The following is a 123,335-nucleotide window of genomic DNA, read 5'->3' on the forward strand; positions in this document are numbered from 1 at the left end:
CCAACACCTTAAATAAGTAAAGGTGATACTGCTATTGATTAGAATGTGAAGACCTGAGGCAAGTTATCACTCATAGAAAATGTACTTCTGTTATAGACTCATTACTCAATATCCTTGAATAACCTAAATAGAAAGAAATTATATTCATTACAAGCTAACTGACTCTGAAACAGCAAATGGCTGCACTTAATAAAGCCAGAGCATAATCATTTTTGCAGTGTGTCCTACAGTAATGAAAAAGGTCAGCGATGCAGTCTTGTCTTTATGTGGTAACCTTGCAAGCTCAAAAGGTTAAAGCTGCAGTATCCTGAAATGAATAATATAGTATTTATGCATTACATATGAGCAGCAACCACGTTAGTATTTGTCTCAGTGCAGGTCAATGAGTCTTTGAATCCTGATCTAATGAACTCTGTTAAAAGAAAAGTCTCAATCAAGTATCAAATATTTTTTATCGGATTGGCTGTTTAGCACCCACCCAGAGGCCATTAAGATTAGAGTGCCATTAAGAGGCTTTGTAAAGTAAAGCTCTACAGCCTGATGTCAACAGGTGAACCAGAAGTGATTATGAATGATTTATTGATTGTGAGATTATAAGGGGCAGGAAAGAGCAGACCCATAAACTCTCAGGGCACTGGCGGCCTTTTAAGGAAACTCAGGAAATTAGGCCACCGCCACCTGTAAGGGCTCACAACAATTAAGCTACTTGTCCTTGCTCTGCAATCAGACCAGGTCCCCATTATGCAGATAGTATTACTTGCATTATTTTTTTCATATAATCCAAATACAAACACATCCTCTCTCATGCTCCAAGTCACTTTTACACTTTGCAATATTGGACCAAGACCTGGGTTCCTAAATATAACCACCAAAAACTCATGCTTCTCACTTCTTTCAGAGCAACCCTTACTTGTCTCGTTCGACCGTCATCAATTTCACCCGTTCTACCATTTCTCTCCATCACATCTTCCTTCTCCTCTTAACATTGTAGCTTAGTAACCAATTGAGACCAAAATGTAATGAGCAGCTGACTAAACAAATACAGCTTTTACAAAGAAGTGGCTTCAGCACTTATATGCTGTCCAGCTATTTATATCAGACTGTAAGGGTTAACAGTCTGGTGGTTAATGCAAAGACATGCAAAAAAAAACTGAACTACTCCTTGAAGAGATCATTTCCATAATACTGTCCATGGGACACTAACTACATTCCTACCTAAGCCATGTTTATGAGCTGTTGCTCTGGCTGGTTCTTGCTTCTTTTTGCTCAGTTGGCCTGAAAGTTTCCCATTGTCACAATTACTGAAACAAAAACCCTCAATGCAGTACCTTTCTGTCACAAAAATACTTGTTTTTTGTGTTCCAACGTATCTTCTATTCAGCCACGACTCTCTTCTCTTTGAGCTGTTGTCATTGTTATTTGTGAAATCAGAGCGCAGCCACTTACCAGTTGAATCATCACCTTTATTTGTTTGACTCCAGCAGAAAATTGCTCTGTGCCATTCAGCATTTGCTATGATTGTTTTGTTTTCAACTGCAATTTGTGCTCAGTGGGTCATTTTGACTATTGTTAGACTTTGCAACAAAAGAGTGTGGGGGGACCCTCACAGGGGGGGGTCTGGTTTTCTTATATAAAAGGTACTAAATCAGTCTGATTAATCAGATTGAAGGGAATAAATGGTTATCTTGACCTTATTCACTTCACTTGACTTATCATATTGTATGTAAACGTTTTAGTCACCTAGTTTAAGTATGTGAATTAAGGGTGGCATGGTTTGGTTTGGTTTTATTATGTCATAAACACATAACACACTTTTCCTAATTAAATTTGTTTTGATGGTATTTGGTTACTCACAAAGTATTGTTCAAATTTAGATTTTGACCTGATAATGACGCTAGATAAAAAGTTAAGGTCTCACCAATGTTTTTACAATTCATCCTTAAGGGGGACATGAATGGGTGTACCAAATGTAATGGCAATCTAACGTTTTATGAGACATTTCACTGAAAACCACAAATGTCAACCTGCTGCTGGCGCTAAAGAAAAAGTCAGGGAGTCACCAAATTCTTTTTCAGCGTCCAAAAACCATAGATGTCTGTACAAATTTGTTGCATCAAACCATCTTGCAGAAGTTGAGATATTTCACAGGATAAGAGAAAACTTCGACATGCTTGTGGGCACTAGATGAAAAATCAAGGGATCATCGAAGTTGGTAGGATCCATCCTCTGGAGCACATGTACAATCTCATGGACAAATCTCATGGCAATCCATCCAACAGTGGTTGAGATATTTCAGTCTGGACCAAAGTGGTCAACCGACATTAAAACAGGTAACTTCCACTAAATAGTGATCTAACAATATTTACAGGCCTTTGCTGGGCTTGACACCCTTATCTGGTGATTTGGTCTGATATGATGTCACTTCCTCACTGTTTGCAGTGTCTTGCTAGTCCTGTTGGCTGTTGTGGTTCACTGCAGGTTCATTGCTTCCATGAGGTATCTCCATGAGGTGCAGTGAAGTGTCCTCATCGGTCTTGATCAGGTAAGACTGTGTGTACTAGGTCTAAGCAGGTTTAAGGAGACTAATGAAGATGTAGAGGGGGACAGCATCTCCTGATGTTAGTGCTGACAGACGTTTGCTTTGTGTTTGTGGTTGTTAGGATGGATCTCGGCCTCATGAGAAGCAGGGTTGGGCTCTTTAGTCCACGTGTTTTACTACTGTAGTCGGCTAAGAGGTAAGGCTTCTTTCTTCAGCTATGGCATTTTCCAACACTGACTTAGCTGTTGTTTTAACTCTTCTCTCGGGCAGCACATTGCTCTTTGGACAGTGAGCGCTTGAGATGGCATGCTTAAACCACCAAGCTTAGCAAAAGCTTTAAAATCACTTGAGCTGTAGCAAGTGTTTAGCAAGCAAATTCCTACAATAAAACCCCACATAGCGAGAAGCACAAGCAGTCAGATGATCTGACGGGTTATAAACAACCCAACAACTTAGCCTGATTATCTAAACCACTTTATTAGAAGTTAAAACCAAAATTGAATGCACTCATACATTTCGGCAATGCTCCCTTATTACACATAAAAACTGGTTCGCACATCTACGGAAAGTACGATGTTGTTGAAGTTGGAAGGTCAATCTGTAAACTCTGATGGATGTTCACAACGGACAGTTTGGGTGGTCATTTTAGTTGGCCTTCGTTTTTTCTGCCAGATACGTTCGGCTAACCTGGGGGGTGGTTTAAAACCTAATTGTCTCAATCTTGCCACTGTTGGACATGTTTTTTAGCGATGTTGCCATATTGTGACATCTCAGCAGTTATCCTAGTAAATACATTATTGTCATAACTGATAGAATTGGTGGCCACTCTACCAAAATATGATCCAGTTAAACCAGGGTTTCCTGTAAAATCATTGTCACTAGATTTAGAAACAAGACCTCATTGATGACTTTCTTGAAAATGAGTGTGGGTGCAGCAGCAGAGACAAAACATTCATTTACACCTCACAATTGAATGCAGTTACTTTGTGTGTTGTGTTAGATTGTACATGTGCTCACCCTATGAAGGTCTAAATAAAGGTAAAAGGGTCTTAGTCACTGTAGTTCTTAACCTTCTGTGTGTTTGAGCTGCATTCATGGCATTCAAGGCTTCACCACGTTTAATCCATGGGTTTCTTTTGCCTGCAGGTTTAAAATATATCTTTGTGCCTATCTATGGGGCTAGAAATTGTGTGATCCCAGAGGCTGTAAAGAACCTGTGCTTCCTCAAAGGAAGTCTGTCTGTTTTTACTCCATAAAGACCTTTACCGAATTGGGGGATAGATGGTACGACCAAGCCAGCTAGTCATGTTAAGAGGGATTTTTTTGTTGCTGTAGGGTACGGAGAGAGGAAGCCCAAAGGCAAACACTTGTGATATTGGGCCAAGAGACCTGTATTATCTTAACCTCAGGTCAAACCTTGAATCTAAGAGCAAGGTAGTTGTCCAGTTGTCCCGGGAGGTTGATAGCTCGGTGAAGATAAAGTTGGCGGCTGTATCTCAGCTAATCTGTTGTCCACGTCAATTGTATTTTAGCAGATGCAATTCCACACATTAGCATGATTAGCCAAATGGGTTCTGGACAACAACACCATGACAACATGGTCAATTATTAATTATTATCCTTTTGTTGAACAGCACATGGATGCTGATTTGAATTAGTTCTATAATATGGTAGGATATTTCTTTCATTTTTTTTTTCATTACCTATTTCCTATTAATCGGGATCTCCCCTTTACCTCTTAACTGCTGTTGTTCCTGAGTTGTTATTTAATTTTGTTCATTTTTAACCAACTTTTCAGTTTTGTTTATTCAGTTTTGTTTTGTTTTGCTTTTTGCCCTCCAGAAATATTGGCATCATTCCAAACAGCGAAATAGATAAATAGTTTAAGTAATAATATGCTTTGAAGATACAATATATACTGTACACTGTTTTAATTGAAAGCAAATGTTGAGCTTTTTTTCTTCTAAATAATTCATGTCATTATTAATGGTGGCTCTCATTTTTCATTTTCAACATCATTGTTGTTTTTCGTATGCACACTCTAGATCAGTGATACTCAAGTGCTTTGCCCGGGGGCCACTTTTTCTAATTGACAGGAGGCCAGGGGCCAGTCGATGAACAAATTTAATATTTATTAGCTAATATTAATAAACATTACAGGCCCAAAACTAGTCTTTCTTTGAAATGTATTAACTTAACTAAATTAATTTGGCATAAAAGGCTTGAGATTAGGCCTATATGACAGATAAATCAGATATTTTACTGCATTAAATAGCTTCAACTGCATTTTAGTTGTAAATGCTTTGGTTACATTTGAAAGAGTTTATACAGCATTCAACATAGCCGCAACATCTTCCATCATGCAATCACTCAAATGTTGAAATGATTCATAAATATATACTTCTCCTACCAGGGACACTATGAAAAGCATTGTAATGCAATCTGGCACTTTATTTACATTCAAACTTCAAAGTAAAACTAAATCCAAGTCATTCCCAGTTATTAATCCCACTTTACTTTTTATTGTGAATTAGAAAGTGGTCGGCGGGCCACCCAGCACCCTATCTGCCCGCGGGACGTAAGTTGAGCGTCACTGCTCTAGATCATTCCTGTCTTGTCTTGATTTCTGCTAATTCAGAAATAATTTTATATAATAATAATAGCTGTTTCTATGGCAGTAAAATAAAACTTGTTTATATTCATCATGTTGACCTTTTTATCAATAGGGTTGGACATTTCAAGTAACATACCTCAGGAGAAATCAAACTATAAGACTACAAAAAGGGTTTGAGAAATTGTGTATCTATGGACATTTTGTTTTGTACTGCAGTATTATCTTTGAGAAAAGCAAATTCTGTTCAAACTCTGTCCTTAATTCTGCCTGTTAGACCACCATCCAAAGCGTGTCTCCTTCTGTGTGACACACTGCCGATGAGCTCTGAAACAGGTGCTAGAGTGCCGTCTTGTGGCCACATGAGGACGTGCACAATGACGGCCTACAGTATCAGAGGCACAAATACAGTATTCAAAGGAACATGGTGACAAAAATATTTAATTATATGATGTGTGCGATGAATTGAAGTAGTATAATACTGTATGAACTGTCCTCAGTTTTCCCATTAGAATGCATGCATACTCTGATTTCAACAAAACCTGCAACCAGAAAGTAATGCATTGATCGTCATGTGTTCTAATTAAGCACTGAATGTTTCTGTTGTTTATTCATTATGCGATGGATGGCTTTCACCAGCACCCCTTAAAAAGCAAAACCTCTACAGTATAAGATAATTACCCGTTTTGCAAATGATTGTAATTTGAGTTGAACATTACTAATTGGTGTTACTAAATATAAGACTTACAGTAGCCTGGTATAATTAACCATTTTGAATGATCTAGCCTCTTTTTTTTATTGACATTTAGCACAATACATGAGCATCCTGAATATCAAGCTAATGGATCTTATTAGCCATGTCCTCTAGACCAAGGTGAATTAATCAAAGCAGACTAGATTTATATACCCCGCCCTTTCCTTTCTTCTTCCACCTCTCTTCCTCTCTCTCTCTCTCTCTCTCTCTCTCTCCATGTCCTGCGCTCTCTCACACCGAGGCAGCTGGGGATTCATTTGTCTTGCTGATTAATGATGAGAACCATATCCTCCGCAACAGCAGTAAATTAAAAGAGATTGGGGACAGAGAGAAAGAACATCAAGGTCCATTCATCCCAATCAAATTTCACAGTAGGTCCAATTCATCCTAAGCTTTATTTGTATTGTCTGCTATACAAACACCAAAAGCGCTAGTCATTCGCTTTCTCCTCCCAGACCCTCAGTCTGGGGATTTCAACTGGCAACTTTCCAGGTGCACGCTCATTTTTCAAGGCTTCAGGATACAACCATGGCCATTACTTCACTGCTATGAAAGCAGCATGTCTGTTTTTCGGATTGCAGTTGTTCATCAGCCACAGCTATGGCTTAGCACTGTTGCCTCTATGTGAACAGTCTTCATGTTTTCCCTGCAAGTGTTTTGGTGTCCTCTCAGTCTAGAGAAATGTATTTAAGGTAATGTACTGTAACGACATTGGAGACTCTAGACTGACAATAGGTTAGTGATGTAAATAAGATATGATACCCCTTTCCTGATCCCTAGCGGGGAAATTCGGTATGATGATGCACTGCATGTATGGAGTCTGTTACGGAACTCTATCGTACACAATGATGTGGTGTGTAATGGTGCTGTGTAAAGATCTAAAGTGTGTGTACCAGAAGCGGTGGTGGAAGAAGTATTCAGATCCTTTACTTAAGTAAAAATACTAATACCACACTGTAAAAATACTATGTTACAAGTTAAAGTCCTGCTTTGAACATGTTACTTAAGTAAAAGTATGTGAGTAATGAAAGTAAAATTACCCAATGCAGAAAAATCCTCACATTTTAGAAACTGGAAACGATCCAAACAGTTCTGTCATCAACTGAGTGTTTAATCTGCTAATCATTTCTGCTAGACTTGTAGGCCGTTATATTGTTGGGTAGTTTAATTTTTAATAAAACATCATATTTTATATGATATTTATGTGTTTTGTGTGCAGAAATTTTAATTTGTAAAGTAACTAAAGCTGTCAGATTAGTGTAGAGGAGTAAAAAGTACAATATTTCTCTCTGAAATGTAGCGGAGTAGAGGTAGAAAGTAGCATGAAAAGAAAAACTAGCACAAGTAGCTCACATTTGTACTTAAGCACAGTACTTGAGTAAATGTACTTAGTTACATTTCACCACTGACCAGAAGAACATGAGTCCTTATACATGACGGAACAGACTAAATAGTTTACATTTGCTAACAAAGTGATCCATAATAACGTAATTTCTGTAGCATGTTCCGAGTGTCAGCTGTATAGATATGAATGTACAGTATCTATACTGTATGAATATGTTTATATTCTGTTTTTGTTGCCATTTCTTTCAGTAGTAATGTTTCCCGACTGCTTTATAACTCTTATCCCCTGCTGTATGATATTACTGTATCTGTTGCAACAAACTATTTCCCTACATTAGGAATCAATAACTTTTCTATTTTATTGCATTTGTTGGACGTACTGACTGCTCCACTCTCAGAGGGACCCTGCAGTGTGTGGACGCTATTTGTACATTGTTCAGGGACTCAATCAAGCCCTAAATGTTTCATTTCTCCTCAAAGCGTGTGGCAGCTTCCCAAAAAGCATAAGACAACTCAAGTGACTGGCGCCCGCAGGAAATAGATGGGAGCTCTGAGAAGCTCTCAGGTCATATCTCCCTAATTAATGCTGCCTTCCTCTGCTGCTTTAAAAATCAACTGTAGTTTCCGCCACTTTTTTTCTTCTGTGACGCTTTCATTTCTTTTTACCTGCCACTGCCTTCAAAGTGACTATAGCCTCGTCTTGGATCAAAAGATGAGGAGTTACACGGAGGAGTTGACAGTTTGAAAATGAGCACCTCTGCCAGGGCAGCAGTCGGAATGGGCATTAGATGGTCGGTGAGGTTTGTAATCCACAGACATTCCCCGATTCATTGATCTCTATAAGAAATATGCAGTAATTAAGAAATGCAGGGATGTGAAAAATATTAAATCAGTAGCAAACAGACTAAAAGAGCCTTGTAGAAAATGATGTGTGTGAGTGTGTGTGTGTGTGTGTGTGTGTGTGTGTGTGTGTGTGTGTGTGTGTGTGTGTGTGTGTGTGTGTGTGTGTGTGTGTGTGTGTGTGTGTGTGTGTGTGTGTGTGTGTGTGTGTGTGTCAGTTGAACAAATCAAGAATCAACCTGAACGTTGCATCTTTCAGCTCCATCTGCATGGCCGGAAGTTACTGAAGCAGTGTATGCTGAGTGTGACAGACGGGTGCACTGATGTGAAAAATGTGCTCCATGTTTAAGTGATATTAAAAAAAAATAAAAAAATAAAAAAATAGACAGGTAACCACCACCAGACTGCAGTTCCTCTAATGGCCACTAGATGCATGGTTTAATGATCAATGACACATTTTGTGGAACAATAAACTTTGGGCTGGAAATTGTGCTCTAACTTTTCTTCAAATTAGTCATTTGTGCTCTTTCAATTCTGACTTTGTTCCCTCAGTTCAGAAATGTGTCCCATTATTACTTAATTAAACCCCTTGAATTATTAAACCGCCCTCTTGTCTCCTTTGTTGTTAGGATAATTATTTATCAAAGAATGGACAAAATCACTGGAGTTCTCATAAAAGTTTGTTCACTTGCAGCAAGTAGAGTCAGTTTACAGCACTTGAGCATAAGTACAGAAAATGACTGCCGATAGTCTTTAACAATAGCTTTTTAGGGAAAAAGGGAGTAATATCACACAAAGAGAAACTTTCTTATCTTTGGTCAGGCTTGACGTCTCCTCCGCATGCCCTGCCCTCAGGGGTTTTCTGTGCTTTCCACAAGGTCAGTGATCATCATGATTATCACATGAGAAACAGAAATGGATGCACAGGGAGGACAACAACGTCTTCTGCTAAGAGGTATCAAAGATACCACAATGATTTTTTTAACCTGGGATTAAAAATATAACTATAAAATCAAAGCATAGCAGACTATTGAGAGGACAGGGTCAATGCTATTAATGCTAACCTAATGATACTAATTATAAATCCAATAGAACACATTAAGGGTAATTTTGATTCTCAATAGACCTACAAGCATTTTGGAATTATAATAGATGATTTATTCTCATTTAAGCCTCACATTCAGCCACTGGTATAAAATGTAAAAGAATACATGAAAAAAGTCTTGCTTTTCCTTCGAGGCCACTCGTTGCTGCCACTAGTCTTGCTTTGCCAGACCCTCATCCAAAGCGCGCCGAAGGAGGGTCTGGCTACTCCACATAGCATTTGGGGATGGGAGGAAAAACATGCACTGGTTCATTGGCATTTCTTCAAACCAATCACAATCGTCTTGGGCGGTGCTAAGCACCGGAGAAAAGCAGCGGTGCTGCTGCAAAATAGGCTCGGAAGGAACTTGTTTTTGTGGAACATGTGTACGTTTAAAAGTTGTTTTAGTCGTGCGACAGAAACCTCAGATTGGACAGATAGTCTAGCTAGCTGTCTGGATTTACCCTGCAGAGATCTGAGAAAAGGTTAACCATAGTCGTCATATATCGACCGGAGTCTCAAAATGCCAACAAAAAGGAAGCCCAAGGCCCAAATCCGGCAGATTTCCTGACGGCAACGGAGCAATCCCAGAAGTGGAATGTCAAGGACATAGACTACTGGCACCTTTATGTCCAGCCCAGCCTCACGGCAGTTCGTGAAATGTTCACGTAATTTAATATATTGATTTGTGTACACGGATACGTTTATCTCGTGATGTTTTTTTTTAAACTAATGTATTTCAATTGGAACCATCTTTCATGATCACAGCACGATTTATTAAGAGCGACTACAGTAGCGAGTAGTATGTAAGCCCGAAAATCCGCATAAGGAGGTTGGTTGGGGTGGTGGAAGGGTCAAACAACACAGGACTTTCAACCAGGAGACCGGGGATCGTGTCCCGCGTGTCACATTTCCTAAGCCCAACCGTCCCATTCTTCTTTTCCTAAACCCAACCGTCCCGATGTTGTCCTGCGTGTCATGGAAACGTAAGCCCACCCTCAACCTTTTCCTTAACTTAAGGGCCGTGTTTATTTCATGGAATTCAGGTTGTAAAAAACGTGCTGACCATTACGAAATTCAGGTTGTAAAAAACGTGCTGACCATCACGAAAAAAAGGAGATAAACGTGTCTGTGTACACGAATCAATAGATTAAATTACGTGAACATTCCACGAACTGCCGTGAGACTGGGTTGTTATGTGCTGGACGACGGCCATGTTGTACACATGCATGCAAAGAATTGATTTCAAAATATTCTAAGATCATCTGGGACACGCTTGCTCACCGTCCCCAGGCTCAGAACCGAATGCAGAAGCAGCTTTTAGTTTCTATTCACCGCAAAACTTGAATAAACTTCCAGATCACTTGAGATCTTCCCCAAACCTGTGTTCTTTTTAAATGAAGGCTTAACACTTTTATGTTTGCCATTGCTTTCCCTGAGATCATTTAGAGATGGTCATTCCATTTCCTACTCTTTTATGAGTCTTTTAAACCTACTTTTTTTGATTGTTGAATTTTCTTTTTTTTATTTGCTATGTATGTTCATGCTTATGTAAAGCACTTTGCATGGCGTTTGTGTCTGAAATTTGCTATATAAATAAATTGCTTTGCCTTGCCATACATCCTCACAATGCCTAATACTCACCATTGTTTTTTAACGTGCGGGTTGAATAGCCTTGTCCACCTGTAGACTTAACTATTGGCATATTCTTATTCATAAGTCTGTTTTTGAACAGCTTCCTTCTTACCTACGGATCTACATTGGTCCAAAAAAAAGTAGGGGAAGTTATTGTCTTCACTTATTCCTTCAGAGACTCAAGTTGTGATAAACCAAAGTTTCCTTCAAGATGATATTAATTTCCACTGCACTGTATCCTCTGAGTAAAAACTGATTCCTGTTTCTGTACTCTTATCCTTTAACGATGACACGGTGCGCATTTCATTACATTTCTTGGACATATTTTCAGCCGAGCAACTGGTGGCGAGCAACTGGTGGATGGCTTATGTTGCCACAGCAATATACCATCAACTCATACCAAGAGCAGAAACGTAGTGAGTGAATCACCCATCATCAGATGTATTCTCATTTGGTATTTGCTTGAAGCTCACTATCGCAGCCAGAAACCCGAATACCACAGATGATGGCGCAGCACTCAAAGTTCAGCCATACAACAACAGGGTGTCGGGGTTGCAAGCTCTACAAATATTGGCTTCTTTCTACCCGCAGAACACACGCATGGAAACATACACACACACACACACATACACACACACACACACACACACCCCTCCACCAGCGCCGCCACTGCCTCCAGCATGTGCTATTTTGCCAACTGCATCCCTGGGCAAGATAATAAGATGGCTAGCAGACATTTTGTCAATATTTCTGTCTTGGCTCAGAGTGTGCCTGGCCGGCTGCTTACTGATAGATGTGTTGACTCATTTTTTTATTTTATTTTCTGTTCCACAGGAGCTCTGCCCTGGTTTGCCAGACTGCAAGAGAGCAAGTAGAGGCAAGTGTACAGGGAGGAGAGAAGGGCTTACTAATGCAAAGCAGTTCATTAAAATCAGGCACAAAGCATCTATCAGGGGGGAGGGGTGCTGCTAATCAGTGCCTGTGGTGAGTCCAGCAATATGCAGAAAGGAGATGGTACACTCCTCAGCTGTGAACTTGTCTGGGGAGAGGCGGAATTGTTTGATGCTAACGAGGCCGTGCAGATGATTGATTTTCCAGAAGGATGCTTTGAGACTCTGCTCTTAGTCTGCCATCTGATTATCATACACAGCATTATTCATGTCATGAATATACAAAGAGGCAAGAAACAAATAAATACTGACATGCATCCAGATGCTGATAAATATTAAATGGAGCACACATGGCTTCAGATTTTACCATTTCATAATTTGAACATTCATGCTGTGAGGCCTCTAGCCAAGGTCTAATCTTCAGTTTAAACAGGTTGAGCAGCCACGAGGAGATGAAAAGTTCTTCACAAACATCATATTTCTGCTTCAGTTCGGTGTCATGAATACTGGAGTTCTTACTCTAGAAGTTTGCAGTGTTTCAGACACTTCATAAAGTACCAGTACGGTATGTGTTACTGTGACTTTTCTTGACGTTTCATACAGAAATTGTAATGAAGAAAAGGTGAAAAGTCAGGGGATCACCAAAGTCAAAGTAGCATTCATCTTCTGGGGAGAACTTCACCTTGTCTTTTAATAACATAAAATGACCAAAACATGACAAACTTTCTGCACAAATGTAGAACTCCCTGTATTGAAAAGATTCATTGATTATTGTAAAATAGTTTATTTTAAGGGACAACATGTATAGGCACATTTTTTATGTTTCACATTCTGTTTTGCCACGTAGGAGGATTTGAATAAGAACTAATGGCACAAACAGAGGTAACTGTGTGCTCTCACTGTTTGGACATCAAATGATCCGTGCAAACACACACTGGACACAAACACGCCACAGAGCAGTTGGGAGCCCGCTGCTAAGGGATCCAGCTGTGCCTCGGACACTGATTCAGCTAGTGATGTCTCATTCATTAAATGGGTTTCTTTAAATCCTCCTGCCGCATATTTTTTTTTTTCTTCCGTTTATTTTCAATGTCCTCCCACGTAAGACACAAGTAAGGGGGACGAATGAAAATGGCACTAATGTGTTACAAATGTCAAATTAGTTTTATCAAAGGACGCATGGAATTCTAAATTACTATGTGATTATAATCAGTCTTGTATCAGGTACTTGAAAACAATACTTGCCCTGAGTACCTGAACCTGAAGTATCTTACCAGAAAATGACTTAGGTAGAAGTAAAAGTTACCTTTTAGAATAGTACTTTAGTGATAGTCTTAAAGTATATGATATTAACTGTACTTACTAAGTATCAAAAGTAATTTTCTGATATTGAATGTACTCAAAGGTGCAGTAGGTAAGACTTATAAAACTAACTTTCTGTCATATTTGCTGAAACTGACCCTATGTTCCAGTAGAACTTCATGAAGCAGGTCATTAAAATAAATAAATCTGGCTCCTCTGGCACCACCTACAGCCTGTTGTGCAATTTGTAAAAATCCACCGCTCCCTGTTCAGATGCACCAATCAGGGCCACGGGGGTGTCTAACTGCTTCTAACTGCTTGTCAATCACTGCTCATGCACACACATTCATTCTCCCTTGTGGGAGGAGGGGCTTAGAGACCGTTTTGGGCTTTAGCAGAAAGGGTGGAGGGACTGAGAAGTTGTCGATGTTCAAATTTTTTGACAAAATCCTGGATATTCACAATCCTACCTACAGCACCTTTAATTGTTAGAAGTAAAAGTAAAAAAAAAACATTGATTATGAACTTAATTGTTGCTTACTTAAAGTAAAGCATAACATTCGGGGTTTCCACACCTTCTTGGACATCAAATTCAAAGTCTGACATCAACAAAGAGAAAAACAGAAATCAGAATCTTTCACTCCAACGTTCAAAAAAACCATTGCTTGCAACTAACGAGTAACGAAGATGCTTAGGGGAAATGTATCGGAGTAAAAGTGAAAGTTTTCCAGAAATATGAATAATGAAGTAAAGTACAGATACTTGAAAATTCTACTTAAGTACAGTAACGCAGTATTTGTACTTCGTTACATTGCAACACTCATTATAAGCCTATCTGAAGTCTGTTAGGCCCAGTCACAGTCAGTGTGTGTGCAAACAGCACCCTCGCAGACTTGACATGATGACGGCTGCGCGTGACAAAAGCTTGTGAAGGCTCAGTCTCCAAGTGCACATTTGGATTCAGCCCTTCTCTTTCTATTGGTCAACCGTAGAGTGCTATGGGCATCAAATGACGCATATCAAATGAGGTAAAGTGCTCTGTGTGTGTTTCACTTAATAACTGAATTGTCTGCAGTATGGAGCAATTACTCTCAAACATAGACCACAGGGGGGAAAAATGTATTGTTTAAATTTACTGGTAGTCTCACTTCACTTTGCCAGACCTTTCTCCACAACGCTGCGGAGCAGCGGAGGAGGGTCTGGCTAGTCCACATAGCATTCCGGGATGGGAGAAAAAGGTGCTCTGGGTTTTTGGCATTTCTTTAAACCAATCACAATCGTCATAAGCGCTGCACGGAGCTGCGGTGCCGCTGGAAAATAGCCTCGGGAAGGAACTTGTTTTAGTGCAACATGTGTACGTTCAAAAGTTGTTTTAGTCGTGCAACAGAAAACTCAGATTGGACAGATAGTCTAGCTAGCTGTCTGGATTTACCCTGCAGAGATCTGAGGAGCAGTTAACCATAGTCCTCAGAAATCCACCGGAGTTTAAAATTCCAACACAAAGGAAGCGAAAGGTGACGGAAACCCAGTAAAAAATAAAAAAAAAATGACATATGGCGGAATTTCCGGCGGCAACAGGGCAATCCCAGAAGTGGAAGGTCGTGGATAGAGACTAGTTTACTGGAAAGTAAAGCGAAGTCAAGTCAGCATGTAATTGAGGCCAAGACAAGTCTGAACCAAAGCTAATTTGAAAACAAGAAAGTTCTAAGACACCAGAAAAGTTGCATCTAAGATCAGAATCCTGCTCTGATTCAAACTCCAGAGAGAAACTAAAAGTTGAAGTGTTTCCTGCACTTGCCTAGGTTTCTTGTGTATGCATCACAGAGGTTATTAGCCCACAGTCTGGGGTTGTTGCCTTTGAATCATTAAGTAAAGGATGAGTGTTTGAAGCGCCTTGATATAATGATCCTTGGCAACTCTGAGGGTTCAAAGTAAATTGGCAAGGGTAAAAAAAGGCTTTCTTGCCACTGAACGAAATAGAGAAATCAGCCAGCTATGTTTAATAGAATTTTCATCAGTGCTCAACCAGTCTCTCAAATGGGTTATCTAAGATAATGGCTGCACAGGTTCATTACCTCCTTGTCAAATTAAATTTCTTTTTCTCCTCAAGGGGGGATTGGATAGTGATTACAGATCTAACCAAAAGAAGGCTCTAACTTTCACTCTGTAAGACTGGGGGAAGGCGACAATGACAGCAAAATTAGTCTATTTCATCTGAAGACCTTTCTGGTACGCTGACCCGTTCAAGCCACAAAGAGAGTAGTTGTTCAATGTGGTAGCACTGAGGATTGTCTTTGTTTGCATTATTTTTCTTTCTTTGTGTGACTCTTGTTCCTCTTAAGTGAAGGTCTTTTGTGAAAATGGGGTGATGCGTAAGAGAACTATACGAAAAGACAACATTTGCTTAAATAAAAGTAAATCAGCAGATGAGACGTTGCTGTCGGGCTTAATGGATTCATTTTTTTTTTTTTTTTTTTTTTTTGAAAAAGGAAATTAAAATGTTAAATGGTGCGTAGAGAACACAGAGACTCTTAACTCAACTGAAAATACATACTGAAAAAGTACACCAGTTGTCATGGTGTCCACGACGTTTCACTTCTGGGTTTGCTCCGTTGCCGTCGGAAATTCCGTTGGGTGTCCTTCTTTTCGGCCGGATGTCCGTTACCTTCCGCTTTCTTTGTGTTGGAATTCTAAACTCTGGTGGATTTCTGAGGACTATGGTTAACTGCTCCTCAGATCTCTGCAGGGTAAATCCAGACAGCTAGCTAGACTATCTGTCCAATCAGAGTTTTCTGTTGCAGCTTTTGAACGTACACACGTTCCGCCAAAACAAGTTCCTTCCCGAGGCGATTTTGCAGCGGCACTCTGGCTCTGCCCGGTGCTTAGCGCCGCCCATGACGATTGTGATTGGTTTAAAGAAATGCCAAAAAACCAGAGCACGTTTTTCTCCCATCCCGGAATGCTGTGTGGACTAGCTAGACCCTCCTCCGAAGGTCTGGCAAAGCGAGACTACCATGGTGGTAACATCAAGTGCATTATAAAAATACATCAGTAAATATTAATGGTGCCTAGTGTATACTAAATGCTAATCTCTATAGTATACTTTTGCAGGTAGTAGTATACAGACAAGGTAGTAAAGAAAACAAAGACAGTAAACAAAGAGACAGTAAAATGTTTGATAGTTGATTCAGTTTTCTGAGGTGTTCTGGAGTTGTTTTACTCTCACAACCACCCTATCTCGGCTTACAATTACTGCAACAACCGCTAAAACATCATGACCTCACCGTCCTCTCTACCCGACTGACAGACACACTTTCTCGGCCTAAAATTATATAAATAAATATATTACATATTGCACTTTTAAGTCCAAGTCATGGGACTCCAGTTTACTCTGCTTTAGAGCCCTCAGTTACTGCAAAATATAAAAATATATGCCCACTACTGAACATTGTAAAGTGTGAAGGAAATGTTTATTCTGACCAAGAAGCAGATAGCAAGCCAAATAGCCTGATATACTGTATGTTGCTTCTGAAGTGCATGATGCTGAGCACAGGCTTGTCAAAATACTCGGTTTAGGTTTGGTAGTGATCTGGTAGTCTTAGTGTCCTCTAGTTGTCAGAAATTGCTGTTAATTTAGCTTTCAACCAAAGTTCTAAAATGTACTATTATTAACTGTTACCTGCACAAGTCATGTGTCAACTGAAAATGGGCCTCATGGTGGAGGGAAATTATGTTTGCAGTATTCATAGAACATAATCTCATAGAGTTAACTCTCATTCCATGAAATTTTATAAGACTGCGTTATTTATGAGCAGATGCAGCCTCAGCCCCAAAACTCACTAAACAGCAGCAGCTGTGGCCTGCATCATCCAAATTCAAAGAGGAGGTGAAGTGCTTCTCATTGCTGGCTGGCTTTATATGAAGGATACTCTGATCCCAATGATCTTTTGACCAGGATGAGAAGGAAATGTTTTGGTGGCAGGTCTGAATTGTGAACGGTGTGATGCGTGTGTTCGCCTTGATCTCATTCTAAGTGGTGCTGCTGAGAAAGTACTCGGTGTCAAAATGAAATATGTGGACGTCAATGTGCACGTGAGACACTATCAACATGAGAAGCTGCTGAAGAAAGTGTACTGCATCAATCTTTCTTTGTAAAATGAAGGTCATTTCTGTGTATTGGTTGTATTTTTATTTATTTTTTTTAAATGGCTGTCATTTATGATAACTCTGTAATGGAATTGCTAATACCTGGGAACACGGCGACATCACTGCAACATGGGGCAGGATAAACAGTAAGATGATCAGAGAGGTTTGTAAACACAACAGTCGTTTAGTCAGATTGTCTAAATCACTTCATTTGGAGGTAAAATCATAAGCGAGACCCCAGGAATGTCATAATAATCCCTCAGTAAGTAACGAGGTTACTAACAAGAAATAATGAGGGGATTTATTTTCCAATCTGTCTGATTGCGATCCAACCGCTCATGTTTCTTGCCTTATCATTTTTCATTTTAGCATGGCCGTGTTACCATATCTCAACAATTAAGTTGGTGAGCACATTGTTACCATAACTGATTTTATATATATATATATATATATATATATATATATATATACATACATACTGTATATATAACTATATAATTGTCAGAAAGGTCATCATATTCATCTTAGTCCCATTAACCCAGTGACAATATAAATTATGGCGTCAAAAGTTGAACAGTCACTGTGTCTCCATGTGGTGACAAGTTTCTCCAGTTTTTGATTACATTTCCCAAAGTGACACTGTTGTTGCCTACTGAGGAGATGATGAGCAGCAGGTAATCTGGGGCTCAGCATGAGGGTTGCCTCTCTGCAGATATCCTGATTGGTTGATGTGTGTCTGCACACAGAGGGAGATGCCTTCACAGTGTGTTAGATAGCTCCAGCTCTGCTTTCCAACTTTCACCTTATAAAGTAGAGACGGTTCCAGTCAGGCTTCCACAAACAAATGCTCTGTTAAAGGAGATTTATTTTACTCATGCATACAACATATTTAGAAACTGTCGCATTCAGTGTGGGAATGAATATAATCCGCTAAAGCAAGTGATGCCTACTGTAAAATGAATTCATCTTATTCTGTGTGTTTTAAACACTGACTATTTTTGCTTTATACATTTCCTCTAATATACATCTTAGTAGTCATGAAGTTGGGTTGTGTTCAGTTTGGAAGCATAATGAAACCGTTACTTTTTACACTTGATGTTACTTTACTTGTTTTATCATTTTATTTGCATAGAAGAAAATTCTAAGTACAGGGTGGCCGTGGCTCAGGAGGTAACCCAAATCGTCCACTTATCACAGGGTTGGCAGTTGGATCCCCACTCCTCCTCTTCCTCCTGCCAACATGCCAAAGTGCCTTTGGGCACGAGACTGAACCCTAAATTGCTCCTGATGGTCAGGCCAGCACCTTGCATGGTTGCTTGCGGCCGTCTGTGTGAGTGCGTGTGATTGGGTTAATGAGAAGCATATCAGACGCAGTATAAATGCAGCCATTTCATCTTTACATTTATGATCATTAAATAAAAATAAAAATAAATCACTTCAAAGTTGTTACACAAGGATTGAAACGTTGGGGCATATGCATAACAGAGGTAGTCGTATATATGATACAAGACAGCCTACAGCTTTGTATCGATAAACACAAAGCGTGGCCATCTGCTGTCCTTACAGTGGAGCAGTGGAGAAGAGCTTGATGCTTAAAGGGCAGCAGCCGTGCTGAATGTCATGCTAATGGCAGGAAATCACTAGAACTGGTGTGGGTGGGAGGATGAGGGTTTGCAACAGATAACCACAGAACACTGTAAACACTACTGCACATTGTGTAGGCTATATTTTATTAATCTCTGTACAAAAAAAAACAAAAAAACAATTGAATGCCATCGTTGTCTGTCTTTGTTTTGGTTGCTTTTTGACATTTTTTTGAAGCTGTTTTCAACGTTGTGAAGCTTTTTTTGAATGCTTCTGGCACTTTTTTATGATTTGTATCACTTTTTCCAAAGTTTTTCACGCTTTTTTGTTGATTTTTCCCATGACGTTTTGGACGCTTTTTCCTGATCGTTAATTTTACTTGTGAAGAGCAATGTTTGGAACTATCCATGTTATTTTTGGGCAACTTGGTTAAAAAGAAACCCATATTTCTTATATAGAAACTTGGAAAACAGGTCAAATTTGACCCGAGGACAACATTCATTTTTATGTTACTGAGGTGAAAGCACAAAAGGTGAATATCTCCAAACTTCAGCACATAAACTTAAAGTATCGGCAATTAAAGATCAAAATATTTTTAATTGCAGGGCTTCAGGTTCAATGAGGGCCCCTTGTGGTAATTGAAGGGCTGTGGATGGAGAATATGTGTATTTAAAATGTTTGGCAGTCCCTGGTGGTAATATGAACATCATAATGAATATTAATCAGAAGGGAAATCAACAATGGCTTCTATTTAACAGTAAAGAAAGAAAAGAGAGGGAACAAAAACAACTGGCAAAAGAAAGAAAAGAACAAGAGCAGGAAAACAAGAGCCATTCTTTAAACATTAACAAAAATCACATCCTGCAGAAGGGCCAAATCATAGTGGGGGGTCTGGGTGTCCTCCCCAAGGGAAGTTTTGAGCATCAACGACTTCATTTCCTGTATTCAGATACACTTTTATGCACCAATTTACGGTGGCAATACCTTTATTTAGCTTATGTGAAGAAGAAAAACACAGACGACAATTCAAAATATATCAAAAATATAATGGAAAGTATGTTGTTGCGTGTCATTGGGCATTTTTAAGTGGGTATGTGGAAATCCTGGAGCTCACTTATTAATATCAAATCAATTTAAACCTTGTAGAAATGAAAGTGTGCAGTTTATGGAAGATTATACCTTCCCACTGCTATAGTAAAAGCAATAATATTCCTTTAGCCATAAGATGAGAGCTTATAGTCTGTCTAATAATATTGAATTCATTATTATGTATTTATAATTAGCTCATCTCCAATGGTACCAATATAATACCCATGTATGACGCACTGTCTTTAGTCAAATATAATACAGTACAGTGTGTCAAAGGCTGCTCCCTCTCATACCTGGAGACGGGTCCTGATAGGATGAAACGGACGTTATGTGATGATAGCTGATGTATAACTGTCTTAGAAATTGTTAAACGTGAATGTATGGAATGCCCTATGACTGCACTGGCGGAGCTGTCCTGTCTATGTGTCTGCCTTTGTCTTTTGTGTGTATTTTGTCATTATCATATGAGTTGTGTTCAAATCCAATTATATTGTCTATGTTTGGTGTCGTTTGGTTTGTCTGTTTCTGTAATTTCCTATTTCTGTATTGTAACGTGCGTGTTAATTGTTGCATTGTCCCATCAATGCAATCCAGGAGCTGATGAGGATCCTAAATAAATAAACAGACATTCAACCCTCAGAGCACTGGCGACACCTTGCGGCTGGTTGGCCCTCAGTTTCACCGCAGAATGAAAGCAGTTTGTCAGCTCTGCCACTGAAACCAAACAGCTCCATTATGAAGATGCAAATATAACAAATAACCGTGCTGCGTCAGAGTCTAGTGATCTACCTGCCCCAATACACAGATCAGAACACTTTATTTAACACTTCTTATTTTACTATTTTACTTTTACTACTATTATTTCAGTCTTTGAATATGACGTTAAAATAAGAAATGACTTTGCTCTAGTTATGCATATAGGGCCCTACGTTATATGACCTAGAACCATTAAGGTTTAAAAAAAAAAAATGTTTTTAAAAACAACGTTTGGTGTATTGGAAGATGCCGAATTAAAGCGTGGCTCCCAAAGCTTAATGTGCCCTTTGGTGTTTCTTTTCCTCGAGGTTGTGGCCTATATGTTTGGGTACAAATGAGACCTTTTAATTTGTATGTTTGTAAAGGATGTTTGGTTACAAGAGAAAATGGAGTGCACCTGTGCCTGGTTGTAGCTGGTACCGCCGTAAAATATGCAGATACAAACTGATTTGCTATATTATTATGGAAATATTTGGAAACTGTCGCATTTGGTGTGGAAATAAATATAATCCGCTAAAGCAAGTGATGCCTACTGTAAAATGAATTCATCTTATTCCGTGTGTTTTAAACACTGACTATTTTTGCTTTATACATTTCCTCTAACATACATCTTAGTAGTCATGAAGTTGGGTTGTGTTCAGTTTGGAAGCATAATGAAATCGTTACTTTTTACACTTGATGTTACTTTACTTGTTTTATCATTTTATTTGCATAGAGGAACATTCTAAGTACAGGGTGGCCGTGGCTCAGGAGGTAACCCAAATCGTCCACTTATCACAGGGTTGGCAGTTGGATCCCCACTCCTCCTCCTCCTCCTGCCAACATGCCAAAGTGCCTTTGGGCACGAGACTGAACCCTAAATTGCTCCTGATGGTCAGGCCAGCAACTTGCATGGTTGCTTGCTGCCGTCTGTGTGAGTGTGTGTGAATGGGTTAATGAGAAGCATATTAGACGCAGTGTAGCTAATAGCAGCCATTTCATCTTTACATTTATGATCATTAAATCACTTCAAAGTTGTTACACAAGGATGGAAATATTGGGCATATGCATAACAGATGTAGTCGTATATATGATACAAGAAAGCCTACATCTTTGTATCGGTACACAAAGCGTGGCCATCTGCTGTCCTTACAGCACCACAAGTGGAGCAGTGGAGAAGAGCTTGTGTATCAATCATAAGGGGCGTTTCGACCCCTGCTCCAGCTGTGACAGGACCTATGAGCGCGGAAGACCTGTTTCTGTAGCACCATGATCAGATCCTCCAATTGGCCAATCGGAAATCAAAACAAGCCTGCCGTGATGAGAAACTACGCGCTCATTGGATGCCCTTTGAATGACGTAAAATGTAACTAGGTACTGATTGGTCGCTCGCTCGCCTTTAGTTTAGTACTCATCCCTTCACAGTTGTACCGGAATACAAGCAACCTTCGCAAGGTACAGTGGTGTTTAAAATTGTACATTTAACTTTTATATTAACAATGTGACAGTGCCGCTCACTTATTCGCTTTTAACGTGCGATGCAGCCTGTTTGGTAATGCATATAGTAATATATAGCCTATATTTACCTTTTCGTTGTGTTGTGATACGTAACAGTCAGGAAGTTATAACGTTTAATGTGACGTCTCGACCACAAGATTAATGCATTTTGTAACTGCAGAAATGAAATCTGATACAATTGTAAAGTGGTAGTCAGGATCTGTCCACCTTCCAGAGATCATAGGGCCAAATCCATAAGTTAAACAATCCATAAGTTAAACATACATACAACCACTCACTGTCTGTACCTGTAATGGCTTATTTTGTGAGACAAACCTCCACAATTGTTGTTAAAGGAATTAGTTGTTTATGTTAGGTCTTGTTATGTAAGAAAATCTTCTGATTAAGACAGAATGCAGTGTTTGCAGGAATATGTTAAAACTTGTGTGTGTGTGTGTGTGTGTGTGTGTGTGTGTGTGTGTGCGTGCGTGCAGCTGTACATAATAACAGCTAGTGAACACTACCAGCGGTGGTGTAGTCTAATGTATTTTAGTGGCTACTACAGTATATAAATATTGGGCAGAATCTGCCTTTGGGGGGGGAGGGACATATAGTGGGGGGTCAGGGTGTCCACCCCCGGGGAAGTTTTGAGCATCAACGACTTCATTTCCTGTATTCGGATACACTTTTATGCACCAATTTACGGTGGAAATACCTTTATTTAGCCTATGTGAAGAAGAAAAACACAGATGACAATTCAAAATATATCTAAAATATAATGGAAAGTATGTTGTTGCGTGTCATTGGGCATTTTTAAGTGGGTATATGGAAATCCTGGAGCTTTCATACTGCATATACCTGCGTATACCACTGACTACCAGCAACAAAGCCATGACATTTCTAGCATTATTGAATAATTGAATGGAATTTGATAAAATGACAAGAATTAAATGGACGTGTGTGGTCAGTAGTTTATTCAGGTTCAAATATACTTTCACTTAAAAGGAAAATAAATCTTTTCACAGTGTTAATGATTTATTATCTTCATGACATATATAACTTATAAATAATGACTAATTTTATTATTAATAAATTTCCAGATAAATCCTTTACAGGCAGGGCTGAAACTATTTATGAATTTTTTTAATATATAATTAAGACGTATAGTTAAAAAAAAAAACGTCTTGACTCAAGGTCCACTTACTAGAGTTCCTGTAGAGCTTTCAGCCTTGGATCATTGCTTTCATCAGCAGATGGAGTTTGCTTAGTTGAAGATATATGAAGACATATTTTATAAGATTTCAACTGTTATGTTATACTGTCAATCATTCAGTAACAGTTGTACACCTGTTATCGATTCTTACAGGTTGTTGTTGACAAATAAAATGAATTAACACTTATTAAACACAGTATACATTATAGTGTGTTTTAAACCATTTATTAATTGTTAATTAATTTGTTACCAAAAACATGTCTCAAAGGATTCATACAAGAGATGACAGCAAACAACAGGGCTTCTGGGAAATGCAGTGTTCTTGGCATCTTTTTATTAGGTGTGCTCTCTGTCCATACTTTACAGATTCGACCATGGATCTTGTGCTGAATGTTGCCGACTATTATGTCCTCACCCCGTATGTGTTCCCTGCATCGTGGCCTGAAGACGGGGCCTTGCGGCAGATCATCAGCCTGTTGGTGCTGACCAACCTCGGGGCTGCAGTCCTGTACCTGGGCCTGGGAGCCCTCAGCTACTTCTTCATTTTCGACCACAAGCTGATGAAACATCCACAGTTCTTAGAGGTATGAAGCCTGTATCTCATTGTACGTGTTGTTATAAACTGTGTATTGTCAATGCTAAACACTAAGCAATCAATCCAACTTTACATCTACAAGGAGGGGACTAATTTATTGGAACACCTGCAGAATAAAATGCAATATAGTTAATAAATACTGCCTTTTTGAAGCTTATTATGCTCATTTTTGGTGAGACTGTCACAGAGAAGTCGACTCAACATTGTAGTGTTTTGTGTTTACATACTATATGGCATCAAAGACTCAAATTAATTGCATGATTTTTGTGTTGGTGTGAAGCCTTTAGTTAGTGTTATAAAGGCTTTAGTATGATTTCAAATTACACCTCTGTGTCTTTTGGATTACTTTGTTTGTCTTCATGATGTTGGACTTGGCTGAACACAGGAAAGTGACAGAAGCAGTTGTGCGAATAATGAAAATGGAAAGCTTGAGAAAGAACCCTGCCTACTGGCACACCTTTGCACACCTGGCCACAGTTGCAAATCATGTTGGAAAGTTTGGGCGCTGTCAGACAATCTAAAAAGCACTTTGTTTGGAGCATTCTGAGGCCTTAAGTCTTAAAGGAATACGCCACCGTTTGTTGAAATAGTGCTTATCATGGTCTACCCTGGCTGTTGATAGGTGGGCCAACGCATTTTTGGTCTCAGTGCAAGTAATTTAGTTTTTTTTTTTTGTCTTTTGTTGGCTCACTTTTACTCACAACATGCTAACTGGCAACATAGGATTCTATTCACTACGCTAAGCTAACTAGCGGCGGCGCTGCCAGTTTTGCACCGGACTAAAACAATGCATGCACAAAAACTGCGTTGGCCCACCTATCTACAGCTAGGGGAGACCATGATAAGCCCTATTTCAACAAACGGTGGCGTATCCCTTTAATGAATAGTGGTTGAAGATTATATTATTTATTTATTTACTTATTGTTTAAAAATGTGTGTTGCTGTGACTCAGTAAAGTGTCTTGCGTTTAACTAAAGTCAATACCGCAGAATATAATGATTTAGGAGCATGAGAAGAGTTGCCTTAAAGGTCCTATGACATGCTGCTCTTTGGATGATTTTATATAGACCTTAGTGGTCCCCTAATACTGTATCTGAAGTCTCTTTCCCGAAATTCAGCCTTGGTGCAGAATTACAGCCACTAGAGCCAGTCCCACAATAAGCTTTCCTTAGGATGTGCCATTTTTATGTCTCTAGCTATTGAGGAGGAGAGAGGGGGGCAAAGTGGAGGGTGGGGGTGTGGCCTTGACCAACTGCCACTTTTCTCGTTTGAAAGCCATGATGTCTCTCTCTCATGGGTGGGCCAAATTCTCTGGGCGGGCAAAGCAGAGAAAGGGGAGGTAACCTTGCTCCTTATGACCTCATAAGGAGAAGATTCCAGATCGGCCCATCTGAGCTTTCATTTTCTCAAAGGCAGAGCAGGATACTCAGGGCTCGGTTTACACCTATCACCATTTCAAGCCAATTGGGGACCATAGGCAGGCTGGGGGAACGCATATTAATGTTAAAAAACCTCATAAAGTGAAATTTTCATGCCATGGGACCTTTAAAGGCTAAGGCTGGCATTATTTTGGATTCTTTCCTTATTGACAACAAATTCATACCACCCTGGATACCAGGCGTGTTACTAGAAATGCCTCTATATAACCTCTGTATCTTTTTATAATGTTTATATATTTCCTCTTTCTTTATCCCCCCCCTCCTTTTTTTATTTATTATTTTGTTTTATTTTTAATTTTTTCCTACTTAGAATCAGGTTCAGAGGGAGATCAAATATGCTATGACCTCTCTTCCCTGGATCAGCATACCCACGGTGGCCTTGTTTTTTGCTGAAGTTAGAGGATACAGCAAGCTGTACGACAATGTCAATGACTCTCCGCTGGGTAAGTTAACCCTCGTGTTGTCTTCAACATGTTGTCCTTCCGGGTCAAAATTGAAAAGTAACTTTTTTCTAAACTTTTATTTATTCACGGTCAATAAACCTAATTTATATGACATTATACCTAATTTATGAGTTGAAAAAAGCAGAAATTCTAAATTATTTTAACTAATAGTTAAGATCAGAAGATGTTGAGTGGATCACAATTTATGTCAAAGTTTAGCCAGGATGACGTTTTGAAACCATTTTTTTCAAATGCTTTAAAGTTGAATAAAACACCCCAAATTTAATGGAAGTAATAATGAACATTGTATCCATATAATGTACATGCATGCATCCATGTTATTATGGGCAATTTAGTTGAACGCAACCCATATTTCTGATATAAAAAACTTTAAAAACGGGTCAAATTTGACCCGAGGAAAACGTGTTAAAGAATGACCTCAACCAGCTTACAGTTGTTTTATTATATTTCATGCATTTGAAACCCTGAACATACCATGTTCTTGGTGGTGACATGGTCTGTGTGCGTTCAGGTTGGCCTGGGCTCTTCCTGAGTATGATCTCCTTCCTGTTTTTCACTGACATGTGTATCTACTGGATTCATCGGTTCCTGCATCATAAGCTTATTTACAAGGTCAGTACAACTGGGGGTTTTCCTTTTAAACCTATTAGTTAGGCACTTGTTGGGTGCATTTTAACATCAGCACTTCATTGTTTTGACAATATAATTACTGAAAGGTACCGTAGATATTGGCCCAAACTGCTTTTATTTTTATTTCTGTTATGATACCACAACGTTGCCTATTCGCCACTGTGATAGAATCAATCAGAATGTTTCCCCATCTTTAATATCTTAATATTGACAATAGGCATATCTTAAATACATATCATAGGCATATCTTGTTCTGCAATTTCTTTTATCGGCCGACATATTCACCAAATAACGGCAGAAAATATGGTCCTAGCCAATGTATCAACTCTACTCTCCACTGTTTAACCCTTATGTTTCAATGACATTAACTTTACCTCATTATTGTTGAGTCCCAATGCTCTGTTGTTTGTGTCAAAATAACAATAGTAATTGCCAAATAACCATTTTTCCCCCTAATATTGAGGTATATGTAAATAAATACATTGAGCTGGTAGCCTTTTCTGTTGCCACACTGGGCTTACACAGTAGGTGCCAAACAGAAACGACCACAATGCATTGCTATTATTAGTCTCCCTTTGCCAGACCCTCCTACATAGCGAGCTGAAGGAGGGTCTGGCTACTCCACATAGCAATCGCTGATGGGAGAAAAACGTGCTCTGGTTTAATGGCATTTCTTTAAACCAATCAGAATTGTCATGGGCGACCCTAAGCTCCGCAGAGAGCCGCTGCAAAATAGTCATGCGAGAGAAAACTCAGATTGGACAGTAAGGGTGGGCAAAAAAAATGTATTCACATTCAAATCGCAATTCAAGCTCTACCAATTCAAAATCAATTCATCGAATTCCAAAAATCGATTCATATTTTTTAATAAAAAAAAAAAAATTGTATTTAATTGTATGTCTACTGCAATCACATGGGAAAAATAACTACATTTACATACTATGAATAATTGTATTAATCGAGAATCGTTTTTGAATCGAAAATCGATTTTGAATCGAATCTTGAGCCTGAAAATCGATATCGAATCGTGACATTTTCTGAATCGTGCACCCCCATTGGACAGATAGTCTAGCTATCTGTGTCAATTTACCATGCAGAGATCTGAGGAGCAGTCAACAATAGTCCTCATTAATCCACCGAATTTAAAATTCCAACACAAAAACAGCGGAAGGAAACCGGGAAGACATGCATCCGGCGGAATTTCCTGCGGCACCGGAGCAATCCTGGAAGTGGAACGTCAAAGCTATAGACTATGTTAATATCAAGTGCAGATATCTAGGGCCAGCTGCTCAGTGTTTATCTTTAATCTTAATTTTTATTCATATTTTTATTCTTATTATCTTGGTTTGGTTCTATATTCTATATTTTATAGTCTTACCTGTATCTCTACTGGGTTTCATTCTCATTGCTGTTGCTGCTATGACAACTGTATTTCCCTCTGGGGATTAATACAGATTTATTTGATCTAATCTTATTTTATCTAATCTAATCTTACATTGTGACGTTACTTATGTTTGGGGTCAATTAGACCCTAGAGAACTCCCTGTTAGACATTAAATGAATAAACTGTTCTAAAACTATAAAACTTAAAAATAACCAAGAACAAGATGTTAGGTTGAGGTATGAATTAGCATATTGTCATTACGTTCTAATAGGAAAATAAACTTAAACAGCACAGGTGAAAGCATCTTTCTGTAGTGTCTTTACCATGGTGACTCATTTGACACGTTTGTATAATAACCATGAATAAATGGAAATTATACAAAAGGGCCAGACAAAATCACAAAGCAATAACTTTCTCCGTCTGACCTCTTTGCTCTCTTCTCCCCAACAGCTGTTTCACAAACCGCACCACATATGGAAGATCCCCTCTCCCTTTGCCAGCCATGCCTTTCATCCCGTAGACGGCTTCATGCAGGGACTCCCATATCACATCTACCCCTTCCTCTTCCCCCTCCACAAGGTTCTCTACTTGGCCCTGTACATTTTCGTCAACATCTGGACCATCTCCATCCATGACGGTGACTACCGCGTGCCCGGAGCTCTGACGGGTGCCATCAACGGCTCAGCTCACCACACTGACCACCACCTCTTCTTCGACTACAACTACGGCCAGTACTTCACTCTGTGGGACCGCCTGGGGGGCTCCTACAGGCATCCGTCGGCTCTGATGGGGAAGGGTCCCCATGATCTGATCCGGAAGCTTCAGGCAGAGGGAAAGTTGGGAGATGACAGAGTGAAGGCTAAAGGGCAAGTGAACGGACATGCTCAGAGAGGAGCCACATGTAAAGAGGAGTAACAGTAGGGGAAGTTACGATTAATTGCTGAAAGTGATCTCTACTTTTTTAAGACAATGTGCTGCACCCATTCTCAGCTGGAAATCTTACTATATTTGAAAAATAATTTGAGTTTCTGTATTGCCAAATAAGCTGTTGTGAGATTTTAATTCTAGTGAATAAGATGCATGTAAGATGGTTTCCCTTGGATTGATTTCATGAGGAGCAAGCTTTGGGATTGCTACATTCTTTGACGTACCAATCAATAGACAAGGAGCAGACTGACATCCCGAGTTGGCGTTACTGTCTTACAGTGCTAGTAATGGAAATGGGGTGATATAGTGACTCTTTATTTGTATACGCCACAGAAGAGTTTTTGCTGTTTGCAAACCAAGAAACACCAGAGCCAAAAGACTTGAGGAGCATCAAAAGGCTGGCGCTGCTACAGTATCACAGAATGACACTAACTGGGAGTGGAAATTTCACTGGGACTGTTGTCACAAGGATTGTTTTTCACAGATAAAATAGAATTAACAAGTAGTTCACTGTTGCAAGTTCAGACTGAATCGTTAAAACGTGGCAAACCAACAACTGCTTCAAAAGAAATATTGCAATATTTTACAACAATTTTCTTAACTGTGGACATATAAGATTAAAAAAAATGACAGTTACGTATGTATTAATTGCACAGTTCATATCTTCTCTGTGTTTGTTGAGGTGATTGCATCATCCGTATGAGAATAAAAGAACTTTCCTCCCAGTGCTGTATTAATGCGTTGGTACATACAGAGTATAAATACTTTTTGGTTATGAACGATAATGATAAATAATAATCCTTTGAAATAGTGGTTGTCTGTGGTTTGGTTCTATAATCGTGCAATGAAAACTACAACAATGTATTGAATTTGAAAGTTCACTCTTGACCTTGGAAAAAAAGTAAAGATAATCTTAACTCAAGGTCCACTTAGATGCTTTGTCTGGAGCTTTCAAGCCCCATTTTTGTCATGGATCAGCAGAATGAGGATGCCCGGAAGCTGTTTACATCTACAGCATTTTTGTGACTTCTCATGATGGCTGAAAAGTTAAACATTGAAGTTTAGCATCCAGCGTCCAGTTATAACCTCTTTCCTGAGCTTTCAACCATATCACACAGTCTTCTTCAGCGCATGTAACCTGCTTAGCCAGCACAGACAAGAGCTGTGTTCGAAACCGTTCCCTGTGACGGAAATAGTGCACTATATAGTGTGTTCGCAATTTTGTAGTTGTGATCGAATTCTTCCTGGTTAATATAATTCACTATATAGTTCACTATAAAATACCCACAATGCACTGCTAATTTAAGTGTACCTATGATAATTGACATGTATAAAATGGACCAACAGATCCCGTTGCTCTGGACGGAGACCAGTGAAGGATGTTAGAAGCACTTTTCCGGTGAGCGCTGAGCGTTACTGCGCAGCCTCCAACTGAGAGAGACAACGTAAATGTGACATGAGCAACCTGTCTGAAAGTTGGAAGTATTCTGGTAGCTGTGCCAATAGAAATATCAATCATTCCCAATCTTACAGAGAAGGAGAGTGTAGGTATATGTAAGGAGATAACATAGGCACAGGTTAATTATTTCTAACTAAAATGCTAGTTAACTTAAACAGCTAATGTGAGTCGAAACTGCCTGCAAGCTTCTCCTGTACTATACGGTAATTTCTCTACTGTGCGACAGTAAGTTGCGTGGTTATGACACAATCGTTAGCCTATTTTTACAAAAACGTCTGCTACGGAGCCGTGAGATACAAGGTAATGGAGCCTTTTATACATTGTCGTGTTTCTTTAGAAATAAACAATGGACAAATAGAGTCTTTAAACGCTTCAGATGTAAAGTTATTCGCTGCCAAAGTGGCGCCAAAATGAATGGCAGTCAATGGAATGCTAAATGGAGGTGATGGCTTGTTAGCATCAAAATGGCACCATAGGAGCTACGCGTTCCAAGGAGAAGCTTACCCTCTTGCATACGATCATAGGCATACGATCCTACATTTGTCTTCCGTCTACCACAATGCAACATGGTCATGTTTTCCTGCCGGAGAAGAAGAAGCAGAAGCACACGCGAAAACAGAAAAGGAAAAATGGAGCGGACTTTCATTTCTAAACATTGAAAATGTAACATGCAACATATACAACTTTTTACTATTCTCCTGAGTGCTCGGTTTGTTTCAGTGATGTATTATCAGTCATTTTGTTACGGTTTGTCTAACCCTATACATAGTATATATATATATAGTTCACTATTTAATAAACACTAGGGAATAGTGAGTGAGTGAATGAGGGAACGGTTTTGAACACAGCTTAGAAGTCCCAAAAAGGCTATGGAGGAAATCATAACAGTTACAGAGCTTGTGTGTCAACAGGTCTACTGTATCTCCATGGCAACTGAGAAAGCTCCATCCACTGATGAAGACCTTGTAATATAGTTGAAAGCTCGGTAAAAAGTTGGTCGATCCTGAGTTGGGATTGTTTTATCAAACTAGATCAATAGATCAACAAAAAAAAATTATATTCATGGTTTATTAGTTGTATGCAACCAAACAATGATTTTAGATTGCCATCCCTAATTATATTTTAATACATCAATTTATTTCCAAGTACGTGCTACACTTTTACCAATCTCTTAGGTGTAAAATTCAGGCAGCAGATTAAAGAACATTCAGATACAAAATTGACTTCATGGCGTTTGCAAATGCTCATGAGTAGATTCCATGTGCTATACAAGCAGGAATAACACATAAATACATAGTGCTTTTCAGCTTCTTAAGTCTTATACGCAAACATGCACATATGAATAAAAACATAACAACCGATAGATCAGCAGTTTGTTCCAGCAGACGTGATTTGAAAAGAGATGCTACATGGGAGATGGGGTGGGGGCTTTCTACACATGCTCATGTCAGGCTCCCAGTCCGTGGTGACAAACATGCCGTGCAAGGTGTTGTCATGTCAGTAATGGAGATCATCAGCAGAAAAAGATGGGCATCCAAAGGAAGGATCGCATGGCTGTTCCTGCTGCCATGCCTGCCAGTAATCCCAGTGCTAGATGCTCCGCCACTCCATCAAATGGGTCCCTTTGAACAACCACCTGGTGGGTTCCTTGGAGAAAAGACAGAGGGAAGACACATGTAATGTTTACGGTCAACTTGTTGGCTGATCCCTGCTTGGCAAATAGTAGAGTAAAGGAGGTGTTTAACTCTGATTCAGACAGGCAGAAAACTTCTGCTTTTACCATAAACAATCCTACATTAATGCAATGTACTTGTACACTGATTATAAGGTGGCTCCGGCATTGTTACTTCATCTTGTGACAGTGTCTTATATACCTTTATTATTTCAGTTGATATTCTATGATACATATTCCTAAATAAAGATGTGTTAAAAGATTACCACAAATTTACCCAGCAGGTTGAAATCAAAGATGTACAAGCAGGAAGAGGCATTGCCTAATGCAATATCACACTTAATAAAATGTCATCTGTTTTCAAAGGACTCATTAGGATCTCTAATATTGCTGTTAGTATTGTAGCTTGACATAGGTAAAACACATTCATTAATAAATAAAAGGTTGCTTTATACTACTTTATCAATTACTGATTTAACGCACCGCCCGGCGACCGGCGAAGTGACACAAATCGAACGCTCCGCAGTTTAATTAGGCTGCGCGCCCAGCAGGTGTGTGTGGAGGTAGAACTACGTGGAAAGGGGGAGACGTGGCGGATAGTGAAAAGGGTTGAAAAGTTTAAACGTGGCGGTCGAAAAGATGAAACAGAAACTGAAGTTCGGATTATGTTCCGTTGTCATAATCGTAAGGAAGGTAGCCTACTTAGGAGGAGGAGGACGGGGCAGCGGCAGCGGCAGCCAAGGATCCGCAGGCGAGAGGTCAGTTTAGTGCATATGTTACGCTGCGTTTGGTAAATGCACCCGCTTGTTGGGTTTATATTTCTTATAATCCAACATGCTGTCTGGGTTATAGGCCACTCTTTCTTTGTCGCTTGGGTATAATTAATGCAGTAATGCTGCAACACCCGCCATGGTGCTCATTGTTGAATGGCATGTGTTTTCTTTTTTTTTGAGGAACACTGACTGAGAAACTGTTAACTTGTTGCATTCAGTTTACTAGAAACAAACAAATGTTTTGAAATCTTTTGTATTTTTAATATTTGTGCAGTTAACTTCCAACACTACTTGGAATGATGGGGAATTAGTGAAATCATTTTATTGTGGTGGTCTTAAAGCAGTCCAAATTGAATACATTTTGATATTTTGAGTCTATATGGCCGAATGGGCCTTTTTTTTTGGGGGGGGGGGTCTATCACTGTGTGATGGGTTTACCTTATTTGACAGAAATCTATGCATTTAACGGTTATTTATAATTAATGTGTATTATGCTTGAGTAAATAAAGCCCCAATTAACAAAGCTGGATAACAAAATAATATTAATATTTAAGAGAGTCTGGTAGGCTATACAGCCTGACTCTGGAGATGAAACTGAGATTAGCTCTCATATTCACATTTATGTTCTGCTCCTTCAGTGGTTGTTTAGTAAATTGCTCTTAAACACAGTTAGAGAGGATTTGAATTGCTACTTTTATTCTCAATTCTTATCATTTCAGTGCAGGTGATTTTCCTTTGGGGCTGGGTAAAACCTCTTTTTTTATGGGGGGCCCAAAACAATCCTCCATGCAGTAAAAACCCTGTATTTTAGGGTTATCTTTTTTGTGTCCTGCATCGCTATGGTAACTCACCTGGTCCCGCTCCAGGTGTGATGTAGACAGTATGGTGGCTGTTGATAGGGACAGCTTGGTAGGAGTCATCGTATGGGTCGTACGTGAACACCTACAGAAAGGAAAACTTTTAGCAAACCCCACTGAGAGTGAACACATCATGTCTCAGCTCTTACAGAGAACAGTGGATCACTTACCGGGTTTCTCCTGGTGTCAAGCAGAGTCAGTTTCCACGCTCTGAAAAAGACATGAACAGGAATGAGGAACTGATGGATAGTTGTAGAGGGAGGCAGAGCAGACAAGACAGGAGTGAAGCGAGGGTACCTACATGGATTCATCCTCGCTGTTGGCACACAGGTTGACTGACGAGCCGCTTGCGAGCTGAACCACAATGAGATTCTCCCTGGGATTACTCTCTGGTGGAGTCGCACCTGCAGTACAGCCCAAAAACAACTCATTCATGAGCATGTTAGTCTTCTGTCAGTCAAAACCTCAGACTAAGATGGAAGATCATACATTAAGTGTACAATTAAACACACCTAATTATTATTAAACTCCAATTCAACTCAAAATAAATCAGTCACTTAGACAGTGAAACAAGTGGATGCTCATTTTTTTTTATAAGATTTACAAAAATGAAAAAATATTTTCTAAGTAGGGAATAAAGTAGTCTCCTGTCAAACAGATTTCAGTGTTTATTATTATTATTATTATTATTATTATTATTATTATTATTATTATTATTATTATTATTATTATTATTTAATGAACCGACCAGACCAAACAAGAAGTAGTAGTAGAGTTTGAGACTTGAGGTTTTCACTTCCCGCTGTCTCAAGATAGCAATACGCCAAGAATTCACCTGAACACACCTCCCTGTAAGACCAGCACGCCCATGGGCGCAAAGATGGGCGCAGGTGCATTTGCTATTTAAACGACGTGGGCGCCGGACGGGAAATTGACAACTGCGTCGGTCTTAAACGAGCAAAGACACTTGCGTCGGGCTTTGCGCTGCACCGGTTGCAGGATAGGACCCCTAGACTCTAGCTCAGAGACTTGAGACTTGACTTGGATTCTAGCTCAGAGACTTGTGTGCATCTCTGGTAGGCCATTGTTAGCCTTCAGAAGAGCTTCAGTCATGTTGCCATGTTTTAACACCATAATAAGCTTTAGGGATGTATGGATCTGAGAATTGGGAGGCCACAAAAGGCTATTTTTGTGAAAACTTCTTAAGTTGTGCGTATTGTTATCCTTGCAATAAAGACGTGTGGTGAAGGCACTGTATTTGCGCTGCAGGGCACATCTTGTTCCGTAAAATAGTAGCATACTCCTTGGCTGCTAACTGCCTCTGCAGAGCAATCGTCAAACAAAAGCAATGTTCCAGTTCCATAATTAATAATTGAATGCAGTATATACTACATATTAACTATTTGGTAAACACTGATCAACACTTGTCACCATTTTTTTGACATTTTATAGACCAAACAACTAATCGATTAATCGAATGAAATTAATCATTTGTTGCAGCCCTAGCGGGTTTATAAGTTGTTTTTCTTTTTCATTTCATCATTCATTTCGTTTGTCACTAAATGACTACTAAATTGGGATTGTGACATTGTTAAAAAAAAATTGATCGTCGGTGCAGCTTTAAGATGAAAGTTTGTGGGTTTGAGCAATGCTTGTTCGCTCAAAAGAATGTATTTATGATGGACCTGCCGAAAAGTCTAAATGTCAGCGCGCCTTACCTTCACATTCCAGGCCAGATCTGACATCTATGCATGCTGTCTTGAGGCTGATGCGATGCTCCAGGTCTCGCCTGCTGTCGGTCTTATAGAAGCAAAGACTCCCATCTATCCAAAGGTCACACCAGTTCAACTTCCAGCGTTTTAGGACAGAAGCTAGAGAAAAGACGCATGTCACAGTGTACCATTTAGAGTTTGTCTTTTAAGGGGCAATTAGTAAAAATATCAAATTTAGCTCAAATTGAGGGTTGATAAAATAATTGTTGAGTCAGTGCTGTGATCAATAACGTTAATAGGTATGTAAGCAACTTTTACTATGATTTATTCCCTTCTTAAATCAAGCTAGCAAAGCTAACAACAAGCTCAAGGGGTGTTCATTTGTAAAACACTAGGGGTGGGGGAAAAAATCGATACAGCATAGTATCACGATATTTTCCGTGGCAATACTGTATCGATACACAGACGCCAAGTATCAATCTTTAATGATATATGTGTTGGTCAGTTTGTCTGCATAACAATCGCATTTTGCAGCAATAAAATTGAAGTGAGATGAACAAACAGAGAAAAGTATCTTTTTAGATAAAACAGATGTTGACAAAATTTTCCTTTCGAGACATCATTTGAAATTGGGAAAGTTGGAAAAAAAAAAGTAAATACATTGCAATATATCGCAGAATATTGCAATGTGTTTAAAATCGCAATAATATCGTATCGTGACATAAGTATCGGGATGATATCATATCGTGAGGCCTCTGGTGATTCCCACCCCACATCCTCCTACTGTAAGCCTTGTATCTCAAAAACCAAATCTTGCGTGTTAGTTTAGTAATTGTGTTTCCCAGCAGATAAATCCCCATGGACTATCCTGGGTAAGCCACTTAAGGGCATGGCCAGGGACAATTAATGGCATTAGAAGTTACAAAAGTTGGAATTTCACAACAGGTACAGGTTTCACTTCCTAGAAATGCTCAGTATGTCTGAAGTCCAGTCTCGTCAGTCCACCTTAGACAAAAATATCTCTGAATGTATAATGAATGATGAACTTAAGGTAAAATAAGATGTTATCATACCATCTTAAAACCTGTGACACAAATATTACTGCACATATTTGACGTCCAATCAATTCATATCTTCCTTTCAAGATATATCTGTATCGGCACATATGTTAAGAAAGTCTATCCATCCATATATTCCTTTCCTTCACTCTACATTCCACCCCTCCACTCTCACCTTCTCAGAATACTATCATACTCATGTCCATTCATTCCCCCTTTCCATCCCTACATGTCCATTTACTGGCTATGTGCATCCACAAACCCCTCCATTCACACCATTTCCTTCCTTCCTTCTCCATATATCCGTCATCCACTCCACATGCATTCCTCACAAATAAAATAATGTTACCATCCCCTCCATCTGTCTTCCCTCCTCCTCTTCAAGTCCAGGGCCTACCTCCTATCTACATGTCCCTCCACCTACATATATTATGTATACCTTTCCTTTCTCCACCACTCCTTCCTCCTCTTTCCTCATCTCTATGGTCTCATTCCTTCTGTCCTTCTCTGTTCCTGTCCACCTCCATGTCTGCCTTTCCTGAATCACTCTCCTGTGCCATTCTCCATGTGTCATGATCCCTCCCCTACACCAGTGGGCCTATATGTACCTTCACATGTCACTCCATGTGTCAGGTTACCACGTCGTGTCTGCTCCATTCTCCTTTTGTGTTTATCCTTTCCTCCATTGGGGTGTGTCTCATGTGGGGATCATGTGTCTCCTTCTTCATTCGGTTGATTCTGTGGGATTCTGTGGTTATTCCTTGTCTCCTGTCCTCACATGCTTGTCTGTGTGTCTCCACCTCCTGTCTCCAGGATCTGTCCGGGCTCCATGTGTCCTTCCTTCCTTGTCTTTCTTGGTGTGGATCCGGTGGTTATGTCCATGTGCATGGTCGTGTCTATTCCTTTCTGTGTCCGTGTCCTCTGTGTGTCTCTCTGTGCTAGTCTGTGTGTGTCTCCGTGTTCCTCCTGTCCTTCTGTGTCTGTGCTTGTGTGTGTCTGGATTCGTGTGTTCTCTCTTCCGTGTCCTCCACATGTGTCTGTGTGCTCCACTGTGTGTCCTCTGTCTCCCAATTGTCTCATACCTCCCAGTTGTTTGTGTGTGTGTCTGTCTCTCCCCCGTCCTCTGTTCCACTTTGATTCATGTGTGGTCCCTCATCTCTTCCTGGGACTTATATGTGTGTGTCTTTGTGCGTGTGTGTGGGTGGGTCTCTCTCTGTCTCTCTCTCTGTGTGTGTCTCTGTGTCTCTGTCTCTCTCTGTGGGGGGTGTGTCTCTCTCTCTCTCTCTCTCTCTCTCTCTCTCTCTCTCTGTCTGTCTGCTGTGTGTGTGTGTGTATGTGTGTGGTGTTGTGTGTGTGGGTTTTTGTTGTGTGTGTTTTTGTGTGTGTTTTTTTGTTGTTGTGTGTGTGGTGGTGTGTTGTGTTTTGTTGTGATGTGTAGTGTATGTGTGTGTGTGTGTGTGTGTATGTATGTGTGTGTGTGTATGTGGTGTGGTGGTTGTGTGGTGTATGTATGTGTATATATGTATTTTTTTTTTTTTTTTTTTTTTTTTTTTTTTGCTTTTGTGTATGTGTGTGTATGTATATATGTATGTATGTAGTGTATATTTCTGTTATATTATATATATATATATATATATCTCTCTTTCTCCATTATATATATATATATTGTCCATGTTATTCTTTCTATTATGTATATGTGTGTATGTATGTGTATATATGTATATATATGTGTATATATATATGTGTATATGTGTATATATGTATATATATATGTGTATATATGTATATGTATGTATATGTATATATATATGTATGTGTGTATATATATATGTGTATATATGTGTATATGTATGTGTGTATATATGTATATATGTATGTGTGTATATATGTATATATGTATGTGTGTATATATATATGTATGTGTGTATATATGTATATATATGTGTGTGTGTATATATGTATATATATGTGTGTGTGTATATATGTATATATATGTATATATATGTGTATGTATATATGTATATATATATATATGTATATATATGTATATATATATATATGTGTATATATATGTATATGTATGTGTGTGTATGTATGTGTGTATGCGCCTTTTTAAAAGTTAATCCTTGAATTTAAATAACAACATGAGGATTAGCCTAATTGTCTCCATGTCAGTTATGAGAGTCTTCACGAGATGTCTGCAGGGCGGCGACCGGTGATTCACTGGTGACATAACTATTTACAGGATTTCCTTTATTTAGAAGCTGTGTTTTTGTACATTGTCGGCAGTGAAGTAGCGGCCTAACTTGTGTAAGAGGCCCGTCAGGTGATCACGCACCAGCTGTGACGTGTTTTTAAACTCCTCACTTTCTTCCAGCTACTGTGACAAACTATGAAACCTGTCAAAGGCACCCACCTTTACTGTAGCTCTCCTCTCCCACAGTTTCAGTTTTTCCATGAAACCAGCCACTTTGTGACAATCCACAGATAGAATTTATTTACAGTATTGCACAGTCACATGTTTTATCAGTTGTGGTTTGTGTTTTGTCCATGTGGTCTACTGGGGGCAGTGCTGATCGTAGAGTCTGACAGCAGCAGGCAGGGAAGACCTGCGGTATCTCTCCGTGACGCAGCGCGGGTGCAGCAGCCTGTCAATGAAAGGAGCTGTTCAGTGCTGACCGAGTGTATTGCATGGGGTGGGAGGAGTCGTCCATCATGGAGGATACTTTTGACACTATCCTCCTGTCACCCACCACCTCCACGGCGTCAAGGGGGCAACCAAGAAGAACAGAGCTGGCCTTCTTAATTATTATTTAATTATGTATTTTTTAAAAGAATAGGCTAATTTAAAACTGTATAAATACTACTAATCGATGAGTTGATCACAGGGGTCGAACGTTACCAAGTACATTTACTCAAGTACTAATTAGTACAATTCGAGTTACTTTTTTTTTTGACGAATGTTGTGACTTTTCAGATAACGAGGAAAAAAATGAAATAAAATTCAACTAGTGGTTTCCAACCTTTTTTGGCTTCTGCAAAAAAAAATATTATCTTTTGGCTCATTCTCACATTTCAGATGTTTATGATTCATTAGCAGTTTCCAACAGTAATCCCTTCAACAGTAATACATTTCCCCTGTTAGCTTCTCAGGTGGTTTGATTTAAATAATGGTCATGGTCCAAAAAGGTAAAAAAATAAATAAAAAAACAGTGCAAAATTGATACAGATTTGTATTGCAGACTAAACTAAGTGGTTAAAATGGAGATCCACCTCCAGCAGCTACAACATTAAAATGCTACTTATGCATTGATGCATCAACATTAACAATCTAAAACTAAATGTAATAATAGGATATAAAATATATGTCAAAGAGCCAATTTTTCTTTTAATACTTTTAAGTGCATTCAGCTGATGATACTCCTGTACTTTTACTGAGGTAGGTTTTTATATGCAGAAATTTTGCATTGTTTGATTGTTGTGTTGGTACTTTTTGGTAGTAGTCTCCACATACATGGTAGTCTCTTACTTTGTGTACCTTTTTTTAATGGTAGGGAAAAAGAGGATCAACTGAACTTTTTTACTGCACAACACCACTGCCATCTGGTGGCATTTTGGGGTAGACCTATTCCGTTCAACTAAAGCTACTGTCGAGTAGGCTACTTCTGCTGCCAGTCATTCTAAATTAAGTCAAATGGATGAATACAGATACAGATATATATAATATTGGATATCTTTCTGTATTTGGTGAAAACAATAATTTACCCAGCTTCTTCCCTTCTCAAGCCTATATGACCATTGCAAATCTTGTAGCCTATGCTGTATTTTCATTTGTAAAAAATTACTAATACAAACTTATAAGTCAATTTTTTTTTAATGAACTATTTTTATAATATTGGATGTTTTTACAAAAACAAGCCAAGCTGTATGTTTTATTGAAATTACATTATCAAGAGGATGAACTTCAGGTTGTCTTTGACCTACATGACTTGTTATTGTTGTGCAACATTTAAATACTAATAACACATTATGAAGTGTAATGTTTTAGGTTTGCTTAAACTCTTAAGGACCAAGCCACAGAGCCTACATTGAATGCAAATGTAAAACAGTTTTGCTAAATAATACTTAATGCAGGACTTATTATTTTTCTCTTGTGATGTTTTAACATAACCTAAATAATTGATTTCCTTCCATTACTGCACTGAACTTCAAATGTAAACAACCTTTTATTTTGGTGTTATGTATCTCTCTTTATTGCATAAACTTGCTGAGATTTACAACTGCCTTCAATTCATTGAATTGAATCAAGTTTTCAACTTCAGGAAGAAAAAATAAGAAATATATTACTTTTACATAGAATCACTGGGTTTATTTGGCTCGTTAATGCCTGGATTATTTGTTTTGAAAATAACGTACAGTAAGGAAGACGGGAAAAAACAAGACATTTAAGCAACGTCACTTCCGGAAAAGTAGGCGTGTCTTAAACTGTCAACTAACTGAAGAACAACAAAAACAAACACCACACCGAGGGGGTTCTGGGGACGGTGAGTGCAATGATGTCAAAATCCGTTACATAATACAATATGAAAGGGAGCGTTGTTGTCATGATAATGACTCGATTTTAGCAGCCACTGAAATCTCAATACCTTTCCCGATATAAATGTGAAGGTAGCTGAACAACCTGGTAACGTTACTTCAAACATGTTTTCTAGGTTGACAGTAACTTACTGTCGTAACTGCGTAGCTGTGAAATGAATGCATGCCGCTACCTTCAAAATGTCGCCGTTAAATTCGTAATTTTGTAATTTGTTTTTTGCACAAGCAACATTAGACAACCAGGCCTCGGTCATATAACCAGCCCCCCAAAAAACGTTCCGTGCTTATCTTGCTTGAAGAATGTTCCGCTGAACCCTGTCGATAAACCTTGTAGTTAAATTTGGCCTCGCTTGCTAGCAAGTGGATACAACGGGTACAGAAATACTTTCTATCCGTATTGAATCGTTGTGGGTTGCCATTTAATTCGGCATTAATAACATCAATACAACGCTACTTTTACTTTATGTAAAACAGACTGTAAGTCTTGAAATGGGTTTAGCGTTGTTACCACTAAACTACACCGCGGAGGGCAGTAGGGAGTAGAGTCTAAAGTTCAACTTTTATTGTGAAAAATAACTTGCTGCTTGTTAGGTGTGCCGACTTAAAGAAAGGCTAAAGAAGAAACTTCTCAAACGACAATTATATGTGAAAATACCCCGGTGACCCGAGAGATGTAACATTATATGGACAAGTTTTAAATAGATGCTTTTCTTTCTATAATGGAGAATGTCCGTCTGGCATATGTTTCTGAAACCTTTTTGGCCCTGCCAGGAAGCCAGCTGTCACTCTACCGGTCTTTTGTCAGCTTTATAAAGCAAAAGTTTCACTCCTTCCATTCATATACTATAAAGCTGTCAAAGACATTGTATCCATACATGAATGTAAATTAGTTTTCTCTGATTCCCAAACCCAAGTTTTTTTTTTTTTTTTTTTTTTTTTTTATTAGATGGTCTTCTTGTTTCATTAAAGTTCTCATCAACATTTTCTCTCGGTGGCAGAGGAGATGTGACCTGATGTGCAGTTGAAAACAGGCTTTCCTTTGGTCTCTGCTACATCAGAGGTATGAATTGGGGCATCTGTGAAACAAGAAACTATCTATGACAGAAACATCAGACAGAGTCCGGACGCAATGCTCAGCCGTTTTGCAAAAACACCACCTCAGGTGGGCTGAGTCTAAGATGATCAGACCCCATGTGTCTGAAACTGATAGGGCTGATGAGGGGCTGATCGGGGTTGAAGAGAGAGGGCGAGACCTTGGCACCTGGTTGCTGTGTGTTGACACAAAGTTGAGGTTGTATGCGGTTATGAATGACGTCATCACAAAATCGTACTACTGCAAATCGAAAAATCATCTTTGCATACTAATTGGTTAATGCACATGCACTAAATCAGGAAGAATTACTGTGACTAAGCCGCTTTAATTGTGACACTACTACTGACACTACTACTACTATTAGTAATACTCAGGGTTCCCGCGTGATCTTAAAGTCTAAAGAAGTTTAAAATTTCAAAATCAAAACTTCAGGCCTTTTTAAAAAGTCTTAAATTCACAAAGTGTTGTGTTCTAGCTCTTAAATAATTTTAAATGGGTCTTAATTTTCCTACGTCAATGTAACGCTATCTAATGCTCATTGAAATGTTCCCGCAGCGCTTTAGAAAGGGTGAGTGTTGCTGTAGTTATTTTCTGTTGCTAGTCCAAATACTATTTGCTGTATTACGACTACAAATGAGACCAAAATGCAACTTATATTGCAGCCAATCTAGACACAAGTCCTATAATGCCCATGAGGAAAACGGGGAATTTTTTCAGACAGTTTCCGGACTCTGACAACGGACTTTGTTTTTGATGTTGTGATAAAGGTCTTAAATTTCATTCACAATGGTCTTTTAAAAGTCTTATTTGACTTGGTGAAACCTGTAGAAACCTATTGCTGCTACACTACTACCACCTTAATTTCTACTGCTTTTTATGCTATTTATTTATTCCACTGTGATGTTATTTCTACTGCAGGGCAGCAGTACGTTACGGCTACATTGAAAAGCTACATTTAGGCATTTTTGATTATAACAGCATTGATTATCCTAAATTATTAAGTTTTCTGTTAATCGACTAATCGGTTAGTCAGCTTATTTTTTCAGCACTACAAAAAATGACTCCACAGGAACAAGTGCTTCACTGAGAAGAAGTGCATTGGTGCAACTGTGCACCTGCTCTTGTCAGTGCTGCTTTGCCTCTCACGTTTCTGCTTCTGTGTCTTGTAGGTTGTTGATGGGTTATTTTTAGATCTTTCTATCCAACACCTACACAGAAGAAAAATGTCTGCCAACAGGAGCAATAAGACCAAGTGAAATGGTTTGACGATGGTGCAAATCCTGTTGTCAAGTCCTGTACAGTACATACGTAGACACGTGGATGCATTTAAACTGTTTTGTCTGCTCAGTTGTTTTTTACTTTACCTAACCAGGGATGGGGCTGCAAATTACCTTGAGCTAGACGTGCTGTATATATCTGTTGCACTTTTCAGTGTTTGTCTGTTTTTTCCCCTTTTTATACTCAAATACAAAGTGACTGCTCTTGCTTTAACCACTACTCCTTCTGTTTCTACTGCTAAAAGACATTTGGCAAATTTTAATCCAGCTCTGTGTCATTACAGTGTGTGCAGTAGGGAAGGAGCACGCCGTTCTTCTAAACACACTGCCCACACAAAGATGACACCGAGCTGGATTAAATGTTGCAAAGTATCCCTGCCTTTTGTTCCTGTATCAACACCGACCACATTACTGTAAATGTTCTGTGGTTAGCTAGGCAGCTAATTTCACCAGTCATTAAACAAATATTACAATTGCATACAATTATTGCTAATATTATTACTACTATTTTCAAAGAGTTTTCCTACTAATACTACTGAATAAAAAAAAAATCCTTTGCAATTGGCAACACAAGGTCACTAATATATATTCCTCAACTGGGTTGACAAAATATGTTTTTACTTCCTAAGCGAATTTAGTTAACAATGTTGTCTGTATACATCAAATTTGTTTGGGCACCTAAAAAGTAAAAAGTGAAATTGAGGATTGTTCAGAAAAATGCCTTCCTTTTTACCTACAGCATAAAGGCTTCAGTGAAGCTGGCTAATGGCCTGTAGAGTTCAGCCGGTTGAGCTGGTCGCACGGCTTCCACTTTAAATGACCATACAAGTGGTTTTTCATGTTTGGGCCTTTTAAACAACAAATGTGTAGGTCCAAACATTTTCTACAGGGCGTTTGTCTGTGTGTGACCCTTTCATGTTATAGGCAAAGACTGAACGTGTCCTGAGGGAGAAAACTCTAAAAATGTAAGCTGCATCTGTTTTTTTGGAAGTTGCTCCTATGTTTGACCTATATCTTGTATAGTTTGTGATTATTGAAGCTCTTCAACGGTGGGCTGGCAACATGCAAAGTTACTAATTGCAGAAATAGATCTATAGACACGATCACAAGGTTTGTTTACAATAACTCCTGCGTCCCGTACATACAATTTAACAACGCTGAGCAAACGGGGAAAGTGGAACAACTGAATATACTCTCATCTCATTCATCTAAAGTGCATGCTTGATGCTTTTATAGGTCCACACCTTCACTAATGTTAGGTTGGAGACCTGGTTTACCTGTTAGGCCACCGACTAAAGAAAATGACACCACCCAAACTAGCAGTCAGTCTGACTGGCGATGACATGACACTAGATTTAGTTTATCAAAGACATTAGCAAAGCAACACAGTACAGAAAATAGACGTCAGAAACGTCAGATAGGCCAGACCACCGTGTTGAACTACATATCTTTAAACGTTACAGTTACGGCTGAAAATGACAACAGACATGAAAAAGTTTGCCCATTTTACATATCTCCACAATTCCAATCAACTGTAATTTGTCTACCTGGGATTGATTTTTGTGTAAGTGCAATGTCATGGTGATTTGCTTTATAGCTAGTGTCAGCCCATTCCCCAAAAAAACCAAACCAAATAAAGTATTTCCTATTTGAGTAATGTTTGCTATATAAAACTACAGTCCCCAGCAGTTTTTTATGTAATTACTGATCCGTAAAAAATTATACTATATACATTTGTGACTTGTTTTTAGAGACGTAAAACTTTAATAGGAACATACTTTAGGGGTTCAGGCATGAGTCCCACAGGCAGGGTAGGAAGTCAGTTTTGGTCTTTTCATGGGATTTGTCAATAATAACAACATACTGTATATATCACCGGCCTTATCCTTTAAACAGTAACAACAGAGCAACCCTGATCTGACCCAGGGCCTGGTGTACTGCAAGTTAGTAGAACAAAGGCTCCAAAGTTTGAAAATAAACAAAAGAAATGAACTGACTGTGTTGTTTGCATCCTTTGTTTTGTCTCTCCCTTGGATACCTGCTTAGGGCTGCGACCATGGAGTCGTCCTCTGATGAAGAAGAGGGGTGCACCTTCATCCAAGTCCTGAGTGAGAAATACAACCCGGAGAATTTCCCCTACGGCCAAGGAGTAGTGGTAATGCCCAGCCCACCAGGGTCCCCTGTCAAAGGTGAGGGATGAATTATGTCAGAGTTATGATCACCAGTAAGTTGACTGTGCTAAGTGAGCACTGACTTCACCTTAGTCTTTACATTTTCATGTCAAAAGCACAGATTAAAGTGTAAAGCACCTGTGTTTTTTAAAGCGGGGTTAAGTTTACTGAACTAAGTTTGTTTGCTCGCAGGTCGCCTGTTCTTGCCCAATATGCTGGTTCTGAGTGATGCTGGAATCAGAAAAGCCGGTGACAGGTCAGACATTGCAGCGTTCTGTGCCCATGTGCTAGAGCTGGATCTGTCCCACAATCAACTTAACGACTGGGCAGAGGTAGGTGTCCTTTAAAGACTTGCATTTATTGTAGTCTACATCCTCGACGTTCCACTTCCGGGATTGCTCCGGTGCCGCAGGAAATTCCGCCGGATGCATGTAAACTTAAACTCCGGTGGATTTCTGAGGACTATGGTTAACTGCTCCTCAGATCTCTGCAGGGTAAATCCAGACAGCTAACTAGACTATCTGTCCAATCTGAGTTTTCTGTTGCACGACTAAAACAACCTTTTGAACGTACACATGTTGCACCAAAACAAGTTCCTTCCCGAGGCTATTTTGCAGCGGCACTGTGCGGAGCTTAGCGCCGCCTATGACAATTGTGATTGGTTTAAAGAAGTGCCAATAAACCAGAGCACATTTTTCTCCCATCCCGGAAATGCTGTGTGGACTAGCCAGACCCTCCTCCGCACTGTGGAGGATGGTCTGGCAAAGCGAGACTATATTTGTAGTAATATTTCTCAAAAGCAGAGCTTCTCCAGAGACAGAAGTTATCTCATGTATTTTACGCTATCCACAACTGGCCCAGCTCTATGTTAGCTTAATGTTAATATATATCTACAGTATGACATTATATGGGTTAGGGTTACCAGACCTATCTCCACAGCGCTTCGGAGGAGGGTCTGGCCCCTCCACACAGACTCCTGGGTAGGAGAAAAAAACGGTCTGGGTTGTTTGCTTTTCTTGAAACCAATCACAATGGTCTTGGGCTGCGCTAATCTCGAGTCACAAAAAAGGGGGATCTGTTAGAGATGCCTTAAACATATTCTTTGTAAATCTTTACAATCATTTCCTGAGAGAACCAAGCAGGCCTGCCTTGTTGTATACATTTTGTTAAAACATGCCAATTTCAGCGTGTGCCATTAGCTTGCTAGCTCGGAGGTTCCGGTTGCTGTTCCCCTAAGCGACCGGAGTTTAGAACGTAAAAACAAATAGCGGAAAGTGCGGGACATCCGGCAGAACTATCCCGTAAATGAACAGTCGTCGATCCAGACTATTTGACTTGAGTATGAGACGCCTATCATGTTGGATGTTACCACCTGAAGAAAACAATTTAAAATGCAGTTAAAAGGTTTAGGCAGCTAATCCGAATTGTATCAGGTCCTGTTGCCAGAGTTGTACACCACAGAAATGTTTAAAGCGCCCATATTATGCTCATTTTCAGGTTCATAACTGTATTTTAAGGTTGTACCAGAATAGGTTTACATGGTTTAATTTTCAAAAAACACCATATTTTTGTTGTACTGCACAGCTCTCTCTCACTGCTGCAGATCCTCTTTTCACCTGGTTTCTGTTTTAGCTACAGAGTGAGACCTCTTTTCATCTTCTTCTTCTGTACTATCTTTGATTGCACTCGCACATGCTCAGTAGTTCAGATGTAGATCATGTCAGCTAGCTAACTCTAGAGACAGTAAAAGAAAGCCTGTTTCTCCAACTTTGGTCAGTTACAAGGCAGGATTAGCTGGGAGACTTCTAAATGAGGGCACACATGTAAGTAGTTCTTTTGTAGATTATGGTGAACTTGTGTGTGTTGTAGCAGTGCTTTGCTATTGAGAACGACATAGCATGCTAGCGTTAGCATTAGCGTTAGCATTAGCATGCTAACGCTAATGCTAACGAGCTAACGGTTGTGGTTAGCCAGCTCATTTCGGACTGTGACGTCACAGTCCGAGCCGATTTTGAACAGCTCACTAGGAGACTGAAGGCAGGACACATTCAGAAACCGTATCTCACTCAAAACAGCATGGATGGATTTTTTTCAAAGTTTGTATGTGTGTGGAAGCACCAGAGACACAAAAGAACACCCCAAATCCCAGAAAAAGTGATTTTTTCATAATATGGGCACTTTAACAAAATCAAAGTTATATGTATTGTGTATATACCTAATGTTCTCTCTAAGGTTTATTTGTTTTCTATTAATGCTTGTGGGTTGCCAGATCTCCACCATTGTTTCCAACATCCCCCACTTGGAATTCCTCAATCTGAGCATGAACCCTCTGAGCGGCATAGAGCTGGAGCCCAGCATGGCTGAGGTGTTCTCCAGGGTCCGACAACTTGTCCTCATTAACACACAAGTCAGCTGGGACACCGTGCACACACTCACACAACAGGCACAAGAGTAAGTGATGAAACCTCTTAATGTGGCCTGTGGTTGCTTTTTTAATGGAATGACGTATGAAGTAAGGAAAAGACCAGTATTCACAGCAGATGTTTTTCCTTGTTTTATTAAAAAAAAAAAAAAAGTACAATGGTGATCATGCCAAAGATAGTAATACACAGTAGCTGAAAGTTACTAAAGAATTCGAAAGACATCAAGTTTTTCAGTCAAACCTACATAACACCGCTCTGCTGCTGTGAATACTCACTAGAGCAACCAATGTGTGTTAATCCGCAGCTAAAAATAGTCGCAAACAAATACACAATGTACTGCTGTACCAGCCTTCTTTAGTCTGGTTGTACTTAACCTGGGAGCGTTTACCGTCTTGATGCGGTTCGTTTGAGTTTGTTTGAGCGCTGAAATCGAACTCTGGTGCGGACCACACTGCTCCTCTCTGGTCCAACTTGAAGTGTTGGTCTTGGGCCGCTGTCAAGTGAACTCTGGAGCTGTTCATTTCTGGTGTGACGCCATTTGAACTAATCACAGGAAGCATACCGTTTTACATGTCATTTTATGGGTTTAAATGTTTTTCTTGTTTCGGTGACTGGTTAACTGGTAGCTTATTATCTTATTAGAGCCAGCCGTCTTCTGTGATAAGATCGTCCGATGGCAGAGTGTCTTCCTCGAAATGCTATCTAATACCCGCAGTCTTAACGAGACATACGTATGCCCAGTCCTCTCAGGGACATTGTCGTCCCCGCAGGATTCGGCAAGCAACCCTGGCAGGAGTGGCTCTGAGCTCGCCGCGCCACTCACGGAAAGCACCTGACTCCGGCTAGGAGACAATCACATGACTAGACTATGAAAATGCATATAGCCTATTTTTTTTTTTTATAGTTTAAATAAATATAAATGACAGAAATAAAAGTCAGACACATTTAATACTTTCAAAAAGTTTGGAAAAGTCGGCCTAAAGGGAAGCTGTTGCACCCCCCTTACTTCCAACGTCTCTGGGTCCTCTTAAATCTGCTGATACACGCTTCCTCATCAAGACCAACATGGACACACAACCTGACGGTGATGTACAATTTCCAGGTAGAAATTGTGAGGGTTTCGTTGTCTTATTACACTCCAACTGTATGACCAAAAATCAAATTCTGACCACCATGGCTTTTCTTTAACTATTTTGGACCGTTTGGCCTTTGTGATACCTGCTGAGCTCAGGTGTAGGAAATTCATTTTTAAAGATTTACATTTTCAGCAGGAACCAATGGTCTTGGGGCTGAGTGCCATAGATGGGGTAGGAGAAAGTATTAGAAGATGGACTTGCACATTGTTGTTTTTTGTCTATAGAATGACCGCATCCTTAACATAAACCCTTAATGTAGGGACTCAATCACAACAGATTAAACGTATACGCTCAAAATGAGCACAACAGATTTATCAGATGCAGATTTGACCTGAAAAATGTTTTATTGTACCTACTTTAATATTTCTCAAACTTAACCAATTCACCTTATCATCCAGGCTGGAGGAGCTTTTCCTGTGCCTGAATGGCTACAACACCGTGTCAGAATCCCAGACGTCCTGTCCGTCACTACGCCTGCTGCAGATTACAGACAACCAGCTGAAGGAATGGGCAGAAGTGAGAAAGTTGGGGCAGATGTACCCGAGTCTGAAAACACTGATTCTGGCCAATAACCGTGTGGATTCTGTGAGTGACACTCGGGAAACACTGGAGCAGCTCTTCCCCAACCTGCGCACCATCAACCTCAATAACTCAGGTCTGAGGGGGGTTATGAAGGCTGCGCACATTTTCATCTATCCATGTTCAATATTCCGTGCATGGTGTGAACTAAAAACTTTCTGTGGCCCTAAAACTCTGATATTGTTATTCAGGGCTTAGTAAATGGGAGGACATTGAAAGGCTGGCTTTCTTCCCTAAGCTGGAGGACATAAAAGCAAAGGGGATTCCTTTACTGCAGCCTTACACCACCCATGAGAGACGTTGCCTCCTTTTAGCACAGTGAGTCTGAACCTACACACACACACACACTCTGAATCCTTATTGCCCTTATTTACTATCTAATCTTCATACAAATGTCCCTACCTGCAGGCTGCCATCTGTAGTGTTGCTGAACGGAAGTGCAGTGTCTGATGGAGAGAGAGAGGATGCTGAGAGGCTTTTCATCCGGTACTACCAGGACTGCCCAGAACAGGAACTTCCTGAAAGGTACTCTGCCATACAATATGCTTGTATTATACACACCCATATTTATCACTTTACTCGTAGTTTTAAAGGAGGGCACCTTTAGTGATGGCTGTTTTTCAGGTGTTTTAAACTCTTGGATGTTACTTGTTCACAAAAAAAGTTAGTTATACATGCTTTAACACAACATTAAGGTGTGGCTATGCTTCATGATATAAAATAATATAAAATAATTTCTAATAATCATTTTTATTACTCCACTATATCTTTACATAGCAAATCTTTGTTTGTTGCTTTATTAATGTTCTGAATATCGAATACAGACCCTTTTAATGCCATGTAGAGATGCACCGATTACAAGTTTCTAGGCCGATTCCGATTTCCATTGAGTTAGGCCAGCCGATAACGATTTTAGCCGATTCCGATTTCATTTTTTCCTAACCACTTATTTATTTTCTATCTTTTTTTTATTAGAACATTTTGCACAGAACATAGAAAAAGTATATAAATGACTCCTGGTGTGGGAAATTCACACACATCTAAAGTGCAATGTTAGAACCATTTCCTCCTTTTCACATCCAATATCCAACTAAAAAAATGTGATTTGGGTTTTTGGTGTCATTTCTCCACGCCCTACTTTTTCCTTGCAGGTGTTGCATATTGCAAACTTGTTATCTTCTGCACACATGCTGAAGAATTTACAAACAGCTGATATGTTGCAGGTTAATTCACGAGGTTCCTTACATGTGCGAGAATAGCGCGGACATGCGCTTCACACCGCGAGCGGGTACGCGCGACACACGGCGGAAAAGTTGAGAGAAAGGAAAAAGAGACTGTGCTGTCTCGTCCGTGTGTGCGTGCGTCCTTGAGAACTGTAACTCGTATAACTTATGTTGTCAGTTAATTGTAGCGTTGACCGGCATGAAATCGGATGTCAGACTCACCTGCCAGTCGCCGGTCATGGCCGAGCACGTGAAAACCGGCCAATTCTGGTCACCTTCTGGTACATAACGCGTAACATTAGTTGTTTTCATAGTTAATATCAATCAGACTCCTGAGTACGTAGCAACAGGCGCAAGGATTTCACTTTTAGCCGGGCCTTTTAATTAGAGTAGTTAATACTGTTTGTTTCCTTTTGACGGTTTTCAACTGGTAGTCTCGCTAAAACAGACATGACTGATATCTTGTCGTGGAAGGCGACTAGCTTGTCTGGTTGGTTCTGACAATTTTGTAAAAGTAAAAATCTCAAGTTGTGCAAAAATTAAACATAGTATCCTATCTATCATGTTGATGATCTGTCAAGTATGTTGATCATAGACTATGCAGTATGTGATGTTGATTCATTGCAGGGACAGAGTACTCAGTGACTTTTAACAAGAGAGTGAGTGGTGCGGCGCACTGCACTCTCAATTTATCAGCTTGTCTCAACAGAAACGGTTATGCTTTCAAGATAATCTCGAGACAATCAAGTCAGGCAGGTATTATAGACTCAGTAGACTCAATAGGAAAGGCATTTGTCTATAATTTAGGCTTACAGGTTACGTATTTATTTACTATTCTCACAGACACATGGGCTTATTTCTTTCTTTGACTTTTGGTGTTCTTAATAAAATTATTCATAAACAACCCGAGAAAACTCGGCTCAGTATAGGCTAACAAACCGTGAACCACACTCCAACGATCTACACACCCAACCCCTCTCTCCCTTCCCACACACAGACACACAGGCTTAACAGGCCTGGGCCAACTTAAAATGCCTGTTGTGATTGGTCTGGATTTCATACATGATAGTAGCATAATAAATGTTGTCTTTACTCTTTTTCTTTTTTTTTTTTTTTTTTTTTTTTTAAGAAAGGGAAACAGTTTAGTTTTCTTTATGTATTTCAATGTTAATTTTAATAATAAAAAAAAGGTAAGAAAATACATATGTTTGTCCATTCATTTAGAATGGGCCAGTTGTACAAGGCCCGTTAGGCCCACCCACAACGTATCGACACTTGCTTCCACTTAGATGACTCATACCTCTGTGAACACCTTATAAAGATGTCACAATCGCTCTTTGTCCTCAATACATTTACAGTACATGATATACTATTTGGAAAGCCCTCCTCGGGCTGACAGCGGTCAAATAATTGTGCGCGCTCTTCACCGACTACATTCCACTTAACCTCAGCAGAATGTTGGAGAGGGATTTGTGAAGGAAGGTGTAGTCTCTGAGCGGGGGAAACTAACCTTTGGGAGACAATGCCACCAGTCTCTCCCTGCTCAATGAGTCCTTTGTGCTGGGAATTCTCTGATTGGGAAAAGTGATACACAAGGTAGCAGGTTTATTTTTTTTATTTTTTTTTTTTTATGTATACACCTACTCTGTCAACCTCAAACCTTAAGTTGAGAGATTGATTTGTTTTCTGATGTCACTGGAGCTGGAATAAATCTCCTGGCTATGAATTTTCCTATATGAATTGTCCTAATTATGGCAAAGAAAAGTAAATGTAAGATGTATTTGGGAATTATGCTGTGCATATTTTAAGCCATGTCACACATACAATAATATCCATCATACTTCGCTGCAACCATCCAAAAGCCTTTGGACTTGTTCATTTGACCAAATTCTATGTAAACGTCTCCTACGTATTTGTTATCTTGGTTTGGAGCCAGGTTCTCGGTGTAGGTCCAAGGTTAGGGATCACCATGACTGCATGGGGGTGTCGGACACGCTCGGTAAGCAGTGAACACACCGCTATCCCATTTCCTTTCGGATGGGTCTGTGGCCTTGCTACCCTGAGAGATCAGAGCGCTGCAGGGTGGGTCACAGCCTCTCAGGTGAACGCATCTGACACCGCCTGGCTTTGAGTAACTATAAACGCAGCTCAAACCATAAATCAGACTGGTAGAGCCTGATATACCTCAATCTCGAAAGGATGTACAGAGAATTGTGGAAATAGTAATCTGGGAAAAGAGTAAGGGGTTGTGGGACTAGGAAACGGAAATATAAAGAAAAAAAAAAGTGTTGGCTGGACAGGAAGGATTAGTTGCAGGGAAAGAATGAAAGCGAGGACTGGGTTGAAAAAGAAATCTGAGAGTCTGAGTATCCAGTAGAATAAGTAGAGAGAGACTGAAAGGGGACTGGACCTGGAACACGTTTGATATTGAGGGCCTGTCTGGGAGGGAAGAGAGGAAATCAACATTTTAACTTTTCATGGAGGTCATCTTTCAACTAGCGGACTGTAGAAATGAGAGAATGAGATGGGATGAAATGCCAAAAGAGAAGTTGGCTACGATCTGGGCTGCATAGTGTCTGTATCAGCTCCAAAACCTGCTACTTTACTGTCCATTATCGAAGAATGCTTGACAAAGACAGTGGAATACTGACTTGGTATCACCTGCAGCATTATTTGCTCCGTAATACATGCTAACCATCTTAAATGAAGCCTTTTAGCTAAATGGCTTCTCTTAGAATGGCACTTTGTGCACTGTGGCCTTAGAGGAGAATTCCCAGGGTGGACCACAAGTTTTGGCCAGAAACCCCAGGCCAGGGGATTGGCTTTGTAGGAGAGTTTTGGGGAGGGAAGGGAAATTGCTTTGATTGGCCCAGCTGTTACAGTAGCTTTGAAAGCACAGGCCTTTTCTCCTGGATTTTATTTAATCGTTCCTGGGTCCTTATCTCGAACACGCATTCCCCTGAGGTGGCTGCGAGCTTTCTCACGGCAAGCAAGAGGCAGAGAACTCGGTGTTTCTCTGCTGCTTAAACACACACTAGGTACGTTTCCATTTACCAGTTTTTTTATGCTCGTTTTTTTATTTGCTCATAAAACGACCTAAGTGGAGACACCAAATCTAAAATGCAGCAAAAAACATTATTGGCGGAGGTGGAGAAATTGGCACATCGAAAAAGAGGAGACGCAATAATGGCTGATGGGAGGAGAGCTTCTTCTATGGTAGATAAAACATGTTGTTCTTCCACTCACCGTTAACGCTTTGACTACATTGAAAGCGTAACGTATGCGGACCGTTCGCGGAGCGGATGTGCCGCTGAGTGTATCTTTAACTGGCTACACGTGCTGCGCGCGCACACACGCCGTATAATTGTGTTAAGCCTGGTTCACACGGGACGATTTTAAAATTGTCGGCCGATTTTTCCAATCCTGAGAGACCCCACACACGGTGATAAAAAATCACGGGTCTAACAGTTTTGGTCGTACAGTGTGTGGTGCGCAGCACACGGCAAAATCAACACATCACACACAAACCGATTTGACTCCCGAGCATTCCCAGGTCAGACGGGAAATCTCGCAAAATCCCTCGAGATCAAACGTGACTTCAGAGTAAACAATCATTGCGGACGAAGAGGATGCAGTGGCGATAGTTTGTACTGTGTTTTTAACCGAAAAGAAACGTTATCAAAAGAAAAGGCGATGGTCAAAGAAGACAACGCGAGCATGGACTATACTCAGCTACATCATGATATGGAGGTGATTTGTTTTTTCTCATAGTAATGTCATTAGGTATTACACAGATTAATAAACGTTCATATATTCGTTTCCATGTACTCTGGTGGACTGCAGTTGTGGATGTAGTTATGCCCATCGACTTTATTTATTTTACACAGGGGGCGTGCTCGTTTGTCCCCGGGGGACACCACACACGAGGAGAAATCGGGCCAAATAAATCCAACATGTTGGATATCCCCGATTTGAGATCGGAGCGGTCCCGACGTCCTTCCGAGCAGACGAGAGCAGTCTTAACACACCACACACGGCAGGAATATCTGATCAGATTATTTTACCATAATCGGAGCATCCTTAAGATTGTCGGGAGGGGTGAATCGGGGCTAAAATCGGCCTAATTATCCTGCCGTCTGTACTTTTTTTTGTTTCTTCAGTTTTTGGAGCCGACACAGCGCTGTGAAAAGTCAATCTACTATTAGCTGTTGTCAGAGGACGCAGGTGACAGGAAATAAGAAATAAAACCTGAAAGTCTCAAAACCACACTGCCAATACGCTCATTAACACTAGAAGTTCCGGAATTCCTTAACCACTAGAATTGCCATGCCATTTTGACCGCCAGATTCCAAACTCTATAATCTCTCATGATAAATACCTAATTGTGATATTAATGCATGTATTGTGTTAGGATATCTTTAGAAAAACGATATAACGCCAAAATGTGCATTTTTAACAAGTTTAATTAGACATTTGAGTAGTAGGCCTAATAGGCTACGTGTTTCAGTAATTCATATCATGGCATGGTAAACCGTAATTATAGGCTACATTCATATCTGAAAAATATGGTATGGAAATTCATTCTACATAACTCATAACAGGCAAATAACACCTAAAGTATCTTATTTGAACATTTATAACCTAACCTAACCTGGCACTGCCTCCATTTTGGCGTCTTCTGTGGTGCGCAGCGCTGGTCGGACCGTGCGCCGCTGCCCTTTTTCCCTCCATAAACTCTGCTCTCAGCTCCTCTGCCAGTTGCTGCATGAACTTCCTCCGGGACATTTTACTACTGGTGCACTCCTTGGAGAGGATGTGTGCAATGATTCCAGCCAGTTCGAGGATGTATAAAGTTATATGAACACATAGACAGCCACCGGCCATCTACGTGTACCTCGCCTTTCACAGAGCGAGCGCCCGGCGCTTGCATTCTGATTCAGAACGGAGTCCATCCATGCCGTATTTATTGTAGTAGCCTACGTTACGGAGTCTGGCTTTTCCTTCGGCCCATCGGTGATGCCTACACTTGTTACTCCAGACCGCTTGTGACGTTTCTCTGACAGAGACGATGATAGTTACTAAGCAACCAATATGCATCTTCAACCGCGCGGTAGATTAAAAACAATACTGCGAAAATCCGAGTGGTCAATTTGACCGTGTATGGCCAAAATAGGTAAAAGTGATTGTATTTTTTTTGCCTTTTGTGTAATGTGTATAAAAACAATGTTAAATTAAAATATATAGACTCTTTTAGGAAAAGTCAGGTACCAGCAGGATTGTATTTTTTTTATTCAGCAAAGTTATTACACATATAAATTTCAGAACGGTCAAAATGACCGTCCTGGCTGTTCTAGTGTTAAGTCGTTTCCTGTGTATCAGTAGTTTTAATTTAAAAGAAATATAGACACTTTATGATCCATTTCTGCGTAAAAGGGCTACACACACATCTCCGTGTAAAAAATATAAATAAATGACTGTCCTATTTTTACGCTTGTAGAGCGCATCTCCGTGTAGCGTACGCACTGCTACGCGCTGCTCTCGTGCCCGGTGTAGCCAGTTTCATTGATTATAGTGAAAGCGTAGTGTTGGAACATCTGCTCCACGTACGTTGCGCCTGCAATGTAGCCGGCCCGTTACTCCACCAGAAAGAATAAGAGAGTGCATGACCATATTATAGCCCGTCTTTAACACAGAAACCCACACAATGACTCTGGGGGACATTAATGTGCTTCTACTGTAGGGACCGTCAGAGCTCCACCACACTCTCTGTCTTTCCTGACCGTCTGAGTCCGACAGTAGCCTCTCGTCGTTCGGTAGCTCTGACAATCAGCTCACAGGGTGTAGTTACTCTTAAACAACATCACAGTATTCATCTCGCCAACTTTTTTACAAACAAAAAAAGCAAAACCGTTCAGTGATCTGACATGCTTCCTCCCAGGTACCACATCCTTGTATCCAAGTATGGTCAGTTGGCCCCGCTGGTGGAGGTGGACCTGAGCCCCCGCAGCACCATGGTGGATATTCGCTGGGGGGACAGGGTGGAGGCCGTCAGCCTCCGTCTGGAGCAGACGGTGGGCGACCTGAAGAAACACCTTCGAGCTCTGCTGCAGCTGCCCACCAGTGGGATCCGGCTCTTCTACATCGACAGGGAGATGTGTTCGGTCCTGGGACCTGAGGAGTTGAAGTGCAGCAGCCGCGCCCTCCATTCCTACCGAATCCGAGATGGGGATGAGATTGAAGTTGTGCCCAAAGTTAAAAGTCGCTGCAGCTCCTCAGATCTTTAAGTTCAGAGGCTCTCTGATTTTGGATGAATGGGACTTTAGGAATGCTAGATGAACACTTACTTGATACTAAGCTTTGACTTGAGCCTTTTATTTTTTTTTTATTTTTTTTTTAGATTAATAGAAAAGGTGATATATTTCAGCCTTGAATGTAAAAGTGTTTGCTGTCCACCATATTGAACAAATCCATACAATAGTATATTTGCACATAGGAGTTCCACATTTACAAAGCTTGTATCCTAAGTCGCACATGTCTTTGCTTTAGTTGCTTAAGGTAAGACTGCAGTTTATATAACATTTATGAAAAATGTTTTGCAAATCCAAGATGGGCTGCAAATGGTTCTCTGAAAGAAAAAAACAGCAATTGAATGCATACATTGCACATTTAGGAACTGAAACTATTTTATAATTGTTTGTCTGACTTAGATTTGAGATTATAGGATGAAAACGTTTAACCTTGCTTCGACCACGCGTTCAGATGGAAATTGGATTTTAAAAATTACCAACTGCTGTGTTCATACATTCTGCCTTGGCTGGCTTTTCTGCACCCTAATAAGCAGCTCTTCGGTGTTTTTCAGCAATTAAGATTACTTTGAGGCCTGTGTGCTGGAACAGTGTCCTCTGGCAGCAGGGAGCACTGCAACTTTTTATGCCTGGGAGTAAACCGTTTGGGTGAAAATAATTCTAAACCAATTACTCCTTAAATGCCAACAATGGCTAACAATGAACCTTAAGCATGGAGCAATGATTGCAGCCAAGCTGACGTGCACAAAGTCTTTACATGCGTTTCAATTTCTGCATGTTGGTATTGCCAAGGATTTGTAACCTGGGTACAGTCTACATTTGCTTCACATACAAATAACTGTGGGCAAAAAAAAGAGCAGACTGATCTCGTTAAGTGGCATATGTATGACACGCCAATTCGTATGCCATTTTGGCATGTTATCAAGACGCATAATCACTTTTTTAACGTGTTTATCAACGCTGTTTGGTCTCCATTGACCTACATTACGTGTGAATTATCGCCGTAGCGAGTAGTATGAAAGGACGGAAGTCCGCGGATGGGTAAAACACAGGACTTTGACCCAGGAGAGCTGGGATCGTGTCAGTTTTTTTAACGTTTACATCCGCTGTATACAGCCTAGACATACGCGCGGATAGCTCAAAATGCGTACAGCTAACACACATTTGGCTTCAGGAAAGTGAAGTGTATGTTTACGCAAAGTCATGATGCCACGTTGAAAAGAGAGAAAGATTTACATTTTATGTGCATGACCATGCCTCAAAGAGGCTTAATTTTCTTCTAACCTTTATCTAAGCATACCAGATTCGCTCATGAAAACATGAGGTTGTGCTTAAGTAACTCAAATCTTTACCATTTTCTTCCAACTCACATCACTCTCTTTCCACATGACTCTTGATAGCAGTGAAAAATGCCCTGGGATAACCCCTGAGCTGAAATCACAAATGCAGTGTGTTGGGTATAACACGGAGCACATGGCTGCTGCTCAGTCAAGACGCCTTGGCTGAAAGACGAGAGGCAGAGGTGAGCTTGGGTCCGGGACAGAAAAGAAGGAGCGTTGAAGCTCAAGTTACTGCAGGTCTTCTGGCTGTCCTGCCCATGAATGGAGCAGCTCTCTCTCTCTCTCTCCCTGCAGAGGCAGCTGAGAAACGTTGAGGCCCAGTCTGTATGGTAACCACACACCAGCCGCTGTGTCACGGACACTTCCGCTGCATTTAGGTTAAAATGGGTTCAACCGACAGGCTCCTGCCCTCCACCCATTCACCTCAATCTCTCCTTTACATCCGTTTTACAATCCTGACGCTTCTAGTGTCTGCTGTTTCACAGGACGCGGGGGTCATGTACTTCTCATTGGTTCACATTGGCATGGATTGTTTTCAAAATTAAAGAATGGATAGAACGACACATTCCCACCTACTGGCAACTGACAGCATTTTCCACTGCAGGTTGCCAGCCCCACTAGCCAGTGGATGAGAACCCAGGATCTCCTTGCTGAGTGCTGCATTTATATAGAAAGCTAGGGACACGAACTTGCCTGTATTCACTTCTCATATAAAGCACCACCAAGCTGCTGGGTCGCTAAACGCGGGCTCCCTGTGTGCAGATTGTTGTGATCACCAGATCCTGACGGAAGCTGAGTTTTAGGAGCTGGAGTATATTGCTCGCTGTGTCATCATGGACATAAACAGTGTGTGGTGGCCAAGAAATTGTAAATACTGACTAACGCGTAGACTTTTTAAGAGGTTTGTATAGCTTCATACAAAGAGTCACTTGTGTTTCCTCTCGTAGTCCAAAGACTCTAAAACAAATTGTGTCGTCCATGTTTTGCCCTTTCTTTTGCTCAATGAATGCTGGGATACGTTTCTAGCCTACCTGACTCTGAAAAGCTCTGACATTTCACCGTGTTTATTGCATGTATGCAGTGGAAATTGGGCCCAGTGTCAAGTGCATTTGTTGATGAAAAGGTGATGAGAACGTATTACTAAAAATCAGAAAGGTCTTACACACACACACAGGCCATTTATGTTTGTGTGCAAAGCAGATTATGTTGTGAAATTTTGTTAGGTGAAGTGAGCGGCCAAGATAAATATTTTCTCTTGAACACATTTATACCAATTAGAAGTGGTTTAGACGTGCGTTACCATAAGTTTTAGAAAATGTGTTGAGGCGCTGTCGTATGGCAGCCTTACAGTGCCGTCTGGATCACTCCTCTCTGTGTAGTAGATAACTGGAGATCTCTTCTGGGTTTTTCTGTCTTGACTTGCATGCATTATGCTATATTATGATTGAGTGCTTACATGGGAAGTAATGGGAAGAGCGTAAAGCATTTTGTTTCTGAAGGGATGTTGTGGTAAGTTAGTGGTTTGCATATTCTGGTATTTGTTGATATATTTGATTGAAAATGTGTATGAGATGTGTCATTTCAGGGAAACAGTGTTTATGGGCATTTGTAATTTTGACACTTTTAAAATATCTGTGCTCCTTTCATCTTCACTTTTATCATTTAAGTAATACAAAATGCAAAGATTATTTACAGATTTAAAAATCTAAAAGAGTTGCTAAATCTGTAATTTTGCCTTGTGCTGTTTAGTTTAAGGTGTTTTAATTTATATCACACTCTGTCGTTGTTATCTTGATATTTAATGGTAAATTCATGTTTTCTTTCTTGAGATCATATTGCCATTTCTTCACCTGCACTGTGCAATGGAGCTTTCACCTCTCTTTAACAAATAAATTCTAATTATTTCATCTTATCCCAGTGTTACATTTTTATTTTGTGAAACCTGTGAATTAGTACAGGCAAACAAGTTGAGTACGCTACACTCGCATAATGTGCTCCACTGTAACATATCAAACGCACCTTTTGCCATTTTTGGGGTCTTTTGAAGCCCGGAAGTGTTCACCTACTCTTTTGCTAAGCTGTTCCTTCTTCTACAGCTGGCATTTGTATTTTAATAGTATTTTCATTCCTCACACAACTACTTCTGTCACTTTTCACATGTACAAACCATGTGTTTTTTGTTAAGAATCAATGATTTTCTGATAACATGTAGTACACAAACTGAATTCATAATTACCTTAATCAGTTTGTAGATATTAAGAGTATTGTTTCAGGTAATAAACTCACAGACACTGTGATTCATCATGGTTAAAAATAAATACAAATTGCCTCTGACATCGTGAATATGCTACACAGATTTGGCAGGTTTTCAGGATATAAATTAAATTTTTTAAAGAGCGAATGTTTTCCAATCAACAACTTAGCCCTCCAAATTGCAGAAACAGACTTGCCCTTCCCCCTCTCTAGATCAGGATTTAAATATTTGGGAATTAATGTCACCCGTTCGTTCCCTGGTCTGTATGACAAAAATTTCACTCCCCTGATAAATAATCTTAAATGCAACCTTCAGAAGTGGAGTGTTCTGAACCTATCCTTAGCAGGCAAAATAGCGTGTATTAAAATGAACATATTGCCGAGGTTTTTATCTCTTTCAGAGTATTCCAGTCTTCCTCCCAAAGTCATTCTTCCGACTGGTTGATAAACTGCTGTCTTCTTTTTTGTGGGGTAACAAACATCCTAGAATTCGGAAGGTATTCCTTCAGAGGCATAAAACAGAGGGAGGTATGGCCTTGCCCAATCTGATGTATTATTACTGGGCAGCAAACGTACAAAAAATTGTTTATTGGATTCAGAGTCCGGATGTTGATTGGTGCAAACCAGAAATTGATGCGTGTATTTCCATCACCCCTCGCATTAGTTACCTCGAAGCTCCCCTCTCTCCTATAAAATACTCTTCTTGTCCCATTGTAATCTCCACCTTAAAAATTTGGTCGCAATTTAGACAAAATTTCAATCTGACGGACTTCTCTCTTTATAGTCCCATCTGCAATAATCATGTCTTTCTCCCAGCCAAATTAGATCCTGCCTTTGTCCAGTGGCAGAGGGCAGGATTAAGTAAATTCAGTGATCTTTACATAGATGGAACGTTCGCTACTTTTGATGCTCTTTCCTCCAAATTTAATTTACAGTGCTCTAACTTGTTCCGTTACCTTCAGATTCGCCGGTTTGTCCATACTACTAGCCCATGCTTTCCTAATCGTACCTCCAAAAACAGGAATAGATATCATTCTGCAAACTCCCATGCGTCATAGGGGTCTCATCTCAAAAATCTATAATAGTATAACATCACTCAAAATTACAGTATTGACAAGATTAGAGCAGATTGGGTGGAAGAACTCGGAATAAATATTTCAGATGCAACCTGGGATGGTGCATTATATAGAGTGAATGGGTCCACCTCATGTGCCCGTCTTGGCTTGATTCAGTTCAAAGTTCTCCATCGAATCCATTATAGTAGAGTCAGACTCTCTAAGATGTATTCTAATGTAAGTGAAACTTGTGACCGGTTGTCAGGTCGCTAAAGCCGAACCGGCTCATATGTTCTGGTCCTGTGATAAACTATATTATTTTTGGACTACGATATTTCAAACTTTATCTGAAGCTTTTAGCAGAGATATCCAACCCTCTGCTGAGATGGCTATATTTGGAGTTCCAGGGGAGGGTATATCGTTGCAAAATAAAATAAAAAATGTGCTTGCTTTTTCAACTCTCCTGGCCCGGAGAAGGATCCTGTTGGAGTGGAAATCATCACATCCACCCAAAGCCTCCTCCTGGATGAAAGACCTGATCCTATTCCTTAAGCTAGAAAAGATAAAATATTGCATTAGAGGGTCGACCCAAAAGTTCCATGATACATGGGCCCCTCTATTATCTTACTTTGAGAAACTTGAAGTTCTCCCACAGAACTGAAAATCAGGCAGGAATAAACCCTGTTGTGTTTGTGCGTGTGCCTCCTTGGAGACTCAGGGACCTCAGAAAACCTGTGTAGTGATAGTCACAGAAGGCATGTAGCCCACTTGTACTGTCTTGAATATCCACTTTCTCTCATATTTATTATTTCGTTGTGTATGTATGTAGGTTTATTTTTTTTTTTTTATATATATATATTTTTATTTATTTATTTTTTTTTTGCACCGGCAGCTTATTGGGGATGGGTGGGGGAGAAAATAAGAAAAAGTATGTATGTTGAATATCTGTGTCCAATACTCATTCTCTCAAATAAAAACATGTTTAAAAAAAAAAATAAATACAAATAAACGTGAAAAGGTGCAAAGGGGTGCCAACACTTTTTATAGTTGATGTACTTTGGGCCAAGGGGGAAGTATTTACCAGCTGTCAGTGCTAGATAAGAGATCAGATTCACTGAAGTCATTATTGTATTAATCCTCTGGGGAATACAGATAGGGGGTTCACAGATATCCATGCCAGAGTTAGTGGCAATGTTGCCCGTAGTTGTCAAGATTGGTATCTTGCTCTGGATCAGAGTGTCAGCGAGATTAATGACCCAACCGACATCTATATCCATAGGTTTTACAGGAAAATAAAAACCTAAAAAACACTGTATAACAGAGATGCTAACAAGTCTCTGAGCTAGGGTCCAAGTCAAGTCTTAGAGCTATAGTCCACATATTTGCATTCTGCGCTTCTTTTGTTTGGGCCTTGTTGTGACGTTTTTAAAGTCAAAGCTTATGACGAATGGCTCGTTACGTAGGTAGTTTACAGGTTACGCAGGGAGGGGAATAACATTCAGCTGATCATACTTTTCTTAAAAATAAAGATTGTTCACGAGTCCCACATCTCAAGTCTGAGACGAGTCTTAAGTCTTTTGAGTACGAGTCTCAAGTCGGGTCTGAAGTCACTGTGTGCGTGACTAGAGTCCGAGTCTCAGACTCAATTAAGTCCCCATCTCCTGCTGTATAATTGCAAACACTATATAAATATTCCTATTTAATTAGTACAACAATGTTCCCGAGTGTAGGCCTATTTTAAAGTCCTGATTGAAAGACAAGGTATGGAGTGGCATCGCTCATGTTACAGGCCGAATGTACGCGTGCTCCACATGCACAGCTCTGTTTCACAGGCTGAATGCTTGGCTGTGGAGAAGATGTGATTCCGCAGATCTTCTCTCTTTCTGGCAGGCGTGCTTTTAGTTGAGCTGCAAAGAGTCCATTCCATACGTGTCAGGCGGTGTTGTGTTTCTGGGGCATTCCCTCTATTTTCCCCCTCCTCCTCTTCCAGCAGCATGGCTCTAATCCTGTGTGGGATATCTTTGCCACCCACCCACCACCAGCCCACAACACACCATCACCAGCAGGACCCCCTTCACAGGGTTTAGGAGTTAAGGAGGCACAAAGGTGTTTCTTCACATTTTATGAGATGATATCGAGGACCCTGAACATAGATGAATTATGTAATTACAGTATAAGCTTTTTTTTTTACCTTGGTTACTTTCCTGCATTGGAATAATGAAAATCCCCAAATTCCTCTTTAATTAACTACTGAAGTCTTTCAGTTTCAGTCTTCTAGTTTTTAAAGGAACATTTACTTCCTCCATATTTGTAAATTCCTTTACAGTCACTGATAAAATGGATGAATCCCCACTTACTTTCTTGTTTTTTTTAAAGCTTATTTTTTGGGCTTTTCCACCTTTATTTTGACAGGACAGCTAGGTGAGAAAGGGGAGAGAGAGGGAAGACATGCAGGAGATCGTCACAGGTCAGATTCGAACGCTGGACCTCTGCGTCGAGACATAAACCTCCAAGCATACATGCGCCTGCTCTACGCACTGATCCAACACGGCCACGAGTCCCAACTTTCTGTGGTATCTTTGGTGATCCTCTGATTCCCTAGCATTTAGCGTAGGGTTGACATTTTTTTAACTATTAAATGAACTGACATGACATTTTAATACAAATCTTCATAATTCCCAGAGGATCAATCCTTACTATTAAGGTAATCCTCTGACTTTAATTTAGCGCCATCATCAAATCAAAAATGGAATTTGTCGGACGCTTTGGTTTGTGACCAAATTCCTGCAAAACTAATGACATTCCCATCAGCCTCAGCTCTACTGCCAACAAGCTAATCGAAGGTAAACATGATAAACAATGCACATGCTAAACATCCGAATGTTAGCATTGTCGTAGTTAATGTTAGCATTTAGCTCAAAGTTTTTCCTAAGTACAGTCTCTGAGCTGCTAAAATAGGACCTTAGTCTTGTATTGGCATGTGGCGTTCCACATGGAAATCAACCACAGTGGATACGGAGTTTCTCGATGGGTTTAACTAATGCAGCGTATTGCTAACAGACATGCTGCATTAACATGTGAATAAGAAGCTATTCTCAAAAGTCACTGCAGTGTTTATGTAGACCCATAATCTCTCTCAAGAACATGGCTGTAACTGTTGTCATTTAGCTTGAAGATGTTCACGAGGTCGAGGTGAGACCGAGGTTGGAAGATGGATGCGGTTGTATTGTATAGATCGCACCTAGTACCTTGCTGCGGAACCAGGACCTTGCTGCACAGTTGGTATACTGATCTGCCCTTGATCTGCCCCAATGCATTGTGAAGTGGGATTGAGGGCAGGAGGGCTGAACAGGGCCTTTTGTGTGCCGAGGTGAAGGAGTCATTGGGGTAAGAAGCTTTGGGTTACTGGAAGGAGGTTCAGCATTGTGAATGGAAAGGAAGGAGAGGAGGGCAGGGCAGAGCCAACCGCTGGGCCTAAGGGTTGAATTAGAGTGGCCCACTCCACAGATTAGGTGACCGCTGAACAGAGCTCAGCGGGTATCCAGTCCAGGACCTTCTTTGTGAAGGTTAGGCTTGATGGATTCTCCAGAACGTGTGATGCTGGATACTTTAACCGTGTTCCCACACGGTGCCCTCCTGCTGCATAGAAACCTTTGATGTCATTTGTGTGTCTGTCTCTCGCAAACAATTTTAAAGGTGGTATGAGCTGCACCACCTGCTGGCATTTCAAGCCACATTGATACTCTCAGCCACTCCCATTTCTAAGGAGGATAGCGCTATTAAAAATCAGTACTGCAATTTTTTTTTAATCCTCAAAGACACAAATTTTATCATGTTGTTTTACCTGTTCCTGCTGCTGCCTCTGCTCCAGGTATCAAAGCCCTTGGGTCAACTCTGTTTGGAGCGGAGTTCTTGAACGCTGCAGCATCATTGACATCCCTTTGCATCTTCACTGTGGGGAGTTTCGGATGTTGAACTCTTTATAGGCTACAGTACGCTGAGTGCAAGGCCCCAGGACCTTCCCACTTACTGTGTTACTTAAAAGAGCAAATGCTCTTATCTCTGCTTTGGTCAGCCTTTCGGCATCAACGGTGATAGGTTTGGTATATTTTAGCATGCATGTGTTCAAAGGTATTTCATCTATTCTAGGGATCTTCTATATAAGGACTGGTGTTTCAGGTGACATTATCTCACAGAAAGAAATAGACTGGAATGTGTGAATCTATTAGAAGCATATAGGCCATAAAAGGTCGTAGTTTGAAAGTAACTGTTCCACTGAAATAGATAGCTTGGACTGTGTGAGGATCAAAAAGAGTATAAAAAGGATCCATTTTGATGTTGAGTCACCCTTGGGCAGACCCTTTCATACGGTCACGGTTGTCTCATTAGCTAAGTTTCCATCCACTTGTCAATCGAATTATCTGAAGTTTGGTAAAAAAACTCATGCGAATAAAGCTGGTGAAAGTGTGTTTCCATCAAACAGCTCTAAAGCGAATAAAAACCTGTGCGTAATGACGTCACATGCTGTTTTGCAATTAAATTGGTATATCGAATTGATTTGAGACATTTTAAGGTGTTTCCATTCATTTTTGCACTGAATCGCACAACATTCAAGTGAACTTTTGCGAACAAAGTTTTGCTAGACAAAAGTAGTAGTTGTTGTTAATATTAGAAGCCAAGCTAAGCTACGATGGGCCTTTGACCTAGGATCTGATCCAGCTCATCAAAAGGTGGAACTTGCCTTTTTATTGACAGCTGTCATGTGTGCAAACAGAGCGGAAATACTGGGTGGAAATGAACTGAAACTTCTTCTTCTTCGTTTTATTGCGGGTTGCAACCATAAAATGACCTAAAACTTAATCGCAATTCATTATTTATTCGGCAAATAACGTTTCCATCAGCGTTTATCGCATAAGCCGTATATCGATCAAGAGAAAATCCGATGAGACCGAACGTATTTTCTTTGAGTCGATATTCATGAAATTCAGTCGGATTTTACTGTTTCCATAAGGCATTTTTCATTCAATATCACTTAATTCGGATAAAAACGTGTGGATCGAAACATAGCTATTGTCATGAGAGTGTGCTCACTGTTTGACTAAAGCTGCATTTGATTTGAACTCATCAGACTGGTCGTCATCTTTGAAGTCTCCAAACGTCATTTCTGAGTTATCAACCAATAACAAACGGTGACATGAATTGCTCTTTTCAAGAGCTGTTTGCATTGTCCCATCCAACAACCAGGTGAAGAAGATTTTGCAGCTCCGCAGGAATGCAGAAAGGATGGATGTGACTGAATGTCGTACAACAAGTCACCCGACCGCTTCCAAAGGCAAAGGGTGTTTGTACCTGTTCAGAACGGTTGCAGACAGAGGTGGGGTGAGAAGTCTCTTGTCTAGCCTAGAGTTTACAGGCCGTAAAACCAAAACAACGAGCTGAAAGCCACTAAAACGCTCCGTTTCGCTGAAGAGTCGGGTGACAATTCTCTGAGGGGTTTGTCCTTACTAGCAACCCATGTTACATCACACATAATGATTCGATGCGTTGTTAACATCCAGATATTGATTAGTGCAGCTGTAAGTTGACCACCCACACATAGAGAAGAAACATTGTTCCTAGTGAGTTGTTGTGAGTGTCAGTGAATGGGAAAGCAAGAGTGAAAGTGCGAGAAATAAGGGGCCCGTTCAGCCTCGACAGTAAACATTTACTTGAACTGATACGGTGGTGAGCAAGCATGCTGCTTTATTTTAATTACCAGTTCAGTTTGCATACGTGTCGCTGCTGATTGGGTAACATCTCTGACACACCCATCAAACGATAGAAAACATAGCTCAGAGCTCGTTGCACAGTCTATCGCACCGTTTCACACCGTTCAGGTCGTTCAACCTGGAAACCGCAGCAAAACGTTTAGAGATTGAACGTGCCCCTGGTCTATCAGCCCATCTCGATCCTTCCCACTTCTCCATCCTCGACATTTCCCAAAACACAAACCCTACCCCGGCCCAGTAGGTCATCTGTTGATTTTTTTTTTTTAAAGTCCCTCTTTGTGCGACGTTCTCTTTCACAGTTTGGTTAAGGGTATGTGTCCATTTACACAACAAGACGTGGGAGGTATAAAAGAAGCCTCCACAGAGAGCTGCGGCGCTGCTTAATGGGAGCCCGGGGCCTGCCCTCCAGTCCTGGAGCCTTTCACACATCTTGCTCCCTGCCTCTCCAATTACTTCCACTGTCCTCCTGCAACAAAGACCCAACTGACTGCCCTCTCCTTCCCAGACCCTATCAGTGTGGATCCACCTGAGATTTGCCCTCGCTATCTCCCCAGCATCTGTGGAAATAGTGTCTTGTGTAACTTTGTAAATGAGGCTGTTCCTAATTAAAAAAAAGTGGGGGTACACAGAGAATCCAAAGTGACTTATGTTAATTCTGTAACTCTACCTACCACTGAGCTTAAAAAGCAACGTTTTAGACGGTGTGTGTGTGTTTCTGGTTTTTGTCCATAAATGCCCCAGAGTGAGACTGTACTACTTTGGTGAGTTTGCACTGAGTGAACTCAGTACAGTTACAACTCAAATTCTTAAGGTCCCAATCCAACGGCAGTCTCTATTTTAGAAAAAAGAATTCAATAACACATATTATATATATAACACACATTTTTATAGAAATCATCACCAAATATTTTTAAATCCTGCTTCATATGCTTGAGTGAAACATTAATAAGACCTTGGAATTCAAACATCATTGTTCCACAAAGATAAAGGCTGCAGTGTTACCTCCAAATCTTCCACCAAAGACATATTTTATCATCATTTGGCACTTTGCAGGTGTTAATGACAGATCCTGCCCAAAAGCCTCGACATTTATCCTGTATGAGAGCCTCTCTTTGTACAAAACATTCCTCTACTCCCGCATTTAAAACATGTCTTGCAAGCAGTAATTCTCTTTTGGTTTTTCCACTTCTCTCCTCATCATCCTGTCTACATTTCTGACCTCCCCTCTACACTTCGTACACATTGCTCTGTTTCCACTCCCTCTCTTCTATTCCTTTGCTGTCCCTCCCCTCAACTTCCCTCTCCTCCCCACCAACCCCTTTCCCCAAACACTGATCTCAGATTAAGTTGAACAGTATCCCAGGTAAAAGTTTGCACCTGCTTCTTTAGGCAAAGCTCCCTCCACAGCTTCAACGGGTAGTTTTTCAATCTCCACTTTCCTCCTGTAAGGACATCGCCATTTAAACTCCCAAAAAAACAAAACCTTTTGGATTGTTGTTGCCTCTGCTGGTATTCCCGTGGAGCTGGAATTGGACAAGTGTTGCTCTTCTGTCTGGACATCCGGCTCCTCTACCCTCTTCCCTTCCCTTCTCATCACTATCACCTGCCTCGTTTTACTCCCTCCATCACCACCACTGCTCTGTGGATGGTCCTCTGCTGGATGGGACACTGCTGTAAGGAGGTTGCCAGGTTAGACTATTGAGGTGCTAGATGTCCATCTTCTGAAGGCAGGTGAGCGCATCATTTCCTCCTCTAGTCATCAGTAGTTTCTTTATTCATGACCTGACTGTGTGACAAAAAAAAAGAAGCCTGAACTTTCCTCATTAGGCTTGTCACTTTTTGATGCTGCGAACATGGACTTTTGCCTTTATTTCAGTTATTTGGGGTAATGTATGATCTGTTTAGGAAAAATGATCTGCTATATAGTCTGGTGTTGGTGATGTCACTATTGCTTCATGGTCTAATGGTGTAATGTTGATATCTATCTATCTTTTGCTTCATTTTAGGGGTCCCAAACCCCTTAAAACGAACTTCTACCTCTGACCCCTCATCACAGGTTATGGTCAAAGTGGATATGAGCTTTGAGCAGTTCAACACAATAACCATTGTTCATTCTCACGTTATTTAATTGTACGGATTTTTAGAAACCTGAAAAGGTAAAGGTACCTAGTATGTTACACAAAAAGAAAAATTTTAAATTTAGAAAAGTCATAAAAATTAAACCTAACTTTGTGTTACATGCATTTATTGTTTATTTTACCTTGAATCATCTTGTGGCCCTACAGATTTATCTTGGGACCCCCCCCCACCACTGGTCTACTCTTGCAGGTACATTTCTACTAATGATAGTATTAAGACTAAAACATAGACAATTTAAATGAATGTAATCACTTAACTTTTAACACAGCCCATTTGAATTCACAATTCTGACTTAACCTCATTTTCAAGCCTCAGAAAAAAAGAAAAGTATATTAAATAAATGTGCTTCAGAGGGTGAATTATCTTTTGATAAAGCATCTGGCATACTGATACAGTAAGAGTTGTCTCTCTTTGAGCCTGGCCCCAGAGATAAACATGTTGAAGTGGCTTGTTCATCTTTTTTAAGTCCCAGTGTCTTTATCTTAATTGCCTCGCTAAAAGGCACCAAGTTAATGTCAGTCAGATAAGATGGTGAGCTACAATAGTCAAAAGAGCAATTGTGGTAATCTTTCTGTTGACAATGTATGATGAGTGGGCGATGACATTAGAGCAGACCTCTCTCAGCAGTGCTCACTCACCTCGGCACACCTGAATTCAATTTACCATCAAGCTGAATAGAATTTACACATAGATAAGTTGAGAGAAGCATCAAATTGACCTCACATAAATCGTACATCCAGTTTCCAAATTTTATATATATATATATATATATATATATATATATATAAAAAGAAAGATTCCTTAATGACATTGGTCAGTATTTTAAACAAGACATCCAGGCATCACCAGCTCAGCCAGCCTTTGGTGATTACACTTCACATCTGTTGTGTGACAAAATAATCTCAACTCAAAGGTCCACTGGCATTGACAATACCCTGAGACCAACAGGTTGTCCTCACTGTAATGTGTGTGAATAATAAAACATAAAAACATGTTGATTTTCAATCAAAATTATATCCGTGTGTAGCTTCGTGTACATTTAAGAAGCCAAAGAGACGGCCCTATTTCACAATGTAAAATGACCAATAATTCTTTTATGCACCGCTGTAATTTTGTTGTATTCATTGTAATATAATGTCAATAAAGGCTTCTTATCTTATCTTATCTTAAAAATATGAACCCAGACCTTTACCTTCAGTGAAACCTGTCTGACCAGCAACAAATTAGAATTTGACCCTGAAACTAAAATGTTTCTTCCAAAAGGAATTATGTTTGAAACACTACGGAGACATCAGTGCTCCTGTACCGGTCAATTACTGGTATTACTTTGCTGAGATAACGCTGACTGGCTGGTAGCTAGCAGGCCACCTAGCCGGTCACATCTCCAAAATGTCTTTTTATTATTTTTGATAAATCGTCCACATATTAAAACCCGTAACAATTACATTTCTCGCCTAAAGATCTGGTAACAAATCAACTGTTGTGGGTCGTGCTCACGTCCTCCGCCATTACCGATGGTTGATACCAAATGTATGGTGGGATCCTGGTGGGGAATTTTAAATTGTGACATGTCACATAGCACTGTAACAGACGAAAATGCACATTGAGAATGGCAGAATGTTTCACAAGTTCATATCCAAACGGAACCAGTTTTAAATTATTGGGAAAGTTGGTTGTGATGTGTAGGCTCATTCATGTTTAATTCACTGAATGTACAGACAAAACCTTTATATTTTTATTCAAATAAATTAACAATTAAGCTTAAATGCTATATGGTGATTGGAAAACCAGCCAACTTAGCTGTACACTCTACTTTGCCAATGGCACGTTTGCCAAGCCAAGCACTGAACAGCTACAAAGGGCCACTGCAAGGACCTCAGCAATTCAAACCTACTCACTTAAAGCCATTAGTGCCCCAGTGTTTACACTCCTCTCCCTTCAGCCAACAAGGCATGGATGGATCCCAAACAGAAGTGGTAATGAGGTCCTAAGCAGCCTCACGGCTTCAGACACTGAGACACTAGAGCAGAGCCGGCCAGTTTGGTCAGTTGCAGGAAACCGAGGCACAGAGAGGCCCGTAGTCCACTGTTGCCGGCTCACATGGGACCGTAAGGCAAATGTGATCCTGACACATTGTTCTGGCATGTATAATAGGGCCTTTTCAGGGCTCCTCAGGGGAGACCTGGGAGCCTGATCTTAAAGAAGTAATGTGACGTTGGTTTGATGGTTCTCCCTCCTCTCCACTTTGTCTAAGGGCCCTGTTTATGAGAAGTTGTCCTATGACTCATGTCTGCCGGCATTTCTAATTAACTTTAAGGAAAATGCAAGGCAGATAATGTAACAGTTGCTCAGACAGTGGTGCTGTAACTTAATAAGTAAATTGAAAACACTGTTGATATGGTCTCTCATCTCATTCTCTGTTTTTCAGAATGGTCAGGCCCGGCTGTCCAGTCATTCTGCTCCATCTCTTCAGCATCTTTGTGCGGACGGGAGGTATGAGTCATCCTCCACATCGATTCATTCATCTTTTAGGGTGGAGGATAGTCAATTTTAATAAGCTCTTATGCATTATTCTCCTTATAGATAGTACTCAGGACATCCTGTATCCATATGGGCCCAGCCATAGGGATCTAGAGACTCCAAAGATGGATGATGGGAGTTCTACTGAAAATATTTTGCTCATTCAATTCATTTTCTTCAATGTCCCCTACCGTTCCATCTATGTAAGCCTTAATCAGAACTCTCAAACTCTTATTATTACACAGAAAGCCATTATTCTTCAGATGCTTTATTGCAATGTATGAAGTATATATTATAGCTCATGATGGTGAAATACAACCCTATCTATTCTGTCCACAGGTGAACAACAATGGTGTGATCTCCTTCAACGTGCAGGTTAGCCAGTTCACACCAGAGGCTTTCCCCCTGAGTGACAGCAGATCGTTCATTGCTCCACTTTGGGCAGATGTGCACAACGGCATCCGCGGAGATGTGTTCTACCGAGAGACCACCGAACCGGAAATACTGGAAAGGGCAACCCAAGATGTCCGGAAGTACTTCAAAAACATGCCCACTTTCACAGCCACCTGGGCTTTTATTACAACATGGCACCAAGTCACCTTTTATGGAGGAAGCCAGACAACCCCGGTAAAGTCCAAATCCTGCATTAAATATCTTGGTCACACATTCCCACAGTAACAGTGTTGAGCCTAGCTTAGCAACTTCTAGCCTAGGTCGATCAAACAATACAAATATGTCTTCCAACATTTTCAAAGATGTCTTGTTTCTGTCTCGTCCAGATTGTTTAAATGAAACCTATAAAACACGAAAATACACCATGTCTTTTGCTCAGTGTCTAACTTTTTTTACACCTCAACTGCAAACTGTAATTGTTATCTATCTAATATTTGCTATATATGATTGAATCAAGTTATTTGGTGTTGTTGGAAGCAGTGTTTGTTTCACATTAGCTGGATGCTAGCAGTTTCCCCCTGTATCTAGTCATTTTACTAAGCTAGGCTAATAACATCACAGGCATACTGTACCTCTCTTCTGTCCCAGTAAGTATTGAGTTGGTGATTTGCTTGTCCAAAAACATTTACAAGTTTGGGACACATTTCTGAATGTTTTTCGACATCTATTTACATATAACTTTGGTTTTCATAGCATTCCAATGACTATATTTCCATGTGATGCACGTTCTACAACTACACTGTTATATCTTAGCCAGAAATAAAAAAATAACTTTTACAACCACAAGTAGCCTTGTTTTGACCTACTGTATGTCACCTAGACATGTTTTGATCTGCAAATCACCAAAACCATGATAAAAACGACACCACTTTGATTTGATAGCAATATGATTGCCATCGGATGCTGATGATCATATTTCCCAAAAATGTTTTTTTTTGTCTTGTTTCAATTTGCTTAATTTTGCTTCATTTCAACATGGTGGACATTTTTCGTAAGTGACCGGATCTACAGAATATAATTTAGTCAGACATTTGCCTAGTGCCATTTTGAAATTCCACATATTCATTTTTTTTTTGTGTTCAATGTACATTTCTAAACAACTGGGTTCTCAAATGCAGTTTAGGGAATCTGCTGTTTTGTCTGCAAGTAGTTAGTTGAATGTTGAAAGGATTCTCATTTTTTTTATGTTACGTCTGTTTTTCTCTTTGTAAAACTAATTTAATCCTCTTGTTTGATTAAAAGGTGAACACATTCCAAACTGTACTAATCTCAGATGGCGTGGCATCCTTCAGTATGTTCAACTACGGAGAAATCACATGGAGCACAGGAACAGCCAGTGGTGGAGATCCTTTAACAGGACTGGGTGGGACGACAGCTCAGGTATTCTCACAATGTCCCCAAGATCATTTCATACGTATGATAGTATTTTTCCAGCACATAAATGATATGATAAGCATTTCACCTCACGTCCCTCACACCTCTCCCCTTTTCAGTCAGGTTTTAATGGTGGAGACATTGGTCACTTCTTCAACCTGCCAGGATCACGGTCAAATGATGTAGTGAACATTGAACAGACAACCAATGTAAATACCCCTGGGCGCTGGTTGTTCCGCGTAGACACTGAACTGATAGATCCTGCCAATGGCTGCAGCTACAATGGCAAGTTCAAACGTCAAACACTGATAATACTGTCCACACAGGTTTCTCTTATGCAAAACTGTACTTGTAAATATCTCTTCTGTCGTTCCTACATCCTCTCCAGGTCGTTTTTACAGACGAGGGGAAATCTTCTGGCTGTCTGACCAGTGTTCACAGCGATGCCGCTGCCTTGACATTGACAACAAGGTGCAGTGCCAAGAGGCTCCGTGCGGGCAGCTGGAGACCTGCGAGCAGCAGGAAGGGGCTTTTTACTGCCAGCCGACCCGCACCAGCACTTGTGTGGTATTTGGCGACCCTCATTACCACACCTTCGATGGCTTCCTCTATCACTTCCAGGGAACCTGCTCCTACCTGCTGGCGCGGCCCTGCTGGGAGGTGGCAGGGCTGCCTTTTTTCAGCGTGGAGGCCAAAAATGAGAACCGTGGGGTCGCCTCTGTTTCCTGGCTTAGAGATGTCACAGTGGAGGTGTACGGTCACAGAGTCATGTTACCCAAAGGCAGTTTAGGAATGGTCCAGGTAAGAATCTGTGGAGCCCTTTATATCGGGAACTATCACAACATTTGCCTTTACGTGTGCTTCTTGGTTGGTTGATTTGAGTTATGCGGCTGCATTTACACTTTGCTTTTGAAGTCCGTCTTTGACACCTTGGAAGAGTTGTTTTTTTAGCATAAACAGATCACTAATTACTTCTTGGGTGCATCTGCCTTGATTTTTCATAATATCTAAGTACAAGCTGACGATACAGGATACAAGTTTATTCATGATAGCGGTAGAAGAAGAAAGTGACAGTATTCTAAATCGGCATATATTGACAGTTGACTTCTCAAACTGTGATTGAAAGTTTTCTGTCATCATCATTTGTTCGTTTTCAAATTTTCCCTCTGTTTCTCTGTCTAGGTGGACGGCTTAATGAAGACTTTACCGGTCCAACTCCAGCTTGGTGCTATCAGGGTTTACCAGTCTGGGGTTGCCATTGCTTTAGAAACAGACTTTGGACTCATGGTAACCTATGACGGCCAACACTACGCATCCATCTCCCTACCCAGCTCCTACTTCAACAACACTTGTGGCCTTTGTGGTAACTATAACGACGACCCCGCTGATGATCCTGTGCTTCCTGACGGCTCTCTGGCCGAAAGCGTAGTGGAGCTAGGGGGCAGCTGGCGAGCCGAAGACACAGACTGGAGGTGTACAGATGGCTGCGCCCAGAACTGCAGCGTCTGTGACCCTCTTGTTGAAGCCTTCTACTTTCGCTCAGACTACTGTGGGCTCATCAACAAAACCGATGGACCTTTTAGGGACTGCAGAGCTGTAGTGGACCCCACAGCCTTTGTGTATAGCTGTGTATATGACATGTGCAGCAACAGGGATAATATCACCACACTCTGCCAGGCCATCCAGGCCTACGCTCTGGCCTGTCAGGCCCTCGGCGTCACGATACGATCCTGGAGATCTCGCACCTTCTGCGGTGAGATTCAGTTTGATTCAGTTCACGCAGATTCTTTATCTTACATTTATTTACTTGTGTCAACTGACATAATTTCTTCTCTCTTACCGGCTCTCAGCTTTTTCATGTCCGGAGTTCAGCAATTACCAAGTGTGCACAAGTGCCTGCCCAGCCTCCTGCTCGGACCTCACCTCTCCCCTGTATTGTGCTCACCCTTGCACTGAGGGCTGCCAGTGTGACCAGGGCTACGTTCTCAGCGGCAGCCGTTGCGTAAAGCGCGAAGACTGTGGCTGTGAGCATAACGGCCTCTATTACCCCCGTAATAACACTTTCTGGGCAGGCCCCAGCGGTGAAGAAGGTGAATGTACCCTCCGCTGCACCTGCGGACCTGCTGGGGAAGTCTCCTGCTTCAACGAGTCTTGCAAGGAGGGGGAGGTGTGCGTGGCTGAGGTGGGCTTGTTGGGTTGTTACCCTCGGAGGGAGGGAGTGTGCTCAGTCACTCAAAACTCGGTGACGACCTCCTTTGATGGCACCTTCCTGCTGTTCCCAGATGACAGCTCCTACTACCTGCTGAAGCTGTGTGGCGCAGTGCCAGCTAACGGCTCAATGGTGGAGGTGAAGATGGGCAGGCGGCTGGTGAACAAAGGCCCCACTTGGAAAAGACCAGTGGTGGTTACAGTAGCTAACATGGAAGCTCAGATGGGAGGGATAGATTTTGACACAGTAAAGGTTAGAATTTTCTCTACGGACCAAAAACCTTTTTTGTTGTCTATGTTCAGCTCCTGCAAACCAATGGCTATGACACCTTTTTGTGTTCCAGGTGAATGGTGAACCAGTGGCGCTCCCATATGTCCATCCAATGGAGACAATGATGATCTACAGAGCACCAGGCAATGCTACAGTAGTGGAGTCCCGCGGTCTGATTCGTGTCCAGTACTCTCACCAGGGATTCGTCAACATCTCCCTCTCCACCCTCTTCTACAATGTTACTTGTGGTCTATGTGGCGTCTTCAATAGCAATACCACTGATGACCTTCGCCTTCCAAACGGACGCCTGGCGGAGTCCACTGAACAGTTCACAGATGGCTGGCGGTCCATTGCCGATGACCTCACCTGCAATGGTGACTGCGATGACCTGTATCGAATGTGCACAGACTTGCGTCTCTACCAGAGTCCTTGGATGTGTGGCACCATCAATGATCCGGGGAATAGTTCATTTCTGGCATGTCATGCACTGGTGAACCCCTCACCGTTCTTCAGGAACTGCTTGTATAACATGTGTGTAAGGGAAGGGAATCGTTCAGCCCTGTGTTCTTCACTGCAGGCCTATGCCTCCGCCTGTCAGGATGCCCAAGTAGGCCTCGCTTCCTGGAGGAGTGTCACCAACTGCCGTGAGTTGAAATATCTTTGTGTTAAAGGAACAGGCTGGTATTTGAACTGTCTGGCATCTAACCCATAATGAGATTAAAAGATCAACCGTGTGGCTCTGCCAATAACGAATGAATATGCCTTCAAACACTTTTAAACCTGTCTTACTATGTTGTAACTAGGGCTGAACGATTAATTGCATTTGCGATAATATCGCGATATGTTAAAACGCGATTAACTAATCGCAAAGGCTGCGATTTGGTCTCGATTTGATGACTCGCAAGAGCAAATCAGTCTGCACTACGCAGAGAAAGCATCAACTTAGCACGCTAACGCTACACTGTACCTTGAGCTGATATCTGTCATTCAAACAATTCTGAGTTGAAGTTTAAAACTTTTACAGCCATTTTAATAAAATGAAGGGTTTTGTTTGGGCTCGAGTCCATACATGCAGTTAATGGATACAGGCACGCAGAACTGAAGGCTCGGTTGGCAACGAGCTAGCTCTGATTAGCGGTTAGCTCCGGTTAGCGGTTAGCTCCGTTATAAAGATATAAAGATATGGGTGGAGGAGCTGCCACTGAGAGGGGTAACAATCAGACTGATAAATGACGGTTTGGGGAGCTTTCACAGCAGCGTGGCCGCGGTGTTTCAACGGTTTTATTAGTACAGTTAATCCCACGGCAAGACCACAGCAACTAACGTAACGATAGCCTCTCTGAGCAAGTGCAGTGTTGACGGTGTCGGCACGCAACTTCACGAGGGGGAGGGGCTGGAGGCAGCTCCTCTCTGTGCACTGTAAAAAAAATATATGTGTGTGTGTGTGTGTGTGTGTGTGTGTGTGTGTGTGTGTGTGTGTGTGTGTGTGTGTATGTATGTATGTATATATATATATGTATGTGTTTTTACTTATTTAACTGTCTAGTGTGTAATTGTGTGTTGTTCATACTATACAATGATTTATTGTTTGTCTTTGTTGAATAATACAGAAGACAAAGAGCTTAAAAAAATAATCGAATATCGAATCGCAATCGCAATATTTGGGGAAAAAATCGCAATTAGATTATTTTCAAAAATCGTTCAGCCCTAGTTGTAACTTGTTATTGAGAAAGCCTACATACAAAAACTGAACACGTCTGAAAACTGAAAATGTTTTCTTATTAACATATAACCAAGTAAAATATTTGATACAACATGTAACAAGACTTAAAATTTGGTGGGAGGCATATTTTTCTTTTCAAAAAATCTTTGCTAGCAGTTTGCTTCTACTTCCTGTCGCTATGGTAGATACACAAACATACCAGTATTTTCATATTTAATTTCCTCTACAGCTACCTACTATGTCATCCCCCCCTTTAAGAAGCCAACATGTATATACCTATATATATTTCCCCTGTAAAAACACCAAATTGACACCTTACATGTCATTTTGCTTACTGAATATCATGAATTTTGATAGCCTTGCTAGCGTCAGAGCACACTTGTTTCTTTATTGTTCCTAAATAAATCAGACTCACAGACTGGCTTCACAGCAATCATTTTGATTAGTCAGAGCAGGAAAAGCACAGGTGGAACTAATACTAATGACGATGGCTCTGTTCCAGCAATTATTAAAATGCAATGTAGCTATTTATTTGTCATACCTGTGTTTGATAAGTGAATGAAAAAAAGATCTACTAGAATTCCTCTTAAGTTTCACTCCACCAGTTCTCGATAGTCAGTGTTGCGCTAATATTTATCTATCATTTAGAGGGTGTACTCCACCAAAAACCTGCTTTATCACTCATGCCGTGTAGGCTTGAAAGGTGGCTCTTAAGGCTTCCTCCTTCAGACCGCATCTGTAGTCTTACTCAGATTCAGATTTAAACAGCAACCCTGTTTCAAAATGTCCGTTGAAACTTCTCTAATCAATCCTTCAGGATATACGGTCATATGGTCATATGCTCCCTATGCTCCCAACAAGGATATTATTGCCAAAATGGTTTCATTCACTGCTTCCATTTGTTGCTAGTGCACTTAGATGCTTATTTCTGTCAGCGTCCAACATTAGAAAACGTTTTTGTTTAACAAAAGTGCACAGCTAACCGTGCCAGAGAAAGAAAAGCTTTGTATTTATTTGACAAAAATAAGATGTTATAAAAACACCTACTGAGCATATCAACTGACACACAAGCGGTGGATTTGAGAACTCAGACATTTTCTTTTGCCATAAACCTGGTCACCAGTGCGATTCATCGTAACCATGGTGAGTCCCAGGGAGAGCTGAAAACCACCATTCAGTCCTACAGTGAGTGACTCAAAACAAAGGTCTGTGGTGGAGTATTCCTTTAATATGGATTTTGCCTGTTGCCTTTGCCTCTCGCTTGCTATCTCATACCTTGTTCTTCTGTCTCAGCTCTTCCCTGTCCTCAGAACAGTCATTTTGATGAGTGCACGAGCGCCTGTCCTCTGACCTGTGCCAACTTAGATGAACCTGAAGAGCCGTGCCCTCTGCCATGCCAGGAGGGGTGTCAGTGTGAGGAAGGCTTTGCGCTTCGCGATGGCCTGTGTGTGGCACGCAGTGATTGTGGCTGCATGAGCCACGGACGCCAGCTGGCCACTAATCAGACTTTCTGGACAGACTGGGAGTGCCAGGAGCGCTGCTACTGCAATGGCTCCGACAACAGTGTATACTGTCAGCTCGCACCCTGTCACACTGAGGAGTACTGCCAGGAGAATGACGGCCTGTATTTCTGCCAGCCGCGCACTGAGGCCCTGTGTGTGGCTGCTGGTTATGGACATTTTCTGCCATTTGGTGGCGTACCGTTTGAGTTGCAGAGCTCTTGTTCTCTTAGGATGGCCACCACCAGCTGTGGCAGAGAAAGCAGGGAGCCCGCAACCATCAGTGGAACTTTCCCTCACTTTAAATTGGCAGCTCGTAATGAGGAAAGGGACACAGGCCAAGCAATTTGGGTGAGGGGCTTTGTTCTGGAGGTCTACGAGTATGAGATTGAAGTGTCTCGAAGCTACAAAAACACTGTCACAGTGAGTAAATGAAACAAGCGCCGTGATTATATATTGTGTTTCATATAAGGAAATGCCTGGAATAAGGAATAAGCTGTGACCAGGCTAATGATACAGTATGAATATTGATTATAACACCACTTTTATGCATGACCGCTGAAGGTCATAGTTGTTGTGTATTTGTGAGGACACGTTATTTCTAATCAAGCCGATTGAATAACCAGGCAGAGGGTGAATTCCTCTTTGATTGGCTTAAGGTGGATCTAATTTCAATGGGCATCTTTTATCAGGCTGGATTTGGCTCAGACAAATCCCCGACCCTGAGTGACATTTGGACTGGGTTCACAAACCGACTAAAAGATCTGAGGAGGAATAGAAATGACACACAAATAACCCAACACTTACACACACACACACACACACACACACACACATGCACGCTCGCACATACACACACACACACACACACACACATTTTTCTCATTCTCTCTGTTTCTGTCTCATTCTCTCTTATACAATTAGATTATATGAGAAAGGCATACAAGTTCTTTCAGTGAGTCTTAATGTTATCCATTCATCACCTGGTTTTCCCCACATACTTTGAAAACAGGCAGGTCAGTTGGATTGGAAACTATGACTTGGTGCTAAAAAAGGCTTCTGTAGGAATGTGTATGTGTCATCTGATGCGGATCCTAGAATAACAGTTAAACCTGTTCAAACTAGAACCAGTTTTATTAAATCTCTCTTCACTCAGGTGAATAAGGAGCGTTTGTACCCTCCACTGAAGCTGGGCCCAGGGAAGGTCAACATCTTCACCTGGGGCATGCACCTCATTCTGGAGACAGATTTTGGCCTGAAGGTGGCCTTTGACTGGAACACTCTCCTCCTGTTGACGTTGCCTCGCGATCTCTACAACAGCTCTTGCGGCCTCTGCCACGGCATGCCCTTATCCCCACCCACCCTTACCACCACTGACTGGGGCATGGCCTGGGCAGAGAGGGACACCTTCTGCCAGGTGGGCTGTGGAGACTCCTGCCCACGCTGTGGCCTGGGAGAGACGAGCGATCTAAATGACGCCCCTCTCATGGTGACTGATGCCAACATGAACACGGACAATGGGGCAAATGAAGTTGACACAGGCATACGTTTTCACATCGGAGATGGACTGTATGTGTTTGTGGAGCCTGAGGCAGTAAGGCTGTGCGGGCTAATTGTGGATCGAGGAGGTTTATTTGCACGTTGTCATAGCAAGGTGGCGCCAGCGTTCTTTTATCAAAGCTGCCTGCAGGACACCTGTTTGGACCAGGGAGCTCAGGATACAATCTGTAACTGGCTGCAGATATACGCCGGCACCTGTCAGACCCAAGGTGTGCCTGTTACCGGCTGGAGGAGCGACACGCCATGTGGTGAGTGCAAGTCTGGGCTCACCTGAATTTCACCATGTACTTTGATTATGCGTGCAGTGCTGCAAATGTCTCCAAACACATATGTTCTTACCTCTTGTGGTATCTACTCATGCAGATAGTTTTATTTGTCCAGATTTTTAAACAGGCCAGCTGACAGTCTTGCCTGGGCCCGGGACAAGATAAGCTTAGATGGGCCCCCCGTGCCCAGATCTCTCCTTTTCCCTTGCTTTTCCTCTCCTCTGCTCTTCCTCTCCTGTTCCTCTCCTCTTCCTCTCCTGCTCCTCTCCTCTGATCTTCCTCTAATCTGATCTTCCTCTCCTCTCCTCACATCTCTCACTGAAATTAAGTGTGTGATCATCTCTGAACCATCCTGCTCATACTCTCCAACAGGGCAGCGGGCCCCTCCCGCATCTCTCTCTCTCTCTCTCTCTCTCTCTCTCTCTCTCTCTCTCTCTCTCTCTCTCTCTCTCTCACCGGTAGCTTGACTCTGTCCCTCCGTTGCGAGGCAGCGGGCCCCTCCCGCATCACTCTCTCTGTCCCCTGACAGCAGCTGGATCTCTCTCCTCTCTGTCTCATCCTCTCTGACGGAGCTACCAAACTCAACTCTTTCTGTCAGAGAGAACGTGTTGTCTCAGGCTTTTATACAAGCTAATGGACGTTAACATGAGAGCTGGCCTGTTAGCTTACGTTACATGGCTCGTAAACGTCGGCTGCGCTGTTTTTTACCTCGCTCTACGTTGACAGTTCCAGCTTCACCGTCACCACCTTTTCTCTTTTTTTTATATTTATTTAGAAAATCTCTAAGGCCTCTATTTTCTTCTTCTCTTTTCCTTCCTTTTCTAAGCACCGGACTTGTGCTGACCGGAAATTTTGAGCGTACTGAACTTCAACAACATCAAATTTTGATAAGTGGCCAAACCATATTTGTGTTGGGGGTGGGGGGGTTCTTGACCACTATTTCAAGGACAATTAGGAAGAAAACAAATAAAAAGCTTTTATGTTCTCAAATATTACATATTTTTTTCCACAAATAGGCCTATTAAAATTTTTTTTTTCAATTATTCCATAATTTAACGAGGGCCCAGTTCTGGGCCCCCCCCTACTCTGGGCCCGGGACAACAGACCCGTTTGTCCCCCCCTATCGGCGGGCGTGTTTTTAAATATCTATCTCTGAGATTGCTGCTTCAACCCAATACAACTGAGGTGAAATAACTTTCATTTGTGCTTCACAGTGTTGAAAACTTTCTGAAAAATCATCAGCAAAATGTCTTTCGAGAAACAAACCTATTTCTTTGGTGGAAAGTAGTTCCAGTGAAAACTGTTGACAGTGAGATCTGTGGATTATTCACAGTAACAAGGGTGTTTTTACTGTTGGCATTTTAAATGTTAAATTACAGTAATTGTCAGTGCAATGAGTACCACAAACCTAATTCCATTCAACTCCGTTGTATTGGATTTCAGGCAGAGAGGTGCATTTCTCAAACCCTGGGCACATAAAGCCAAAAGTATCAGAATGGCTAGATACCGCTAGAAGTAAGTGAGAGGACTTGGGTAAACCGGGTGAAACAGTAATATAAAGAACAAACCCAACGCACAGTCACTGCGCCAGGCGTCTGTAAATCATGAAATAGTTACATTACTCCTCCTAAAACCATACATTTTCTTTTTTACATTGATGTGTGCATGAGTTAAACAAATGTGATACAATGTGTTAATTAGTGAGCTTCAGAGGTGATAGGGGTATTCTTGAACTTTGGATGGAGCCTGGATGTTGCTTCTACTTCCAGTCTTTATGCTAAGCTAGGCTAACCACGCCCTGACTCCAGCACCGTACTTACAGGCAAGTATTAGATTGATATTGGGCTTCTCATCATCAAAATGTCAAACTGTTCCTTTAAACAGCTGCCATAGACCCAACATAAGCCCAACAGTGGCCTCTCCAATCAACACTTGACAAATATTTACCCCTGAAAAATGTCCTACAGTATGTGCACAATGTAGTCAGTGCAGTCGTTAGCTAATACCTTTGCCAACCTGCCTGCTCCCAGTCCAGAGCTGTCCACCTAACAGCCATTACTCCAGTTGTGTGTCGGTTTGCCCGCCCCAGTGCGCCCCAGCCCGCGGCCAGAGGGACTGCAGCCAGGACTGTGTGGAGGGCTGTCAGTGTGACCAGGGCTACGTGCTCAACGGCAAGAGCTGCATCCTGCCTCAGAACTGTGGCTGCTACACTGATGGCAAGTACTATGAGGTCAGTCCCACATCCAGCACTACATGGAATAAACTCAATGACATATGCAGCAAAAGCTGGCTTTTAAGGCCTAAACACTAAATCAGGATGGTATTAGGTCAGTGTAACGCTTATCAGTTCAATTTTCTATGTACAAACAGACATTTGGAAAAACAGAAAAATGGGTTAAAATATCAAATTTTTGATTTTTTCCCACCTTGACAAATAAAAAAATTGGATCTTTAACCTGTTTTTCAGGATCAGAAATTGAGAAAATTACAAAATTGCATCTGAGCTCCAATTATTCAATACTGCAATGGTATTCTCTTCCTCTACTTTGCGGAATATGCAGGTCATTAATTGCATATGGACCAAAAAAAAAACAAAACTGATAGGCTTTGGGGTCAGAGGTGCTTGCAACTGATGGTTTTGAGTGTGGGGGGGGGGGCGTAGCTAGGCGGAACGAGGTAGAGAATACCATGGCAGTATTGAATAATTGGAGCCCAGACGCAATTTTGTAATTTTGAAAATTTCTGATTTTCTGAATAAAAACAGAAAATTGTAAAAACAGTTTAAAGATCCAATTTTTTAATTTGTCAAGGTCGGAAAAAATGAAAAATTGGATATTGGAACCCATTTTTCTGTTTTTCCAAATGTCCGTTTGTGCTTAGAAAATTTAACTGATAAGCGTTACACTGACCGTATTATATATAAATCAGTATAAATCAGGCTGGTATTAGATGGATGGATGGATAACACATACATATATATACATTGATACATAGATGATAAATAGATAGATCAGAGGTTAAGTAGAGGATGATTGTCTTTCAGTTTAATTCAATGATTGACATTGTTATGACATGAAAATATGTGAATCCGTTTTAACAAACCTCTCTGGCTCATTTAGTGCCGTTTAGTACAAGTGAAGTATAGAAATGTTATGGAAGAACAAAGACAAAGATTTTCTAAATTCAATCTATAAAGGTAATCCTTCACACCAAACTTGTATTTTTGCAAAGTTGCATCAAAATCGTACAATTGTTTGATTATTTTTATTATAGATTAGTCTGCCGACTATTTTTTCCATTAATCTATTCATTAGTTAAGTCTGAAAATATAGAACAATATCCTTCACAATTAATTGCTTTTTTTTCCTCACCCAATACTCAAAATATGTGAAAACTGGAATCTGGGAATCTTTGACACAGAATTTTTGCTTTAAAAAGTCCATTATCAACATTTTTTAAATACTTTTTGTTTAATTGACTAATTGTTTCAGCTTTGGTTTTATCCGATGTCTTTCTTTATTTCAGCCCAAACAGCTGTTTTGGAACAGTGACTGTACCAAACGCTGCCAGTGCATCGGACGAAACCTGATCCAGTGCGACCCGAGGCGCTGTATAGCAGAGGAAGAGTGCACTCTGCGGCACGGAGTGCGGGGCTGCTTTGCGCGGCGCTCCCAGCACTGCGTGGCGTCTGGCGGTGGGGTTTTCAGGACCTTCGACGGGGCGTCGCTGCGGCTCCCGGCCTCCTGCTCCTTCGTCCTGTCCACAAACTGTCACAAGCTGCCTGACCTCTCCTTCCAGCTCATCGCTAACTTTGATAAATGGAGCACACCCAACCTCACCACCATCTCCCATGTCTACCTTTACATCAATGAGGAGAACATACTCATCTCTGGCAGCACTGTCAAGGTGAGAGAAGCGCTGGACCGTCGTTTGGATTGTCAGTACGTCCGCTAAATATCAGAAATTACTAATTGATCTTGTCATGATTTCTACTCTGTAGTTTGGTTACATTACATGGACTCAGTTCTACAGTGGATGTCATGTTAAACCCCCTAACCCGACTTTACAAACAACAAACGTTAACCCACATTAACAACACTATCAACTGTCTATGTAAGGGATAATGTAGAGCGAGCCGGTTGTTATAGCGAACATCGACAGGGTGATCAGGACCCCGACCCCGAGGGTTGTATTCACTCTAACAACCGCCTCGCTCTACATTATCCCTTACTTATTACACGGCTTGGTTGAATCCAACGGCTTTCTGGGGTCTGCTAATTCTTTATAACAGACTGTTGCTAAGAATAATATCAGTGTGTAATAACACCTGATAATGGTTTATCAAACATCATCGTTTGGTCATAATAGACCTAGAAAGGCTCTAACTGCGAAACCCCCAAGTGTATAAATTGTAGAGTTGAGGGGTACATTTTATTGCTTATGAATTTAACATTTCCTTCGGAAGGGGAGGTTTGTGTTATTGCTTCTGTCAAATGCTTTAATAGAACAATTATCTCTGTTAGGAGATTATTTGTTGACATTATCAACTTACTTTTCTTGTGCCGTCTGTCGTCGAAGATGCTTGTGTCAAACCTCTCCTTGAGAAACTAAGCAAACAGATCCAATTCAAATCTCCCTTTTCTTGCCTCAGTACTTGCAGTCCAATTTACCAATTACCACTAATAGCTTGGCAGAGTTCCTCCAGTTCAAGCTTTTTTCCATATCATTCCACTGAAAGTGCACCCACTGGGGTAGATAATGACTTGCTGATTGCTTTGGCTCTTAATGAGTCTTAATCCTGCTTGACCTGAGTAAGCTATTGATGGCAAAAATGTTCTGAACTGCCATAAGAACTGTGTTGGTATTAGTGATTTGGGGCTCAGGTCATATTCACCAGAACAGTAATTACAGCACCATCTCAGATTGTCACAATATGTGCTTTGGGCTGTCTTTTCTTTTTGGTGCTACCCCTCAGTGATCCATTGTGAAAATGAAATCAGTTTATGCAGATGACACACATCTACATTCCTGCCCCAGGTGATCAAGCAGAAAAAAAATGGCAATCTTAGTTGTCTATGCAATTGTCAAATAACAACTTTCACCTGGGTACATTAATTGCAAAAGCTCACAAAAACCCATGGTTATGGTTTATCTTGGATTCCCTCCTCACTTTCAACAATTAAGGACATCACTAAAATGATGACTTTTCCTAATTATATGAATTCAATTCAGTTGTATTTATAGTGTCAAATCATAACAGAAGTTATCTCAGGACACTTTCCGTACATGGCAAGTTAATACCACACTCTAGAGAGAGAAAGAGAGAGAGACAGAGAGACAGAGATGCACAGCTACCACAATAATAACATTAACAACTATAACAATAATAGAAATAGGACTAATTATTATCATAGCAGTGGGTAAAAAGAGTGATATGAACAGTAATAACAAACAAATAGCAATACTAGCAGTAATGACAATAGAAATATGACTAATAATAACAATAAAAGTAGCAGTGGGCCTCAAACAGGACCACGGCAGCAGGTGCAACCACGATCCAAGTAAACCTGCAAGGCAAGAAAGCACAAAGACTCTATGGGGCACTGTAGTTGCTTCTTTAAATCATTTTTACCAAATGACATGTCTCAGAAGTCTGCTACTGTTTGGGGCCTCAGAGAGACTCCTGTTCTAAAACATAGTTAAATACAATGGATTTCCAGATGCTCTATATCTGGGATTGGTGTTGACAGTACTTTTTACTCAGCACTACCCCTCACAAATCTCGAATAGGTCTATTTGGATTTCTGTTATTGCAGTTGTCTAACAGTTAGTTCATAAGTGACGTAGCAAGGAGGGTGGTCTGGGGTCTAATGATCAAAATGAACACAATGTCACCTTCATTAAATCTGCAAGTCCGGTTTGGGTCAAAAGAAAAGGGTAATGACTTCAAATCTTTCCTACATATATGTTTTATAGGTCAGTAAAATTATAAATGTTCAAGAAAAATGGTAATATAATATTTAAAATCATCACAGTATGTTCATTATCATCACCTGCAGTCAAAAGAGGACTCAAAATCCCACAGTGGTCAAAACTTAGTTGAGAGCAGAGAGAAGTCTGAATTTAGCATGTGAGGACATGTTATGGTCACTGAAAGGGGTGGTGATGGCGCAGTGGATATGACACATACCTTTGTTGTGGGAGATCCTATGCTTTGCTATGCTCTGCAATTCCCTGCAACGCCCGGCCGCGTTCTGCTGCGTCCGCCGCATCCACCCATGCTCTGCAGCTCCACGTTTCATCCCGCAACGTCCTGCTGTGACATGAACTACAACGACTACCTTCAAAGTCACTGTTCCACTATCTTTAATGTGACTATTATCGCCACTGTTCATCACACCCCCAACCGGCCCGTCAGACACCGCCCTACCAAGAGTCTGGGTCTGCCGAGGTTTCTTCCTAAAAGGGAGTTTTTCCTCGCCACTGTCGCAATAGCTACTGCTAATGCTTGCTCTTGAGGGAATTACTGTAATTGTTGGGGCTTTGTAATTTATAGAGTGTGGTCTAGACCCACTCTATCTGTAAAGTGTCTCGAGATAACTCTTATGATTTGATACTATAAATAAAATTGAATTGAATTGAATTGAAAATTGAATAGATCCGGGTTCAATTCCCGCTGTGATACATCAACCAATGTGTCTTTTTTGTAATTGTAAGTCGCTTTGGATAAAAGCGTCAGCTAAATGTAATGTAATGTAACATGTAACAATGTAACATGTAAAGTAAATGAAATAAAAGTGACTGTGTGTCTTGACTCAGAGATGTAAAGATTTCCGTCTCCTGTGTCTTCACAGGTTAATGGTACACCAGTGTCGGTACCGTTTCTAACTGGGCTGATGACGCGTCTGTCCACGTCCGAAGGTTTCATTGTCATCGACACACCTCAGGACATCCAGATTCGATACAACCGCTTTAACACCCTTAGCATCACAATGGGCCAACGGCTTCAGAACAAGGTGTGCGGTCTGTGTGGGAATTTCAACGGAGACCCCAGTGACGACTACATCACTTCCAGGGGCAAGCCGGCTGTCAGCGCCCTGGAGCTGGCCCAGAGCTGGAAGACCAACGGTATGCAGAACAGGTGGGTGAGGCTTACAGAAACGGTGGAATATATTGCACACTAAATGTATATTAATCGTACAGTTGTTGTGAAGCCTTTTGGAGATCATGCTCGAAGTGTAACATGAAAGCTCATAATGCAATTAGCATTTCTTTTTATGGAAACAATGGCTACATTTATTGTGACAGGGATCTGTCATAGTAACAAACTAACAGAGATTCAGCGCCAAACTCTGCAGTTCATTTAGCCTCTTTTAGCTCATTGTTTTGGCTTTACAGTCCGCCATTGTTTCTGCCTTTTGATGCTTTTGAATCAGTTGAGTCCATGCTGGAGGTGCATAGCAGTACGTACAGTATTTGCAAGTAGAAAAAAAAACAGACATTAAAATAATAATAATACTATAACTTTGACAGTTGGATGTTTATCTTTCTCCTCCAGTTGTGATGAAACCCAGTTTGTGGCTCTGGCTCAGTCCTGTGACAACACGGCGGTGCTGGCGCTGCAAAGTGAAGATGCGTGTCAGAAGCTCACCCAGCTGAAGGGCTTCTTCCAGCCGTGCCACGGCCTGCTGGATCCCCGGCCTTTCTACCAGTCCTGCTACCTGGACGGCTGCTACAATCACCGCAAGGCTCAGGTCTGCGGCTCGCTGGCAGCCTACGCAGAGGCCTGCCGCTCCATGGGCACCCTCACCACCAAGTGGATCACCCAAGAGAATTGCTGTAAGGGCAACGCGAGGCACCAGCCTCTCCTAGCACACACACACACACACACACACACACACACACACACACACACACACACAGACATGGCACTGCATGTCTCTCTTTCTGCTGCCCGTAAAGTTTTTTGAAGGTGACTCAGATGAGATGTCGATCAGATTAGGGGTGTAAATCACAAGTTTTTTCACGATACGATATTATATTGATTTTTTGGACAAAGATACGGTATTTGCTAATATCTTAAAGTCTGTCACGATACGATTTCGATTCAATCGATCGTCAGGGGCCTGCGATCTATATAAGACTTTATCATATGCCCATTCAACACAGTTACAGTACATTTATAGCAACTCAAAAAAAGCAACTAAAATTTGATTTGACAATTGTATTCTATCAATATTTTCATTAATATTGAATCGTGGATCATTGAATCGATATATCGAGCTAGATCGATGTATCGTTGCACCCCTAGATCAGATGGACAAATGTTTTGATCAAGCCTCTGTTGTGGTGGCTGGACCGTAAGAGGACACTGTTTAGAGAGATTTTACTGAGTAAATCAAACTGAAACTGTAAAGGTTGGGGGGGGGGGGCACACTGAGAGGGACGTGTCCTCCCCATCCCCCAGTTGAAATTAAGCCCTTGGCAGAAATTCCACCCAGTGCTTTTCATCAGCCATAGTTTGGCTGGTTGAGTCACCATACTGAATATGCATTATTTTACTTAATGCTTTATTGCGTAACTTTTTTATAATAATGAACGTCCGTTATATTCAAACCATTGCCAAATGAGTTGATACAAAGCTATTCAAAAAAACTCTCTCTGTATTTCTCAGTATGGCTATGTTCAGAAAATGGTGCCGTCCGGCGAATTTCGCGCAAAAAATAATTGTTTAAAGTAACTGTGTGTGGGAGTGGTAAGGGTGGTGCTCAATCACCAGAGGCTTGCGTCATGTGGATGCAATGACAGTTGCTGTACTTAAAAAATATCTATACTTAAAATTCCTCATGGGGGAGACAGAAACTACACACTATAGCTTTAAGCCAACAGTGTGTGTGACAGCTAACATTGTGTGTTGACCTGTCTTTAGCAGAATGGATCTACGACCCCTGTGCAGGAGAGATCTGCACAAACTTCACCTGTGAGCTGGAGAACGGAGGTGACCTGTGTGGCTGTCCAGAGTTGCCCACCAGCACTGGAGGTGAGCGCTTCATAGAGCAACAAGGCCTTCATATCATGCATATCCGCTTTTAATCCTGTCCCAGTATCAGGGTTTCCGTGGGGGCTTAAAAAGTCTTCGCTGAAGTATTGTGTTCTAGGTCTTAAATAATTTTATACAGGTCTTAATTTTCCTACGTCAATGTATTGCTACCTCTAATGCTCATTAACATGTTTTTTTTTCTGATTCCATGGTGTTGTAGTTCTTTCGTTCGCTAGTCCAAATAGAACAACTTACATTGCCGCCAAAACAAACAAAATGTAATACTATACCTGGCATCAGTGTGAATCTTCTTGGTTTATAATGTTCCAAATATGTAAACGGTTTTGTAAGTATGATCTGACTGGATGCTCTCGCTGTTTCACTTCCTGCCCGGCTGTTCACGCGAACCGGAATAGACCGTGAATAGACCTGGCGCGTATCTTTAGCAGAGCGGAGAGCAGCTTCACATGCGCTTCTGGGACGCACCGTGGCGCAGCTGGTGGAATATCAAGCATTGGGTTAAATGGCAGCTTGGGCTCGCAGGGGTCGCGACGCGGCAGGACCACAGTGCAGACACGCCCGTTACTACACACTGCCTGCATGGCACGTGTCAGTTGCGTGGCGGCTGCGTGCTGTTTTCTATGTCTTTGCACACTGCTGCTAGCCTTGTCTGTACACATTCCCATTGATTTACTGCACTCAAGCAGTAGTATACTTCATGTTAAACATAAATATATACTGATTTGATTACAGCAAAGACAACGTCGGCAGTATTGATGGCAAAATAGGCTACAGAATATTTCGTTCTGTATTGACAGGTGCAATATTTGAAAATCTATAATTATTTATTATTATATTTTTAAATTACATTTATATCTGCATTTATGTCAAAACCTAGAGACTTTCAAACATCAGAATGTCATTTATTAATATGTATTCGTGTCAACATGACATATAAACATATTTTCATATTCTATTTTGCCTGGAAACGCTCCCAACACACTTACGTGAAAAATAGGCGTCGGTCCTATTTTTAGCATGCATGTGACGTGTCACGCAGGCAGTGTGCAAGCTGTAACCTGTTAACATGGGAGCCAAAATAAAAACGGACACGCCACGCAGCTGACACGCTCACGCCACGCAGGCAGTGTGTAGCCAGCCTTAGGCAACATATTTACAGCGTGATGGGCCACACTTTCCAGGAGTAATAATATTGGTCTCCCACTGCCATGTACAGTACCTGATGTCTGTCTGTGTGTTTGGCAGGTGATGATGACATCATCCAGGCGGAGGTGAACTGTAAGCATGCTCAGATGGAGGTCTCCATTTCCAAGTGTAAGCTCTTCCAGCTGGGCTTTGAACGAGAGGACGTCAGGGTCAACGACGAGCACTGCCCCGGCATCGAGGGAGAGGACCGCATCTCCTTTCGCATCAACAACACGAAGGGACACTGTGGCTCCATCGTACAGGTGCATTTCCATTCATTCCTATTCTTACAGCACTTCGGCAGGGTACGATTTGTGAAAAAAGCAGAGGGGGGGTGTTTTTGATCATGCACAACAAAACAAAACATGCAAGAATTAAATCCCCCTTTCAATACCATGGATATTGACACTCGGGCCAGCCGTGCCAAAACACTTATTTATGAACTTCAATATTTAATGGAAAATAATCTCAGAATGAAATAGCACAGCGTGGTGTCAACATCAAATAAATCGCTTTCAACTCGGCGAAAACAAAAGACTTCACCCAAGAAAATGCTTGTTCGAGTGTTTTAATCCAAACCACGACCTTTTTTCCTAAACTTAACTACCGTAGTCGTTTTGGTGCCTAAACTTTACTGTCCTCTCCGCATGACGCTCACTGTTTTTCTGGCTAACTCAACTACCATCCATGGCCCCTGAAAGGACCGTCATCTGGCGGTGCCTGTAGCCAGCAACTGCCGCTCGGATTTTATCGTTATATGGCACTGTTCAAGTTACAGCACTTTACTTAGTTTAAAATACTTCTATTTTAGGTATATAATATATGTTCTATTGGTGAAGTTGCATTGATTACTTTGAGTCCCCACCGGTGATAAACAAGAATTCAGCAGAGGCAGGGATATGTAGACCAGAAAGGGGGAAATCCCACTCAATCATTTTGTAGCGTATCTCATGTATCAACTGTTGTCAAGCATCTTTGCTTCTCTGTCTCCTGACGGCGACTCTTCTGAATATCTCTCCGCCAGTCGAACAGCACACACATCATGTATAAGAACACCGTGTGGATAGAGAGTGTGAACAACACCGGGAACATCATCACCAGAGACAAGACCATCAACGTGGAGTTTTCCTGCGCCTACGAACTGGACCTGAAGATCTCCCTGGAGACTGTCCTCAAGCCCATGCTCAGGTCAGATAGAGCAGTGGTTCTCAAAGTTTTTTTCAATAATGTACCCCCTTTGAGTTGTTTTTCAAGCCAAGTACGGCATGACCAGCGCAAAACAATACGGCCAGCTCTGTATTGTACATACAGCGCTGGCAGAGATACATTTACTAAACAACAACCTTGTAACTGAAAAACATTGAAATGCTACATTTCAAATGTTTAGAATCCATCACTAAGATAATTCATTATTATAGTGCATGACATATTTTTTAATTAGTATTTTGCAACAATCTCATGTACCCCCTGCAGTACTCCAATGTACCCCTAGGGGTACGCGTACCCCCATTTGAGAAACACTGAGATAGAGCACACGTAGAATAATAAGTTTACTTCAATTAAAAAAACAAAACGCTATGTGTAGACATAACAACTGACTACATTCCTCCTCCACCCTCCAGTGTGATAAACCTCACCTTACCGACCCAGGAAGGAAACTTCATCACCAAGATGGCTCTCTATAAGAACTCCTCGTACCGAAACCCGTACAGGGAGGGGGAGGTGGTGCTCAGCACGCGAGACATCCTCTTCGTGGGTGTCTTTGTGGAAGGGGCCGATGAAAACCAGCTCATCCTCATAGTAAACATGTGCTGGGCCACGCCGTCCCGCTACAGCAGTGACCGACTCCGCTATATCATCATAGAGAGAGGGTAGGCTTGGATACACACACACACACACACACACACACACAAAATGTTGGGCTTAGCATCACAAGCACAGTTTTCTTTTCCTGCTGCAACTTACGATTATTCGTGTTATTTATTAAAGGTATAGTAAGTGATGTTAATCCAATAGACTTTTTGTCAAATTCAGTGAATATGTCCTCATGGTCACCCAGCTCTCTATTTACTGTGTGCGCTGAAACAAAATCCCGTGTTAATACACCGTCCTGGCTGTGTAAATGGAAAACAAACAGAAAGGAGCGCCCGAGCCACAAAACACTATTCCAGCCAATCGGCAACAGGGGGCGACAGTTGATGGTAGGAGGGGGGGAGGCAGCATTTGACAGTAGTTATCTGTCTGTGAATCTGGGGGGCGGAGCTTATGAAGGGGTTGTGGGGGCGGGGGCAGTTTAGTTCAAATATCAACAATCTTTGCGCAGAATCCCTTACTGCACCTTTAATCTGTTGATTTATTTTAGGGCTGCACGATATGAAGGAAAATATGTAATTGTGATTATTTTGACTGATATTGCAATGTGATTCACGATATTGGAGGGAATGATCATTTTTGTATCCTTTTTTCTAATTTTCATTTAAAAAATATTCAAATTAGAATGATTGGAGTGTGATTTCTGCGAGGATCTGTACCAAACAAAGATGTTTTCTTTAGTCTGTAGGGTAGAATTTGTAGGCCGGGACGTCTCTGCAGCACCATAATACTTTATTCAGAATGGTTTGATACATATTTTTCCTTTAACAAATATTGCGCCCACCTGCGATTTGGAAACTGTGATTTCCATACATTTGCAGCACATTGTGCAGCCCTAATTTTTTTAAATTGTTGGTTAGCCTTTAAAATCTCAGAAAGTAGTGAAAACTACCCCAGAGCACAAGATTGCGTTTTTTTTTTTTTAAATATGAAGTAGCGAATTGAACACCTGATAAGCAAGAACCTTTGCTTGGTAAATGACATCAACACAGTCTATTCCGTTAACATCCGTCCCTCTCTAGGTGTCCAAACATTAAAGACAACACCATCGGCATGGCAGAGAACGGCGTGTCGCTCACCTGTCGCTTCCACGTCACCGTCTTCAAGTTCATCGGGGATTACGAGGAGGTCCACCTCCACTGTGACGTCACCCTGTGCGACTCGGAAACAAACGCCTGCAAAGTGGTGAGAAGATCTTAAAATCTTCAAAGGAAAAGTGCTGATGAAACAATGCCTGCTGTATTAATGTATGTGTACTGTGCATCCAGAACTGTCCACACAAGAGAAGAATGTACTCGGAGGACAGTGACCATAAAGAGCACATATTGACTGTGGGACCCATTAGAAGGAGAGGTAAGTAAGGTCCTGTCCAGGTGTTGTTAAGAGCCGACCAACTACACTTTGCTTGATTTTACCTCTAGAATGGGTGGAAATTCAAAGCAAAACAGCTTCTGGTATCATTAAAGTGCTCATATTATGCTAATTTTCAGGTTCATAATTGTATTTAGAGGTTATATCAAAATAGGTTTACTTTTTTTAATTTTCAAAAAACACCATGTTTTTGTTGTTCTGCACATTGCTGCAGCTCCTCTTTTCACCCTGTGTGTTGAGCTCTCTGTGTTAGCTACAAAGTGAGACATCTCACTTCTGTTCCATCTTTGTTGGGAGTCACACATGCGCAGTAGCTAGGTAAGGACTACTAGCCAGTCAGAAGCAGAGTATGAGGGCGAGCCCTGACAGTAGCTAGGTAAGGACTACTAGCCAGTCAGAAGCAGAGTATGAGGGCGTGCCATGCTAGCAGCTAGGCGAGCATTATAACGGAAATAAAGGCTGGACTACAACAGAGCTGTTTGGAGCAGTTTGTGAACAGTGTTTTCTGTTGGAGATGGTAAGTCCCTTTGGGGGGGACTTTGGGCTTTTTCACTTTGTAAACCTATAACATGCACAAAAAAGATATATAACACAATAAAGGGAAGGGAAAAAGCCAACAAGCATAATATGAGCACTTTAACTTTAAGATTTTTAAGACAGGAACTTGATGTCCAAGTTCACTGTACTAAACTTTACAGAAGTTTATTTGATCCAAAATCTTTCTACAGCTATTTAGTCAAGTTCCAAAGCTTTTCCAGGATTTGCGTGACTCACCTGTAAAGTCTCCCTTTAGCATTAGACTGGTGTGAGGAGGGAAACGGAGGCTGTGAGCAGATCTGCACCAGTAAGATGGCCGGACCGGTCTGCAGCTGTGTGACTGGGATGCTGCAAAGAGATGGGAAAAGCTGCCGGAGTAAGCACCAGACGCACATGTACTCACAGAACACACATAGTACTTCAAAGGTGTTCAATGTCATGTTGGAAACAGAGGTCAAATTCACATTAAACCCACGATGACGTGATTAAAAAGAAGAACGCTGGAACTAATTGCGCAGGGGCGATTCTAGGATCAGACCTTTAGGGGGCCTCAGCCCCTAATGAGAATGTGACACGGATACAGTGCGTTGCAAAAGTGTTAACCCCCCCCACTCCACTAAACGAGTAATTTAATTATCTGATAATCTCTGAGCTAGCTACTGAAGCAACATCAGCTAACGTTTTTGACACTATTAACACTATGATGGAACTAAACCCGACACTTTATAAGTGACAGTAGTAACGACCAATTTGACAACATTTTCTAACTTTCAGCAATTTTAGTTGCTTACATTTCACTTTGGGTTCTAATCTGCGCCATGAAATTACCAACTTCTTCTCTGGGGACGACCAACGTTAAACTTCACAACGGCACTCCTGCTCTCCCTCTGACAGATCAGATAGAGCCTCAGCCAAAGGCGGGAGTCTGGCACAACCACCTCCGATTGTCCAAAACTACCTTTCTATTAATGGTAATTGTTTGTCCTCTGTCGCTAACAGACAAGTTCACAAACTCTCACTTAAACTCTAAAATTATAATTTTTTAGAGGGGCTGAGATGAAATTCAGGGTGGCTTGAGCCCCCCTTAAAAGGGTCTAAAATCGGCCAAGAAACTGCGTTAGAAGGGCTGTTCAGCATAATAATGATGATAAATTCATCTCTACTTGTGGTAGAGTCTGTACTAACCGTTCTTTACATTTTCATCTTCCCCAATTTTGGAATAAGCCTCGCTTGTCTCAGCCTAGATAGCTCTAGATATTTCACAGGGGGCAGGCTGTACAACTTTCCCTGACGTTTGCTGATTAATAAGTAACACAAGCTGGACATTTGATGCAGAAATGAGGCATTAAGAACCTGCTACCTGCGTCACTACACACGACCTGGATAGCTGAAGTAACACTACTTTGATAGAGATATGATAAACGTTGTGGTTTATCTAATTTACCTCAGCACTTGCCATTGTGTGCGTGGCCTCTTGGGCTGGCTTTTTGTCAGCTACAGTTACTGTTCAGTTTGGGTTTGGTTACATTAGGGAGAGTTAATTTACATACAGTTAAACTCAGGTAGGAAAGAGCCAGTGATGCTGCCAGATGCGAAATAGTGGTGGTAATAATCCTCTTTATACATGTCATTGTCATGCTTATGTATGTAAATATAATTATTTTTGCCATTTACTGCTTACATTCTTTATATAATAACATAAAAACACATCGGTCTAAATAATTGAATCATAGTGTTATAGGTTTAACTTGTCTGGAGACCAAGTGGCATTAACTGCCTGCAGTATGTGGTCTGCGGTTTATTATTGTGACTAAATGTCAAAGCTGCGCTGACAAACGCACAATAAATATGAATTAAAAAAAAAAGACATACAAAGAAGGAAAAAGAACATTTCTATATATAAATATAGACCAAATACATACACAAAACCTATTCACAAATCAATCAATACAAATAAAATGAGAAATATTAAAATATAAGAATTGTCACCACTTACGGTTTTATCTACTGTTTTTATCCCTGACTACATTATCTATATTGTGTCTGATATCAAGCCTTGATGAATTACTAATATGATTTGTTTTGACATGTTTTAATGTAGTACTATTTACATTGCAATTTGCATCAAAATAATAGTTTGCACCTCAACTTAAGTTGCATAGATGTACGCAATAGTGTCTGAAGCCCAAAAATAAAATTTAAAAATAAAATGTGTAATAATAATCAACATAATAATAATAGTAATAAAAGTCTTTCTATCCAAATGTGATTCTGATGTAAATGTATACAGTAATTTTGCAGTTTTTTGCTTTGTTGAGATTATACGCCAAACATACGAATTAAATGATATTTTGGATTTAGAATTTATTATTTCTGTCTTCCCAGGCTCAATATATATAAAAGGAAAAAAAATATACTATATATAAATGTGTCTATAATAGAATGAGAAACACAAATAGCTACAAATATTTAGCATCTTATCAAACGTTAGCATCCAAAACAATTATAAAGCAAACACATAATCAAAAATAAATTCATACAAAATACATCAACTTAAATATAAAAACAACAAACAAATGAAACAATAATTATATATATATAAATTATAAAAAAAAATCTGTAACACAATAAAATGCGACACCGAGCATCCGATATAATGAATGCTTTTCTTCTTTTCCCAGCTGCGAGCTCGAGCTGTAACCTCACACCTGCGGTGTCTCTGCTGAGCGTCAGCGCTGTGATCTCCATGTTCCCGGCTCGTATTCACACTCTCCTCTCCTAACACTCTCTGCGAACAAAGGGAGGCAACAAATGAAAAGGAACAAAACACAGAAAAGACTTGAAGATGCACACAGTTTATCAGCGTTGATTAGCCAGTAGATCAGCTGTGTGTTCCAGTCAGAAAATCGAGACAGAATACACTGTGCATTCACAAATGTCTGAGGCCACATATTCTTGATGCAACTGAAGGTAACTACACAGACATGTAGACAAGTTTCACCCTAACTTCCCTAATTGTGTTATTCTCCGCCTCCTCCATTTTATATCAGGACACCTTATTGTGTATTATCATGTACTTAAAGCCACTATGTGTAGAATTTTTTTAATGTGATTATAACATATTTCAAATTATTCTGATGGCTTTTGTTTGAAGAAAAATGAATGCATTACTGTCTGCCACAGTGTCTTTTTTATACTACCACCAGATGGCGCCAACATAGAAATAGAAATGGTCTAATTCTTTACATTGCACTCAGAGAGCGCAGATCTCCGCCAAGGCGTGCCCCTAGCTCACAATATTAATGCAGTGGAAATTTCCCCAGTCAGAAACACACTTTTCTGATTAATCCGACACCACATGAATGCAGCACAAACATTGCACAGTAATTTGTGTATCCGCCCCATGACTCGGGTCCGCTCCAAAATGTAATGGGTTCTTCCTTTGCCCATTCTACACCCTTCCCCCAAGTTTCATGAAAATATGGTTGGTAGTTTTTCTGAAATCTTGCGGACAGACAGACAGACAGACAGACAAGCAAACAAACAAAAAAACGGACAAACCAAACATAGCCTAACCTCCATTGTGGAGGTGAATATGGTAGTGAACCAAAGACATTGGTGTTGAAGGCAAACATCATCCAATGTCCCAATCTCCACACCTGTACTTTACAATGCTATGAACACATTCTGCATTGGAACTGAAATTAAATCACGAACAGTTACAGCTAATAAATTGTTGCGTAATGGACATAATGTCTAGGAGTCAGAGTAGCATTATCTGGATACTGACATTTGCAATTACACCTGATATTAATAAACATTCTCGTCATTTTGGTTCTACCCGCAATAAGGTCGGCAGATGGTAGACTTGTCAGCAAACATCTGTGACTGTGAGGGTCTAGCTCTCCAAATCCACAAGAGGCCTCAAGTGGAATATCTGGAGACTTCCTGTTAGAGCGGCTATATATGAAACAAATAGTCGTTTAAATGATTAGTAGATTAACAGAAAATGAACCGGCAACTATTTTGGTAACCGATTAATCAATTTATGTAGTTCTTTAAGCAAGAAGGCCAAACATTGTCTAGTTCCAGCTTCACCGTTTTGAGGATTTTCTGTAAACTGAATATCTTTGGACTTTAGACTGTTAGTCAGACAAAACAAGTACTTTATAATTTGAAGATGTGTGGTCGGGCTTTGCCTCGAGAAAATAATCATCAGATAAATCGATAAAGAAAACAATGATCACACCCAGCCCTAAAAAGCAGCAGTAGATTGTCTGTAGCGTTAAGAACAGTCAAAAATATCAGTTATTCTACATGGAAACAAGTTCAGCCTTAAGTTCCCTCTCACAGCACATTTTATCTGCTCATGGCCCAGCTCCCTAACAGACATGATAGAGTATGTGTAATCTGTAAAGATTCACTCTGCAAGTATACAGTATGTTTTTCTTGTCCAGATAAGATACCCAAATACAAATTAATACCAGGTGTACATGGGCTCTGATAGTGGAATAAAAGTCTGCTGGACAGTGGATCTACTGGCTAGTATTAACCAGAGCAGAGCTGATCTATTAACTTCCTGTTTGACCTCCAGACTAACTAAATTACAGCATTTAACATTCTAAATCAACCAAATCTACGTCAGCTTGTGGCAGTAAAGAGGCTACGGATCAGGTAATGAGACTACACGGATGTCAAAGTGGAGTTCTTTGAATGAAGTGTGTGAGGAGAGCACCTTAATATGAATACTCATATTTTTAACTCAAATGTTAAATAATGTCATACAGTAGATTAGTGCCCAGGTTGTGTTGCGACTGTAAGAAATGCAATTAGTTGTGCCATTAAAATATTGAATTTTTATCTTAATCAGTTGTAGTGTTGTAACACTCCTGTCACAAATATTGACTGTTGGCTCTGACGTATTGATTGCCTTTTAGGGTGGACATGTGAGGACATATTGTAAAACTGTCAATAGAGTAAGGTTCTCCAAGTAGGATCACTGGTCAGTGTTTTTTATTTGGCACCTTATGTGTTTTTAATGTCAATATATATGTCACCACACATCTTATGTAACCCTTCAGTGTTCTTCACTGAAGCCAACTCAAATTCTCAGTTTTGCATTAGTTATACAGTAAGTAGCAGTTTTTCATAGGTAGGTCTGTTTTGCTACCTTCTATGTACAAATGTACAGTCCTTGTCTGTCAGTTTGGTGGTTTATGTCATGACTTCTTTTTTTAATAATAATCAGTATCTATTTTATGTTCAAAACCATTACCAAAATATGTTTTAGTTTTTGAGAGCAGAGCCACCCAACTTTTAATAAATTAAGTTCTCAAAGTCAGTGTGAGTCAAGTTTATTTGATGTGTAGCATGCAGACATGACAGACAGTGGGGGAAGAAGAACTCAGATCTTTTACTGAAAAATACTGAAATATTCTGTTACAAGTTAAGATTGTGCATTCAAAATGTTACTTAGTAAAAAAGTAAGTACCAAAGGTACTCATGCAGAATGGCCCATTTTTTAATAATAAACATTATATCATTGTATTATAATTATTGATTCATTAACCCTCTGAGGTCTAAGGGCATTTTAGATATATTTTTGAATTCTCCTTTTAAGGGTATTTCCACATAACTGATCCCCATGTGTTTCATATCAAAATATTCAGAACAAACTCAGCGTTCTGCATAGTGACGCCCAAAATTGTTCCAGAGCAATGTGTAAAGAGATAATTTGGCACTAAAGCGGAAATATTTCTCTAATCTCTTGTGAAAACATACCTACACTCAAATGTTTTGGTGCTTGAAATGAGTTAAGGTGCTCATATTTTGCTCATTTTCAGGTTCATAATTGTATTTTGAGTTTAATTTTCAAAAAACACCATATTTTTGTTGTACTGCACATTGCTGCAGCTCCTCTTTTCACTCTGTGTGTTGAGCTCTCTGTTTTAGCTACAGAGTGAGGAATCACACTTCTATCCCATCTTTGATGGGAGTCGCACATGCGCAGTAGCTAGGCAGTCCCTCCAGGATTTCGCACCAATTCAAGCAAATTCAACCAATCGCCGTGACTTTGGTGCGACTCGCAATTTCGACCAAACGTTTTTTTTTCAAATTTGACCAATAACCGGAGTTTCTCGCGACTTCAACCAATCCCAGCAGTCCAACTTGCCAGACTTTACATCAGTACAATGTGACTCTGAGTGCCACTGACCAAGCGAGACTAAGAAATCTTTCCGAAATTCTGATATGAAGACGAGACTCGAACATCTCACATTTACCAACAAAACGCACAGCGAAAGACCGAGCAAAACATGTCAGACCTTCCTGCCTACCTCTATACATTTTAACATCAATGTACGCTGTAACGTTTTTTCATTCTAAAGTCGCTGTAAGCTCCTGCTGTTTCAATCCTGTCGGCTCTCTGCTGCAGCGGGGCGGCGGGGCTGCTGCTCATACAGTTCCCCCCACTTCTGACGCCCAGGTTAGGAAATCAACTAACAATGTAAAGATCAACAAGCCACTGACACATATCTTCAAATTTGATTAATTCAATAAATTATAATTTTTTGTCTTGAATCCACCAGCCATTTTCATATTATACCAACATTTGCAGCATCCTGAGCCTTTTTGGTAAGTTTACTAGAAAAACTCAGCCCAGAGTAGTTTTATTCTCCCGAAACAAGTTTCCTTTTTATTATTAAAGAACTATACAAAAAAAATCACAACTTTTTTTGCAACTTTCACTGTCTCCCACAAATTCATTGCAACAAACATACAAAAGATATTGCAACTTTTTTACAAAAGCTCCCGCAAAATCAGGCATTTTGGGTTGCAACAATCTCAATAAAAAAGGCCGCGAAATCCTAGAAGGACTGGCTAGGTAAGGACTACTAGCTAGAAGCTAGCGCTGCTAGCAGTTAGCCACCTCGTTCTTATTGGCAAAACACTTCTAAAACACTATATAACTACTTACATGTCCCTGTTCTGCAGGTAATCCACACAAAGTTGGAAGTGCGCCCTTGTTTAGAAGAAGTCTCCCGGCTAATCCTGCCTTGTACTGACCAAAGTTGGAGAAACAGCTAGCTGATGTGGTATTAGCTAAAGTGGTTAGCACACCAAATGTTTCGGCCAATGACGTAGACCGTCCCTGCCGATTTTGACCAGCTTATCTGGAGACTGAAGGCAGGACACATTCAGAAACCCATATCTCACTCAAAACAGCATGGATGTTTTTTTTTTTCAAAGTTTGTATGCGTGTAGAAGCACCAGAGACACAAAATAACACCCCAAATCCCAGAAAAATGATTTATTTCATAATATGGGCACTTTAACAAAAGTCTCGGGTTCACAAAAGTGGCATAATATATGAATAAAATAGTAAATAAATGTCTAAAATAAAATTTTACAATTTGCTCTTTGAGTAGGAGTGTTGTCAAACATCGCTTGGACTCGCAGGTGCATCTTTTGTCCACAGTGGGTTAATGTGTGCATTACTTTAATGTTGCAGCTGGCAAAGATGGAGATCATTTTAATACCTTTATATACTGCTGGGTAGTTTATCTATATTACATCATCATTTATTATTTGATTATATTTATTAATCTAAATCTGCAAAGTAACTAAACCCTTAAAAATAAATGTAGTGGAGTAAAAAGTTACAATATTTGCCTCTGAAAATGTGGAATTACTCAAAGTACAGTAAATTACAAGTACCTTAAAATTGTCCTTAAGTACAGTACTTAAGTAAATATAATAGCTATATTCCACCACTGAAGACAGTGTTAGTAGTTACATAAGCCAGCAGAAAAACCTTTACAATCTTATCAGTTTCTTTATTTAACTTGGAAAACATAATGAAGTACCACAAATGATAAAGACTACATGATCAGTTGCGTTACATTACACCAAAAAGAGCTCTTCTTTGTATGAACATTCAGAATGGGCCCAAACGTGTGTCCTCATGCAGTGATTCAGAAGGTGACAGGTAAACCTGGAACAATGCCTCCTGGCAAAAATAATTCCAGTCCACACCTTTTGATTGTGTTCAGTTACTTAAAAGTTGCAAAATCTATTCAAGTAAATTCTTTCTGTGCTGAAACATTCCTTTGAGGCATTTATGTACAGTGTAGTCATCCATCAACTAGCAGTGACATATAATAGCTGAATATGGAATGAACATCAGACAGGACTTTCACCCAGGAGGCCGCTGTTTGTGTCCTGTGCGTAGGGTTGGGCATCGTTTTGATTTTAACAATTCTGATTCCAATTCCGATTCTTCCTTTCAATTCCAGTTCTTATCGATTCTCGATTCCCATTCTTTGGGGGGTGGAGTTGAAACGGGTCATATTTTATTTTATTTTAGTTTTCGGGCTTTTTCAAAGTAAAATAAAGCCACACTTTAGCTCCATGGCTGCAGCACAAGTGCCTGGGAGTACTAACCTGACTCCGCCAGATGGATTGCTTCGTATTTGCTCGGCAAATCCATCTGGGAACTTTTGGGAAGGGGCGAAAATACTGGTTAGCTGATTGGATAAACCATCTGTCTATCACCACCTGTTGGTGATAGACGGGCCAAATCAACCAATCAGATCAAAGTCTTGCCGAAACCAGCCGGGAGAAGAGCAAAAACATCTTTTCCTCTGAGAAAAGCCTCCATTGCCATTTTTTGCTCTTCTTTCAATTAAGGAATACTTTCTAATTCAGATAAAACTTGCGCGATAGCTACGCTCATCTCATCCGTGGAAGCTGCCATGTTGTTTAGACTGAACAGTCGCTTCTCGTTGCGTCACACCTAAACCCGCCTCAAAACCAACGCTGATTGGTCGGTCGTTTGGAGAACGGCTCCAAATTTTTTCTATCTCAAGATGCCAGACTGATCTGCGAGTAGATTAGTACTCTACCCGCAGTACGGCGGCTGCTACGGAAACCGAAACTTTTGCGTGTTAAATTTGGAACAATTCCAATAAAAACATTTTTTTTAAAATTCCATTTGCATCGTCATTTTTGAAACGATTCCAAGTTGGCACCAGTTCTCGATGCCCAATGCTACCTGTGTGAAACCAAAAGTCCACGTTTTAACTTACTTTGTTACGTACCTTACACAGGCTACTTAACTAACATCACATACATAACTAACAAACATAATCATTTTAACCCAAACCACGATCTTTTCCTAAACCTAACCTAATCGTGTTGCTTAAACAAGTTCTGCACTGCAGAAGGCTTGGCAGGCGCACTGATCGCTCGTGTTGTTGGACATTTGTAGGTTAACGCATGAAAAAAATGTGCATAACTCATAAGATATCATACGAATCGTTGTATGATGATACGTAGGCAGAGGGCAGGTTGACCTAGCAAACACTGAAAGTAAACCTGACTGATAAGACTCCATAGTTGCAGCTAAGTTGTAGTCAGCAGCAGGTTTTTATGTAGCATTGTTCGTTTAGAGAAGCTGTGGATGATTAACTCCACCTGTGCTGTATATAATTAAACCCACCTGTGTGGAGTTTTGTTTGTAATTGCCTACTGTATGCACACGCTGAGGAAGGGCGCTAATTTGGAGTGCTGTCCTAGTAACTTTAGGGAAGCAACAGACACTGTAAAGCTTAGGTAAGGTGAAGTTTATAGAAAAGGTTTCCTGGGTTTGCTCAAACATGAGTACTGCTAAAGGTATTCCCTCACTGACGTGCATGTGTGCAGGATACAGGCCAAGCCTGGGGGTGGAGGAGCAAAGTGGAAGTGCATGCTTGCATGTTCGAATGAAGGGAGCGGCTTTGCCTTTTGAAGTTGTAATCATTGTTATTATTTGGCAGTGTGCTTTCACAATGATTCTCTCTCAGTGAAAACAGAAGCAACTTCAGGCCTGTATTTCGGTGAGATAATTTAAATTTATTGCATTCATGTACTCTTGTCTTGTTACATAACATGGCTTTCAGAGGTGAATATTAACAATAGTTCTTATGATAGCGTGTACACATGGCTGTTATCTTGATCATATCTCTCGTATCGAGTTTATTAGCCCCTAAATGTCAGTTTTGACGTATTTAACAAACACAATTGATTTTTTAAACGACCTCTGTGGCCTTTTGTTTTAACACCTTTTTGAAAACAATCTTTATTAAATCATTAATCGTTAATATGTGATATTTCATATCATTCATATGTGAAATATCACATATTAACGATAATGATTTAATAATGATTTTTTCAAAAAGGTAAACAAAAAGGCCACAGAGGCGCCTAAAAAATCAAATGTTAATCCTATGAAATATAACATTTTCTCAGCAACTTTCATGACAATCTGCCAATTTTGAGATATCGTGTGGACAGAGTTGACATTTTGGGTGTCCAACTGTAAGGGGTTCAACCTCTGGCAGCATGAATGAGTTTAGTACATTTTATACAAATATCCCTCATTACAAATTAAAGCGCCATGTGCAGAATTTGTATGTACATATAGCATCATTGAAATTATTATGATGGTGTAAGTAAAACATTCAGTCATGATTATATATAGGCTACATGCCCTTCAACTGTGTTCTGTTGCCATGTTGGTATACTGTCTCTTGTCCTCGTTTTCCTCCCTTTGAGGTAAATGTTGAGCGTGTTGTGTATCTATGGTTACATAAAACTGTAGGTGTATGTATTTATGGGTGTGTGCGCGTGTGTAAGTATGCATAAGTATCAGTCTCTGTTTTATATGTCTGTTAGTCATTGTCACTTATCACACCCTAAATATTTATTTTATTTAAATGATTGTTGTAATTTTTTTGTTATATTTTTACTATTATATACAGTGTGTGTTATATATATATATATATATATATATATATATATATACACACTGTATATATATATATAGCCTATATATATATATATACACACACATATATATATATATATATATATATATATATATATATATATATATATTTATATATACTTTACTACAGTACTTGAGTAAATGCACTTAGTTACTTTCCACCATTGATTACCAGAGACAATTGTTCTAAAAAATCAACAACAACAAACAAAGGCAGCATGGATTTTCCAAGTTAGTTAACTACATCTAAAGATTACCTATAACCTTATACTAACATCTGTAACATTTGGCTCTAGACAATTGTTTTGCAAGGTAAAGCTTTTTCCAATGCAAAAAGGAGTGGGGAAAGAGAGCAACCCTAGTCACCTGCAGGTCAGCTAGTACTAAATACCAATAGCATTTTCTTAAAAAATAAAGAATATCTACCAATGTTATGTTTCTCATAATAAAACTGCAACAGTGAGGAAGGCTATTATTAGTTCATAGAAATCATTACTTCAATTATCTGTCATATCCATGCGACTGTTATGCATGTTTTGATTGTGCTTGAGTCACTGCTCCTCGTTAAGGCAGTTGAGTGACTCATGTAAAGTTTAGGTAAGGTGAAGTTTAGAAAAGGTTTCCTGGGTTTGCTAAACATGAGTACTGCTAAAGGTATTCCCTCACTGACGTGCATGTGTGCAGGATACAGGCCAAGCCCGGGGGTGGGGGGAGCAAAGTGGAAGTGCATGCTTACGTGTTCGAATGAAGTGAGCGGCTTTGCCTTTTGAAGTTGTAATCATTGTAATTATTTGGCAGTGTGCTTTCACAATGATTCTCTCTCAGTGAAAACAGAAGCAACTTCAGGCCTGTATTTCAGTGAGATAATTTTAATTTATTGCATTCATGTACTCTTGTCTTGTTACATAACATGGCTTTCAGAGGTGAATATTAACAATAGTTCTTATGATAGCGTGTACACATGGCTGTTATCTTGATCATATCTCTCGCATCGAGTTTATTAGCCCCTAAATGTCAGTTTTGACAATTTTAACGATATCCCATATTAACGATTAATGATTTAATAAAGATTGTTTTCAAAAAGGTGTTAAAACAAAAGGCCACAGAGGTCGTTTAAAAAAATCAATTGTGTTTGTCACCCTTGAAATATAAAATTTGCTCAGCAACTTTCATGACAATCTGCCAATTTTGAGGTATCGTGTGGACAGAGTTGACATTTTGGGTGTCCAAACTGTAAGGGGTTCAACCTCTGGCAGCATGAATGAGTTTAGTACATTTTATACAAATATCCCTCATTACAAATTAAAGCGCCATGTGCAGAATTTGTATGTACATATAGCATCATTGAAATTATTATGATGGTGTACGTTTTTGTCTTTCATTCTAAATAGAGAGCAGCAGTCTGCATTGCTGTCTGCCACAGTGTCTTTTTATTTTACCACTGGCAGGCGCTAACATTGGACATGTTGGAAATTCTGCACTATGGACAGTCATGGTCCCCAGAGGATAAAATCCAATCACTCTGGTGATCCACTGACTTCCCCTAGTGTCACTATAAAGTTGTCGTTTTTGGTTTTCAGGGAAATATCTCAACAACTATTGTATGGATTGCCATAATACTTGGTTCAGCCATGCATGTTCCCCTCAGGTTGAATTTAAATAGCTTTGGTGATCCCTTGACATTTCCTCTAGCACCATTATGAGGTTGACATTTGTTGTGTTGATTGAAATATCTCAACAACAGTTGGATGGACTTGTGTCAAATCTAGTGCCAACATTCATGTCTCTCTCAGGATGAATTGTAAGAAGGTTGGTGAGCCCTCAACTGTAGGCTACTGTGTGTTTAGTGGTTATTGGCAAATGTTAGCATGATAACACGCTAATCTAAAATGGCGACATTACAACTGCTAAACATCAGCATGTTAACATCATTGTGGCAATACTAGCATGCTGACATTTAGCTAATGTGGAAGACCGGTGATCCACAGGTATAGTATAATACGAATTAGTTGATATCCACGACGTTCCACTTCCGGGATTGCTCCAGTGCCACCGTAAAATTCCGCCCGATGTCACTCTTTTCAGCCGGATGTCCGTTACCTATTGTAATTTTAAACTCTGGTCGATTTATGAGGACTATGGTTAACTGACAGCTAGCTAAACCATCTGTCCAGTCTGAGTTTTTCTGATGCACAACTAAAACAACCTTTGAACGTACACATGTTACACCAAAACAAGTCCCTTCCCGAGGCTGCCAGACCCTCCTCCGCAATGCTGTGGAGGAAGGTCTGGTAATGCGAAACTAGGGATGAATAACCAACTCCTGACTGATCATTGTTAGCCTTGCTGCTAATGAAAGCATGTATGGTTGAACAGATTAAAAGTCAAGATTTGTCAGCAGCTCCCCACCTCAGTGCGATAACTGTATGCTCTTAGACGAGTTCTTCCTGATGTGATTAATCTGGCATGTGTGGAATGTGTCTTCTTTAATGCGTTTGGGTGGTTAATTATAAGGTTTGTGGAAAGGGATTCCCTCACTCAGTGTTCCTGTTGGGTATGTTGGGCATGTACATAAGTACTGTTTGAGGTGTTCCCTCACTGACGCACTGTGAACACTTGTTTCCATGGTGTGGCAGTGGGGTGTGAATGAGATTGCATGTAGTAGTCCGTTACTGATCAGACTGCCATAACATTTCATCTTTACATTCACGATCTCCAGAGGACAGAACCTAATGTTATTGATCACAAGCCATTGCATCAAACCAAAATGACCCATTTTACACAATAAATATTAAAATGCAATCAATAAATTGCCTTACGTTTTCCTGCGCACATTCTTGCTCCCAAGGGAGCACACCTTTATGTTATTCGCTCCATCCAACAGACTCAAGAGCCTTAGTTTTGTTCAATTAAGAGACATATTGTGTGGTTTTCCCCCCCTTCCTTTATAAAATAATATACGTACAGTAGATGTAAAACCTGATTCATCAGTTAACTATGGCATGTTATGTGATTCTGAAAGCACTGGACTCAGTGATTTGTAAGGACATGTAAAGGTTTACAAGGCCAGCTATCAAGCTTCTTATCAGACTCAGAGCTGTGTCTGTGTCAAGTCAGAACCACAGTCTAAAGAGCAAAGGCAAGGTCAGCAAGTCTCTGTGCTCGGGGCTGAGGTTTTTGGGCGGTGGAATAAAGCTGACGGGAGCTTTAATTTTCTGCTAACACATTATATTTGTTCTACCCTGTTTTTAAACCACCCACATATGTGGTTTTAGTTACACAATAGGTTTCATTTCAGAAACTAACAGGCAAAAATAACTACATTTCTTCCCCAGCACACACTGCTTATTGTACCTTGTTCTTAACACCACCTTGTCAATAAAATTTGAATATTGTTGAATATTGAGTGGAATCATAGAAACCTGTGAACTGTGATACATGTATTTCTGCCATTTTTGTTGCTCCCTATTCTGTTTCTCCCATATCAACACTTATATGGGACACTGTACATGCTGAGTGGAGGTGAGTAAACTCAAACCTTACACTTGTGCCCTTGGCACTAAACTATAGAGCTCTTTCGATTAAGTCTATTGTCTGTCTGAGTAATTGTGAAATATTGCAGAAGAATAAATACATAATAATATTCACTACAGAATGTGTTTAGTCTTAACAGGCGATTATATACAATGCAAAACTCAAAAAGACCACTCTAAACTTTTTCACTGGAAACAACTAGAGACATATTTAAAACCTTCAGAGTAAAAATACTCAAAAACTAATATCCTTACAGCTCTGATAGATTACAATTACTTAAAAACTGTCTGTCTGTCTGTCTGTCTGTCTGTCTGTCTGTCTGTGAGTTCTTAAGATTTCCCCTCTAAACTTGTTGGATGGTTTCATTTAAATTACTGTTAAGAGTTCCAAAAAGATGAAATCCCCCCCCCCCCGTGACCCTTTAGGTTCCCAACCTTTAGGTAACCCAACACAATTACACTTAATATTGTCTTTTATAATATTATGTCACTGTCATGAGTTATTTTGCTTTTGATACTTTAAATACCTTTTGCTGATAATACTTCTATACTCTATATGATTGTGAATGCAGGACTTTTACTTCTAATGGGATATATTTTACATTGTGCGGTTTGTAGGCTACTTATAATAGCCTACATATGCGCCCTACCTATAGCTTTTTTTCAATGCACCAAGATCAGTGTTAATGTTTCCTACAGCACTTGAAGGCAGCGCCGGTCTTCACTGGGTGGGAGGGGATGTTTACAGCACGCAGTTAAAACTCCAACGCACGCGCCACCTCTGTGTTCTCCAACACAGTGTGCAGGCAGTGTTCAGGTGCGGGTAAGAAGAGACCCACAACCCGCAAATACAGCAGGACGACAAGCGACCTGACTGCCTATCGATCGATTATTAATTGATTATCATTGACTTAAGCCTGTCTGTGGATTTGAAATATGTCCAGCTGCATTGGACTGCACTAACGTTATACCATACCGGGGTCGGACACACATTCAACAGCGCAACCATGCCGTCTCTGCGACACTCGTACACGGTGACTTTACCGGAGGAAACACCGGCCGCTTTCCCCTTAGACAAACCCGAGCTGCGGCGAAAGAGTCCTTCGTTGTCCCGGTCCAAGCTGGTGTCCACATTCATGGGTCTAATCATCAACCAGGCCAAGGTGAGTCCTCCATCACTACACCCCTGCTTCTGCCTCACCTTTCTGAAAGCAGTATCCTCCTCTTTCTCATACCTTTTTATTTGGGTAACTTGTTAAAAACAAGACTAGCATGTTTACCGTCTATAGTACATACAGGAAAAATGGTAGTCTTGTACAGACTCTGTACCTGACTTTTAAAGTTCATATGTAGGCCTATTAGGCTACTGTGTTTTACCAGTTATATAAAACATAGGCTAGCCTGGGGGCTCAGCCTTGAGAAGGCTGCATTCTTAACATTAGCAATGCTATTTGGATGTTTTACTTTCAGAAAGGGTAAAATAACTTGTTTTCTTTCATTTGTTTCCAATGTGATAGAAAAACTATACCTCACTTAAATATATTATGTGAAACCTGTGTGAAGCCTAGTTGTTTCTTAAGAAGGGGAAAGTGAAAGTTTGTTCCATGTTATGTAAGTTTTGTTTTAGGCCTGTAGATCATAAAGTACAGTATGCTGACCTAAAATATTTTACAGTATTTCTATGCAACTATAAACACTTTGGTCTGGACTTTAACATCTCCACAGCTATTTGATGGATTGCCATGATATTTGATGAAGACATTCATGATGCCCAGATGATTAAACCTAATGATTAATAACTTTTCATCTAGCATCATCATCAGGTTTTCATTGTCAATTAATCTGCTTATCTATCAGTTTATCATTTCGGTCTATAAAATCAAGTCAAAAAGTCAAAAACTAGTCAAGTCAATTTTCACAAATCACAATTTTCCATAGTTTAAGGTGATGTTGTCAAATTGCTTGTTTTGTCTGACCAACAGTCCTCCAACCATACATGTTCAGTTTACTATCACATAAGACTAAAAAAAGCAGCCAATCCTCACATTTGAGATGCTGGAGCCAGGGAATTTTGGCTTCTTAGCTTGAAAAATGGTTCAAACGCTCAATCAATTAATAAAATAGTTGCTGATTATTTTTCTGTCGATCAACTAATCGATCAGTCAACAAATTGTTGCAGCTTTATTCATTTTTATCCATCAATTAGTCCAATTGATGTTTTATGACCAGTGTTAAATATCAGATGTTAGCATGCTGACACACTAAACTAGGATGGTGAACAAGCATCTTACATCTTGGCATGTGAATATGTTAGCATGCTGACATTCGCATACAGCCTCGTCCACACCTGGCTGTGGACTCTTAGTCGAGTTTATTACAATCAACTTTTTGTTCTCTCTCTCTCTCTCTCTCTCTCTCTCTCTCTCTCTCTCTCTCTCTCTCTCTCACTTTTGAAGATTTCTGTGCCTTTTCAAACTATCAAAGTTGGCAAAAAAGCTTTCCTCCCAGTGCATTTAAAACAATGTTTTGAGTATGTTTCATCTGTATTATTTTCTCTACTTACTACAGTTTTAGAAAAGTACCAATAATTCTACTTGAGTATGGTATTTTAGACCTCTACCAGTCCTGCTGTTATGTAATGTAACAGAGATTCATGTTTATACTGTCTCCAAGGGAGTGGCATGTGTAGGAGTGTTGCTTCCTTCGTCACAGCATTTAGCCTTGACCAGACATGCATAGCTGGTAGGACATTGCGTTCTCTAGCTCTCTCTCTCTCTTTCTCTGAAGTCATGCCAACCAGTGGAGAGAGTTCCTTCGCAGAGAGATTACCTGAACGCATCACTTCCTCGGTTTTTGGATGAGTCTTTTAAATCACCAGCCGCTCGCTGAGTGTGCCGCTGGTCAGCATTCACCAGAGCAGTGCAGCAGATTGGAACTCAGGACCATATGGTCACCTTCAAATGCTGCAGAGAAGTAGAGAGACACAAAAGGGGGGACATAAATGAGATTTCAGCCAAGAGGGCTGTTGATAGTTCATTCTGTCACAGTTCTATTTCCAGCTTTTGGAACAGCATGACGGCCATCACGAGGCTCTAAACCTCTCCACTGAAAGTCTTGATAACAACACATATTTACTTCTTTAAGGCCTTACGTGAAGTGTAAGCAAATACTTTATGCTTGTCTCCGAATCACACCTCATATCTCCACATCTGACCACTGGAACACAGATATCATGCATTTGCTGTGATAACAAAAGTGCCACAGGAGAGGCACAAACATCCCGACAGTAGAACTCTGAGTGCAATTAGGAAAAAAAGAGTTAAATACAGGTAGCTGACGTTGCTGCTCAGTTTACAATTTGTGTGCATACATACAGTTATGTGTGTGTTGCGCCTTCATGTGTGCTTCCGTCAGTGTGTTGCTGCCTTGACGCTGTCATTTCCACATGTAGCTTCTCAGACGTCAGCAGAGGCATCGATGCAAGACAGTGCTTAGGGACATCATGTTACACTTTTACTATGTTCCCTCATTCAGTATGAGCTACAGGTCACAAGCCAATGTGTCACCTGTTGATACTCAGAAACCGTCACTGGTATAGGAAGAAAAAAAAAAAAAAAAAAAAAGAGGTCAAAATTATTCAACTTGGGTTCAAGGACGACCTGGTTTAGACAAGTGACAAGCATGATATTGAGGAGGATATTGGTTGTTTTTGCTAAAAATCATACAGTGGAAACTGAATATTTGATCAGAAATAGGACAACAGGAGCATGAAAAACTGGAATGTTATTTTTCTTTGTGCATTTTATGAATCTTTGTAATTGCCCTTTAAGCCAGTATGATAAACCAAGCTGGTACTGGCTTTCAGAGCCTTGCGTCAGTCTGCCCTACAGGTGAATGACCCTACACTACCAGTGGCACCAGATATGTTGTTGGTCTGTGACTCAGGCAGCAATTTGAAACTCTTCACACAAACAACTTGACGCCACGTTGTGTTCTGCAGCTTCTCACTAGAGCTTTCTCTTTGGCCTGCTTGTGTGATGTCACTGCGGTGTGAATGGCAGCTGCAGGCAGAGGTCAGGACACACTGAGGTATTTCATCCAAGCATGTGGAGCAGTAGCTGATATCCACAGCACAGTGCTGCCAACAATGTGACCGTCAGATGGTGTGCGTTGAAAAAATGCCAGTAAGTCCATTGAGGCTTAAACACACTTGAGGAATGTAACCCGGTGCTGTCATGCATTAGTTACATCATACTGAGAGCGTGCACAAGCTGATCTGTTGTGTGTACAGCAGGCTAATATATGTATAGACACTCTCTGCATGTGTATCTTTAGCATCAACATCTTTTTACATATTCACTTGACATGGCAGTATAATTGAGGTAACACACAAAGAAATGGCTCAGAAGACTGTCAGTCTGTATTAGTTAACTTGTGGTTTAAAGCTTTAGTGCGTAACTTTTTCATATTAATAAACGTCCGTCACATTCAAGCCATTGCCAAATTAGTTGATACAACGCTATTTAGGACTATAAGCTCCACACAACTTTCTATGTATTTCTCAGCATGGCTGTATTCAGAAGATTGTGGCGTCCGGCGACTTTCCCGCGCAAAAACTCGAGTGAAGATAATTACTTCTTCTTCTGAAGTGTTCATGTTTTTTTAATCCTCCATGTCCTCCTTGGTTACTAGCAACTGCGTGGAGGAGGGGTGGGGGTGGGGCGAGATCATGGAAGGCTTGTATCATGTGGACGCGCTGACAGTTTTGTTGTCATTACTTAGAATTCCTCATGGGGGCGACAGAAACTACACACTATAGCTTTAAATTTAGGCTGTGGTAACTCATGTTAAACTCCAATGATAACTAAACATCCCATTTAGCACCCAGTTTAGTCCCATATTGTAAGTGGACCAAAAAAGGGGATTACATGGTCCCCACGTTGACCCAATCATGAGCCCAAGAAAGTCAACATCAAAAACAAATCAAATTTTGGCCCCATTAATAACCCTAATTTGCACATATTGGGCCTACGTGAAGCCAACCAAGAAATGTTTAGGATTCATTCCCAGCTTGGGCCCCCGCGACCATCTTTGCAATATTATTTTTGCAGGATGTGTCGGCACTTTGTCAGTTCAGAATTTAATGAAAAAGATGACTCTACATATTCCCTTCAGGACTTTACTTGAGGAATAAATTCATTACACAAAATGTACCTGCAGTAACAAATATTTCCGCTGGGTCTTTCTTTGAATGTTTATGATACCGTTGTGTTATCTGTTCAATGAATAATTCTTCAAAAAAATGCTTGAATATAGTAAAATCTCCTCTCTCTCTATTTGAATAGAACAAGAGTCCTCAAGGCCTGGTGGGACTGAGGAACCTGGGCAACACAGTAAGAGCTTTTACTTCACTTTGACGTCGGATGTACAACTCGCTGCACTTTGCCCTGCTGAGTCAGGATGTTCATTGAATAAACTTTTGTGTCTTCCAGTGTTTCATGAACTCCATCCTCCAATGTCTGAGTAACACTCGCGAGCTGAGAGATTACTGCCTTAGAAACATCCATCGAACAGACCTCAACAACAACTGCACGACCAACGTTGCTCTCATGGAAGGTAGGAGAGACCACACGTCAGCAGCATTACGAAGAACAACATAGAGCTGTGTAGTGCTAGACTGGGTATACCCAGCCCGATTAGCGATTTGATTTCACCCAGCAGCTCAGGCTGGAAACCTGTATATTTTTCTATCCTGCTTCTGTTACAAATCTGCAGAGACCAATCACAAACTGGCGTATCCACCTGGCGCGCTATTGGTGGGTTTAACACGATGACGATAGAGAAGCAACGGCAAGCAGCTTTTTGTTTACATTCAACATGGCGGCCACCGAAGCGCAGCTACCCGTTGATGCTGCTGTCGCTGCTGTTTTTAAAAGATTTCAAAGGCCGTTTTTCTCTGAAAACGGAACAGAAACTTGCCCTGGAACAATTCCTACAAAAGAAGGATGTGTTTCCCTTACTACCGACCAGCTTTGGTAAAAGCCTAATTTACCAGCTAGCCCCGCTGGTGGCCAAAAGAATGGAGCTCAGCTCAAAGCCCGTTGTTGCGGTCGTGTCACCGTTGGTCGCGCTCATGGAGGACCAGTACGTCACCTGGATCGTTGGTCTGATTGGTTGAAGGACTATCCAATTGCGTACACAGTCTTTTGAACTATGCCCGTTGATCACGCCTCTTGTGCAGTAGAAAATACAGAGCAGGCTCCCCAGACTAATGTTCAGTCTTAAAAGATTGAGCTTGGTCTGGTGATAGCCAGACTAGTGTAGTGCCTCTTAAATAAATCGCTTCTAAGGCTCAGCAGTAGGTATTGTTGTGCTGTGCTAACTCACTGCTAATGATCTGACAACCCTATACTTTGATTGCTTTCACTGGGAAGAATGACCACAGATCAGATACCTAACTGGAATCGGATCTCACAATACTCAACTACAATTACATAATCGTTCATGCTACAATTATAGTTTTCAGCTAAATTAAATGTGTGCTGGCAGGACAACGAAAGGGCCTAATTCACTCTGACAGGGCTTTCCCAATGAGTGTGCATATCTCTAATAAAAACATGTATTTTCCCAACGCTCATTACAAAAAGCCATATCTTTTGTGTCATGACTTTGTATAATGTCTCTGAAATTAGTACAAAAAAGTTGTCTCATCTGGTTTCTTTCAGTCTTCAGTTTAGTTTTTTTTCTCAACTCAAGATTCCTCTTAGTAGCCGTTCCAGAGCGTTCAACCGCATCCCGCGTCAGTGAGATGACTCTTAGGTTGCTTTCACACCTACGTTGTTTGGTCCGTTTAAAACTAACCCCGCAGCGTTTGGTCACATAGTCCGATTCTTTTGGGGTGGTGTGAAAGCCCATCCGAACTCTGGCTCGGATCAAACAAACAAACTCTGGTCCACCGACCCAAATACAGGAAGTGAACCAAAAACAATGCATTTACTAGCCTGCAATTTCAACCTTGCACACAATGTACGCACTTATATATGATTTAAGGGATGAGAACTTTTAGATCAATAAGCTGTTCTGACCTAGACTGACATGGTCATAATCAGATTCTAGTCAGAATCTGAACTTCCCGACCTTGAATGTTGTGGGCGGGGCTAAGTTCGGCTGGCATCCCGGCTAGTTCTGACCCAACATCGCTGGTCGTCTGTGTGACAACGCATCATCGTCTCTCTCCTTCACTCGCTGTCTGTCTGTAACCTCACACATTGTTCACCGTCTTCTAAAATATTAGAAACCCTAAAGCAGAACCAGAAAGACGTCCTAAATCTAGTGTTGCTCCATGTGTCGGCGAGTTTCGGATATTCTGTCAAACCATAAACAAGCGACCGTTTCGACCCGCGTGACGTGTGTTTCCAGCGTTTGGTGCATTTTGACAAAGTGCAGTGTGAAAGCTAACCGAACCAAATGGAAAAAATGCAACAATGTTGCAACTTCAACCCCCTGATCGCACCGAGTCCACCGGACTATAGGTGTGAAAGCTCCCTTTCTCAGTGCCTGGAACTGGCTCAGGTGTCATCAGGTGACCCACTTAAAGGGTGTCACGTCACCGTCTCACCATGACTTCTGAGCCAGTTCCATTCGCTGATGAAGACCTCGAGATGCAGGTGAAAGTAAGTGGACAGTGAGCGGAAGTCAAGACTGCCCTTTGATGCCCAAAAATAAAAAAATATAGGTTAGGGTGAGATTTTCATCATTCATTCATTCATTCCCCGATTCAGTCCTTGCTGTCCGCATGTTATTTTTTTTTTTTACGCATACACATCAAGCTCAAAACGTAATATGCGTTTTCATACAGCTAAGTACAAATCTCCCAAGAGTTCAGGCTGGTTTGCACCACAGCAGACTTACAGAAATGTCTTGGTCAACGTCAGAACTCTGCATCTTTAGCTAAAGAAGATGCCGATTTTTGGGGAAACAAATACTACCCTCAGAGGATCCAGAGTCAGTGTCATCATTTTATCAAGTAGCATACTTTTGTAAAGGATAGTGTTGCATGATTTATGGTCTCATTTTCTATCATTATTTCTTTCCTTCGCTTCAGAGTTTGCAAAGCTGACTCAGAGCCTGTGGACTTCTGTGAACAACGAGGCCATCAGTCCCTCTGATTTCAGGAGCCAGATCCAGAGATATGCTCCCAAATTTGTGGGCTGCAAGTAAGTCTTCCCTCCTCCTGCTTGTAAGCCTTTTATTTATTCAATCCAGTTTGAGAACTATAGCTGATTTTGGAGTGAAGAAAGTAACAATTTCCCCTTTTTGTCGCTCTGCAGTCAGCAGGACGCCCAGGAGTTTCTGCGTTTCCTATTGGACGGTCTCCATAATGAGGTGAACAGAGTGACCGTACGACCTAAGATGTCTGTTGAAGACTTTGACCATCTTTCGTAAGTCTGCCCCCCCTCCTCTCACCTCTGCTCTCAATAAGTCACTCATAACCTTCACTGTCACTGACACTTCACTGCCAAAAACACTGCTGCATGCCTAAAAGGTGCAAATAAACTGTGTAATTATTTATAATTGCTGTGTAATTAATTACCTTCAAGATATTGCAGTTATGTGGCAATTCCTAAACTTTCCTCAGAAGAACTAATACCCAGACATGTTTAATGACAATAGTCATACCAGTATACACTTATCAATAGCTTGAATTCCAGACCAGAGTAAGAACCTTTACAATGTCTTAGTGGCTTGCATCTGAGAAACAAAATCAGGACACACATTTCAGTTTTGAGTCTTCGATGTACACCGTTTTGATTTGAGCTCTACCGTTTCATTCACAGGGATGATGAAAAGGGCAAGTGGATGTGGAACATGTACTTGGAGAGAGAGGACAGCAAAGTAGTGGGTAAGGGATTTACCTTGATGGGGTGCATCATTACCTTAAACCATCTTTGACTTTACCTTGGTTTTTATGCATATTAAATTCTCCTTCTCGCGTGTCTGTCTGTAGATCTGTTTGTTGGACAGCTGAAGAGCTCTGTGACCTGCACCGTCTGTGGCTTCCGCTCCACCGTGTTTGATCCATTCTGGGACCTATCCATACCGGTTGCACAGGTCAGAACACACATACACTTTGAAAAAAGTTTATTATCCATCCATATTCTGTCAAATAGTGTTGGCTAGGCTTTATAAAAAAATACCATGTAGTTTGCTGTTTCCTGACTGGATGTTCTCTGTGTCTCCACAGAAGAGCTCAGGCGAAGTGACTCTCAAAGACTGCTTGAGGCTCTTCACAAAAGAAGATGTGTTGGATGGGGAAGAGAGACCGGTAAGAAGCCTCCACACCCCACGTTCCTTTTTAAAGAGACGATATAGTATGAATTATACAGCATCAGTATCTCACTGCCCTCTCTGTTTGATCTCTCTCTCTCTCTCAGACATGCAACAGATGCAAAACCAGAAGAAAATGCACCAAAAGATTCAGCATTCAGAAGTTCCCTCAGATCCTCGTGATTCGTATCCTTTCCTCACATCGTTGCACCATTTTGTTTAGTGCTTACAGCAATGCACATAGCCTGGGAAAACCCTGACGAACTTCCGGCAAATTTGAGATTTGCTCTGGAAGTCAGTCTGGCCAAGAGCCCATTCAAGCCCATTTCCAATTTTTCCAAATCGAGGCACCGATCACAACCGTTGAGGCGGGCTTTACACAATGACAATAGCACAGCGACGGCGATCAGCTTTTTGTTTACATTAAACATGACGGCCACCGAATCACAGCAACCCACTCTGTTACAACTGAGAAGGGTCTGGTGTCAACCAGGCTAGCATGCACATGCGTTTAAACGAATGAGCATATTTGCATACACTAAGCCAATGGCATACCAGAAATAAATGGTTGACTACTTTTCAGGTTTAGAGTGTTCTTAAGTGTAGGCAGCATTTTAATGTGTAAAGTGGACCATGTGGTCTAACTTTATAAACTGTTGAACTAGTCAATCTGTAGCAGCAATGCATCATATTTTATCTTTACTGGTGAAGGAACAAGGATAAAGTAGATGCTGTGGTATAAAACTTACCATGTAATTGGAATATTTCCCTCTGAAATGCAGTGGAGTCGAAGTAAAATGTAAAGTTGCACTTAAAGCACAATTCGTCATTTTGAACCAGTGTCGGCTCCTTGACTCGGTGTTCCTCTCAGACCTGAAGCGTTTCTCCGACTCTAACATCCGAACCAGCAAACTCTCCACGTATGTCAACTTCCCTCTCAAAGAGCTGGACCTGCGGGAGTTCGCCTCAGACAGCAGTGGTGAGTATCTCTCCCGAAGGTGACACACGGCCACCGGAGGACAGAGAGGAGGAGAACGAGGGCCAGCTGGATTTGAGGAGTAAGGATTGCAGTAGTGTTGACTGACAGTGTTGTGTGTCCCTGCAGAGCGTGCGGTGTATAACCTGTATGCAGTATCCAACCACTCGGGAAATGCTCTGGGAGGCCACTACACATCCTACTGCAAGAACCCGGCGCTGGGGGAGTGGTACAGCTACAACGACTCCAGGTATCCACTCTCAAATCTACTCGCATGTGATCATATTACCATACCGTCTTATTAGATTGGCAGAAAGCTGTCTAATTATGCTGTATGCAGCAGCTGTAAAATGATCTCATTCTAACTGCATAAACGGGTGTCAACTTTATGGCTGTTTTTACGTAAAAGCTGTTTCTTTGTTTAGCCGCACTAATTGCTAACATTAGCTAAGGTCCTAAAAGGTATAACTATTGACATGTCAGTTTTATGTTAATTAAATAAAAAAATACAATGTTTTATGATAAAAAAAGAGGCGTGGTTTACTTCATAGGCTTTGCACTTGTGTTATTTCATTATCTAGAGAGAGAGAGAGAGAGAGAGAGAGAGAGAAAGAGAGAGAAAGAGAAAAAAAAAAAAAAAAAAAAAAAAAAAAAAAAAAAAAAAAAAAAAAAAAAAAAAAGAGAGAGAGAGAGAGAGAGAGAAAAAAAAAAAAAAAAAGAGAGAGAAAGAAAGAGAGAGAGAGAAGAAAGAGAAAAAAAAAAAAAGGGGGAAGGGGGGGGGGGGGAGGGGGGGGGGGGGGGGGGGGGGGGGCGCGAGGGGGGGGGCCGCCGGGCCCCCGCGCGGCCCGCCGCCCGCCGCCCGCCGGGGCCCCGGGGGGGGGGGTCTAGATGCTCGGGAGTTGAGAATAACACTAACGTGGCCTGAAAATGGAGTCAGACACTGCCTGCTGGGAGAGAGCTCCACCTAATGGAGAGAGTCCTGCCATTACAGACTGTGACGATGGAGCACAAATACATGTTGCTGAGCGGAGAAAACGCCCTCTGACCGTCCTCTCGATGTGTTTTTTGAGGGCAAAGCGTGGATGTGAAAGCACATTCGAATTTCAGGATGTCAAGCGGAGCTCATAAGTTTTGTGGAACTGAAGTGACACTGGGAAAATACTACTTGCATTGTCAAAAAGGTGTAGATATTCAGCTCAAGGCACCGCTGTGAGTCAAACTTTAAAACGTCCTTTTGGAGTGTAAGAAGACCCTCTTCATGATGCACATGCAACAGTCTATTCACTCCAAAAAATAAATTTTAAAGCTGTGCCTGGACCTGAATCTACACCCACTCGAGTGGATTATTTTTCTTTTTTTTTGTGCACTTTGAACATGGACTATTATTATTATTATTATTATTATTATTATTATTATTATTATTATTATTATTATTATTAATTTATTATGTGACGACATTACAGAGACTTGAAAAAATGCCTCCCACAGCAACTGAAAGATATAATTTATTCTATTTAACATAATGCCAGTAACTGAAAGTGCATACTGTATATGTCATTGAACAAAGCCTTATGGTTTCCTCTTAAAACAGTGGAAATCCTCTATGGAGAGAAGATGTTTTATGTCAAAGCACATATTATTTTTGTACAGTATTTATGGACAGCATAGTGAATGTAGCTGTACTGTGGGAAAGCCAGACATACCAAAGCAGCTGTATAAAAATGCATCTACAATACTTACAGCAATTATATTGCTGACTTTTGATCTAAGTCACTTCTGAGTCTATGAATGATTAAAATTCTGTGTGTTAACGTACTCACTCATGTGAATTTTTTTTATTTAACCCTTATCTATCCAGCCAGCCAAAAGGAAGATAAGGATTATTTCATGAGTCAAAATATTGTTGGTTTTATACATTGTTCAATATTCTACTAATCTAGGGACACAGATGACAGAAATCATGGTGCAATAAATTATACACAAACCGTAAATAACTACTAAATCAATGAAATCCGTAATAATTGTGGTCTCATCGCAGCTTCGTAAAGGAATGTAACCCATGTAACTAATTTTATAATAATAGTATTGACTAGTACTGTAAAAAACAATAAACCTCAAGTATGCCGTAAGTGATTATTTGTGCAAGTCAAGTCAATCTATTTATAAAGCACATTTAAAACCAACCTAAGCTAACAAAGTGCTGTACAAAGTTAATTATAAAAACAAAGGAAGGCAATAAAAACATAGACCCAATGAACATGATACAAATAACACACTTAAGTACAAATGTCCCTAAATTGAGTCAAACGCCAAAGAATAAAAATTGGTTTTAAGACGAGACTTAAAAATCTCGGCAGTGGGGGAGGACCCGATATGAAAGGGAAGTTTATTCCACAGTCTCAGGGCCACAACGGAGAAGGCACGATCACCCTTTGTTTTCATCCGAGACTGTGGAATAGCTAAAAGGAACTGATTGGACGATCTTAGGTTCGTGGAAGAGTGATGTAGGGTAAGGAGATCAGCAATATATAAAGGGGCCAATCCATGTAATGCCTTTAAAACAAGTAACAATACCTTTAAAATTGATTTTATATTTGACTGGTAACCAAGGAAAAGAGGCCAATGTCGGGGAAATATGGTCCCTCCTTCTGGTACCAGTCAACAGTCTAGCAGCCGCGTTCTGGACAAGCTGCAGGCGTGATAAAGATGATTGGCTCATCCCAGAATACAAGGAATTGCAGGAGTCAATACGAGACGAGGAAAAACAGTCTCCAAGTTCTTACGAGAGAGGAAGGATTTTAGTTTAAATGAAAAAATCTACTTTTGAACTAATTTGTCAAATTGTAACGCTGGGTCAAAGATGACACCTAAATTTCTAGGAAAAGGGCGCCCACTTGTGATCAAAGGCCCCAAATTCTTCGAAGGTTTGTCAATTGAATTAGGGGAGCCAAACAACATGACTTCTGTCTTACTCTCATTAAGTTGGAGAAAGTTGCAGTATTAGCAATACATCCAAATTAAAACATGAGTAATTTGCCTTATGAATCGCCAGTATTGCATAACACTAAAATAACAAGCAAAGGCCAGTGAGTGAGCGACGCCTGCTGTGAACTTCCAGGCTAAATAAGCAGATTATGGTTCGATTGGATCTATGTCAGAAACACCTTTGACCCACTTTAAACA

At 40.6% G+C, this 123,335-nt stretch overlaps 4 protein-coding genes across 12 annotated transcripts; 3 read left to right on the forward strand and 1 right to left on the reverse strand.

Moving 5' to 3' along the window:
- The first annotated feature begins 21,930 nt into the window (after window positions 1–21,930).
- LOC120544618 (lathosterol oxidase-like) lies at window positions 21,931–29,427 on the forward strand. The gene is made up of 5 exons (XM_039778507.1): window positions 21,931–22,008; window positions 23,630–23,847; window positions 25,608–25,740; window positions 26,273–26,373; window positions 28,226–29,427. Exons 2-5 carry the CDS (start codon window positions 23,638–23,640, stop codon window positions 28,688–28,690), a joined length of 909 nt encoding a protein of 302 aa, XP_039634441.1. The 5' UTR covers window positions 21,931–22,008; window positions 23,630–23,637; the 3' UTR covers window positions 28,691–29,427.
- Window positions 29,428–31,215: 1,788 nt separating this feature from the next.
- On the reverse strand, window positions 31,216–36,807 carry plekhb1 (pleckstrin homology domain containing B1). The gene is made up of 6 exons (XM_039777959.1): window positions 36,673–36,807; window positions 35,182–35,380; window positions 33,765–33,867; window positions 33,634–33,673; window positions 33,458–33,548; window positions 31,216–31,808 (listed from the first exon to the last, which is right to left on the reverse strand). The coding sequence occupies exons 1-6, from the start codon at window positions 36,805–36,807 to the stop codon at window positions 31,675–31,677; spliced, it is 702 nt and encodes a 233-aa protein (XP_039633893.1). The 3' UTR covers window positions 31,216–31,674.
- tecta (tectorin alpha) lies at window positions 32,505–100,832 on the forward strand. 8 transcript variants are annotated; one of them, XM_039778519.1, is made up of 31 exons: window positions 40,695–40,777; window positions 41,776–44,164; window positions 45,246–45,388; window positions 45,563–45,702; window positions 47,640–47,821; window positions 49,328–49,584; window positions 49,700–49,826; window positions 49,917–50,056; window positions 64,199–64,241; window positions 72,179–72,314; window positions 72,451–72,738; window positions 73,807–73,944; window positions 74,058–74,223; window positions 74,327–74,739; window positions 75,121–75,691; window positions 75,789–76,399; window positions 76,491–77,061; window positions 79,434–80,062; window positions 80,796–81,447; window positions 83,496–83,695; window positions 84,991–85,371; window positions 88,320–88,606; window positions 89,024–89,304; window positions 90,395–90,505; window positions 91,772–91,974; window positions 92,736–92,899; window positions 93,334–93,582; window positions 94,606–94,768; window positions 94,852–94,936; window positions 95,748–95,867; window positions 98,173–100,832. In XM_039778519.1, coding segments are annotated over exons 2-31 (7,554 nt in total). In that variant the 5' UTR covers window positions 40,695–40,777; window positions 41,776–44,162; the 3' UTR covers window positions 98,274–100,832. The 8 variants fall into 8 exon arrangements, with proteins under 8 accessions (XP_039634452.1, XP_039634450.1, XP_039634453.1 ...); XM_039778512.1 differs by lacking the exons at window positions 40,695–40,777; window positions 41,776–44,164; window positions 45,246–45,388; ... (4 more) ...; window positions 49,917–50,056; window positions 64,199–64,241 and adding exons at window positions 66,694–69,780; window positions 72,020–72,084 and having other exon boundaries at window positions 72,175–72,314; XM_039778513.1 differs by lacking the exons at window positions 40,695–40,777; window positions 41,776–44,164; window positions 45,246–45,388; ... (5 more) ...; window positions 64,199–64,241; window positions 72,179–72,314 and having other exon boundaries at window positions 72,563–72,738; window positions 74,062–74,223.
- A 9,763-nt stretch (window positions 100,833–110,595) lies between these two features.
- LOC120544214 (ubiquitin carboxyl-terminal hydrolase 2-like) lies at window positions 110,596–120,574 on the forward strand. 2 transcript variants are annotated; one of them, XM_039777831.1, is made up of 12 exons: window positions 110,946–111,012; window positions 113,911–114,033; window positions 115,195–115,242; window positions 115,342–115,465; window positions 117,954–118,065; window positions 118,180–118,290; window positions 118,687–118,751; window positions 118,857–118,960; window positions 119,094–119,174; window positions 119,284–119,362; window positions 120,048–120,155; window positions 120,282–120,574. In XM_039777831.1, exons 2-12 carry the CDS (start codon window positions 114,010–114,012, stop codon window positions 120,455–120,457), a joined length of 1,032 nt encoding a protein of 343 aa, XP_039633765.1. In that variant the 5' UTR covers window positions 110,946–111,012; window positions 113,911–114,009; the 3' UTR covers window positions 120,458–120,574. The 2 variants fall into 2 exon arrangements, with proteins under 2 accessions (XP_039633764.1, XP_039633765.1); XM_039777830.1 differs by lacking the exon at window positions 113,911–114,033 and having other exon boundaries at window positions 110,596–111,012; window positions 120,282–120,566.
- Window positions 120,575–123,335: the final 2,761 nt, after the last annotated feature.

Source organism: Perca fluviatilis, chromosome 16 (genome assembly GCF_010015445.1).
Source record: "Perca fluviatilis chromosome 16, GENO_Pfluv_1.0, whole genome shotgun sequence".
NCBI lineage: Eukaryota > Metazoa > Chordata > Actinopteri > Perciformes > Percidae > Perca > Perca fluviatilis.

What these genes read in the sequence shown, in the direction of transcription:
- LOC120544618 (XM_039778507.1), top strand. Translation starts at nt 23,638, where the DNA reads ATGGATCTTGTGCTGAATGTTGCCGACTATTATGTCCTCACCCCGTAT. An exon ending in TGTCAATGACTCTCCGCTGG is followed by an intron (nt 25,741 to 26,272) that starts GTAAGTTAACCC and finishes GTGTGCGTTCAG; the next exon opens with GTTGGCCTGGGCTCTTCCTG. An exon ending in ATCATAAGCTTATTTACAAG is followed by an intron (nt 26,374 to 28,225) that starts GTCAGTACAACT and finishes TCTCCCCAACAG; the next exon opens with CTGTTTCACAAACCGCACCA.
- plekhb1 (XM_039777959.1), bottom strand. Translation starts at nt 36,807, where the DNA reads ATGACACATGGAGAATGGCACAGGAGAGTGATTCAGGAAAGGCAGACA. An exon ending in ATCTGGCCTGGAATGTGAAG is followed by an intron (nt 33,868 to 35,181) that starts GTAAGGCGCGCT and finishes GCTGTACTGCAG; the next exon opens with GTGCGACTCCACCAGAGAGT. An exon ending in AACAGCGAGGATGAATCCAT is followed by an intron (nt 33,674 to 33,764) that starts GTAGGTACCCTC and finishes TGTCTTTTTCAG; the next exon opens with AGCGTGGAAACTGACTCTGC.
- tecta (XM_039778519.1), top strand. An exon ending in CATCAACCTCAATAACTCAG is followed by an intron (nt 49,585 to 49,699) that starts GTCTGAGGGGGG and finishes ATTGTTATTCAG; the next exon opens with GGCTTAGTAAATGGGAGGAC. An exon ending in ACTGTGGCTCCATCGTACAG is followed by an intron (nt 91,975 to 92,735) that starts GTGCATTTCCAT and finishes TCTCTCCGCCAG; the next exon opens with TCGAACAGCACACACATCAT.
- LOC120544214 (XM_039777830.1), top strand. Translation starts at nt 110,857, where the DNA reads ATGCCGTCTCTGCGACACTCGTACACGGTGACTTTACCGGAGGAAACA. An exon ending in GAAGACTTTGACCATCTTTC is followed by an intron (nt 118,291 to 118,686) that starts GTAAGTCTGCCC and finishes TTTCATTCACAG; the next exon opens with GGATGATGAAAAGGGCAAGT. An exon ending in GTTCGCCTCAGACAGCAGTG is followed by an intron (nt 120,156 to 120,281) that starts GTGAGTATCTCT and finishes GTGTCCCTGCAG; the next exon opens with AGCGTGCGGTGTATAACCTG.